The 144179-nt window shown below is 39.6% G+C and overlaps 2 protein-coding genes and 1 pseudogene across 35 annotated transcripts; all 3 read left to right on the top strand.

The window, feature by feature from the left end:
• The first annotated feature begins 23505 nt into the window (after window positions 1-23505).
• Lilrb4 (leukocyte immunoglobulin like receptor B4) lies at window positions 23506-29086 on the top strand. Of its 11 annotated transcripts, none has more exons than XR_015682921.1 (11): window positions 23506-23594; window positions 23737-23772; window positions 23978-24262; window positions 24402-24704; window positions 25747-25782; window positions 26490-26583; window positions 26818-26893; window positions 26970-27007; window positions 27253-27305; window positions 28471-28536; window positions 28641-28985. XR_015682921.1 is itself a non-coding variant. In NM_001419406.1 (11 exons), the coding sequence occupies exons 1-11, from the start codon at window positions 23561-23563 to the stop codon at window positions 28725-28727; spliced, it is 1131 nt and encodes a 376-aa protein (NP_001406335.1). In that variant the 5' UTR covers window positions 23517-23560; the 3' UTR covers window positions 28728-29086. The 11 variants fall into 11 exon arrangements, 6 of the variants coding, with proteins under 6 accessions (XP_087508183.1, XP_087508189.1, NP_001406335.1 ...); NM_001419406.1 differs by having other exon boundaries at window positions 23517-23594; window positions 26490-26606; window positions 28641-29086; XR_015682922.1 differs by lacking the exon at window positions 26970-27007.
• Window positions 29087-32184: 3098 nt separating this feature from the next.
• LOC148007222 (motile sperm domain-containing protein 1-like) lies at window positions 32185-33182 on the top strand (annotated as a pseudogene). Its single transcript, XR_015649730.1, has 2 exons — window positions 32185-32756; window positions 32961-33182. The product of XR_015649730.1 is annotated as a motile sperm domain-containing protein 1-like (transcript).
• A 46750-nt stretch (window positions 33183-79932) lies between these two features.
• Window positions 79933-123172, top strand: Kir3dl1 (killer cell immunoglobulin like receptor, three Ig domains and long cytoplasmic tail 1). Of its 23 annotated transcripts, XM_087566819.1 has the most exons (10): window positions 79944-79964; window positions 80051-80097; window positions 80330-80365; window positions 98037-98315; window positions 99443-99748; window positions 111629-111922; window positions 117170-117295; window positions 118266-118315; window positions 118418-118444; window positions 119175-121613. In XM_087566819.1, the coding sequence occupies exons 2-10, from the start codon at window positions 80064-80066 to the stop codon at window positions 119232-119234; spliced, it is 1212 nt and encodes a 403-aa protein (XP_087422945.1). In that variant the 5' UTR covers window positions 79944-79964; window positions 80051-80063; the 3' UTR covers window positions 119235-121613. The 23 variants fall into 23 exon arrangements, with proteins under 23 accessions (XP_087422967.1, XP_087423092.1, XP_087423025.1 ...); XM_087566841.1 differs by lacking the exon at window positions 118418-118444 and having other exon boundaries at window positions 79933-79956; window positions 119175-120715; XM_087566803.1 differs by lacking the exon at window positions 119175-121613 and having other exon boundaries at window positions 118418-118579.
• The last annotated feature ends 21007 nt before the right edge of the window (window positions 123173-144179 follow it).

The raw sequence follows: 144179 nt of genomic DNA, 5'->3' as shown, positions 1-144179 counted from the left end.
GGAAACAAAATGCAGGCAAATTTGATTCAATTATTCTGTTCCAAAGAGGAAATTTCCATTCTTTCCCTTAATTTTAGTCACTGGCTTCTACTATCCCAGAAACGCAATAAAAGTATTAGGTCCTTGGGATATCTCTGTACTGGAGAAATCTATCTTCTGAGGATGACATGAAACAGATACAGTATTTCCCTCTTTCTGTTCCAATAGCTGTAATTTCCAAATGTGTTATTCACAGTCCAGGACGTATAAGTATTTCATTATTGAAGACAGGAGGGTTTCACAATACTTGGCCTCAGGCTGATATATTGATATGCTTACAGAGAGAGATAAGAGAGAAATAAAGATTTCTTTGATGGCATGGCTGTTTAGAAATTGCCCAAGCTCATATTCACAGCCTTGTACCCATACTTTGGTTGAGTAATCACAATTAAACTAAGCGGTTCACTGCACTACACTTGGATAACATTGTTCATTTGTTTCTGTCAGTGGTGACTTATTGGGGGAGTGGTATTGAGTGGTTTGTTCTGTAACTCTAAGGAGATGTTTTGATAGACTTGTGCTTTCAAACATCTTTTGAGTAGAGGACTACCTACGAGGTTGGCTCAGGGATATCTAGCTATCCTAAAAAGAATCACCATTCACTGTTAGCATCTATACTACCTAGAAGACATGAAGTATACCATGTTTATAGAATTTCCAAAGTAATATATATATATATACACATACATATATATATACATACATACATACATACACATATATATATACATATACATATGTATATATATATACTTGGAGACATGTTCTTTTAAACCAAGAACCAAGAAGGGACAAGGTAGATGGTTCTCTTTTAAGAAAACAACAAATTTCATCTTTCTTTTATTTTTATTCATTCACTTTAAATCTTGAAATATTTATTCAGAATCCCATCAAGCAGACACTTACTTTCATTCCCCTTTCTTTGCCTATGTGATGATGTATTTCAACAAAGAGCTTGTGTCTTCCCAACCCTTATATTTTGTGCGAGGAAAGAGGAAACAGTTATTTTTTTTCTGTTTGACAAAGTATGTACAAATTTCTGAAGGGAACCTGAAAAGGCTGTTCCCAGTTGGCCTGACAGAATAAGCGATTGATATCTGAACTGAAGCTAAAATGAAATAAGTCAGAGTTGTCACTCAGATAGAGGAACTCATGTATGGGGTGGGTATAAAGTCTCAGGACCTGGGGATAAACTACAGAATTGAGCATGTACAAGGGTTCTCAGTAAACACTTCCTTCTAATAATAAAATTTTGGACTGGACCTACTGACTCTGAAAGAATTTGGCATACAAACTGATGTTAGGCTTGAAAGCAAACATGAGGCTCAACATTTCACATTTTTTCTTTTAATCCTTCTGTGGAAGCCTTCAAATATCATCAGAGACTTAGAGAACAACTTGCCTGCAATTTCAGGGCAGTCCCCTAGACATCCTCAGGTAAGTACTTCATTCCTAAACTAAGCAAAACCTTGAGGGAATTGTCAAATCAAACTTTTAAAACTTAAGGTACATTGCTACAAAGGAAAAGATAAGTCAACGGGTCAGACAGATGAAAAAATTGATGAGCCTGTTTCAGTCAATACTGGAAACAATTAGGAAATGGCACCAGCCCTGCTTATTTGCAAAGAATCAGATAAAATGATGGCTGGCAATGGCCCTGTATGTCAGGACTAAAAAACAATACAAGATGGGACAAGAATTGCTGCCTTTCATAAAACTGACATTTCATACATTTTTCCCATATTTCTAAGACTATCTACCCCCAATATCCTTCATCTAGGCTTCTTCATTTTAAGATCTCAAAATTGTATAACATTACATAGCATTATAGCAGCTCTAAGTTCATTAGCTCTGAAAGTCACTAGTCTCATTCACTCAAAAAAAGAAAAAAATATCAGTTTTTATCCTGTTCCAGAAGCAAAGAAAAGGAGCCAACTCTGGAAAAGATTCTGTGACTCTGGAGAGAAGTCAATTCAAAGGAAGGGAAATTAAAATTATTTGAGGGGTCTGCACTTAATGCATTTGTAGAGAAAACATGTGAAACATTCTAGAGAAAGTGGCTTTAAAAACTAAACTGAGTCTCTGATCCCAGCCTACAGCTCCCTCCTCCCAAATCCCATGGGAGAGCTGAACACCCAGAAGTGTGGGCAATCCTGAGTCTGCAGGGCAGGACAGACTGCTGCTTCTGCCCACCTTTGCCCACATGCCTGGCCCAAGAGGAAAATACACAGTACCTCTGGACACAGGAATATAGGATCAGTCAGCTGCAGGAGCCTCGCAATTCAGATCTGGGCCCAGATCTGAAATGAACCAGTCAAACAGCTCCCTGCGGCCAATTCCAATGGCGGGTGTTGTGGGGAGAGCTAGACCCTCAGAAGTGCAGACAGTCTGGTGAAACCAGAAGAGACTATGCTCTGCCCACATTCCTGACTCAAGAGGCAAATGTCTAGTGACATTTATGTCTCCTGCACACAAGGACCTAGGAGAAGTAGAAGCAACCTTTTGGTTGCTGCCCAGGCCAAGAGCTGAAAGCAAGCTGCCAGGAGTGACTACATGCCTGAGAGCAGAACACGCTGTTCCCATAACTGGCTGAAAGAAAACAGGAAAATAGGTCTTCAGGAATGCTAACACACAGGCACACAGGATGGTCAAGCCACCATCAGAAACAGCAAGACAAGCTAACACCAGAGACAACTTGATGGCGAGAGGCAAGAGCAGGAACCCAAGCAACAGAAATCAAAACTACTTTGCATCATCAGAGTCCAGTTCTCCCACCAAGCAAACACTGGATATCCAAACACACTGGAAAAGCGAGATCTAGTCTTAAAAATCACATTTTATCATGATGATGGAGGACTTTAAGAAGGTCATAAATAACTCCCTTAAGGAAATACAGGAAAACACAAGTAAACAAATAGAAGCCCTCAAAGAGGAAGCACAAAATTCCCTTAAAGTACTACAGGAACACAGAACCAAACAGGAGAAGGAAATGAACAAAACCATCCAGGAGTTAAAAATGGAAATAGAAACAAAAAAGAAAACACAAAGGGAGAAAACATTGGAGATAGAAAATCTAGGGAAGGGATCAGGAGTCATCAGTGTGAGCATCACCAACAGAATACAAGAGATAGAAGAGAGAATCTCAGCAGCAGAAGATTCCATAGAAAACAAAGACACAACTGTCAAGGATAATGTTAAACAGAAAAAGCTCTTAGACCAAAACTCATAGGAAATCCAGGACACAACAAGAAGATCAAATCTAAGAATAGAAGAGAGTGAAGACTCCCAACTTAAAGGGTCAGTAAATATATTCAACAAAATCATAGAAGAAAATTTCCCTAACCTAAAGAAAGAGATGCCCATAAACATACAAGAAGCCTACAGAACGTCAAATAGATTTTCCCAGAAAAGAAATCCATCCCATTACATAATAGTCAAAACACAAAATGCACAAAAAAGAAAGAATATTAAAAGGAGTAAGGGAAAAAGGTCAAGTAACATGTAAAGGTAGACCTATCAGAATTACACCAGACTTCTCACCAGAGACTTTGAAAGCCATAAGATCCTGGACAGACATACAAAACCTAAGAGAACACAAATGTCAGCCCAGCAAAACTCTCAATTAACATTGAGGGAGAAACAAAGATTTTCCATCATGATAAACCCAAATTTACATAATATCTTTCTACAAATCCAGCAAAGGATAATACATGGAAAAGCCCAACACAAGGAGGGAAACTACAGTCTAGCAAAGGCAAGAATGTACTCTTCTTGCAACAAAACCAAAAGAAGAGAAGTACACAAACATAATCCCACCTCAAAAATACAGAAATAACAGGAAGCAACAATCACTATTGTTTAATATCAATGGACTCAATTCCCCGGTAAACAGACACTGGTTAACAGACTGGATATGTAAAGAGGACCTAGCATTTTGCTGCCTATAGGAAACACACCTCAGACAAAAAGACAGACACTACCTCAGTAAGAGGCTGGAAAGCCACTTTTCAAGCAAATGGCCCAAAGAAGCAAGCTGGAATAGCCATTCTAATATTGAATAAAATCGACTTTCAACCAAAAGTCATCAAAAAAGATAAGGAAGTACACTTCATATTCATCAAAGGAAAAATCAAAGGAAGATCTTGTGTTTTCCTATAATTCTTTCAGGGATTTTTGTGTTTCCTCTTTAAGTGCTTCTACTTATTTACCTGTTGTACTGCATTTCTTTAAGGGATTTATTTGTGTCCTTTTGAAAGACCTCCATCATTTTCATAAAATGTGATTCTGAATCTTGCTTTTCGAATGTGTTTGGATATATAGTATTTTCTTTGGTGGGATAACTGGGCTCTGATGATTCCAAGTAGTCCTGTTTTCTGTTGCTTAGGTTCCTGCGCTTGCCTCTTGCCATTAGGTTGTCTCTGGTGTTTGCTTGTCTTGCTGTTTCTCACAGGGGCTTGACCATCCTGTAGGCCTCTGTGTCAGCACTCCTGTAGAACTGTTTTCCTGTTTTCTTTCAGCATTTTCTGAGAACAGGTGCTCTGATCTCAGACATGTAGGTGCTCCTGGTGACTGTCTTTAGCTCTAGGCATGGGCAGGAATCAGAATGGTTCCTGCTCCTAGGAACTATTGCTCCTAGGTCAGTGTGGCCAGGGGACAAAGCTGGGACTAGGCGATTCCCTCTTGGGTCAGGAATGTGAGCAGTGGGTAGTCTCCTCTGATTTCTCAGGAGTCTCTGCACTCCTGAGGTTCCAGCCCTCTCCTCCATGGGATTTGGGTACAGGGAGCTGTTTGACAGGTTCAGTTCAGTCCTGGGCACAGACCAGAACTGCAGGTACCGACAGCTGACTCTTCCTATATTCCTGTGTGCAGAGGCACTGTGCAGTTTCCCTTTGGACCAGGGATGTGGGCAGAGGTATGCAGAAGTGGCAGTCTGCCCTGCGGTCTCAGGGCGTCTGCACTTTTGGGTGTTCAGCTCTCTTCTCAATGGGATTTGGGTGCAGGAAACTGTGGGATGGTTTTGGTTCAGTTCCGGGCAGAACCAGAAACAGGAAGTACCCTGACCCACAGGACTTCTGCCTCTGTGTGTCCTGAATCCACCAGGCAGGTCACTTTGAGCAGAAAAGTGGGTCTTACCTCTGTCCTCACATGTGTTGGCATTCCTGTCTTATAAAGATGGAGAAAAAAAAGAAATGTAAATAAGAAATACCCAATTTAATAAAGATGGGGAAAAAAAGAAAATAGTTTTTGCTATTCTGAGTTTTTTGTTATTACAAACATATTTTTGAAAATTTTATTAGATATTTGTATTTATTTACATTTCAAATGTTATTCTCCTTTATGGTCTCTACCCTGAAAACTCCCAACACCACCACATCTCTTCCCTGCTTTTATGAGAATGCCCCATCCATTCCCAACTTCACACCCTAGTATGCACCTGTGCTGGAGCATCAAGCCTTCACGGGATCTAGGTTCTCTCATCGCATTGATGCCATTTAAGGCCATCCACTGATACATGTGAAGGTGGAACTGTGGGTCCCTCAGCGTGTCTTTTTGGGTTGTGGTTTAGTTCTTGGGAGGGGTTGGGGGCCTATTCGGTTGATACTGTTGTTCTTCCTATGGAGTTGCTAGCCCCTTCACCTCCTTCAGTCCTTACCCTAACTCCTCCATAGAGGTCCCCTGAACAATTCAATGGTTGGCTGAAAACATCCCATCTATATCAGTAAGGTTATGGCACAGCATCTCAGGAGAGATCTATATCAAGCTCCTGTCAGCAAGAACCACTTGGGCACAATAAGTGACTGGGTTTGGTGACTGCATATGGGATGGATCCCCAGGTGGGGCAGTCCTTTGATGCCCTTTCCTTCAGGCTCTGCTCCATTCTTTGTCATTCCTTTAGACAGGAGCAATTATTGGTTAAAGTTTGGAAAAAAGGTGGGTGGTCCCTTCCCTCAACCAGCAACTGTGCCTACCCTAGTGATATGGTCTCATCAGGTTCTTTCTCCCCTTTTTGGGTATTTTAGCTAATATCATCCACATTGGGTTCTGAGAAACTTAATTTTCTGTTGACTAATCACAGTGCCAACTCCCCTATTGCTACACACTCCTGTTCAATTTCCTGACCGTCTGTACATCTCTCCAGTCTCCTCCCACAACTGATCCTGTCCCCCTCTTTTTTCTTTCCCCCTCATCCCTTGCTCCCAAGCCCCTACCACTACCCATTTCCTGGAATAATTTTGTTCTTTTTCTAAGTAGGACAGAAGCACTCACACTTTGGACTTTCTTCTTAAGTGTGATATGGTCTGTAAATTTTATCGTCGGTTTTCCGAGCTTTTTAAATAATATATAATTATAAGTGAATAAATGCCGTGTGTTTCTTTTGTTACTAGGTTACCTCACTCAGGATGATATATTTCTATTCTTTCTTTTTTTCAACTTTATTAACTTGAGTATTTCTTATTTACATTTCGATTTTTATTCCCTTTCCCGGTGTCCGAGCCAACGTTGCCCTATCCTCTCCCCTCCCATTCTATATAGGTGTTCCCCTCCCCATCCTCCCCCCATTACCGCCCTCCCCCCAACAATCACATTCACTGGCGGTTCAGTCTTAGCAAGACCAAGGGCTTCCCCTTCCACTGGTGCTCTTACTAGGCTATTCATTGCTACCTCTGAGGTTGGCGCCGAGGGTCAGTCCATGTATAGTCTTTGGGTAGTGGCTTAGTCCCTGGAAGCTCTGGTTGGTTGGCATTGTTGTTCATATGGGGTCTCAAGCCCCTTCATGCTCTTTCAGTCCTATCTCTGATTCCTTCAATGGGGGTCCCGTTCTCAGTTCAGTGGTTTGCTGCTGACATTGGCCTATGTATTTGTTGTATTCTGGCTGTGTCTCTCAGGAGAGATCTGCATGCAGTTCCTGTCAGCCTTCTTTGCTTCATCCACCTTGTCTAATTGGGTGGCTGTATATGTATGGGCCACACGTAGGGCAAGCTCTGAATGGGTATTCCTTCTGCCTCTGTTTTGATCTTTGCCTTCCTATTCCCTGCCAAGGGTATTCTTGTTCCCCTTTTAAAGAAGGAGTAAAGCATTCGCATTATGATCATCCATCTAGAGTTTCATGTGTTCTGTGCATCTAGGGTAATTCAAGCATTTGGGCTAATAGACATTTATCAATGAGTGCATACCATGTGTGTTTTCTTGTGATTGGGTTACCTCACACAGGATGATATTTTCCAGCTCCATCCATTTGCCTATGAATTTCATAAAGTCATTGTTTTTGATGGCTGAGTAATATTCCCTTGTGTAGATGTACCACATTTTCTGTATCCATTCCTCTGTTGAAGGGCATCTGGGTTCTTTCCAGTTTCTGGCTATTATAAATAAGGCTGCGATGAACATAGTGGAGCACGAGTCTCTTTTATATGTTGAGGCATCTTTTGGGTATATGCCCAAGAGAGGTATAGCTGGATCCTCAGGCAGTTCAATGTCCAATTTTCTGAGGAACCTCCAGACTGATTTCCAGAACGGTTGTACCAGTCTGCAATCCCACCAACAATGAAGGAGTGTTCCTCTTTCTCCACATCCTCCCCAGCATCTGCTGTCATCTGAGTTTTTGATCTTAGCCATTCTCACTGGGGTGAGGTGAAATCTCAGGGTTGTTTTGATTTGCATTTCCCTTATGACTAAAGATGTTGAACATTTCTTTAGGTGTTTCTCAGCCATTCGACATTCCTCAGTTGTGAATTCTTTGTTTAACTCTGAACCCCATTTTTAATAGGGTTATTTGTCTCCCTGCGGTCTACCTTTTTGAGTTCTTTGTACATTTTGGATATAAACCCTCTATCAGTTGTCATATTGGTCAAGATCTTTTCCCAGTCTGTTGGTTGGCATTTTCTCCTAACAACAGTGTCCTATGCCTTACAGAAGCTTTGGAATTTTATGAGATCCCAATTGTCCATTCTTGATATTAGAGCATAAGCCATTGGTGTTTTGTTCAGGAAATTTTCTCCAGTGCCCATGTGTTCAAGATTCTTCCCCACTTTTTCTTCTATTAGATTGATTGTATCTGGTTTGATGTGGAGGTCCTTGAACCATGTGGACCTAAGCTTTGTACAGGGTGATAAGAATAGATCGATCTCCATTCTTCTACATGCTGACCTCCAGTTGAACCAGCACCATTTGCGGAAAATGCTATCATTTTTCCATTGGATGGTTTTGGCACCTTTGCCAAAAATCAAGTGACCATAGCTATGTGGGTTCATTTCTGGGTCTTCAATTCTATTCCACTCATCTATCTGTCTGTCTCTGTACCAATACCATGCAGTTTTTTTATCACTATTGCTCTTTAATACTGCTTGAGTTCAGGGATAGTGATTCCTCTGGAAGTTGTTCTATTGTTAAGGATACTTTTAGCTAATCTGGATTTTTTGTTATTCCAGATGAATTTGCAAATTGTTCTGTCTAAATCTATGAAGGATTGGGTTGGTATTTTGATGGGGATTGCATTGAATCTGTAGATAGCTTAAATAAAATGGCCATTTTTACTATATTAATCCTGCCAATTCATGAGCGCTGGAGATCTTTCCATCTTCTGAGATCTTCAATTTCTTTCTTCAGAGGCTTGAAGTCCTTGTGATACAGATCTTTCACTTGATTCGTTAACGTCACACTGAGGTATTTTATATTATTTTGGACTATTATCAAGGGTATCATTTCCCTAATTTCTTTCTCAGCTTGTTTCTCTTTTGTGTAGAGGAAGGCTACTGATTTACTTCAGTTAGTTTTGTACCCAGCCACTTTGCTGAAGGTGTTTATCAGGTTTAGTAGTTGTCTGGTGGAACTTTTGGGATCACTTTAATATACAATCATATTGTCTGCAAATAGTGATATTTTGACTTCTTCCTTTCCACTCTGTATCCCTTTGATCTCCTTTCTTTGTCTGATTGCCTTGGCTAGGACATCAAGAACTATGTTGAATAAGTAGAGAGAAAGTGTGCAGCCTTGCCTAGTCCCTGATTTTAGTGGGATTGCTTGAAGTTTCTCTCCGATTAGTTTAATATTAGCTACTGGTTTGCTATATATGGCTTTTACTATGGAAGAGTATGGGCTTTGAATTCTTTTCTTTCCAGGACTTTTATCATGAAGGGGTGTTAAATTTTATCAAATGCTTTCTCAGAATCTAATGAAATGATCATGTGGTTTTTATCTTTCAGTTTGTTTATATAGTGGATTACGTTGATGGTTTTCTGTATATTAAACCATCCCTGCATGCCTGGGTTGAATCCTACTTGATCATGATAGATGATTATTTTGACGTGCTCTTGGATTCAGTTTGCAATAATTTTATTGAGTATTTTTGCGTGGATATTCATAAGGGAATTTCGTCTAAAGTTCTCTTTCTTTGTTGGGTGTTTCTGTGGTTTAGGTATAAGAGTAATTGTGGCTTCATAGAAGAAATTAGGTAGTGCTCCATCTGTTTCAATTTTGTGGAATAGTTTGAATAGTATTAGTATGAGGTCGTCTATGAAGGTCTGATAGAATTCTGCACTAAACCCATCTGGACCTGGGCTCTTTTTGGTTGGGAGAAATTTAATGACAGCTTCTATTTCTTTAGGAGTTATGGGGTTGTTTAACTGGTTTATCTGTTCCTGATTTAACTTCGGTACCTGGTATCTATCTAGGCAATTGTCCATTTCCTGGTGATTTTCAAGTTTTGTTGAATATAGGCTTTTGTAGTAGGATCTGATGATTTTTTGAATTTCCTCTGATTCTGTAGTTATGTCTCCCTTTTCATTTCTGATTTTGTTAATTTGGACGCACTCTCTGTGTCCTCTCGTTAGTCTGGCTAAGGGTTTATCTATCTTGTTGATTTTCTCAAAGAACCAACTTTTGGTTCTGTTGATTCTTTCTATGGTCCTTTTTGTTTCTACTTGGTTGATTTCATCTCTGAGTTTGATTATTTCTTGCCTTCTACTCCTCCTGGGTGTATTTGCTTCTTTTTGTTCTAGAGCTTTTAGGTGTGCTGTCAAGCTGCTGACATATGCTCTTTCCTGTTTCTTTCTGCAGGCACTCAGCGCTATGAGTTTTCCTCTTAGCACAGCTTTCATTGTGTCCCATAAGTTTGGGTATGTTGTACCTTCATTTTCATTAAATTCTAAAAAGTTTTTAATTTCTTTCTTTATTTCTTCCTTGACCAGGTTATCATTGAGTAGAGCATTGTTCAATTTCCACGTATATGTGGGCATTCTTCCCTTATTGTTATTGAAGACCAGTTTTAGGCCGTGGTGGTCCGATAGCACGCATGGGATTATTTCTATCTTTCTGTACCTGTTGAGGCCCGTTTTTTGACCAATTATATGGTCAATTTTGGAGAAAGTACCATGAGGAGCTGAGAAGAAGGTATATCCTTTTGCTTTAGGATAGAACGTTCTATGAATATCCGTTAAGTCCATTTGGCTCATGACTTCTCTTAGTCTGTCTACATCTCTGTTTAATTTCTGTTTCCATGATCTGTCCATTGATGAGAGTGGGGTGTTGCAATCTCCCACTATTATTGTGTGAGGTGCAATGTGTGTTTTGAGCTTTAGTAAGGTTTCTTTTACATATGTAGGTGCCCTTTTATTTGGGGCATAGATATTTAGGATTGAGAGTTCATCTTGGTGGATTTTTCCTTTGATGAATATGAAGTGTCCTTCCTTATCTTTTTTGATGACTTTTAGTTGAAAATTGATTTTATTTGATATTAGAATGACTACTCCAGCTTGCTTCTTCTGACCATTTGCTTGGAAAATTGTTTTCCAGCCTTTCACTCTGAGGTAATGTCTGTCTTTGTCTCTGAGGTGTGTTTCCTGTAGGCAGCAGAATGCAGGGTCCTCGTTGCGTATCCAGTTTGTTAATCTATGTCTTTTTATTGGGGAGTTGAGGCCATTGATATTGAGAGATATTAAGGAATAGTGATTATTGCTTACCGTTATATTCATATTTGGAAGTGAGGTTATGTTTGTGTTCTTTCATTCTCTTTGTTTTGTTGCCAAGACGATTAGTTTCTTGCTTCTTCTAGGGTATAGCTTGCCTCCTTATGTTGGGCTTTACCATTTATTATCCTTTGTAGTGCTGGATTTGTAGAAAGATATTGTGTAAATTTGGTTTTGTCATGGAATATCTTGGTTTCTCCATCAATGTTAATTGAGAGTTTTGCTGGATACAGTAACCTGGGCTGGCATTTGTGTTCTCTTAGGGTCTGTATGACATCAGTCCAGGATCTTCTGGCCTTCATAGTTTCTGGCGAGAAGTCTGGTGTGATTCTGATAGGTCTCCTTTTATATGTTACTTGACCTTTTTCCCTTACTGCTTTTAATATTCTTTCTTTATTTTGTGCGTTTGGTGTTTTGACAATTATGTGACGGGAGGTGTTTCTTTTCTGGTCCAATCTATTTGGAGTTCTATAGGCTTCTTGTATGTCTATGGGTATCTCTTTTTTTAGGTTAGGGAAGTTTTCTTCTATGATTTTGTTGAAGATATTTACTGGTCCTTTGAGCTGGGAGTCTTCACTGTCTTCTATACCTATTATCCTTAGGTTTGATCTTCTCATTGAGTCCTGGATTTCCTGTATGTTTTGGACCAGTAGCTTTTTCCGCTTTACATTATCTTTGACAGTTGAGTCAATGATTTCTATGGAATCTTCTGCTCCTGAGATTCTCTCTTCCATCTCTTGTATTCTGTTGGTGAAGCTTGTATCTACAGCTCCTTGTCTCTTCTTTTGGTTTTCTATATCCAGGGTTGTTTCCATGTGTTCTTTCTTGATTGCTTCTATTTCCATTTTTAATTCCTTCAACTGTTTGATTGTGTTTTCCGGGAATTCTTTCAGGGATTTTTGCGATTCCTCTCTGTAGGCTTTTACTTGTTTATTAATGTTTTCCTGTGCTTCCCTAAGTGTGTTCATGTCTTTCTTGAAGGCCTCCAGCATCATTATCAAATATGATTTTGAAACTAGATCTTGCTTTTCTGGTGTGTTTGGATATTCCATGTTTGTTTTGGTGGGAGAATTGGGCTCCGATGATGGCATGTAGTCTTGGTTTCTGTTGCTTGGGTTCCTGCGCTTGTCTCTCGCCATCAGATTATCTCTAGTGTTACTTTGTTCTGCTATTTCTGACAGTGGCTAGACTGTCCTATAAGCCTGTGTGTCAGGAGTGCTGTAGACCTGTTTTCCTCTCTTTCAGTCAGTTATGTGGACAGAGTGTTCTGCTTTCGGGTGTGTAGTTTTTCCTCTCTACAGGTCTTCAGCTGTTCCTGTGGGCCTGTGTCTTGAGTTCACCAGGCAGCTTTCTTGCAGCAGAAAATTTGGTCTTACCTGTGGTCCCGAGGCTCAGGTTTGCTCGTGGGGAGCTGCCCAGGGGCTCTCTGCAGCGGCAGCAACCAGGAAGACCTGTGCCGCCCCTTCCGGGAGCTTCAGTGCACCAGGGTTCCAGATGGTCTTTGGCTTTTTCCTCTGGCGTCCGAGATGTGTGTGCAGGGAGCAGTCTCTTCTGGTTTCCCAGGCTTGTCTGCCTCTCTGAAGGTTTAGCTCTCCCTCCCACGGGATTCGGGTGCAGAGAACTGTTTATCCGGTCTGTTTCTTTCAGGTTCCGGCGGTGTCTCTGGCAGGGGTCCTGCCGCTCCTGGGCCCTCCCCCACGGGAGCCCAGAGGCCTTATACAGTTTCCTCTTGGGCCAGGGATGTGGGCAGGGGTGAGCAGTGTTGGTGGTCTCTTCTGCTCTGCAGCCTCAGGAGTGCCCACCTGACCAGGCGGTTGGGTCTCTCTCTCACCGGGTCTGGGAGCAGAGAGCTGCTGCGGGCTGGGATCCGCGGGTGTGGGACTTCCGGTAAACACAGAACATGCCCGGTCCTAGAGAAATTCTGCTTCCGTGTGTCCCAAGCTCACCAGGCAGCTTTCTTGCAGCAGAAAATTTGGTCTTACCTGTGGTCCCGAGGCTCAGGTTCGCTCGTGGGGTGCTGCCCAGGGGCTCTCTGCAGTGGCAGCAACCAGGAAGACCTGTGCCGCCCCTTCCGGGAGCTTCAGTGCACCAGGGTTTCAGATGGTCTTTGGCTTTTTCCTCTGGCGTCCGAGATGTGTGTGCAGGGAGCAGTCTCTTCTGGTTTCCCAGGCTTGTCTGCCTCTCTGAAGGTTTAGCTCTCCCTCCCACGGGATTTGGGTGCAGAGAACTGTTTATCCGGTCTGTTTCCTTCAGGGTCCGGCGGTGTCTCTGGCAGGGGTCCTGCCGCTCCTGGGCCCTCCCCCACGGGAGCCCAGAGGCCTTATACAGTTTCCTCTTGGGCCAGGGATGTGGGCAGGGGTGAGCAGTGTTGGTGGTCTCTTCCGCTCTGCAGCCTCAGGAGTGCCCACCTGACCAGGCGGTTGGGTCTCTCTCTCACCGGGTCTCATATTTTATGCTTTTAATTACAAAATGATAATGCTTCTGTTCAGCCTATATTTGAGAGGTAAGTATTTTTTAATTAGACAAAAAAGGTGAAATATAGGAAGTCATGAAGGTGAAGTCACGTACAAGATAGGATGAGGCCTGTCATTGGATGAGAAAGAAGGATGGGTGGGACACAAGTTTGAGGGAAGAGGAGGAGACTGGAACAGAAGGAGACTGGGGAGGAGAAGCCGGTGAGAGAATATAGAGGCTGATGTTAAGAAGCCACAATTACTCTTATACCTAAACCACACAAAGACCCAACAAAGAAAGAGAACTTCAAACCACTTTCCCTTATGAATATCGACGCAAAAATACTCAATAAAATTCTGGCAAACCGAATCCAAGAGCACATAAAAACAATCATCCACCATGATCAAGTAGGCTTCATCCCAGGCATGCAGGGATGGTTTAATATACAGAAAACCATCAACATGATCCATTATATAAAGAAACTGAAAGAACAAAACCACATGATCATTTCATTAGATGCTGAGAAAGCATTTGACAAAATTCAACACCCCTTCATGATAAAAGTCCTGGAAAGAATAGGAATTCAAGGCCCATACCTAAACATAGTAAAAGCCATATACAGCAAACCAGTTGCTAACATTAAACTAAATGGAGAGAAACTCGAAGCAATCCCACTAAAATCAGGGACTAGACAAAGCTGCCCACTCTCTCCCTACTTATTCAATATAGTTCTTGAACTTCTAGCCAGAGCAATCAGACAACAAAAGGATGTCAAGGGGATACAGACCGGAAAAGAAGAAGTCAAAATATCACTATTTGCTGATGATATGATAGTATATTTAAGTGATCCCAAAAGTTCCACCAGAGAACTACTAAAGCTGATAAACAACTTCAGCAAAGTGGCTGGGTATAAAATTAACTCAAATAAATCAGAAGCCTTCCTCGACACAAAAGAGAAACAAGCCGAGAAACAAATTAGGGAAACGACACGCTTCATAATAGAGCCAAACAATATAAAGTACCTCGGTGTGACTTTATCCAAGCAAGTAAAAGATCTGTACAATAAGAACTTCAAGACACTGAAGAAAGAAATTGAAGAAGACCTCAGAAGATGGAAAGATCTCCCATGCTCATGGATTGGCAGGATTAATATAGTAAAAATGGCCATTTTATCAAAAGTGATCTACAGATTCAATGCAATCCCCATCAAAATACCAATCCAATTCTTCAAAGAGTTAGACAGAACAATTTGCAAATTCATCTGGAATAACAAAAAACCCAGGATAGCTAAAACTATCCTCAACAATAAAAGGACTTCAGGGGAATCACTATCCCTGAACTCAAGCAGTATTACAGAGCAATAGTGATAAAAACTGCATGGTATTGGTACAGAGACAGACAGATAGACCAGTGGAACAGAATTGAAGATCCAGAAATGAGCCCACCTATGGGCACTTGATTTTTGACAAAGGAGACAAAACCATGCAATAGAAAAAACATAGCATTTTCAGCAAATGGTGCTGGTTCAACTGGAGGTCAGCATGTAGAAGAATGCAGATAGATCCATGCTTATCACCCTGTACAAAGCTTAAGTCCAAGTGGATCAAGGACCTCCATATCAGACCAGATACACTCAAACTAATAGAAGAAAAACTAGGGCAGCATTTCGAATACATGGGCACTGGGAAAAATTTCTTGAAAAAAACACCAATGGCTTATGCTCTAAGATCAAGAATTGACAAATGGGATCTCATAAAACTGCAAAGCTTCTGTAAGGCAAAGGACACTGTGGTTAGGACAAAATGGCAATCAAGAGATTAGGAAAAGATCTTTACTAATCCTACAACAGATAGAGGCCTTATATCCAAAATATACAAAGAACTCAAGAAGTTAAACCGCAGGGAGACAAATAACCCTATTAAAAAATGGGGTTCAGAACTAAACAAAGAATTCAGAGCTAAGGAATGCCGAATGGCTGAGAAACACCTAAAGAAATGTTCAACATCTTTAGTCCCAGGGGAAATGCAAATCAAAACAACCCTGAGATTTTACCTCACACCAGTGAGAATGGCAAGATCAAAAACTCAGGTGACATCAGATGCTGGTGAGGATGTGGAGAAAGAGGAACACTCCTCCATTGTTGGTGGGATTGCAGACTGGTACAACCATTCTGGAAATCAGTCTGGAGGTTCCTCAGAAAATTTGACATTGAACTACCTGAGGATCCAGCTATACCTCTATTGGGCATATACCCAAAAGGTGCCCCAACTTATAAAAAAGATACATGCTCCACTATGTTCATAGCAGCCTTATTTATAATAGCCAGAAGCTGGAAAGAACCCAGATGCCCTTCAACAGAAGAATGGATACAGAGAATGTGGTACATCTACACAATGGAATATTACTCAGCTATCAAAAACAATGACTTTATGAAATTCGTAAGCAAATGGTTGGAACTGGAAAATATCATCCTGAGTGAGGTAACCCAATCACAGAAAAACACACATGGTATGCACTCATTGATAAGTGGCTATTAGCCCAAATGCTTGAATTACCCTAGATGCCTAGAACACATGAAACTCAAGACAGATGATCAAAATGTGAATGCTTCACTCCTTCTTTAAAAGGGGAACAAGAATACCCTTGGCAGGGAATAGAGAGGTAAAGCTTAAAACAGAGACAGAAGGAACACCCACTCAGAGCCTGCCCCACATGTGGCCCATACATATACAGCCACCCAATTAGACAAGATGGATGAAGCAAAGAAGTTCAGGCAGACAGGAGCCGGATGTAGATCTCTCCTGAGAGACACAGCCAGAATACAGCAAATAAAGCGGCGAATGCCAGCAGCAACCCACTGAACTGAGAACAGGACCCCCGTTGAAGGAATCAGAGAAAGAACTGGAAAGCTTGAAGGGCTCAAGACCCCATATAAACAACAATGCCAAGCAACCAGAGCTTCCAGGGACTAAGCCACTACCTAAAGACTATACATGGACTGACCCTGGACTCTGACCTCATAGGTAGCATTGAATATCTTAGTAAGATCACCAGTTTAAGGGGAAGCTCTGGGTCCTGCTAAGACTGAACCCCCAGTGAACGTGATTTTTGGGGGGAGGATGGGGAGGGGAACACCTATAAAGAAGGGGAGGGGGAGGGTTTAGGGGTATGTTGGCCTGTAAATCGGGAAGGGGAATAACACTCGAAATATAAATAAGAAATACTCAAGTTATTAAAAAAACATATATATATATATATATATATATATATATATATATATATAAAGATTACACTCTATACCTTTCAAGGTTGCTATGAATATTCTTAAGGGATGAATGTGTATAGGGCTTTTTATGTTTAGGTGGGCAATTATATCTCATCAATTGGATCAGAGGTTGTTGTGTTGTATGTTCATTCATGTGGCAATTTAGTTTAAGAGAATATGTGGCGGCTGGGACACTAAGCTGCCACAGAATTGGGATGTGTATTTACTAAGTGCTATGTTTACCTGTTAAAGTTAACTGTTGGACTGGGGGTTAGATATATTTTATGTTTTTAATACTTCTGGCATAGTGGCAGCCTGCCTTGGGAACTTGATGGGTAGACAGATTGTTCCTAGGCTCAGAGAGAGGCCATCAGCAGTGTGATATGGGATGGAGCAAAGCAGATGAGAGGCTTTGCTTTCTGAAATTAAGATATCTATCCGATATCGTTGGGCACTGCAGTGCCTGGATCTAGAGCAGAATAAAAGATAGATTTTTTTTAATACTTTTACAGCAACAGGTATCTAAGAGCTAGTGTTCATGTTACAATGGAGAAGGCTAAGGCATTCCAAATTAAACAACCAAGCAAGATGTGAGCAGCAATTATATAGAACAAAGTTGCACCTTGTGCTGATTTCACAATAAGGGATTGTCTTCAAGTTCTAGGAGCCAAGGAAGGGTAATAGCAGTAACCTGTATTGTTTTGGAATTTTCCTGGAGTCACTGACCATCAATTTGAAGTGAGATTTTCCTCTGCTTGTTAATGGATTTTGGGGTCTTTTGTTTGTTTTGTTGGGTTTTTTTTTGGTTGTCTGTTTGTTTACAGAATACAAGTTTCTTGGAAATGAATTATTATTCCAGGAGAAATAACTCCATATTAATATCTGGATTATGAATATTCTTTAGTAAGATATAGCATTGTAAGCTTCCTTATTTCTTTAATCTTTATTGTGCTTTATACTCTTCCAGCCATTTAAATTTTCCTCACCCTCTTTTTATGCTTCCTCATGGCAGCTGTATCCTACTGTCTTGTCTAGAGTTTCACTGTTTGGTCTTTGTTGTAATTCTGCATTCTGTCCTCAAGACTTGATTGTAACAGAAATAAGAGATTTCCCACATAATCCCAACAGATACTATGTGATCTTTCCCCCTAGTTAATTGTGATTGGTAAAGATGCAGATAGCCAATAATGATGCAGAAGGGATAATGTCAGGGTTTAGGGTTTTTGTGCTTGGGGATTCAGAGGAGAACCACAATGGAAAGAAGATGAGGAGGAGTAGAAAGTCCCCATGGCCTAGGAGTCAGAAAGCATGGCCCTGAGGAATGGATAATTGTATTTAATAGTACCCCAGAGCAAACATAGTAAGCAAAAACTTGGGGGTTATGGATAAGAAAGTAGATTCTAATAGCATGGATTGTAGATATCTGCCCAGATCTTGTGCTGTTTAAGGCTTATCGGAAATATAAAGGTTCTTTTTGTCTTTTATCTGTAAACTAATGGTCAAAGGCAAAGTAGAAATGCCAGAGCAATCAGACAACAAAAGGAGATCAAGGGGATACAGATCGGAAAAGAAGAGGTCAAAATATCACTATTTGCAGATGATATGATAGTTTATTTAAGTGATCCCAAAAGTTCCACCAGAGAACTACTAAAGCTGATAAACAACTTCAGCAAATTGGCTGGGTATAAAATTAACTCAAATAAATCAGTAGCCTTCCTCTACACAAAAGAGAAACAAGCCGAGAAACAAATTAGGGAAACGACACGCTTCATAATAGATCCAAACAATATAAAGTACCTCGGTGTGACTTTAACCAAGCAAGTAAAAGACCTGTACAGTAAGAACTTCAAGCCTCTGAAGAAAGAAATTTAAGAAGATCTCAGAAGATGGAAAGATCTCCCATGCTCATGGATTGGCAGGATTGATATAGTAAAAATAGCCATTTTGCCAAAACCAATCTACAGATCTAATCCAATTCCCATCAAAATTCCAAATCAATTCTTCATAGCATTAGAAAGAGAAATTCACAAATTCATTTGAAATAACAAAACACCCAGTACAGCAAAAACTATACTCAACAATAAAAGAACTTCTGGAAAAATCACCATCCCTTGTCTTAAGCTGTATTACAGATCAATAGTGATCAAACCTGTAAGATACTGGGACAGAGACAGACAGCTCTATCATTAGAATAGAATTACAGACCCAGAAAAGAACCCACATACTTATGGTCACTTGATATTTGACACAGGGGCTAAAACCATCCAATGGAAAAAAGATAGCATTTTCAGCAAATGGTGCTGGTTCAACTGGAGGGCAACATGTAGAAGAATGCAGATCCATCCATGCTTATCACCCTGTACAAAGCTTAAGTCCAAGTGGATCAAGGACCTCCACATCAAACCAGACACACTCAAACTAATAGAAGAAAAACTAGGGAAGCATCTGGAACACATGGGCACTGGAAAAAATTTCCTGAACAAAACACCAATGGCTTATGCTCTAAGATCAAGAATCGACAAATGGGATCTCATAAAACTGCAAAGCTTCTGTAAGGCAAAGGACACTGTGGTTAGGACAAAACGGCAACCAACAGATTGGGAAAAGATTTTTACCAATCCTACAATAGATAGAGGCCTTATATCCAAAATATACAAAGAACTCAAGAAGTTAGACCGCAGGGAAACAAATAACCCTATTAAAAAATGGGGTTCAGAGCTAAACAAAGAATTCACAGCTGAGGAATGCCGAATGGCTGAGAAACACCTAAAGAAATGTTCAACATCTTTAGTCATAAGGGAAATGCAAATCAAAACAAACCTGAGATTTCACCTCACACCAGTGAGAATGGCTAAGATCAAAAACTCAGGTGACAGCAGATGCTGGCGAGGATGTGGAGAAAGAGGAACACTCCTCCATTGTTGGTGGGATTGCAGACTGGTAAAACCATTCTGGAAATCAGTCTGGAGGTTCCTCAGAAAATTGGACATTGAACTGCCTGAGGATCCAGCTATACCTCTCTTGGGCATATACCCAAAAGATTCCTCAACATACAAAAGAGATACGTGCTCCACTATGTTCATCGCAGCCTTATCTATAATAGCCAGAAACTGGAAAGAACCCAGATGCCCTTCAACAGAGGAATGGATACAGAAAATGTGGTACATCTACACAATGGAATATTACTCAGCTATCAAAAACAACGAGTTTATGAAATTCGTAGGCAAATGGTTGGAACTGGAAAATATCATCCTGAGTGAGCTAACCCAATCACAGAAAGACATACATGGTATGCACTCATTGATAAGTGGCTATTAGCCCAAATGCTTGAATTACCCTAGATCCCTAGAACAAACGAAACTCAAGACGGATGATCAAAATGTGAATGCTTCACTCCTTCTTTAAATGAGGAAAAAGAATACCCTTGGCAGGGAAGGGAGAGGCAAAGATTAAAACAGAGACTGAAGGAACACCCATTCAGAGCCTGCCCCACATATGACCCATACATATACAGCCACCCAATTAGAGAAGATGGATGAAGCAAAGAAGTGCAGGCCTACAGGAACCGGATGTAGATCGCTCCTGAGAGACACAGCCAGAATACAGCAAATACAGAGGCGAATGCCAGCAGCAAACCACTGAACTGAGAATAGGTCCCCCGTTGAAGGAATCAGAGAAAGAACTGGAAGAGCTTGAAGGGGCTCGAGACCCCAAAAGTACAACAATGTCAAGCAACCAGAGCTTCCAGGGACTAAGCCACTACCTAAAGACTATACATGGACTGACTCTGGACTCTGACCCCATAGGTAGCAATGAATATCCTAGTAAGAGCACCAGTGGAAGGGGAAGCCCTGGGTCCTGCTAAGACTGAACCCCCAGTGAACTAGACTATGGGGGGAGGGCGGCAATGGGGGGAGGGTTGGGAGGGGAACACCCATAAGGAAAGGGAGGGGGGAGGGGGATGTTTGCCCGGAAACCGGGAAAGGGAATAACACTTGAAATGTATATAAGAAATACTCAAGTTAATAAAAAAAAAGAATAAAAAAAAAAAAAAAGAAATGCCAGATTGGCACTGAAAGTTTCGCTAACACTCCACCAGTTTCCTCCCCAAGCTGCTTTTATCTTTTTCAGGCTACTTCAGTTCTGTGAAGATATATTCAAATCTAAAGCTTAGATGTAGGGTTCACAAATAAGAAAGAATACAGGGCATTTGATTTTAGGAGACTTCATTAGTTCACTTACTATCATTTTCAACATTTACGTCAGGAAACTGCAAATATCTGACATATATGGCCATGAGCAGCAGCTATAATCATACAGACTATTATTGGAGTCATCTAACACCTCAATCTCTTCTGACCATCCCTTCCCCACTTTCTGCAATGATTCTTATGACCTGTTAGAGGGGCAGTGAGTCATAAGCCCCACTTAGTCCTGAGCATTTGATGGTGTCATAAGGCTTACATATTTGACCAGTTGTGAAATGGCTTTCATCTGTTCCAGACAGGTCTAATCAATTGCTGTAATGGTAAGTTATGGAAGATTTTTCATTACTGTGAGTATTTAGCAGAGTTATGGTACTATGTTTAATTCTATGGTGCATAATATGTCTAGTTACAGGTTCTTGACCCCAATACTGGTACCAGGTTTGGATATAACTTGTTGAATGAGACTTATTGCCAAATGGATTGTGATTACTTGATGCCACATTATTTGTTTATTTTGTTTGTTATATTGTGCGAGTTGGTATGGATTTCCGGGCCAGGCATATCTTAGCTCTCAGTGTTCACAGGCAGCTAGAACAGATGATTGCTTTTTTTCTCCAGTTTTTCCTTTTAATACACTAAAAGCCAAGCAATAGAGATGAGGCTTTCCAAAGATATCCTGACTCTGGGACATTTATTTCTTATCCTGTGGTGTCTAGTATGGGGTTTGTTACCCTTTAATGATAGCTCCAATTAAATGCTCAATAAATATCAATGTGTATATTTGAGGAAATTTGCATATGATAATTTTGAAATCCCTTTATGTCTACATACACACACACACACACACACACACACACACACACACACACTTTTCCAAGTTCCACTCTATCTTTACACATACCCTGACATTAATCTTTGCTGTAACTTAATTTCTCTTCTTTCCATAGTGATAGCTTGTTGTATCCACCATCCCTTTAAGTTCTACTTGCATGACCCATGACTAATTACTAATTTCCATGGTTATTCTAAATGAAGTGTAAACATGATGTTTCAAGGCTAATACCTGCAAATGAGAGAAAACATATGATTCTTTTACTTGCGGGTATAGGTCTGGTCATTCAGAACAAGAATTTCAAGCTCCATCCATTCATCTATAAGGTATACCCTTTTCTCCACTATTTTTTGATGAGATCAAATGGGAGAGAAGCTGGTGATTTTGTTTCAGCATTGAGAAAAATCCAAATTTTTCCTTTATGTCTGCAGAATTCCAAAAACATATTCTGAAATGTACTTACATAAATGCTGATGGACGTAGCTTATTTAATATATATAGAGAGACACAAATTGTTTTGAGAACATAGTGTTTGATTGGATACACAATTAGTTTGGGCAATTTCATTTGAATTAGAGGACAAAACATTCTAATATCCCCCCCCCCACATAAGGCCACACTGGCAGAAACAAATATTTTTTTCCAAATGTGGTGTGGAGAACCAATGACTGTAATTGTGATTACACAACCAAAATATGTTTGGAAGGCTGCTTACATGAACTTGGGAAATTTTTAAAAACCTATGTCACCAAAACACCCTCTCACCCTTTTTCTTTCATCTTTCTGCTTCAAGAAAGAATAATAGCATAAGGACTAACATTGTCAAAAACCTCCCATCTCCCATAATAAAGTACTTATATGTCCAGTCCACGAAAAATATATGTTGACATTACAACTACTAAAATTAGAAAAGGGAAGCACCATTTTTCTTTCATGTCATCCTCAAAGGTTAAATTTCCACAATGCATAGGCATGTGCAGGACATGGTTTTATTATTATGTCTCTGGCCTAATAGAAGCCAGTCACCAAATTTCAGGTAAAAGAATGGAAAATTTCAGTACTAAACTGAATAATAAATTCAAAGGTGCCTTCATTTTCATACCCAGAATCTAAACTTAAACCTCTGGAACCTGAAAGTACTTAAGTTAAAGATCTTGGAGGACTTAAGCCTTGTGATCTCAACAGAATAGAAACATCTTGATGATGCAAACTTGTAGACAAAGGGGTGAAACAAGTGAAAAGTGAGAAGAGACTTTGGTAAAATAGTGGACCATGTGTGCAGTGGATCAGGTCCATTTGGTCAAAGTTGTAAACAACCACTGGAGCTTAGTCAGAAATGAGATGAGACCTGCTATGAAACATACCTTATCTAACTTGACTCAGTTTTCCTCCTTGGGATTGTGTCCTCCAATTGAAAGAGCATGAGTGAGTCTTGACTTAGAACACTGTACAGGTTTTGACCAACATCACATTTCTTAACCTGGATCTACAATTTTTCTAGTTTAAAATAAAACACTATTACAAATTAATGTACTCTGGCTTGGAAAACAGAGGGATAGCTAAAAACCTGTGAGGAATAGAGAAAAATTTTCTCTAAAAGCAATTCAGAGACCTGAGTATTTACATAGTCATCTGTACTGGGGAAAATACAGAAGTTTCCTTCCCACAATAGAAATGATGTTGAAAACCCATGACAGGAAGGACCTGCCCAGAATATGACAGATGCATATTGGCTGATGTTACAGAACATGGTCAGACTGTCCCAAGAACACAGCTACAAACATTACTAGGAGTCATCATGATCTCCATGCTCACCATGCTGCTGTACCTTGGTGAGTTATGAAAGGGGGGGGGGTGGACACTTAAATCTGAAAGGGAACCTACTCAATAGCCAATTTAATTTCACATGGACACCCCAGGGAATCCATTCTGGTTCTAAATGTGAAAAGGCTCTGAGGAAAACTTTTCTTCCAGGTCTCATTTTGGAACACAGGACTAAAATACAGGCAGGTAAGTGACTCCAGCCATCCCAGTATTTGATTCTTCACTCTGATGAGTAAACCTTTATTTCACTTTCTAATGAGTCAGTTCCTCACAACAGTAATAAAAAAGAAAATATTTAAGGGCTAATGTCTTGTTCCCTGGGAGTGTTCTGTGCAAAGAGCTATTGTCTGAAGGATTGTGTACTGGGATTCAGCCTTTGATTTCTTTGCAGGACACCTTCCAAGGCCCATCATCTGGGCCGAGCCAGGCTCTATGATTGCCATTTATACATCTGTGACTATCTGGTGTCAGGGGTCTTGGGAGGCCCAGAAGTATCATCTGTATAAAGAGGGAAATGTAAATCCTTGGGACACTCAACTCCCTCTGGAAACCAGGAATAAGGCTAAGTTCAACATTCAATACATGACAACCACTTATGCAGACACATATAAGTGTTACTATGAGAGTGCTGCTGGTTTTTCAGAGCACAGTGATGCCATGGAGCTGGTGATGACAGGTAAGAGGACACTCAGGGGACCCAGTACAGCTCCCTCATAAGAAAATCTATTCTCCATGAGCACTTTCCTCAGAGTCGAATCCTGGAGGACAATATGGGTAGCTCTAGTTCATTTCACATACTGCTCCTTGTATCCTAGGAGCCTATACAAATCCCAGCCTGTCAGTCTGGCCCAGTTCTGATGTGACCTCTGGAGTTTCCATAGCCTTTAAGTGTAGCTCATCCATGGGATTTGGCAGATTCATTCTGATCCAGGACGGAAAAGACAGCTTTCGATGGACCCTGGACTCACAACGACATGACAACCAACCATTCCATGCTACTTTTGTTCTGGACACTGTTACTCCCAACCACAATGGAACATTCAGATGCTATGGCTCTTTTAGAAATGAACCACATTTGTGGTCGAAATCAAGTGATCCCCTTGTCCTCATGGTATCAGGTAAGCAGCACACACACACACACACACACACACACACACACACACACACACACACACCCCTATCAACTTTAGTTTATTGGGTCACTTGGGTCTTTTTCCTAATATAATCTGTAGCCTTGAATATGAGGGAGAAAACCCTGTGGTTAAAAATCTGTCTAGTTTAAAAGACATTCACCACCACCACACCCCAATACAGGGTTGCAGTCAGAAGTCCCTTATTCATGTGACTTCCTCTATGACTCATTGTAATTTAGCAGTGACAGTTGAGAATGATCAACAATTGATGAAATGATCATATAATGTCTCTGTCCTAGTTTTCTTCCTATTTTTGTGGTAAAACACCATGGTCTCAATAAAGCAACTCAGTGAGAAAGGGGTTTATTCCATCTTATTTTGTATGGAGCTCCCTGAAAGCAATTAGATGTAGGCATGCAAGTAAGAACTGAATTAAGGATCACAGCTCACATGTTTACTTGCCAATGGCTTGCAGTCTTGCTTTCTTACATCATCCAGGTCTAATCACTCATGATTAGACTCAACCACAGTGTTCTGGGATCTCCTACATCAATAAATTAGAAAAATCTTTCCACTAACATGCCTTTAGTCCAATATGATAGATTAATTTTATCTATTGCAGTTGCCTCTTTCCAGATTAATCTAGCTTATATTAAGTTAGCAAAACCTAATAAGAACCTTCTTCAGTGGCAGACACTCTCCTTCATTATCCTAAAACCATGTGCCCAGATTCATGTTAATAGTTGGACACCAGAGGCTTTTGGTACAGGTATTGCACAGATTCAGTTGGGCAGTTCTAAGTCCCTTGTAGTCTCTATCCTTCCCATATATTCAATGATAAAAGCTTTGTATTTTATTGGTAAGCTGAACTGTGCTGTTCACAGATATCTAAGAACCCAGAGACACAAAATATTGTCTGCAATAGAGTAATATTCTTTTGGAATTAGTATCCTGTTGAGATAGAAAGAAACAAACATAGTAAAGTGTTATGAACTCTAATGTTCATCTCTCCATCAATTTCTGGCAGAAACCAAGAACCAGTCTCCTACACACACTGAAGATGGTAAGTGAAATCTCTCCTGGGAGGTGGTTATAGCATCTTACAGAAGTTAAGAAAGTAGGAGATCTGAATTTGTGACTTAGATAATATGTTCTTTCCACAGTTTAGGGTTTAATTTCTCTCAACATGAATTTCAGACCTTCCTTTAGAGGAACTTCTGATCACTTAGGTTACTGAAATTTCTGACAAAGATTCTTCCTATGCTCTAGCTCCATGGCCTAATTTTATTGAACAATATTGGGAGATTAAAATGTTCTTTTGAGATTCAGACATGAGGGAAAGTCACTTTCTCTGAGTTTTTTCTTGATTTCTGCTAATATAAAGGAACAAGTTTGCCCATACCTTTAATTTACTCCTAATGCTTTCTTTGGCTGTGACATCCTGGGTAAGGAGGAGGCTCATCCATCAAATCCCAGTTCTGAAATCACTATGTCCCCTTTGCCACAAATATGGTGGCACAGCATACTGGAGCAGACTCAGAGCTGGTGCTAGATATTTACTATTGAGTTCAAGCCCCAGCTTTTTATATTCATTCTAAATGACATGGGTCAAATAAAATGGTCTCTGTGAACCATAATATTCTCACCTATATAGACTATATTTCCATGTTGAATAGTTACCATATTGGAGGCCCTGAGTGGCCTAGTCATGTAATAGGTACTTGGGTAAACAACATCATTCTGTCATATATGATGTCAATTGTGCCTAAGGACTGAAAACATACCAGAAGATTTTGACTGGAGTCTTGGTGTCATTCCTCCTACTTTTATTACTCCTGCTTCTTCTCATCCTCATTCGATACCGGTATAGTTGCAAAAAGAAGGCTAGTAAGTATAGTGTGAGTGCCTTGGATGTCTAGAGGTGGTGGGCAGAAAAAAACATAATCTCAAGACATGTACAAATTTCAAAGATATTGCAATATTTTCCACCTCCCTGAGTATTTGTATGGTCATAGCAAGGGATTTAACAGTCCCTTTTTTCCTCCAAAAATTTCTATTGGTGGAGCCTTCCTAGCTGATGCTTTTTCAATTCATGCAGCTCAAAGAGATGCCAACTTACAATTGACTTCAGGGGTTCCAGAAACAACATACAGAGATAGACTCCACCAGAAGAGGTAATTTCTGTCCATAGATTAAAGCCTCCTATCTGCCATATACCTCATTTCTACCTGATTGTCACTGTCTTCACAGCTCCAGCCCAGATGCTACCATCAATGAAAAATACCTGTGTGAGAATAACAGAGATCTGGGGAAGGGGATTATTTAGACCTCAGAATCAGAGAACTGATGGGGAGGGTCTTGGATCAGCACTTGGAGAGAAAGAACTTTCACAATGGATCTAGAAATGTCACCACATTCCCTGATTCTCTCTCTCCTTGGGACAAGGAAACCCATGGGACAAGGACATGGGTCTGAGTCAAAGAGATACCAGACCCTGTAGCTAAGAATTGCCTCCTTTCTTCTGACATGACAGATGCTTCTGTGAAAAACACACAATCTGAGGACAATGGAGAGCTGGACAGTTGGGTGAGATTCCTGCCCCATTCACATTGATAAGAATGTTTGGCCTAATAGTACATTGTATAAGTAAGAACTACATAGGGCCCCTCCATTTTGGAAGAGTTTGACTCTGTGAACTATGATATCTCTTTGCTTTCCCTATGACTGTGTGAACCTCCTCTACAGCCTCTTTTCTGAATGTATGTCATCTGTCTGTTGCTTAGCATCAGGCGCTTTATCTTTTAAAAGGACAGTTGTGTCAATGAGCCCTTGCCACTGCCACCACACCAATCCGCATATATTCACTCACCCTGTTATCCACAGAGAATTTCTTTTTTATAAGTTTGAGGAAATTTTTATTAGGCTTTAAAAGAAAAAAAGAACAGGCATTTGGTTAATCTTAGCAGCTGTCTGGTGGAGAAAGAGGAAATGAAGAAAATAAATTGGGGGGACACCACACTGTTTGGGTAGAGCTAGGATGAAGAGAAACTATGTGGTAGGATAACCCACAAAGCAGGTAGAATAGCTTTAAGGAAAGAGTAAGGAATCACAAAGTGTTGGGAAAGTGTTTTTAGAACATATATACAAAAATAATTAAAGTTATGAAATAACTCAGAATAGTAGTCATATTTACAAAAATGTGTGGAACTATAAGCTACATCTGAGATCATTTTTTCTTCTGGATCTTCATAGAGTCTGTGAACAAAGAAAAGAACAGAGCTCCTTGTCTACTCTAAGCTTACCTCAAGGCTAGAAAATGAGAGGTGTATAACTGAAGAATGTTAGTGGTGTAGAAAATGAAACAGAAGATATAGAGTGTGTGAGGCACACAGGGTCAGTGTGAATCATAAAAGAAAATTCTGACTAGGTTTATTCTGAGTTTAACCCTGAATGAAGAAGTCCACACAGACAACTAATGCACTGGCACACATAGGCAGAAAATGCAGTAGATGCAAAGGACTTCAGACATGAAGATATAGCTGGAGCTGAGGAAACAGGAATCTGTGTAAGAATAAAAGGCTGGAACTATGGGAAGGAAGTTTCCAGACTCCCCAAGTTCTGGGGGAAGCATTTCAAGGCCCCTTCAAGAATGAAATAATGTGACTTAAATTCCTAAAGCATCTCCTGGCTACAGAAGATACTGGATAGAACCAGGAGTCACTTTATCCACTTTATTGTCTCCTTGCTGCAGAACCCACCTGATAAAGACCCCCATGGAATTGTGTACGCCCAGGTGAAACCCTCCAGACTTCGGAAGGTAGAAATTTCCCACTGTCAGGAACCTTTTCCCTCAGGTTCATTCCAACCCAATAAGTTATTAACACTAAACACATACCTTCTTCCAACTCTATCCCACTCCAGGATACTACATCCTGGAGACCCAAAGAGACCCAGGTTGTAACCTACGCCCAGTTGTGCAGCAGGACTCAGGAATATGACAACCGCTGAGACCAGCAAGCAGCCAAAGCAAGAAGAAGACCCAGACCCAACATTCCATGAATGAAAACTAGAAATTTTCTAAGACAGTATTTGTTTCCAGTGGACTCTGTTTAATTAATGGCAGCCATCATGAATCATGGGTCATCAGAAACTTCTTAGAATTTTGGGAATACACTTTATTCTTTGTTCAGAGATAACAAATATCCTTATATTTTGTAAATAAAGCTAAATCTTTCTCAATAAACAATTCATAAAGTGAGAAACAAATGAAGTGAAATGTTGTGAATTGAATGACAATGTAACCAGGGCACACTGATCAATGAAACTAGAATTTTCAGATCCATGAATAAATGCACAAGTGAACAAAATGTCTTCAAAATCAATGGCCTTGTTTGTCTATTATAATGAGAATATAGAATTAAAAAATACAACTATTCCAGATGAGGAAATGGTGAAGTAAGACAAGCCACTGGCTCTGCATGATGACAAGTCATCCCAGGCAAGTAGAAGGACTGGGATCAATGCCCTACCTAACATATTAGAAAGATCCTGTCTCAAAGTATAAATGACCCACAGCCACCACATATAGCCAGGACTAGGTAGACTTAGAAAGCTATTTTTAAGACATGAAGTTAGGAGAAGGAGCTGTGGAGGTGAACTTAGGGAGAGCTGCAGCAGAATGTTGGGAGCTATATCCTTAAAACCCTTTATTATTGATGTTAATATTATAGAGTTAAGTATTACTGGGTTCATTAAGAGGTCAGGACAATGGAAAATCCCCAGCCAGCTTCAGAAGGCTAATACAAATCTGGAGGTCAGGATGCCTAATGATATGACAAACTTGTGACCTTTCTGAGAAACCAACATCCTGTTGACATCAGATGACCGCAAGAACACTGTGTCCTTAGCTTGTGTAGAAGTTGCCCATTTCCCCCTCCCTCTGTTACCCCTGCTATGGTATAAATTCAGCCTTGGGAAAAATAATATTTGTTGCCTTTATCAGACTCTTGTCTTGGCATCCTTCTTTGCATCTCTTGTCCCCCATTCTCTCCTAGGTTGTCCCCAACCTCCACTGACTGCCCTGTGGGCCAGGGCAGTGGAAGCTAAAGGCTAAATATAATCATATTTTATTGTATGAATTTAAATGTATGAACTTCTCAAGAATAAAGGAAAAATATAAATGGGCATGTCTGGTGATTAGCTGGAAGTTTGTGATGGAGGAGGATCTGAGGAATCTATAGAAGTGACCATAGCTGAGATTCCTACAAGATAAGGACATAGAGACTTAAGGGGCTACCTCCTATGGCCAAGCAGGACTTCCAGAGGAGGCAGGGGGACATCAAGCAACCCAAAAAAACTTTCAACCCAAAATGTGCCTTGCCTACAAAATGTGCAGGAATAAAGATGGAGCACAGCCAATCAATGATTGCCCCAACTAGAGTTCCATCCCATGGGAAAAAGCCACCTCCTGCCACTATCAATGATACTTTGCTATACTTATAGACAGGAACCTGGCATAACTACCTTCTGAGAGGATTCATTCAGCAGCAGATGGAGACAGATGTAGAGACCTACAGCCAAACACAAGGTGGAGCTTGGGGAGCCTTGGGAAAGAGTATAGGTTAGAAGTGAGCAAGCCAAAGGGATCAAGTACACCACAAAACCTACAGAATCAACTGACCTGGGACTATGGTGGCTCTGGGGCACCTACTGTGGAGCATGTAGTAGCTGGACTTACACACCCTACATATTAGCAGCAGGTGTGCAGCTTGGTATTCATGTGGGTCCCTTAAAAAGTTGAGCAAGTGCTGGCTCAATCACTGTACCCTGCCTTTGGATCCCCTTTCCAACCTGGACTGCCTGGTTGGACCTCAGTAAAAGAGGATGTGCATAGTCCTGCTGGGACTAGATACCCCAGGATAGGGTGGAACCCAAGGAGCTTCACATTCTCTGAGAAGAAAGAAAAAGGGAAGGGATGGACAGGAATTTATAAGGGTGGGACAGGGAGTAGAGGAGGGAGGAAGACTCTGATCAGGATGTAAAGTGAATAAAAAGTAATAAATTATTGGAAAAACAAATGAATAAAATAAGGATTCAGATACAGCTTAATGACAGAGTTCTTATTTATCACTTGCAAAGCCCTGGACCTCATTCCTAGCAGTAGAATATGAATAGGAACAGGGAGAGAAAAGGGGAGATCGATAGGAAGAAGAAGAGGGAAAAGGGCAGGGAGAGGGACAGGGACAGACATGACAGGGAAAGCTAGCAAGTTAGTGGTACTTGCATGTATGGCCTTCAACTGGAGTAGGATCAACTTACCATGAGTCACATCCTTAAAGAAAACTGACTATCCCTCTCCCTGCAATTATCAGTTGCCAACAGGATGGAGACTTCATGCCCATCTCCTCTTTCTTTGTTGGTATTTGGTCTGGCTTGATATTGTGCATGTGGGTCTAAAATCACAGCTATCCTGCTGTTTAAAAATCACTATTTCCTTATAGTTATCCACTGTCTTTTACTTTTTTCTGTCTCCTCTTTTGCAATGATCCCTGAGCTGTGGATGGAAGTATATGACATTCCTTCCCCTAGCACGTATCAATTTCCAACAGGAATTGTGAGCCTCTTTCCTCTCCATGCTGTAGTCCTGAGTTGTTTCACCTTGTGTAGACCTTGTGCCAGTGACTCACAGCTACTATGAGTTAATGGGTAAAATGTTCCAGTTATGTTCATAAGAGACTATTTTACAGCAACATTTAAACCCCTTATTTCTCACAATCCTTCCTTGTCTTCCACATTGCAGTCTGGGCCTTCTGAGGAAGAGCATGTGATGTTCTATATAGGAAGAAGAGATGTTCTAGATAAGTCTAAGGACCACAAGTCACTTATTCTTTGCACTTTGACCAGTTGTGCATCTCTGTATTCATTATCATATGCTGCATAAAGGGTGTTTTGCTATGAGATATGAGAGTTGTACTCTTCTAAGTGTATAAGGATAAATATTTAGAAAGCAGTTTAATATTGTGTCTTTTTAATAAAATAATATTGAGACCAATGGCCTTTCAGACATAAGCTCTTGACCAAATTACAATATTAGGCTTAGGTTCTCCCCAGTGGAGCAGGCCTTAAGTCCAATTAGAATCTGTTGCTTAACCTCTTTAACTCCCAAGCCACTACTATACCAACAGTCATATTGTGTCAGACAAATCATTATTTTATTGATTTCTGTGATGGGTGAGATTGCTTATGCCTCCTACAAACAACCTTCACAGCACCTCTTGGCCTTATGAAATGTGTCCAGGAGAGAATGTTCCCTGGTAGATACCTGTTTGATGTCTCCATATTTTATATTCAAAGTACTTGTTGTCTTCAACAATAAGATCTTACAATTGGTTCTACAGTGTTATTAAGAATAATGGCAATAGGCAGTCTGGAGACTCTGACAAAGGAGCAGGGAGCAGTCACAGCTGCTTTCCGAGGAGCCAGTGTTGCTGAGATTGCCAAAATGCTTTGGAGTTTTTAACTGAATCTAAGAAAGTCCAAAATAGACTTGAGACTGTAAAGACAGAAGCTGCAGCAAGGGGGATACAGTGCCAATGCATCAACAAAAAAGACAACCAGAGTTAGTGGAAGGGAATCTTCCTGTCTTTGTGTTTCCCACGGAGCTAATATTTTATGCAGATGATCAATCAACACATAAGCAAGTGTTGACTCTGTACAATCCCTATGAGTTTGCCTTAAAGTTCAAAGTTTTGTGTACGACTCCAAATAAGTATGTTGTCATTGATGCTGCTGGTGCAGTGAAGCCACAGTGCTGTGTGGATATTGTCACTCGTCATTGAGATGTTCAATCCTGTCACTATGGTGTAATAGACAAATTCCGTCTCCAGGTTTCAGAACAAAGCCAGAGGAAAGCCTTAGGAAGGAAAGAGGTTATTGCTACTCTTCTCCCATCTGCGAAAGAACAACAAAAGGAAGAAGAGGAGAAGAGAATAAAGGAGCACTTAACCGAGAGTGTATTTTTTGAGCAGTCCTGTCAACCAGCCATTTAAACAAGCCAGTGGATAATGATTAAAGCTTACATGATGGACTTCTGTATATGCAGGATGTAAGTCTTCATGGAATTAGCATGGTGGCGAAGACGGAGGCAGAACACACATGCGGAACACTGATGCCTGCTGGCCACTGTTTGTCTTACTCGTTGGTTTTAGAAGCTCAGAGATTGTTGTCCTTTTTTTTTTTTAACAGAAAACAGAGCAGTCTCTTCAGGACCTAGTTTGCTAACTGTCTTCCTGGGAGTGGTCTTATCACAATGGCTATACTTAGAACATGAACAAGGATTAAAACTGACTTCTGAAGTAAATTTATCTTAAAATATGAATGTGGACTGCCTTTTATCTCTTCCACTCCATTAACACACTACAAATTATGGAATGATTATAAATAACTGCAAATGTATAATATATATTTTCAATTAGTCTATAATTTTATTTGAAGGACTGTAGCACTTTATGTTAAGTATCTAACAAAGATACTTCTGAGCGATTGATATCTAGGAAATTATTTGAAGACATTCTTTTAAACTCTATACCTATTATGCAAATAACTTTAGTTCAATGTTATTGTTCTTCTTTTGATTTCGAAGTCACTTTGATAAGGGTCATGGGTCCTTCAAATTTTAAGGCCTATATGAGCAACTGAGCTGATTGAACATAAAGTGACATTGCCTAGACACAAGCACCGACATTACTATGTAAATCATAGACTTCCTCCTAGCATTACAAGGAGTTGCTGCCAGGTTTCTTAAGCAAATATAGTATAGTCAGTGTGTGAGGGGGTTGGAAACATAAGGTACTTACTGAGGGATCATGCTTACCCTGGACTCGTGACAGAAGACAAGATGTTTTAAAATTATCTCGTGAACTGCAGGACAGGCTGTCGTTCAGAGAACAGGCTGTCGTTCAGAGAACAGGCCCCTCACAGTAGATTGCTTTCCCTATTTGGCCTGAGAGTTCTAAAGAAAGGTAGGCATTTTTAAAATTAATTGGTTCATCCTGGTTTTACTTCTGGTTAATCCTTAATGTATTAAGGGGAAAATCACTTTTTGGTTTTCTCCCAAGCCCCTTGCTTGCCTGAGTGTAAGTGACTCACCCTGGTTAGGAATGTCAGATGACAATTAGTTTCTGAGGACATGACTTTTTTTTTCACTTTCAAACTCTTAAGCCAAGTAGAGAAAGCCCTAAATACCTGTGTCTATTTTATATCAGTCACTGGGACGTTTTTTAAGTTTTTACTTATTCAAGTAAATTTACCAAAAAAAGAAAAAAGCCCCCTAAGCACAATGACTTCCATTTCTTGACAGTGTTCTCTGGCGTCTCACGTCTGTGTGTTTAACTGTTGTCACAGCAACTGATCTTCCTCTTGGGATTTTTATCTGAAAGCACAATGCATCGAGTCTCTTGAAAATCGAATTCTCTTGTAGCTCTTTTTATGGAATAAACTTTATGCACTGCTAACGTAACATTCTCAAGGAATAGACATAAACACAAATGTATGCCTGAAGCTGATTTTTTTGGGGGAGGGGGCAGGAAACGATACTCTGCTTCTAGAAGCTTTTTGTTTAGTATTTCATAAATCATTGTTTAACCATTTGTGTGGAGCATAAACTATTCAGTGGATCATGTCTGTACATTGTGTAATGACTGAAAAGCACATAAATGAAATCGACTTTGAACTCAAAAAAAAAAGAATAATGGCAATAATTTGTACAATTTGGGGTATGTCTTGTTCTCCCTGACCAGTAATGACAAAGAGGGTATCCGACATCTGGCACTGGAATTTTCTGCTTAGTATTCTATGGCTTCTTACAGGAGAAGTATATTTTTGCATAGAGTAACCAAGATTAAATTAAACTTCATAGATGTGTGTGTGTGTGTGTGTTATAAAATAGGTTTCAATATGACCTTTTCTATTTTAATATAATTATATCATTTCTCTATTCTCTTTCTTCCCTACAAATGTTCACATATATTTGTTCATCATTTTTCATATTCTTGTCTCTTTGCTCAATGATTATTTTTGTATATATACATATATATACTTACAGATATGCATATACATATATATTCTGAAATATTACCTGTTCAGTCCACATAATGGTACTTGTATGTATTTTTTCAAGATGACCATTAGGTATTAGATAAACTATTGAAGTAGTTTTCCTGGAGAAAACTATTTCTCTTGCTTTCAGCATTCCTGAGTTGCCTATAATTTTTTAATCATAGGGTTGAGGCTTCATTAGCTTTTCTCTAACCACTTTATCATGGGTATTGGTGTTGTCCCTGTTTAGGTAATGTTTAGGAAGTAATGATGTTGAGATTTTATGGGTATAGTTTCTGACATTACTAAAAAGCACAGTATCACAGTAAACTCACTGATCTTCTCCATCCCTGCATTCTGCAATACTCCATGAAACTTAGGTGTACATAAAAGAATCAAAAATGAAAGTGTTTCATTACCTTTGGTTTTGTGACTACTGGTAACTTCACCAGGATCAAATCCAATAATAATACAGTTAGTCCTGGTTAAATTAAGTTCGTCACAAAAAGTCAAAAGTGATGATCTGGAAAAGGACTGAATGATGATGGGGGATTATAGGATAATAAAGAAGAGGAGATAGACCCACCCACAACCACATTCCATGGGCAAGTGGAAGATATCCAGAGGTACACCCTATGATTGGCCCTTCTGGTTGCTGCCCTCATGAAGAGCTGAAACGTAGCCCCGGAGGAGTGATTTTAGGCCCTAAACCACAGGTAAGACCAACTTTTCTGCTCAAAGTAACCTGGACCCAGCTGAAGACCAGTAGACAGGAATGACTACTTCTGAAAACAGAACACTCTGTTCCCATAACTGAAAGAAACTCCTGACGCACAGACCTATAGGAAAGTCAAGCCACTGTCAGAAGTAGCAGAACAAGGTAACACCAGAGACAACCTGATGGCACACCCAAGGAGCGAATTCAGGCCCGACACCAGAGGTAAGACCAACTTTTCTGCTCCAAGTGGCCTGCCTGTTGGACTCAGGACACACAAAGGCAAAATTCCTCTGGGACTGGACACTTCTGGGTTCTAACTGGAGCCTGGACCTAGCACCATCAGGGAAGGGGTTAGTAGGATGTTGGCATGGAAACCGGGAAAGGGAATAATATTTGAAACTTAAATAAGAAGTACCCAATTTAATAAAGATGGAGAGAAAAAAAGGAAAGTTGGAAGAGCCTTGAACACATGGGCACTGGTGAAATTTTCCTGAACAAAACTCGAATGGCATGTGCTCTAAGATCAAGAATCAACAAAAGAGACCTAATAAAACTGCAAAACTCCTGTAAGGCAAACAACACACTCATGAGAACAAAACAGCAACCAACAGATTGAGAAAAAAATCTTTACCATTCCTACATCTAATAGAGGGCTAATGTCAAGTATATACAAAGAACTCAAGAAGTTAAACTCTAGAAAGACAAATAACTTTAATAAAGATGGGATACAGAGCTGAAAAAAAATTCTCAGCTGAGGAATATCAAATAGCTGAGAAGAATTTAAAGAAATGTTCAACATCCTTAGTCATCAGGGAAGTGCAAATCAAAACAACTCTGAGATTCCACCTCACACCAGTCAGAATGGCTAAGATAAAAAACTCAGGTGTCCAGTGGAAGGGGAAGCCTTGGGTCCTGCTAAGACTGAACCCCCAGTGAACTAGACTGTTGGGGGGAGAGCGGCAATGGGGGGAGGGTTGGGAGGGGAACACCCATAAGGAAGGGGAGGGGGGAGGGAGATGTTTGCCCGGAAACCGGGAAAGGGAATAACACTCGAAATGTATATAACAAATACTCAAGTTAATAAAAAAAAAGTAAAAAATAAAAAAATAAAAAAAAAAAACTCGACCGGAAGTCCCACACCGGCGGATCCCGGACCGCAGCAGCTCCCTGCTCCCAAACCCCGTGGGAGAGAGACCTCACCGCCTGATCAGGTGGGCACTCCTGAGGCTGCAGAGCGGAGGAGACCACCAACACTGCCCACCCCTGCCCACATCCCTGGCCCAAGAGGCAACTGTATAAGGCCTCTGGGTTCCCGTAGGGGAGGGCCCGGGAGCGGCAGGACCCCTGCGCCTGAGACACTGCCGGAACCTGAAGGAAACAGACCGGATAAACAGTTCTCTGCAACCAAATCCCGTGGGAGGGAGAGCTGAACCTTCAGACAGGCGGACACGCCTGGGAAACCAGAAGAGACTGCACTCTGTGCACATCCAGGCGCCAGAGGAAAACACCAAACGCCATCTGGAACCCTGGTGCACGGAGGCTCCCGGAAAGAGCGGCGCAGATCTTCCCGGTTGCTGCCACAGCGGAGAGGACTTAGGCAGTACCCCACGAGCAAACTTGAGCCTTGGAACTGCAGGTAGGACCAACTTTTCCCCTGCAAGAAACCTGCCTGGTGAACTCAGGACACACAGAGGCAAAATTCCTCTAAGGCCGGGCACTTCCTGTGTTTACCGGAAGTCCCACACCGGCGGATCCCGGACCGCAGCAGCTCCCTGCTCCCAAACCCCGTGGGAGAGAGACCTCACCGCCTGATCAGGTGGGCACTCCTGAGGCTGCAGAGCGGAGGAGACCACCAACACTGCCCACCCCTGCCCACATCCCTGGCCCAAGAGGCAACTGTATAAGGCCTCTGGGTTCCCATAGGGGAGGGCCCGGGAGCGGCAGGACCCCTGCGCCTGAGACACTGCCGGAACCTGAAGGAAACAGACCGGATAAACAGTTCTCTGCAACCAAATCCCGTGGGAGGGAGAGCTGAACCTTCAGACAGGCGGACACGCCTGGGAAACCAGAAGAGACTGCACTCTGTGCACATCCAGGCGCCAGAGGAAAACACCAAACGTCATCTGAAACCCTGGTGCACGGAGGCTCCCGGAAGGAGCGGCACAGATTTTCCCGGTTGCTGCCACAGCGGAGAGGACTTAGGCAGTAACCCACGAGCAAACTTGAGCCTTGGAACCACAGGTAGGACCAACGTTTCCCCTGCAAGAAACCTGCCTGGTGAACTCAAGACACAGGCCCACAGGAACAGCTGAAGACCTGTAGAGAGGAAAAACTACACGCCCGAAAGCAGAACACTCTGTCCCCATAACTGGCTGAAAGAAAAAGGGAAACAGGTCTACAGCACTCCTGACACACAGGTTATAGGACAGTCTAGCCACTGTCAGAAATAGCAGAACAAAGTAACACTAGAGATAATCTGATGGCGAGAGGCAAGCGCAGGAACCCAAGCAACAGAAACCAAGACTACATGGCATCATCGGAGCCCAATTCTCCCACCAAAGCAAACACGGAATATCCAAACACACCAGAAAAGCAAGACCTAGTTTCAAAATCATATTTGATCATGATGCTGGAGGACTTCAAGAAAGACATAAAGAACTCCCTTAGAGAACAAGTAGAAGCCTACAGAGAGGAATCGCAAAAATCCCTGAAAGAATTCCAGGAAAACACAATCAAATAGTTGAAGGAATTAAAAATGGAAATAGAAGCAATCAAGAAAGAACACATGGAAACAACCCTGGACATAGAAAATCAAAAGAAAAGACAAGGAGCTGTAGATACAAGCTTCACCAACAGGATTCAAGAAATGGAAGAGAGAATCTCGGGAGCAGAAGATGCCATAGAAATCATTGACTCAACTGTCAAAGATAATGTAAAGCGGAAAAAGCTACTGGTCCAAAACATACAGGAAATCCAGGACTCAATGAGAAGATCAAACCTAAGGATAATAGGTATGGAAGAGAGTGAAGACTCCCAGCTCAAAGGACCAGTAAATATCTTCAACAAAATCATAGAAGAAAACCTCCCTAACCTAAAAAAAGAGATACCCATAGGCATACAGGAAGCCTACAGAACTCCAAATAGATTGGACCAGAAAAGAAACACCTCCCGTCACATAATTGTCAAAACACCAAACGCACAAAATAAAGAAAGAATATTAAAAGCAGTAAGGGAAAAAGGTCAAGTAACATATAAAGGCAGACCTATCAGAATCACACCAGAATTATCGCCAGAAACTATGAAGGCCAGAAGATCCTGGACAGATGTCATACAGACCCTAAGAGAACACAAATGCCAGCCCAGGTTACTGTATCCTGCAAAACTCTCAATTAACATAGATAAAGAAACCAAGATATTCCATGACAAAACCAAATTTACACAATATCTTTCTACAAGTCCAGCACTACAAAGGATAATAAAGGGTAAAGCCCAACATAAGGAGGCAAGCTATACCCTAGAAGCAAGAAACTAATCATCTTGGCAACAAAACAAAGAGAATGAAAGCACACAAACATAACCTCACTTCCAAATATGAATATAACGGGAAGCAATAATCACTATTCCTTAATATCTCTCAATATCAATGGCCTCAACTCCCCAATAAAAAGACATAGATTAACAAACTGGATACGCAACGAGGACCCTGCATTCTGCTGCCTACAGGAAACACACCTCAGAGACAAAGACAGACATTACCTCAGAGTGAAAGGCTGGAAAACAATTTTCCAAGCAAATGGTCAGAAGAAGCAAGCTGGAGTAGCCATTCTAATATCAAATAAAATCAATTTTCAACTAAAAGTCATCAAAAAAGATAAGGAAGGACACTTCATATTCATCAAAGGAAAAATCCACCAAGATGAACTCTCAATCCTAAATATCTATGCCCCAAATACAAGGGCACCTACATATGTAAAAGAAACCTTACTAAAGCTCAAAACACACATTGCACCTCACACAATAATAGTGGGAGATTTCAACACCCCACTCTCATCAATGGACAGATCATGGAAACAGAAATTAAACAGAGATGTAGACAGACTAAGAGAAGTCATGAGCCAAATGGACTTAACGGATATTTATAGAACATTCTATCCTAAAGCAAAAGGATATACCTTCTTCTCAGCTCCTCATGGTACTTTCTCCAAAATTGACCATATAATTGGTCAAAAAACGGGCCTCAACAGGTACAGAAAGATAGAAATAATCCCATGCGTGCTATCGGACCACCACGGCCTAAAACTGGTCTTCAATAACAATAAGGGAAGAATGCCCACATATACGTGGAAATTGAACAATGCTCTACTCAATGATAACCTGGTCAAGGAAGAAATAAAGAAAGAAATTAAAAACTTTTTAGAATTTAATGAAAATGAAGGTACAACATACCCAAACTTATGGGACACAATGAAAGCTGTGCTAAGAGGAAAACTCATAGCGCTGAGTGCCTGCAGAAAGAAACAGGAAAGAGCATGTGTCAGCAGCTTGACAGCACACCTAAAAGCTCTAGAACAAAAAGAAGCAAATACACCCAGGAGGAGTAGAAGGCAGGAAATAATCAAACTCAGAGCTGAAATCAACCAAGTAGAAACAAAAAGGACCATAGAAAGAATCAACAGAACCAAAAGTTGGTTCTTTGAGAAAATCAACAAGATAGATAAACCCTTAGCCAGACTAACGAGAGGACACAGAGAGTGCGTCCAAATTAACAAAATCAGAAATGAAAAGGGAGACATAACTACAGATTCAGAGGAAATTCAAAAAATCATCAGATCTTACTATAAAAACCTATATTCAACAAAACTTGAAAATCTTCAGGAAATGGACAATTTCCTAGACAGATACCAGGTATCGAAGTTAAATCAGGAACAGATAAACCAGTTAAACAACCCCATAACTCCTAAGGAAATAGAAGCAGTCATTAAAGGTCTCCCAACCAAAAAGAGCCCAGGTCCAGACGGGTTTAGTGCAGAATTCTATCAAACCTTCATAGAAGACCTTATACCAATATTATCCAAACTATTCCACAAAATTGAAACAGATGGAGCCCTACCGAATTCCTTCTATGAAGCCACAATTACTCTTATACCTAAACCACACAAAGACCCAACAAAGAAGAGAACTTCAGACCAATTTCCCTTATGAATATCGACGCAAAAATACTCAATAAAATTCTGGCAAACCGAATTCAAGAGCACATCAAAACAATCATCCACCATGATCAAGTAGGCTTCATCCCAGGCATGCAGGGATGGTTTAATATAAGGAAAACCATCAACGTGATCCATCATATAAACAAACTGAAAGAACAGAACCACATGATCATTTCATTAGATGCTGAGAAAGCATTTGACAAAATTCAACACCCCTTCATGATAAAAGTCCTGGAAAGAATAGGTATTCAAGGCCCATACCTAAACATAGTAAAAGCCATATACAGCAAACCAGTTGCTAACATTAAACTAAATGGAGAGAAACTTGAAGCAATCCCACTAAAATCAGGGACTAGACAAGGCTGCCCACTCTCTCCCTACTTATTCAATATAGTTCTTGAAGTTCTAGCCAGAGCAATCAGACAACAAAAGGAGATCAAGGGGATACAGATAGGAAAAGAAGAGGTCAAAATATCACTATTTGCAGACGACATGATAGTATATTTAAGTGATCCCAAAAGTTCCACCAGAGAACTACTAAAGCTGATAAACAACTTCAGCAAAGTGGTTGGGTATAAAATTAACTCAAATAAATCAGTTGCCTTCCTCTATACAAAAGAGAAACAAGCCGAGAAAGAAATTAGGGAAACGACACCCTTCATAATAGACCCAAATAATATAAAGTACCTCGGTGTGACTTTAACCAAGCAAGTAAAAGATCTGTACAATAAGAACTTCAAGACACTGAGGAAAGAAATTGAAGAAGACCTCAGAAGATGGAAAGATCTCCCATGCTCATGGATTGGCAGGATTAATATAGTAAAAATGGCCATTTTACCAAAAGCAATCTACAGATTCAATGCAATCCCCATCAAAATACCAATCCAATTCTTCAAAGAGTTAGACAGAACAATTTGCAAATTCATCTGGAATAACAAAAAACCCAGGATAGCTAAAGCTATCCTCAACAATAAGAGGACTTCAGGGGGAATCACTATCCCTGAACTCAAGCAGTATTACAGAGCAATAGTGATAAAAACTGCATGGTATTGGTACAGAGACAGACAGATAGACCAATGGAATAGAATTGAAGACCCAGAAATGAACCCACACACATATGGTCACTTGATTTTTGACAAAGGAGCCAAAACCATCCAATGGAAAAAAGATAGCATTTTCAGCAAATGGTGCTGGTTCAACTGGAGGGCAACATGTAGAAGAATGCAGATCGATCCATGCTTATCACCCTGTACAAAGCTTAAGTCCAAGTGGATCAAGGACCTCCACATCAAACCAGACACACTCAAACTAATAGAAGAAAAACTAGGGAAGCATCTGGAACACATGGGCACTGGAAAAAATTTCCTGAACAAAACACCAATGGCTTATGCTCTAAGATCAAGAATCGACAAATGGGATCTCATAAAACTGCAAAGCTTCTGTAAGGCAAAGGACACTGTGGTTAGGACAAAACGACAACCAACAGATTGGGAAAAGATCTTTACCAATCCTACAACAGATAGAGTTATAATTTCTGTTTCCATGATCTTTCCATTGATGAGAGTGGGGTGTTGAAATCTCCCACTATTATTGTGTGAGGTGCAATGTGTGTTTTGAGCTTTAGTAAGGTTTCTTTTACATATGTAGGTGCCCTTGTATTTGGGGCATAGATATTTAGGACTGAGAGTTCATCTTGGTGGATTTTTCCTTTGATGAATATGAAGTGTCCTTCCTTATCTTTTTTGATGACTTTTAGTTGGAAATTGATTTTATTTGATATTAGAATGGCTACTCCAGCTTGCTTCTTCTGACCATTTGCTTGGAAATTTGTTTTCCAGCCTTTCACTCTGAGGTAGTGTCTGTCTTTGTCTCTGAGGTGTGTTTCCTGTAGGCAGCAGAATGCAGGGTCCTCATTGCGTATCCAGTTTGTTAATCTATGTCTTTTTATTGGGGAGTTGAGGCCATTGATATTGAGAGATATTAAGGAATAGTGATTATTGTTTCCCTTTATATTCATATTTGGATGTGAGGTTATGTTTGTGTGCTTTCATTCTCTTTGTTTTGTTGCCAAGAGGATTAGTTTCTTGCTTCTTCTAGGGTATAGCTTGCCTCCTTATGTTGGGCTTTACCATTTATTATCCTTTGTAGTGCTGGATTTGTGGAAAGATATTGTGTAAATTTGGTTTTGCCATGGAATATCTTGGTTTCTCCATCAATGTTAATTGAGAGTTTTGCTGGATACAGTAACCTGGGCTGGCATTTGTGTTCTCTTAGGGTCTGTATGACATCAGTCCAGGATCTTCTGGCCTTCATAGTTTCTGGCGAGAAGTCTGATGTGATTCTGATAGGTCTCCTTTTATATGTTACTTGACCTTTTTTCCCCTTACTGCTTTTAATATTCTTTCTTTATTTTGTGTGTTTGGTGTTTTGACAATTATGTGACGGGAGGTGTTTCTTTTCTGGTCCAATCTATTTGGAGTTCTGTAGGCTTCTTGTATGTCTATGGGTATCTCTTTTTTTAGGTTAGGGAAGTTTTCTTCTATGATTTTGTTGAAGATATTTACTGGTCCTTTGAGCTGGGAGTCTTCACTCTCTTCTATACCTATTATCCTTAGGTTTGATCTTCTCATTGAGTCCTGGATTTCCTGTATGTTTTGGACCAGTAGCTTTTTCCGCTTTACATTATCTTTGACAGTTGTGTCAATGACTTCTATGGAATCTTCTGCTCCTGAGATTCTCTCTTCCATCTCTTGTATTCTGTTGGTGAAGCTTGTATCTACAGCTCCTTGTCTCTTCTTTTAGTTTTCTATATCCAGGGTTGTTTCCATGTGTTCTTTCTTGATTGCTTCTATTTCCATTTTTAATTCCTTCAACTGTTTGATTGTGTTTTCCTGGAATTCTTTCAGGGATTTTTGTGTCTCCTCTCTATGGGCTTCTACTTGTTTATTTATGTTTTCCTGGAATTCTTTCAGGGATTTTTGCGATTCTTTCAGGCATTTTTGCGATTCCTCTCTGTAGGCTTCTACTTGTTCTCTAAGGGAGTTCTTCATGTCTTTCTTGAAGTCCTCCAGCATCATGATCAAATATGATTTTGAAACTAGATCTTGCTTTTCTGGTGTGTTTGGATATTCCGTGTTTGCTTTGGTGGGAGAATTGGGCTCCGATGATGCCATGTAGTCTTGGTTTCTGTTGCTTGTGTTCCTGCGCTTGCCTCTCGCCATCAGATTATCTCTAGTGTTACTTTGTTCTGCTATTTCTGACAGTGGCTAGACTGTCCTATAAGCCTGTGTGTCAGGAGTGCTGTAGACCTGTTTTCCTCTCTTTCAGTCAGTTATGGGGACAGAGTGTTCTGCTTTCGGGCGTGTAGTTTTTCCTCTCTACAGGTCTTCAGCTGTTCCTGTGGGCCTGTGTCTTGAGTTCACAAGGCAGCTTTCTTGCAGCAGAAAATTTGGTCTTACCTGTGGTCCCGAGGCTCAAGTTCGCTCGTGGGGTGCTGCCCACGGGCTCTCTGCAGCGGCAGCAACCAGGAAGACCTGTGCCGCCCCTTCCGGGAGCTTCAGTGCACCAGGGTTCCAGATGGTCTTTGGCTTTTTCCTCTGGCGTCCGAGATGTGTGTGCAGGGAGCAGTCTCTTCTGGTTTCCCAGGCTTGTCTGCCTCTCTGAAGGTTTAGCTCTCCCTCCCATGGGATTTGGGTGCAGAGAACTGTTTATCCGGTCTGTTTCTTTCAGGTTCCGGTGGTGTCTCAGGCAGGTGTCCTGCCGCTCCTGGGCCCTCCCCCACGAGAGCCCAGAGGCCTTATACAGTTTCCTCTTGGGCCAGGGATGTGGGCAGATGTGAGCAGTGTTGGTGGTCTCTTCCGCTCTGCAGCCTCAGGAGTGCCCACCTGACCAGGCGGTTGGGTCTCTCTCTCACCGGGTCTGGGAGCAGAGAGCTGCTGCGGGCCGGGATCCGCGGGTGTGAGCAAGTTTTTTCATAGTAGCCAAAAACTGGTAGGAAGCTAGATGTCCCTAAACTGAAGAAAGGATACATAAAAGATGATTCATTTTACATAATGGAATACTAATTAGCTATTGGAAACAAGGACATTATGAATTTTGCAGGTAAATGTATGCATCTAGAACATGCCATCCTGACTGAAGAACTATGGACCCAAAAGTATGTTCTCACTAGTACGTAGATATTAGCCAAAAATCCAGAAAACCCAAGATATAACCCTCAGAACCTAAGAAGCAGGAAGGTCCAGTGAGGACATTTCAATCACACTTAGAAGGGGGAACAAAATAGTCATGAGAGGCTAAGGGAAGGAAGGTCTTGGGTTGGATAGGAGGGGGTGGGAGGGACAGGAGAGAGGCCCAGAGGGCCAGGAGAGTAAATAGAAATATACTATTACCAAGGCTGAGGATAGGTATGACCTCTGGAAAAATTCAGAGACCTGGGATGGGGAGGTTTGCAGGACTGAAGGAATGACCAATCAATGACAGGCCCAATTTGGTATCCACCCCATACCAATCCCTGACACTATTGCTGACATTATGTTGTGCTTGCAGATTAGAGTCCAGCATGGCTGTCTTCTTAGAGGCTTTACATGTAATTATTTGAGACAGATGCAGGTACTCACAGACAATATTAGACAGAGGTCTTGGACCTATATATATATATGAATTAGGGGAAGAATTGAAGGAATTGAAACAGAGAGCAACCCCATAGGGAGACCTACAGTGTCAAGTAACCTTGATGCCTGGGAGATCCCACACACTGAGCAACCAACAAACAGCATATACAGGGTGGTCTGCAGTCTTTGGCACATATGTAGCAGAGAGCTGCCTTGTGTGACCACAGTGGGAGATGATGCACCTAATTCTGTAGAGAGTCGATGTCACAAGGTAGGCAGATAGCTAAGGGGACAACATTCTCAGAAGTAAGGGGGAGGGGGACAGAACTCTGAAAGAGTTAATTGTGAAGGAGGCAATATTTGGAATATAAATAAATAAATAAATAAATAAATAAATAAATAAATAAATGGTGTGCAGATTGAAATAGAGAATTCTCTGCAGGGAATTTCAAATTTCAAAAGTCTGAGCAGCACTTATAAAAATATTCAACATTCTAAGCCAGCAGAGAAATGTAAATCAAAATGATTCAGAGATTTCATCTTACACCTCTCAAAATGACTAAGATTAAAAATACAAATGATGATATAGGGCCTCTGGGAACCAGAAGATAGGGGCACCCAAGCAGCAGGTCCCCTGTGGTCCAGACACCAGCTGGAAGTGAAGGGACCCAAACAAAACTCCCTGCACCCAAATCCCATGAGAGGGAGAGCTAAACATTCAGAGGGGCAGATATGCCTGGGAAGTCAGAAGAGACTACACTCTGCCCACATTTCTGACTCCAGAGGAAAACACCTAATGCCATCTGGGACCCTGGTACATGGGGGCTCCAGGAAAAAGCAGAGCAGACCCTCCTGGTTGCCGCTCTCATGGAGAGTTCAAAAGGAGTCACCCAGGAGTGACTTTAGCCATGGGACCAAAGATAAGACCAACTGCTCTGCTCTAAGTGACTGGCCTGGTGGACTCATGACACAGGCCAACAGGAACAGCTGAAGACCAGTAGACAGGAAAGACTACACACCCGAAAGCAGAACAATCTGTTCCCATAACTGGCTGAAAGAAAACAGGGAAATGGGTCTACAGAACTCCACACATAAAGGCCTATAGGACAGTTTAGCCCCTGTCAGAAATAGCAGAACAAGGAAACACCAGAGACAACCTGATGGCGAGAGGCAAAGCACAGGAACACAAGCAACAGAAACCAAAACTACATGGCATCACCAGAGCCCAATTCTCCCACCAAAGCAAACACTGAATATCCAAACACACCAGAAAAGCAAGATCTAGATTTAAAATCATATTTGATCATGATGATGGAAGACTTCAAGAAAGACATGAAGAACTCCCTTAGAGAAACGGAGGAAAACATAACTGAACAAGTAGAAGCCTATAGAGAAGAATCACAAAAATGCCTGGAAGAATTCCAGGAAAACACAATCAAAAGGTGAAGGAATTAAAAAGGGAAATAGAAGCAATAAAGAAAGCACAAAGGAAGACAAACCTGGATATAGAAAACCAAAGGAAGAAACAAGAAGCTGTAGATACAAGGATCACCATCAGAATACAAGAGATAGAAGAGAGAATCTCAGGAGCAGAAGATTCCATAGAAATCATCGACACAACTGTCAAAGATAATGGAAAATGGAAAAAGCTACTGGTCCAAAACATACAGGAAATCCAGGACTCAATGAGAAGATCAAACCTAAGGATAATAGGTAGAGAAGAGGGTGAAGACTCCCGGCAAAAAAGGAATCAGCAAATATCTTCAACAAAATGATAGAAGAAAACTTCCCTAACCTAAAGAAAGAGATGACAATAAATGTACAAGAAGCCTAAAAAACTGCAAATATGTTGGACCAGAAAAGAAACTCCTCTGATCACATAATAGTCAAAACATCAAATACAAAAAACAAAGAGAGAATATTAAAAGCAGTAAGGGAAACAGGTCAAGTAACATATAAAGGCAGACCTATCAGAATTACACCAGACCTCTCACCAGATAATATGGAAGTCAAAAGTTCCTGGACAGATGTCATACGAACCCTAAGAGAACATATATGCTAGCCCAGGATACTGTATCCAGCGAAACTCTCAATTAACTTAGATGGAGAAACCAAGATATTCTATGACAGAACCAAATTTACACAATACCTTTCTACAAATCCAGCCCTACAAAGGATAATAATGATAAAGCCCAACACACCCTAGAAAAATCAAAAAACTAAACGTCTTGGCAACACAATGAATAGAAGAAAGGCACACAAACATAACCTCACATCCAAATACGAATATAACAGGAAGCAACAATCACTATTCCTTACTATCTCTCAACATCAATGGACTCAACTCCCCCCAAAAGAAAGACATAGATTAACAAAGTGGATACGCAGTGAGGACCTTGCATTCTGCTGCCTACAGGAAACACACCTCAGAGACAAAGACAGACACTACCTCAGAGTGAAAGGCTAGAAAACAATTTTCCAAGCAAATGTTCTGAAAAACAAAGCTGGAATAGCCATTCTAATATCGAATAAAATCACCTTTCAGCTAAAAGTCATCAAAAAAGATAAGGAAGGACACTTGATATTCATCAAAGGAAAAATCCACCAAGATGAACTCTCAATCCTAAATATCTATGCTCCAAATGAAAGGGCACCTACATACATAAAGGAAACCTTGCTAAAGCTCAAAGTGCATATTGTACCTCACACCATAATAGTAGGAGATTTCAACACCCCACTCTCATCAATGGGAGAGATCATGGAAACAGAAATTAAACAGAGACGTAGACAGACTAAGAGAAGTCATGAGCCAAATGGACTTAACGGATATTTATAGAACATTCTATCCTAAAGCAAAAGGATATACCTTCTTCTCAGCTCCTCATGGTACTTTCTCCAAAATTGACCATATAATTGGTCAAAAAACGGGCCTCAACAGGTACAGAAAGATAGAAATAATCCCATGCGTGCTATCGGACCACCACGGCCTAAAACTGGTCTTCAATAACAATAAGGGAAGAATGCCCACATATACGTGGAAGTTGAACAATGCTCTACTCAATGATAACCTGGTCAAGGAAGAAATAAAGAAAGAAATTAAAGACTTCTTAGAATTTAATGAAAATGAAGATACAACATACCCAAACTTATGGAACACAATGAAAGGCATACTAAGAGGAAAACTCATAGCTCTGAGTGCCTATAGAAATAAACAGGAGAGAGTATATATCAACAGCTTGACAGCACAACTAAAAGCTATAGAACAAAAAGAAGCAAATACACCCAGGAGGAATAGAAGGCAAGAAATAATCAAACTCCGAACTGAAATCAACCAAATAGAAACAAAAAGGACCATAGAAAGAATCAAGAGAAACAAAAGTTGGTTCTTTGAGAAAATCAACAAGATAAATAAACCCCTAGCCAGACTAACGAGACAACAAAGAGAGTCTGTCCAAATTAACAAAATCAGAAATGAAAAAGGAGACATAACTATAGAAGCAGAGGAAATTCAAAAGATCAACATATCCTACTACAAAAGCCAATATTCAACAAAACTTGAAAATCTGCAGGAAATGGACAATTTCCTACACAAATACCAGGTACTGAAGTTAAATCAGGAAGAGATAAACCATTTAAACAACCCCATAACTCCTATCGAAATAGAAGTCATCATTAAATGTCTCCCAACGAAAAAGAGGCCAGGTACAGATGGGTTCAGTGCAGAATTCTATCAGACCTTCATAGTGGACCTCATACCAATACTATCCATACTATTCCACAAAATTGAAACAGATGGAGCGCTACCGAATTATTTCTATGAAGCCACAATTACTCTTATACCTAAACCACACAAAGGCCCAAAAAAGAAAAAGAACTTCAGACGAAATTCCCTTATGAATATCGACGCAAAAATACTCAATACAATTCTGGCAAACTGAATCCAAAAGCATATCAAAACAATCATCCACCATGTTCAAGTAGGCTTCATCCCAGGCATGCAGGGATTGTTTAATATACGGAAAACCACCAATGTAATCCATTATATAAACAAACTGAAAGATAGAAACCACATGATCATTTCATTAGATGCTGAGAAAACATTTGACAAAATTCAACACCCCTTCATGATAGAAGTCATGGAAAGAATAAGAATTCAAGGCCCATACCTAAACATAGTAAAAGCCATATACAGCAAACCAGTAGCTAATATTTAACTAAGCAGAGAGAAAATTCAAGCAATCCCACTAAAATCAGGGACTAGACAAGGCTGCCCAGTATCTCCCTACTTACTCAATACAGTTTTTGAAGTTCTAGCCAGAGTAATCAGACAACAAAAAGAGATCACAGGAATACAGATTGGAAAAGAAGAAGTCAAAATGTCACTATTTGCAGATGACATGATAGTATATTTAAGTGATCCCAAAAGTTCCACCAGAGAACTACTAAACCTGATAAACACCTTCAGCAAAGTGGCTGTATATAGAATTAACTCAAATAAATCAGTAGACTTCCTCTACAAAAAGAGAAACAAGCGGAGAAAGAAATTAGGGAAATGACACCCTTCACAACAGTCCCAAATAATTTAAAATACCTCGTGTGACTCTACCCAAGCAAGTGAAAGATCAGTATGATAAGAACTACAAGCTTCTGCAGAAAGAAATTGAAGAAGATCTCAAGATGGAAAGATCCCATGCTCATGGATGGGCAGGATTAATATAGTAAAAATGGACATTTTACCAAAAGTGATCTACAGATTCCATGCAATCCCCATCAAAATACCAATCTAATTCTTAGAGAGTTAAACAGAACAATTTACAAATTCATCTGGAATAACAAAAAACCCAGGACACCTAAAACTATCCTCAACAATAAAAGGAATTTGGGGGAAATCTCTATCCCTGAACTCAAGCAGTATTACAGAGCAATAGTGATAAAAACTGCATGTTATAGTTAGAGAGACAGACAGACCAGTGGAATAGAATTGAAGACCCGGAAATCAACCCACACGCCTATGGTCACTTGATTTTTGACAAAGGAGCAAAAACCATCCAATGGAAAAAGATAGCATTTTCAGTAAACGGCACTGTTTCAACTGGAGGTCAGCATGAAGAAGAACGCAGATCGATCCATGCTTATCACCCTGTACAAAACGTAAGTCCAAGTGGGCCAAGGACCTCCACTTCAAACCAGATACACTCAAACTAATAGAAGAAAAACTAGGGAAGCATCTCGAACACATGGGCACTGGAGAAAATTTCCTGAACAAAACACCAGTAGCTTTTTCTCTAAGATCAAGACTCGACAAATGGGATCTCATAAAACTGCAAAGCTTCTGTAAGGCAAGGACACTGTTGTTAGGACAAAACGGCAACCAACAGATTAGGAAAAGATCTTCACCAATCCTACAACTGATTGAGGGCTTATATACAAAATATACAAAGAAGTCAAAAAGACCGCAGGGGGACAAATGACCCTATTAAAAAAATGGTGTTCAGAGCTAAACAAAAAATTCACAGCTGAGGAATGCCGAATGGCTGAAAAACACCTAAAGAAATGTTCAACATCTTTAGTCATAAGGGAAATGCAAATCAAAACAACCCTGAGATTTCACCTCACACCAGTCAGAATGGGTAAGATCAAAAACTCAGGTGACAGCAGATGCTGGCGAGTATGTGGAGAAAGAGGAACAGTCTGCCATTGTTGGTGGGATTGCAGACTGGTACAACCATTCTGGAAATCAGTCTGCAGGTTCCTCAGAAAATTGGACATTGAACTACCTGAGGACCCAGCTATACCTCTCTTGGGCATATACCCAAAAGATGCCCCAATGTATAACAAAGACACATGCTCCATTATGTTCATAGCAGCCTTAATTATAATAGCCAGAAGCTGGAAAGAACCCAGATGCCCTTCTTCAGAGGAATGGATACAGAAAATGTGGTACATCTACACAATGGAATATTACTCAGCTATCAAAAACAATGACTTTATGAAATTCGTAGGCAAATGGTTGGAACTGGAAAATATCATCCTGAGTGAGCTAACCCAATCACAGAAAAACACACATGGTATGCACTCATTGATAAGTGGCTATTTGCCCAAATGCTTGAATTACCCTAGATGCCTAGAACAAAGGAAACTCAAGATGGATGATCAAAGTGTGAATGCTTCACTCCTTCTTTAAAAGGGGAACAAGAATACCCTTGGCAGGGAATAGAGAGGCAAAGATTAAAACAGACACAGAAGGAACACCCATTCAGAGCCTGCCCCACATGTGGCCCATGCATATACAGCCATCCAATTAGACAAGATGGATGAAGCAAAGAAGTGCAGGCTGACAGGAGCCGGATGTAGATCTCTCCTGAGAGACACAGCCAGAATACAGCAAACACAACGGCTTATGCCAGCAGCAGACCACTGAATTGAGAATAGGAACCCCGTTGAAGGAATCAGAGAAAGAACTGGAAGAAATTGAAGGGGCTCGAGACCCCATATGTACAACAGTGCCAAGCAACCAGAGCTTCCAGGGACTAAGCCACTACCTAAAGACTATACATGGACTGACCCTGGACTCTGACCTCATAGGTAGCAATGAATATCCTATTAAGAGCACCAGTGGAAGGGGAAGCCCTGGGTCCTGCTAAGACTGAACCCCCAGTGAACTAGATTGTTGGGGGGAGGGCGGCAAGGGGGGAGGATGGGGAGGGGAACAAGAAGGGGAGGGGGGAGAGGGATGTTTGCCCAGAAACCGGGAAAGGGAATAACACTCGAAATTTATATAAGAAATACTCAAGTTAATAAAAAAAAAAAGGATGACCAAAATGCAAATGCTTCACTCCTTCTTTAAAAGGGAAACAAGGATACCCTTGGGAAGGAATAGGGAAGCAAAGTTTAGAATAGAGGCAGAAGGAATACCCATTCAGAGCCTGCCCCACACGTGGCCCATACATCTACAGCCACCAAACTAGATAAGATGGATGAAGCAAAGAAGTGCAGTCTGACAGGAACCGGATGTAGATCTCTCCTGAGAGACAGAGCCAGAATACAGCAAATACATAGGTAATGCCATCATTTAACCACTGAACTGAGAACAGAACCCCCATTGAAGGAATCAGAGGAAGGGCTGAAAGAGCTTGAAGGGGCTTGAGACCCCATAGAAACAACAATGCCAACCAACCAGAGCTTCCAGGGACTAAGCCATTACCCAAAGACTATACATGGACTGTCCCTGGGCTCCAACTGCATAAGTAGCAATGAATAGCCTTGTAAGAGCACCAGCAGTAGTGGAAGCCCTTGTTCCTGCCAAGACTGAAACCCCAGTAAACGTAATTGTTGGGGGGAGGGCATTAATGGGGGGAGGATGGAGAGGGGAACACCCATAGAGAAGGGGAGGGGGAGTGGTTAGGGGGATATTGGCCAGGAAACCGGTTAAGGGAATAACAATCAAAATGTAAATAAGAAATACCCAAGTTAATAAAGATGGAAAAAAAACAAAAAAAGAAAAGAAAAGAAAGCAGTGCAATGGAAACTCCCAGGAATCTATGAAGGTGACCTAAATTAAGACTCCTACTAATGGAGAACAAGTAGTCTGAAGTAGCTATCTCCTATAATCAGACAAGTCTTTCAGTGAAAAGGTTGGGGCACCAAGCCAGACATAAAATTTCCAATGTATAATTTGTCCTGCATACAAGATAAGGCACAGTAAAGGTGCAAAGAAATCTTAGGAGTGAGCAACCAATGAGTGGTCCAGTTTGAGGCCCATGCCATGAGAGGGAGTCCACCCTTGCCTCTGATAGTAATATTCTGCTGTACTTGAGGACAGTTACCTAGTATAACAGTCCTTAGAGTGGTTTAATCCAGTAATTGATCGAAACAGATGCAGAGACACATAGCCAAATATTAAGTAGAGCTTGGAGTATCCTACAGAAGATCAGGAGGAAGGACTGTAGAAGCCAGAAAGTAAAAAACACCACAAGAAAACCAACAAAATCAACTAATCTGTGTTCATAGACTATCACAGAGACTGAATCAACATCCAGTGAATGCACATAGGACTGAACTAAGCCCTGTACATATATGTTACAGTTGTTAGGTTTAGACTTATTGTATTCCTCTAAGAGTGGGATCAGGGGCTATGTCTGAATCTTTTGCCTACCTTTGGGACTCTTTCCTCCTATCAAATGGATTGCCTCATCTAGCCTGAATAGAAGAGGTGCATGCTCTTCCTGCAACTTTAGGTATCATGGCTGGTTAATATTCATGGGAATACTGCCCCTTTTCTGAGCAGAAATACATGGAGAATGGGTTGTGGTAAAGGAACACTGAAAGAAAAGGACAGAGTGGAAACTGCAGTCAGGATGTAAAATGAATAAATCAATTATTTTTTAAAAGAATGGTATTATTGAAATAAGGAGACTTGTTTCTCCATATTTTTGGAAATTGTAAATGTTTTTTTAACATTTATTTTTCTGCTAGTGTGATTTTTAATTTTAAATGTAAGTTTACCACAACCTAGAATAACTTCAAAATAGTCTGACAAAGTGTTATGAAGATCATAGAATTAGCCTATGGACATATTTGGGGGTAACAATTAGATTAATTGTTGTGAGAAGACATATCTAGTATTGAGGAAAGGGCACAATTCCCTAAGAAAGTTATTCTGTACTGTTTAATATAGAACAATGCTAGCTAAGCATAACCATGCATTCTTTTGATAACTCCTCTTAAACTTTGGTTCAATGTGACCAAATGTCTATCTCTGGACACTGTCTCTGGGATTCACACACAACAATAGAACTGGAAATCATATAAACTTTTTCTACCTTAAAAATGAAAATACAAATGTTTAAAGACAAGTTTGGAAGTCAGTTAGCACATGTATTTCAGGCACTTAGCAGACAGAAGGAAAAGGAACTCAGTTTGACTATACTCTGTCCCTTGTGAGTTCTTCGATAAACTGGGCTGAATAATGAATGCTGTAAGAAAAATTAAAGGAAATTTAGGTGAATAGAGAGGTAACAATGTGAGCGCCACTAGATATTCTTTGAAGAAAACCCTCCATTCACTTTCAGACTATAAAAAGTGTTATCTCTTCTAAGAGTCCTCCTAGGAGCAACAAAGAATAAAGCATTTCAGAAAGCTGCTAGGTTGCTTTTGGTCCAGAAATACAAGTGAGTGGTCAAAAACTTAGACCTCCCACTTCCTGTGGGTCATAGTCTACCATAAAATCTGTGGTTATGAACACTCATGGACAGGAAGCTGACTGGACTAAGGCTATTTCAACATCATGGCCCCAGATGACACCACTTTCATGTGTCTTGTTAAGTCTTGAAATGAAAGTATGTTAGTGAGGAAGATAGGTTTCCCAGAAAAGCTAGACTTTCTCTTAACATGAAGACTGGCTTATTTTGGTGGTGGCCAAAGTGCTCTGATCTCCTTAGACTTATGCTGAGTTGTCTGTAACAAGGTCTTGAGTGTGGGTCTTAGTTACATCTATTCAAATACTGTCTGAATTTCATGGTGACATTTGGCCTTTTGAGTGACTTCTAGAATTTGACACTGATGGACTGAAACATAATGAGGATACTTAAGACTTGCTTATTTTAGAAAATATGGTATTGATATACTGACATACATATGTTAGCTAGAGAGATTGATAGAAATAACAAGCAGTCAGATAGACAACAAAAATAGATGATGGATAGAAGAAAGATAGGTGATAAATAGAAGGGTTAATCAGTAGGGTTGACATATAGATTAATAAATCAAAAATAAATAAGTGAGGCCAGGTGCTGGTGACTCATGCCTTTAATCTCAGAATTTGGGAGGCAGAAGCTGTCAAATAATGAGACTTCAAGTCTAGCCTAGTCTACAGAAATAATCCCATGATAGCCATGGCTACACAGAGAAACCCTCTCTTGAAAAAGAAATACATAGGTGATTGACAGATTAGTTGATTGGTAGATTCAAGAGGATAGATAAAAGATGACTAATTAATTGATAGATAATAGTTATGTATGTATGACAGATAAGTGATAGAAAAATAAATGAAAGATTAGGTAGATGGTAGAAAGATACATAAAAGAAAAATCGTAAATAGATAGGTAACAGATGATATAGAGATAGATGTGACTGTAAATGACAGTGATACATAATAGGCATAACCAAACTCATGGGACACAGTGAAGGTATTCATAGCACTAAGTATACGAATAAATATTTTGTAGGGATCTAATACAAGGAACTTAACAGCACACTTGAAAGCTCTAGAACAAGAATAAGAATTCATACCCAAAAGGAGTAGAAGGCAAGAAATAATCGAACATATGACTGACCTTAATACAATAGAAACAAAATAAATATAAAGAAACAATGAATCAAGAACTTCATTCATTGAACTGTTATACAAATTAATGAGAGAGAGAGAGAGAGAGAGAGAGAGAGAGAGAGAGACTCCAAATTAACAAATGAGAAATGAACATAGGTATGGAAACAAACTGAGTAAATACAGAGACTCAGAAGGACCTACTTTAAAAACCTGTACTCTAACAAATCAGAAAAATCTAAAAAAAATGAATAATTTTCTTGGCACACACTACTTACAAAAGTTAAAGCCAGTCATTACAAAGCCCCCAATGCCCGCAATGTAGAAGTAGCATAAGACAGATTTAGCAGAATTGAAACAGAATTATAAACAGTTAACATAAATATTCTACAAGTTATTCTACAAACTATAAACAAACAATATTTCTCAGTTCCATTTTGATTGCACAGTTACCATGAGATCCAAACAACATAAAAACCCAAGAAAAAAAGAAAACTGCAGACAAACTTTCTCTCATGAAAATATTGTGCGAAAATACTCAAAATATATTTGTAAACTGAATCCAAGAATACATTATAAAATATCCGCTATGATCATGTAGTTTCAGTCACAGAGATGCAAGGATGCTTTTACGTATGTAGAGTGATAAATGTGATACACCATATTGAAGTGGAATTTTCTGGATCTGTCATGTCATGCAGATTCACATGGTGATTTGCTTACGCAGACTCACATGATGTTTTGCTGAAGCAAGACCTGGGGAAGGACATGTGATGTTTGGAGAGAGTATAAGTGAAATTCAACAAACTGAGAGTGGTCTCTTGCATGGGTAGCTGTGCAGCTCTTCATTGGTCTTGAATCTTCACTGACCTTCACTTTGTTGAGAGAGATATAGCAGAAAACTCCTGGAATTCAAGCTGGTTTTGGCTGTGTCTACTGACTCATGCCAATTCAGTGAGAGGCCTGAAAGTTTCTGCTAGATTGTGCTATCATTACTGATTTGTGTTTGGTGATACTTTTAAACTGGACTGATGCTATCCTGACACTGTATTTCCTGTTCATGAATGTGAACCCCAAAAGACCACCAAGAAACTGATTAAATAAAATTATTTTTTTTAATTAAATGGACACACTAGGGTCTTTTTTATTAAAACTCCAGCTTGGGCTCATTGTCAATCCTGAAATAGCCAGATGGGAGGGTAAAGTCCTGAGCCCAGTTTCAAGCAAGCATTTACTGAGGCAAACAAACAAGGGGATTTTTCATTTTACCACATTTCTTATGGGGAGGGGCTATTTTTGCCCTTTAAAATGATTGTCTAGTGCTGGTAGCCAAACCACAAAGTTAACTTCTGCTTTCCTCCTGTTTAGCGGTTTTTAGGTAGTGACTTGGAAACTAGTGCTAGGTACATACTTGTTGGGGAGTAATCTGGAAACTAGTGCTATGTGTAGGCTTACTGGTTAACTTGAGTTCAACCTTAGATCAAGTTCACTAAGATGGAGCCGGAGTCCAAGATGGAGTTGGCCTGGTCTCTGAACACTTCTAAACTAGACTGCTGGTATCCTGACAAACACAGATTAAAATTGCTCCCCCAAACTACTTCTAAACAGGTCCACATCCCCTTCTCTTATTCACCATCTTTTCTCTCCCACCTTTGGACAGTAGGCTAGAAGGAGGATCAAAGCATTTAAAACCCCTTATCAAAGTAGGTTTTGAAAATCTAAGCCTATACCACATGATCAAAAATGAAAGATATATGACCATATCATTAGTTGCAGAAGAGGCTCTTGGAGAAATCCAATACATGCCACAATAAAGTCCTGGAGAGTTTGGAGATACAAAAATTACATTAAACAAGATAAAGAGACATTTTACAGCAAGCCATAGACAACATCAACTTCTATTGGGGAAAAATGCAAACCAATTCCAGTAAAATTAGGAAAAAGACAAACATGTCTACTCTCTCCATATCTGTTCAATATAGAAGGTAATACCTTAAATCACTAAAACAAGTGGAAATCAAGAGGATAAAAGTTGAAGGTAAAGATCAAGGCATATTTATTGGCACATGATAGGATAGGATAGGATAGGATAGGATAGGATAGGATAGGATAGGATAAAATAGGATACACAAGTAACCCAAATATTCTACAGGGAAATGATAACTTTTAATCTGAGTGCTTCAACCTGTCCAGTGTCCCCCTTGAGGGCTGTCAAAGAGAAGGCACAGAATCAATGACACAAATGCCATGAGCAGGTGAGAATGCAGAGGCAAGCTAATTTATTGCAGCTTGGGGTGGGGGGTTAGGACCGCCACTCTAGCCCCATTGGTTCCTATCAGATGTCTTCTCTGTGTGGTGTCCTGTCATTCATCATTGCTCCAGCTATCAGTTGTTACTACAGGCTCAGGCAAATTTCCAGGCTGGCCATATGCAGAAATCATCACTGAAACAGTGTGGCCCCATTTTGTTTTTGTTTTGTTTTGTTTTAATGTTCACTTATTTGTTTGTTTATTTGTTTGTTTGTTGCATAGCCTTGTGGAAGCAGTCACTGCCATGGCAGTGGAGTCTTTATGTTCCTCCTACAGCAACTGTTAAACACTATCAGCAAAGTAACTGGATACAAGATTCACAAAAAATAGAAACCCTCTTACATACAAACAACACATGGAAGGAGAAAGAAATCAGGAACGATGCCTTTCAAAAGAGCCTCAATAATATAAAAAAACATGTGACTATTTCTAGCATAGCAAATGAAAGATGATAAAAAAACATCAAATCATTAAAGAAAGAAATGAAAGAAATATCAAAAGATGGAAAGATCAGTAGTAGTAACAGCAAAAAATGAACATCCTACTAAAAGTTATCTACACACTCAATCCAATCCCCATTCAAATTCCATTACAGCCTGCACAGATCATAAAAATGCATTTTTTAGTTTCATGTGTAAACAGAGAAAATAAAAAACAGAATAGCTAAAGCCATCCAGACTGATGGAGGTTTCAACATTCCCAATTTCAAGTTTTCTTTCTGTTTTGACGTATTTCACTTACAATGATTTTTCTAGTTCCAAATTTTTGCCTGTGTATTTTGTGATGACACTCCCTAATGGCCTAATAATACTTTACTGTGTAAATAATCCATTTTTCTTTGCCATTCTTCTGTTAAGAAACATATGTTTTGTTTCCAAATTCTAACTATGATGAATAGAACAGTACTGAACATAAGTGTGCTAGTGGATCTGTGGTAGGATGAATTGTCCTTTTGGTATATGCTCAAGAAAGATATAAATATATCTTTTACTATATTGATTCCCATATTCCTGTTGAATAATACACTAATTTGCATAATTGCTATGCATGTTTTCACTCCCACCAGCAAAAGATGAGCATTTTCTTCTTTATGGTTTGTTGCCAGGATGAACTGTCAATTGTTTTATTGACCTATAGCTCTGGTACATAGTTATAGTAATAAGCACAGCATAGTATTGATACAAATATAGATAGGTTGCAATCAAATTTAAAACCTATGTACATCTGGTCTTTGATAATGAATCCAAAAAGACATACTTGAAAGATACCATCTTTAACAAATAATGCTGGTCAAACTGGATAGCTTCATGGTATAAAAGATGGCTTTCTGAACAGAACATCATTATTGTAGGCACTAATATCAACAATTAATAAATGAGATCTCATGAAACTGAGAAGCCTCAGCAAAGCGAAGAGCACTAACATTCACACAATGTTGCATCCTGAAAAAAAATGGAGGAAAAATTACCATCTTCACATAGACCAGGCATATAAAGAACTCATGAATATAGATATGAAGAAAACAAATAAACCTACTATAATGGTTTGCAAACATAAACAGAATGCTCAAGGGAGTTAATTCAAAAAGCTAAGAAACAAAAACATGTTTAACATACTTAGCAATCGGGGAAATGCAAATCAAAGTTACTTTAAGATTTCCTCTTAGAAGTATCACAATGGTTAAAATCAATAAAAGAAGTGATAATTCATTCTATACTCACGTTGAAGTGAATATAAGAAAACACTCATCTACTTCTGGTGGGAGTGAAAACTTGGATAGCCACTATGGAAATTAGTATGTCATTGCTCAGGAAGATGGGGGTGAGTATACAACAAAATACAATTATATCACTCCTGGGATATTCCCAAAGGATACGTCATCCTACCACAGAGATACTACCACAAACATATTTTCTGATGCTCTATTCATCCATAGCTATGATTTGGAAATAATATATGTATTCCTCTACAGGAGAGTGGATAAGAAAATATTTACACAATGAAATACTGCTAGACCATTAGAAAGGTGGCATCGATCCCATGGGGAAGAGAGCTGAACACCCAAAAGTGAAGACATCTAAAGACTGCAGGACAGACTGCCACTTCTGCGCACCTTGGCCCACAACCCTGGTCCAAGGAGAAACTGAACAGTGCCTCTGGACACAGGAACTATCAGCAGCTGATACCTGCAGTTCTGGTCTGTGCCCAGGACTGAATTGGACTGGCCAAACAGCTACGTGCACCAAAATCCTGGTGGGGAGAGAGATGAATACTCAGAAGTGCAGACACTCCAGAGAAATCAGAGGAGACTACCCTCTGCTCACATTCAAGAACCAAGAGGGAGTCACCTATTGTGCCCCCTGGGTACAAGGACCTAGGAGCAATCAAGGACAGGACCCTTTGATTTCTGCCCACACCTAGAGCAGAAAGACAGTCACCAGGAGCATGTACACACCTGAAATCAGAGCATATATTCTCAGAAAAGACTGAAGGAAAACAGTTCTACAGAAGTGCTGATGCAGAGGCCTACAGGAGGGTCAAGTCACTCTCAGAAAAAGCAAGACAAGCAAACATCAAAGACAACCCAAAGACATGAATCTAAGCAAGAGGAAACTAAAATTACTTGGCATCATCAGAGCCCAGTTCTCTGACCAAAGAAAATACTGATTATCCAAACATGTCAGAAAAGCAATATTTAGGTTTAAAATCACATTTTCTGATAATGATGGAGGACTTTAAGAAAGAAATAACTCCCTTAAAGAAATGCAGAACAACACAAGTAAACAAGTAGAAACACTTAAAGAAAAAACACAAAAATCCCTGAAAGAATTTCAGGGAAACACAACCAAACAGGTGAAGGAATTGAACAAAACTGTCCAGGATTTTAAAATGGAATTACCCTAGATGCGCAGAACACATGAAACTCAAGAAGGATGTCCAAAATGCGAATACTTCACTCCTTCTTTAAAAAGGGAACAAGAATACCCTTGGCAGGGAATAGGGAGGCAAAGTTTAGAACAGAGGCAGAAGGAACACCCATTCAGAGCCTGCCCCACATGTGGCCCATACATATAAAGCCACCAAACTAGAAAAGATGGATGAAGCAAAGAAGTGCAGGCCAACAGGAACTGGATGTAGATCTCTCCTGAGAGACACAGCCAGAATACAGCAAATACAGAGGCGAATGCCAGCAGCAAACCACTGAACTGAGAACGGGACTCCCATTGAAGGAATCTTAGAAAGGACTAAAAGAGCTAGAAGGGGCTTGAGACCCTATATGAACAACAATGCCAACCAACCAGAGCTTCCAGGGACTAAGCCACTACCCAAAGACTATACATAGACTGACCCTGGGCTCCAACCTCATAGGTAGCAATGAATAGCCTAGTAAGAGCACCAGTGGAAGGGGAAGCCCTTGGTCCTGCCAAGACTGAACCCCCAGTGAATGTGATTGTTGGGGGGAGGGCGGTAATGGGGGGAAGGATGGGGAGGGGAGCACCCATGTAGAAGGGGAGGGTGAGGGGTTAGTGGCATGTTGGCCTGGAAACCGGGAAGGGAAATAACAATCGAAATGTAAATAAGAAATACTCAAGTTCTCAAGTCAATAAAGATGAAAAAAAAGAATTAATGTAGTGAAGAGGAAATGATGAAGCTATTTTAGAAGTCTGGACCAGTATCTTCCTCCTGGATCAAAGACTGTGGTATATGTATCATCCAATTAATGAAAGATTTCTGATGAAGAATGTGGGATTTTTTTTGCCAATCATCTTAAATCTGTATGTTTAATTTTAAACATATTGCCCTTTTTTTCTCTTCAGTATTTGGCCTCAACATTGACAGAGCTTGGCTTTAGGACATATGAGATTTATTTATACGAAGCACCTAACTGGTCCAAGATCAATTCACTGGAGACCCCTGTCTTCCCATTACTTCTCCATCTGCCATGTCTGTTTAAATTTGCTGGCCTTTTGCAAAAACAAAAACAAAACAACAACAACAGCAAAGCAAACGGAATCCCTATATATTGAGAACAGATTGTCCACTCTTCTTGGGAAAATAGCCCTGTACCTGTCTACAAAATAAGCAGGCAGGACAATAGCATCAATAGCATGTCATCAACACCATCTCTTGGAACTAAGTGGGGAAATGGCTGAGAGTGAAGTAGGACACACTGTGGTTCAGCAAACAGTGACCAATGTGAATCTTCCCAGTAGATCTGTGGCTCAGGCCAGTGGTTCATTGCAGCCTAAATTCCAGAGATAGATGAGGCAAAGACATCTCCAGTAGTCAGGCTTAGAACTAAAGTAAGTGAATTAAGTAAGCCTTGAATAAACATTCACCAAGTGCTTATGAATAAAACATGACAGTGGGATCAGAGGGAAAGATTAGGATAAAGCAAAAATAAAAAATAAATATTCAACACAGAAAGAAACACAATTTTTAGAGTGTTATATTTGATGAGAAGAAGTACAATGACCAAAATAATATGAGATATAGCAAGGCAGGGCATCTGCTTTATCTCAGGAGGTCAGGTGCAACTTTTCACAAAGAGAAGTGTCAGGACACCTAGAAGGTAATAGTAAACTAACTCTGAAAAGTACTGGTCAATGGCAGTCCACTAGGAGGTGTCAGGAGGACCAAAGGTCACAATGCACCAAAGGGCTAAAGAAGTAGAAAACAGGAAAGTGTGCTAAAAGCGATGTGAGGTGAAAAGCACCAGCTAGATGCTTAGACTGGATTCTACAGTGACTTGTAGGACATTTGTATGGCCCAAAGCCTGTGTATTGTATTAGGACTCCTTAAACGTCATCCCTTTAACATTTTTACAGTGTTATTTATGGGACCAGGAGTGGTTAGGTTTGAATCTTTGCTCCCTCCTCCACAAGATGGAAAACCCCATCTGCCCTCCCTCCACCACCACAAAGAAAACTCTCCTGCCCCTCAGAAAACTCCAGGCTAACATGCCACGTCTCCTTGGCTCCACATTTCCAGCGACCCACCAAAGAGTGCTTGTCCAGGGGCTCCATTTTTGAACACATATGGGCACAACCCCAGCTCCCAGCTGACATGTCACCATTTCTCACCTAAGCTCTATAACCACCCCAACCCCAACCCACCCCCACAAAAAAAAAAAGAAAAAGAAAAGAACGCACAAAGGGAGACAACCCTGGAGATAAAAAACCTAAAGAGGAGACAAGATCACCAATAGACACAAGCATCTCCAACAGAATAGAAGAGATAGAAGAGAGAATCTCAGGGGTAGAATATACCATAGAAAACATCAACAAAACCATCAAAGATGTAAAACGCAAAAAGCTCCAAGCCCAAAAGATACAGGAAATCCAAGACATAATGAGAAGATCAAACCTAAGGATAATAGGTATGGAAGAGAGTGAAGACTCCTAACCTAAAGGGCCAGTAAATATATTCAACAAAATCATAGAAGAAAACTTCCCTAACCTAAAGAAAGAGAGAACCATAAACATACAAGAAGCCTACAGAACTCCAAGTAGATTGGAAAAGAAGAGAAATTCCTTCTGTCACATAATAGTTAAAACACCAAATGCATAAAACAAAGAAAGAATATTAAAAGCAGTAAGGGGAAAAGATCAAGTGACATATAAAGACAGACCTATAAGAATTACACCAGACTTCTCGACAGAGACTATGAAAGCCAGAAGATCCTGGACAGATGTCATACAGACCCTAAGAGAACACAAATGCCAGCCTAGGCTTCTCTAGGCAGAAAAATTCTCAATTAACATAGATGGAGAAACCAAGATATTCCGTGACAAAACAAAATTTACACAATATCTTACTACAAATCCAGCCCTATAAAGGATAATAGATGAAAAACTCCAACACAAGGAGAGAAGTTACACTGTACAGAAAGCAAGAATATAAACTCCTTGCAAGGAAACCAAAAGAGAGACACATAAATATATTCCACCTCTAACAAAGAAAACAACAGGAAGCAACAATCACTATACCTTAATATCTTGCAACATCAACAAACTCAATTCCCCAATAGAAAGGCATAGACAAACAAACTGGATTCAAAAAGAGGACCCAGCATTTTGCTTTATGCAGGAAACACACCTCAGAGGCAAAGACAGACACTACCTCAGAATACATGGCTGAAAAACAACGTTTCAAGCAAATGGCCCAAAGAAACAAGCTTGAGTTGCCATTCTAATATCAAATAAAATTGATTTTCAACTAAAAGTCATCAAAAAAGATAAGGAAGGTCACTTTATATTCATCAAAGGAAAAATCCATCAAGATGAACTCTCAATCCTAAATATCTATGCTCCAAATGCAAGGGCACCTACATCCATAAAAGAAACCTCATTAGAGTTAAAGCACACATTAAACCTCATACAATAATAGAAGATTACCCCACTCTCATCAATGGAAAGAGAAATTAAACAGAGACATAGGAAACTAATAGAAGTTATGAACCAAATAGATTTAACAAATATTTATAGGTCATTCCATCTTAAAACAAAAGGATATACCTTCTTCTCAGCACATCATGTCACCTTCTACAAAATTGACCTTAGAATCAGTCACAAAACATGCCTCAACATATACAGGAAGATAGAAATAACCCTCTACATCCTATAGGATGACCAGGGACTAAGGCGGGACTTCAATACTAACAATAATCACAGACAGCCCACATATATATGTAAGTTGAACAATGCTCTACTCAATGACAACTTGATTAATGAAGAAATAAAGAAAGATATTAAAGACTACTTAGAATTTAATAAAAATGAAGATACAACATACCCAAACTTAAGAGACACAACGAAAGTGATGCTATGAGGAAAACTCATAGCACTCGGTGCCTGAAAAAAAGAAACAGGAGAGAGCATATGTTAGGAGCTTGACTGAAAACCTAAAAGCTCTAGAACAAAAAGAAATAAATAAACCCAAGAGGAGTAGAAGGCAGGAAATAATCAAACTCAGGGCCAAAATCAATCAAGTTGAAAAAAAAAAAGACTATAAAAGAATCAACAAAACCAGGAGCTGGTTCTTCGAGAAAATCAACAAGATAGATAAACCCTTAGCCAGAATAACCAGAGGTCAGAGAGAGTGCATCCAAATTAGCAAAATTAGAAACTAAAACGGAGACATAACAACGGAACCTGAGAAAATTCAAAAAATTATAAGATCCTACTACAAAAGCCTATATTCAATAAAACCAGAATATCTGGAGAAAAGGGACAATTTTCTAGACAGATAACAGGTACCAAAGATAAATCAGGAAGAAATAAACCATCTAAACAACCCCTTAGCTCCCAAAGAAATAGAAGCAGTTATTAAAAGTCTCCCAACCAAAAAGAGCCCAGGATCAGATGGATTTAGTGCAGAATTTTATCAGACTACATAGAAGACCTCATACCAATACTGTCCAAACTATTCTACAAAATAGAAACAAACGGAGCACTACCAAATTCATTCTATGAAGCCACAATTCCTCTTATACTGATACCACACAAATACCCAACAAAGAAAGGGGACTTCAGAACAATTTCCCTTAAGAATATTGACACAAAAATATTCAATAAAATTCTTGCAAACCGAACCCAGGAACACATAAAAACGGTCATCCAGAATGATTAATTAGGCTTCATCTCAGGGATGCAGGGATGGTTTAATGTATAGAAATCCATCAATGTAACCCACTATATAAACAAACTCAAGATAAGAAACACATGATCATTTTGTTACATACTGAGAAAGCATTTGACAAAATTAAACACCCCTTCATGATAAAAGTCCTGGAATGATCAGGAATTCAAGGCCCATACCTAAACATAGTAAAAGCAGTATACAGCAAACCAGTAGCCAACATCAAACTAAATGGAGAGAAACTTCAAGCATTTCCACTACAATCAGCGACTAAACTAGGCTGCCCACTCTCTCCTTACTTAATCAATATAGCACTCGAAGTCCTAGCCAGAGTAATCAAATAAAGAAAGAATGTCAAAGGGATACATATTGGAAGGGAAGAAGTCAAAATATCACTATTGCAGATGATATGATAGTATAGTTAAGTGACCCCAAGAGCTCCTCCAGAGAACTACTTAACCTGATAAACAACTTCAGCAAAGTGTGGGGATATAAAATTAACTCAAACAAATCAATAGCCTTGTTCTCTCAAAGGAAAAACAGGCTGAGAAAGAAATTAGAGAAATGACACCCTTCAAAATAGTCCCAAATAATATAAAATATCTTGGTGTGACTTTAACCAAGCAAGTGCAAAATCTGTATAACAAGAACATCAAGTCTCTGAAGAAATGAATTAAAGAAGATCTCAAAGATGGAAAGATCTCACATGCTCATGGATTGGCAGGAACAATAAAGTAAAAATGGCCATTTTGACAAAGGAAATCTATACATTCAATGCAATCGTCATCAAAATTCCTACTCAATTCTTTATAGAGATAGAAAGAGCAATTTGCAAATTTATTTGGAATAACAAAAAACCCAGGATAGCGACAACTCTAATCAACAATAAAAGAACTTCTGCGGGAATCACTATCCCTGACCTCATGCACTATTGCAGAGCAATAGTCATGAAAACTAGATGGTATTGGTACAGAGAAAGGCAGATAGATTAGTCGAAAAGAATTGAAGATCCAGAAATGAACCCACACACCTATGGTCACTTTATCTTTGACAAAGGAGCTAAAACCATCCAATGGAAGAAAGATACTATTTTCAATAAATGGTGCTGATTCAAATGTCAGCATATAGAAGAATGCAAATTGACACATTCTTATCACCCTGTACAAAGCTTAAGTCCGAGTGGATCAAGGAACTCCACATAAAGCAAGGTACACTCAAGCTATTAGAAATAAAAATTGGGAGACCCCGTGAGAGAGAGACCCAACCGCCTGGTCAGGTGGGCACTCCTGAGGCTGCAGAGCGGAAGAGACCACCAACACTGCTCACCCCTGCCCACATCCCTGGCCCAAGAGGAAACTGTATAAGGCCTCTGGGCTCCCGGGGGGGTGGGGAGAGCCCAGGAGCGGCAGGACCCATGCCTGAGACACCGCCAGAACCTGAAGGAAACAGACAGGATAAACAGTTCTCTGCACCCAAATCCCGTGGGAGGGAGAGCTAAAACTTCAGAGAGGCAGACAAGCCTGGGAAACCAGAAGAGACTGCTCTCTGCACACACATCTCGGACGCCAGAGGAAAAAGCCAAAGACCATCTGGAACCCTGGTGCACTGAAGCTCCCGGAAGGGGCGGCACAGGTCTTCCTGGTTGCTGCCGCTGCAGAGAGCCCGTGGGCAGCACCCCACGAGCGAACTTGAGCCTCGGGACCACAGGTAAGACCAACTTTTCTGCTGCAAGAAAGCTGCCTGGTGAACTCAAAACACAGGCCCACAGGAACAGCTGAAGACCTGTAGAGAGGAAAAACTACATGCCCAAAAGCAGAACACTCTGTCCCCATAACTGACTGAAAGAGAGAAAAACAGGTCTACAGCACTACTGACACACAGGCTTATAGGACAGTCTAGCCACTGTCAGAAATAGCAGAACAAAGTAACACTAGAGATAATCTGATGGCGAGAGGCAAGCGCAGGAACCCAAGCAACAGAAACCAAGACTACATGGCACCATCGGAGCCCAAATCTCCCATCAAAACAAACATGGAATATCCAAACACACCAGAAAACCAAGATCTAGTTTCAAAATCATTTTTGATCATGATGCTGGAGGACTTCAAGAAAGACGTGAAGAACTCCCTTAGAGAACAAGTAGAAGCCTACAGAGAGGAATCGCAAAAATGCCTGAAAGAATTCCAGGAAAACATAAATAAACAAGTAGAAGCCCATAGAGAGGAGACACAAAAATCCCTGAAAGAATTCCAGGAAAACACAATCAAACAGTTGAAGGAATTAAAAATGGAAATAGAAGCAATCAAGAAAGAACACATGGAAACAACCCTGGATATAGAAAACCAAAGGTAGAGACAAGGAGCTGTAGATACAAGATTCACAAACAGAATACAAGAGATGGAAGAGAGAATCTCAGGAGCAGAAGATTCCATAGAAATCATTGACTCAACTGTCAAAGATAATGTAAAGCGGAAAAAACTACTGGTCCAAAACACACAGGAAATCCAGGACACAATGAGAAGATCAAACCTAAGGATAATAGGTATAGAAGAGAGTGAAGACTCCCAGCTCAAAGGACCAGTAAATATCTTCAACAAAATCATAGAAGAAAACTTCCCTAACCTAAAAAAAGAGATACCCATAGACATACAAGAAGCCTACAGAACTCCAAATAGATTGGACCAGAAAAGAAACACCTCCCGTCACATAATTGTCAAAGCACCAAACACACAAAATAAAGAAAGAATATTAAAAGCAGTAAGGGAAAAAGGTCAAGTAACATAAAAAGGCAGACCTATCAGAATCACACCAGACTTCTCTCCAGAAACTATGAAGGCCAGAAGATCCTGGACTGATGTCATACACACACTAAGAGAACACAAATGCCAGCCCAGGTTACTGTATCCAGCAAAACTCTCAATTAACATTGATGGAGAAACCAAGATATTCCATGACAAAACCAAATTTACAGAATATCTTTCTACAAATCCAGCACTACAAAGGATAATAAAGGGTAAAGCCCAACATAAGGAGGCAAGCTATACCCTAGAAGCAAGAAACTAATCGTCTTGGCAACAAAACAAAGAGAATGAAAGCACACAAACATAACCTCACATCCAAATATGAATATAACGGTAAGCAATAATCACTATTCCTTAATATCTCTCAATATCAATGGCCTCAACTCCCCAATAAAAAGACATAGATTAACAAACTGGATACGCAACGAGGACCCTGCATTCTGCTGCCTACAGGAAACACACCTCAGAGACAAAGACAGACACTACCTCAGAGTAAAAGGCTGGAAAACAACTTTCCAAGCAAATGGTCAGAAGAAGCAAGCTGGAGTAGCCATTCTAATATCAAATAAATCAATTTCCAACTAAAAGTCATCAAAAAAGATAAGGAAGGACACTTCATATTCATCAAAGGAAAAATCCAACAAGATGAAGTCTCAATCCTAAATATCTATGCCCCAAATACAAGGGCACCTACATATGTAAAAGAAACCTTACTAAAGCTCAAAACACACATTGCACCTCACACAATAATAGTGGGAGATTTCAACACCCCACTCTCATCAATGGACAGATCATGGAAACAGAAATTAAACAGTGATGTCGACAGACTAAGAGAAGTCATGAGCCAAATGGACTTAACGGGTATTTATAGAACACTCTATCCTAAAGCAAAAGGATATACCTTCTTCTCAGCTCCTCATGGTACTTTCTCCAAAATTGACCATATAATTGGTCAAAAAACGGGCCTCAACAGGTACAGAAAGATAGAAATAATCCCATGCGTGCTATCGGACCACCACGGCCTAAAACTGGTCTTCAATAACAATAAGGGAAGAATGCCCACATATACGTGGAAATTGAACAATGCTCTACTCAATGATAACCTGGTCAACGAAGAAATAAAGAAAGAAATTAAAAACTTTTTAGAATTTAATGAAAATGAAGGTACAACATACCCAATGGGACACAATGAAAGCTGTGCTAAGAGGAAAACTCATAGCGTTGAGTGCCTGCAGAAAGAAACAGGAAAGAGCATATGTCAGCAGCTTGACAGCACACCTAAAATCTCTAGAGCAAAAAGAAGCAAATACACCCAGGAGGACTAGAAGGCAGGAAATAATCAAACTCAGAGCTGAAATCAACCAAGTAGAAACAAAAAGGACCATAGAAAGAATCAACAGAACCAAAAGTTGGTTCTTTGAGAAAATCAACAAGATAGATAAACCCTTAGCCAGACTAACGAGAGGACACAGAGAGTGCGTCCAAATTAACAAAATCAGAAATGAAAAGGGAGACATAACAACAGATTCAGAGGAAATTCAAAAAATCATCAGATCTTACTATAAAAACCTATATTCAACAAAACTTGAAAATCTTCAGGAAATGGACAATTTCCTAGACAGATACCAGGTATCGAAGTTAAATCAGGAACAGATAAACCAGTTAAACAACCCCATAACTCCTAAGGAAATAGAAGCAGTCATTAAAGGTCTCCCAACCAAAAAGAGCCCAGGTCCAGACGGGTTTAGATCAGAATTCTATCAAACCTTCATAGAAGACCTCATACCAATATTATCCAAACTATTCCACAAAATTGAAACAGATGGAGCACTACCGAATTCCTTCTATGAAGCCACAATTACTCTTATACCTAAACCACAGAAAGACACAACAAAGAAAGAGAACTTCAGACCAATTTCCCTTATGAATATCGACGCAAAAATACTCAATAAAATTCTGGCAAACCGAATCCAAGAGCACATAAAAACAATCATCCACCATGATCAAGTAGGCTTCATCCCAGGCATGCAGGGATGGTTTAATATATGGAAAACCATCAATGTGATCCATTATATAAACAAACTGAAAGAACAGAACCACATGATCATTTCATTAGATGCTGAGAAAGCATTTGACAAAATTCAACACCCCTTCATGATAAAAGTCCTGGAAAGAATAGGAATTCAAGGCCCATACCTGAACATAGTAAAAGCCATATACAGCTTACCAGTTGCTAACATTAAACTAAATGGAGAGAAACTTGAAGCAATCCCACTAAAATCAGGGACTAGGAAAGGCTGCCCACTCTCTCCCTACTTATTCAATATAGTTCTTGAAGTTCTAGCCAGAGCAATCAGACAACAAAAGGAGATCAAGGGGATACAGTTCAGAAAAGAAGAGGTCAAAATATCACTATTTGCAGATGACATGATAGTATATTTAAGTGATCCCAAAAGTTCCACCAGAGAACTACTAAAGCTGATAAACAACTTCAGCAAAGTGGCTGGGTATAAAATTAACTCAAATAAATCAGTAGCCTTCCTCTACACAAAAGAGAAACAAGCCGAGAAAGAAATTAGGGAAACGACACCCTTCATTATAGACCCAAATAATATAAAGTACCTCGGGGTGACTTTAACCAAGCAAGTAAAAGATCTGTACAATAAGAACTTCAAGCCTCTGAAGAAAGAAATTGAAGAAGACCTCAGAAGATGGAAAGATCTCCCATGCTCATGGATTGGCAGGATTAATATAGTAAAAATGGCCATTTTACCAAAAGCAATCTACAGATTCAATGCAATCCCCATCAAAATACCAATCCAATTCTTCAAAGAGTTAGACAGAACAATTTGCAAATTCATCTGGAATAACAAAAAACCCAGGATAGCTAAAGCTATCCTCAACAATAAAAGGACTTCAGGGGGAATCACTATCCCTGAACTCAAGCAGTATTACAGAGCAATAGTGATAAAAACTGCATGGTATTGGTACAGAGACAGACAGATAGATCAATGGAATAGAATTGAAGACCCAGAAATGAACCCACACACCTATGGTCACTTGATTTTTGACAAAGGAGCCAAAACCATCCAATGGAAAAAAGATAGCATTTTCAGCAAATGGTGCTGGTTCAACTGGAGGGCAACATGTAGAAGAATGCAGATCGATCCATCCTTATCACCCTGTACAAAGCTTAAGTCCAAGTGGATCAAGGACCTCCACATCAAACCAGACACACTCAAACTAATAGAAGAAAAACTAGGGAAGCATCTGGAACACATGGGCACTGGAAAAAATTTCCTGAACAAAACACCAATGGCTTATGCTCTAAGATCAAGAATCGACAAATGGGATCTCATAAAACTGCAAAGCTTCTGTAAGGCAAAGGACACTGTGGTTAGGACAAAACGGCAACCAACAGATTGGGAAAAGATCTTTACCAATCCTACAACAGATAGAGGCCTTATATCCAAAACATACAAAGAACTCAAGAAGTTAGACCGCAGGGAAACAAATAACCCTATTAAAAAATGGGGTTCAGAGCTAAACAAAGAATTCACAGCTGAGGAATGCCGAATGGCTGAGAAACACCTAAAGAAATGTTCAACATCTTTAGTCATAAGGGAAATGCAAATCAAAACAACCCTGAGATTTCACCTCACACCAGTGAGAATGGCTAAGATCAAAAACTCAGGTGACAGCAGATGCTGGCGAGGATGTGGAGAAAGAGGAACACTCCTCCATTGTTGGTGGGATTGCAGACTGGTAAAACCATTCTGGAAATCAGTCTGGAGGTTCCTCAGAAAATTGGACATTGAACTGCCTGAGGATCCAGCTATACCTCTCTTGGGCATATACCCAAAATATTCCTCAACATACAAAAGAGACACGTGCTCCACTATGTTCATCGCAGCCTTATTTATAATAGCCAGAAGCTGGAAAGAACCCAGATGCCCTTCAACAGAGGAATGGATACAGAAAATGTGGTACATCTACACAATGGAATATTACTCAGCTATCAAAAACAACGAGTTTATGAAATTCGTAGGCAAATGGTTGGAACTGGAAAATATCATCCTGAGTGAGCTAACCCAATCACAGAAAGACGTACATGTTATGCACTCATTGATAAGTGGCTATTAGCCCAAATGCTTGAATTACCCTAGATCCCTAGAACAAACGAAACTCAAGACGGATGATCAAAATGTGAATGCTCTTCACTCCTTCTTTAAATGAGGAAAAAGAATACCCTTGGCAGGGAAGGGAGAGCCAAAGATTAAAACAGAGACTGAAGGAACACCCATTCAGAGCCTGCCCCACATGTGGCCCATACATATACAGCCACCCAATTAGACAAGATGGATGAAGCAAAGAAGTGCAGACCGACAGGAGCCGGATGTAGATTGCTCCTGAGAGACACAGCCAGACTACAGCAAATACAAAGGCGAATGCCAGCAGCAAACCACTGAACTGAGAATAGGTCCCCCGTTGAAAGAATCAGAGAAAGAACTGGAAGAGCTTGAAGGGGCTCGAGACCCCAAAAGTACAACAATGTCAAGCAACCAGAGCTTCCAGGGACTAAGCCACTACCTAAATACTATACATGGACTGACCCTGGACTCTGACCCCATAGGTAGCAATGAATATCCTAGTAAGAGCACCAGTGGAAGGGGAAGCCCTGGGTCCTGCTAAGTCTGAACCCCCAATGAACTAGACTATGGGGGGAGGGCGGCAATGGGGGGAGGGTTGGGAGGGGAACACCCATAAGGAAGGGGAGGGGGGAGGGGGATGTTTGCCCGGAAACCGGGAAAGGGAATAACACTTGAAATGTATATAAGAAATACACAAGTTAATAAAAAAAAAAAAAGAAAGAAAGAAAAATTGGGGAAGAGTCTCGAACAATAGGCACTGAGGAAATTTTCCTGAACAAAACACCATTGGCTTATTCTCTAAGATCAAGAATTGCCAAATGGGACCTCATAAAACTGAAAAGCTTTTGTAAGGCAAAAAGACACTCTCATTAGGACAAAACAGCGACCAAGAGATTGGGAAAAAATCCTTATCAATCCTACATCTGATAGGGGACTGGTATCCAAAATATACATAGAACTCAAGAAGTTAGACTCTAACGAGCCAAATAACCCTATTGAAAATGGGGTACAGAGCTAAACAAAACACTCTCACCTGAGGAATATAGAATGGTCAAAAAGAAACTAAAGAAATGTTCAACATCCTTATTCATCGGGGAAATGCAAATCAAAACAACCCCGAGATTCCACCTTACACCAGTGAGAATGGCTAAGGTAAAATCTCAGGTGACAGCAGATGCTTTCAAGGATGTGGAGAAAGAGAAACACTCCTCCATTGTTGGTGGGATTGCAAACTGGTACAACCACTCTGGAAATCAGTCTGGAGGTTCCTCAGAAAACTGGACATTGCACTACCTGAGGACACAGCTATACCACTGATGCTCCAACATACAACAAAGACACATGCCCCATATGTTAAAAAATGTTATTGTCACAGGATATTTACAAACCTCTTCTTGAAGTAACAACGGAGCTATTTGTGCTCTAAGTAATTTTTTTATTACTAATGGGGGGAGTACTATGAGAGGGGGTTTGTTAGGGGTTAGGTGCTTGCCACAACTTAGGTATGTAGGTTAGTGGACCATTTTCTGCAGTCGATATTTATCCTCCTCCAGCTTTAAGTCAGTTCCCATAATAGATCTTCAATCACAAGCCTCTCATGGCAAAGTATTCAGTCACTAAGTCATCTCCCCAATAGCAAGTATTTATTTTAAAACTAAACATTAGAGACACATTGAATCATTTATCTTCAGAAAACATTACCAAAAATTTATTGCTAATGCTTAAGCGTTTCTGAAGATAAACAGTTAAGGCCTGTGAGTCTCTTAGTTACCAGCACACACAATAAGCCTGAGAGTGCAATAGTGGCACCCATATCTTAGTGGTAGATAATATCTCTCTAATAGGACTTAAGATCTGCTCAACTTCAAGGAAATATTTCCTAGTTCTGGAAATTTATCTAACTATTCACAGATGTAGAAATCTACATCTGTGAGCTTACAAAATAATAATAATTGCCAATTTTATTACAAATATCAGAAGATTTATATTTGTACTCATAGATAAGTATAAACACTATGCCCATAAAAAATGGAAAACAACATTCTATTTACCTCAAACCAACAGTATTACTAAAACTGAAACCTGTAAAAGTAAAGAGAAATAGTAATTGTGTGATGCTCAAATCCAGCTGACCCATCTGTTTCTAAAACTCTTTTGCAACTAAGACTCAGAGATCATCATGCAATAAGTGGAAGTAGGATTCTAAGAACCAAAGGAACAGGAAGTGTGGTGTGAGATTGCATCTGCTAGAAATGTGGTCAGCTCTAAAATTATATACATATAAATAACATACAGATAAAACAGACTGCATTTATATATTTAGGAATATATACCTAGATATATAGACTTGTATATATGCCTTCAGGCCTGAAGTGGGTACCAGATCTCATTACAAATGGATGTGAATCTCCATGTGGTTGCTGGGAATTTAACACAGGACCTCTGGGAGAGGAGCCATCTCTCCAGCCCCTAGTTATATAGACTTAATTAAAAGTAAAATGAATGTGAGAGCGAACAAAACAGCTATATGCAGAGATTGAGATAAGTAAAGGCAAAGAGAAATGTTATAATTATAATGTATTTGAAAAATGTATTAGTACAAATTTTAAGTTTAAAAATGTAGATTCTCACTAAACAAAATGAATGCCAGACAGCACAAGATACTACACCCAGCAAAAATTTCAATCAACATTGACGAAAAAATGATTTGAAATGAAGAACCAAATGAAGGGAAACACACACACATACACATACATATACACATACACATACACATACACATACACATACACATACACATGCACATGCACATGCACATGCACATACACATACACATACACATACACTATCACCACCAACATCAAAATAATAGGAATTTACAATTGTTGAACATTAGTATCTCTGAAAGTCAGTGGAATAAATTCCCCAATAAAAAGACACAGATTAATGGAATGGATGCAAAAATAGAATCCATCTTTCTGAATACAAGAAATACACCTCAACATGAAGGATAAACATTACCCCAGAGTAAAAGGCTGGAAAGAGATTTATTCAAATAGCAAGGTCAAGTATCCATTCTAATATCTAATAAATTGACTTTTAACCATAATTAATAAAAAAAGACCAGGAAGGACACTTCATATTCATAAAAGAAAAAAATCCACCGAAATAATGTCTCAATTCTAAACATCTATGCCCCAAACACAAGGTCACACACTTTTGCAAAAGAAATATCACTAAAGCTTAAACCATATATTGAATACTATACATTAATAGTGGGAGACTATTACACCCCACTCTCACCAATGAACAGGTCATCCAGACAGAACTTAAACAGAGAAATAATGAAACTAACAGACATTATTAATAAAATGGGCCTAACATATCTACAGAACATCTTACCCACACACAAAATAATATACCTTTTCCTCAGCACCCCAGGAAACCTTCTCCAAAATTGGCCATATACATGCTCACAAAGCAAGCCTTAATAGATACAAGAAATTTTTTTAAAAACTATATGTTATTAGACTATCATGAATTAAAGCTGGATTTCAAGAATAACAGAAACAATAAAAAGTCGACAAAAAATGGACACTGAACAAATCTCTACTCAATGATCTCTTCATTAAGGAATAAATAAAGAAAGGAATTAAAGACTTTGTAAAATTCAATGAAACGAAGACACAACATATCTAAACATATGGGTCACAATGAAAAGCAGTGTTAAGAAGAAAATTTCTAGCAATAAATGTCTTCATAGAGAAATTCAAGAGATCTCATATTTCAACTTAAAAGCACACCCGAAAGCTCCAGGAGAAAAGACACCTAAGTGGAGTAGATGATAGGAAACAATCAAACTTGAGTCTGAAGTTGGAGAAAATAAAACCAATAAAAATTTAAAAAAGGGATAGTTCTTTGAGAAAAATCAACAAAACATAAAAATGTTCACCAAGCTAAAAGGTAGAAAGAATATCCAAATTAACAAAATCAGAAATGAAAAGTTGGACCTAAGTATCATTAACAAGTGTTGCTGGTCTAGCTGAATGTCTGGATGTAGAAGAATACAAATAGATTCATGTATATCGCCCTGAACAGAACTCAAGCCCAAGTGTATCAAAGACCTCAACATAAAATTGGACACACTAGATTTACTACCAGCAAAAGTAGGGGATGTCCTTGAAGGCACAGATTACAAGGGACAACTTCCTAAAACACCAACATTTCAAGGACTAAGATCAACAATTAATATGTGGAACCTCGTGAGTCCAAAAAGCTTTTGTAACGCAAAGAACATTGTAAAACAGACAAAACATCAACCTGCAGAATGGAAAAAGATCTTCACAAACTCTATATCTGACAGGAGACAGGTATTTAAAATACATAAAGAATTTTAAAAAGTAGACATCAATAAACTAAATAACCCAGTTAAAAATAAAATACAGTTCTAAACAGAATTTTCAACAGGAATTGCTACTGTCCAGTTAACACTTAAAGAAATGTTCAGAAATCTTAGTCACCAGGGAAATGCAAGCCAAAATTACTCTGAACGGGTGGCAGATGTAAAAAAAAATCATGCTGGCAAGGATGCAGAAAAAGAGAAAAACTCCTCCATTGCTGCCAGGGATGCAAATGTGTACAACCACTTTTTATGTCAATATGATGGTATCTCAGAAATGTGAGAATCTATTTACCTCAAAAACCAGCTACACTGCTCTTCTGCATATATCCAAAGGACATTCTACCATATCACAAGGACACTTGCTTATCTTTGTTCATAGCAACTTTATTCAACCAAAAATTGGGAAAAAAATAAAACCTAGGTGTCCCTCAACCATAGAATGGATGGAGAAAATATGGTACATTTACACAATGGAATATTACTCAGGTATTTAAAAATGACATGATGAAATTTGCAGGTAAATAAATGAAACAAAAAACATTATCTTGAGTGAGATAACTAACCCAGACCTAGAAAACAAACATGGTACATACTCATCTATAAGTGTAAATTAGCCATAAAAAAAGAATAAACATGCTACAGTTCACAGGCCCAATGGAGCTAAGTAACAAGAAGGCCCAAGTGAGGATGCTTGAATCTCACTGAGAGGAGGAAGTAGAATAAATATTGAGGGTTAATGGATGGAAGGAACTAGGTGGGAGAGGGTGGAGAAAGATACAGAAGTGACCAAATGTGGGATAGAAGGAGGGAGGAAGAACTGGGGAAAAACAACTGGAATTGGTAGGCAGGCATTTCTGGAACAGGCTAGAAACCCAGAACAATAGAAATTTCCAGGAATCTATGAGGGTGAACATAGGTAAGACTCCTATTACTTGGTGATATTGAATCTGAAAATTTCCACCTGTAACGAGGCAAGAATACCAATGGAGGGATGGGGATACCAACCCAGCCACAATACCTTCAAACCACAATTTGTGCCAGCTAAAAAATATGCAGGAATGAAGATGAAGCAAACATTGAGTGAATTGCTAACCAATGACTGGCCCAGGCAGAGAGAGAACCCACTCCTAACATTACTGATGATATTTTGCTATACTTGCAGACAGGTGTCTACTATAATTGTCATCTGAAAGGCTTCACCCAGAAACTGATGGAAACAGATGCAGAGTTCCACAGCCAAACATTAAGTAGTGGTTGGAGAATCCTGTGGAAGAGGAAGAGAAATGGTAGTAGGAGCCAGTGAAGTCAAGGACATAACAACAAAGCTTACATAATCAACTAACCTGAGCTTATAGGTGCTCACAGAGACTGAACCACCAAACAGAGAACAGGAATGGGATGTACATAAGCCCTCTACATATATGTATCAGATGAGCAGCTGGTATTCATATGGGATCCCTAAAAAAGGAACAGGGACTGCCTCTGATTCCGTTGTCTGTCTTTGGACCCTTTTCCCCAAACTGGAGTGCCATGTCTAGCCTAAATAAGAAAAGATACATCTATTCCTACTGAAACTTGCAACACTAGGGAAGGTTGATATCCACGGAAGGGCTACTTTTCTCAGAGGAAGAAGGGAGGCGAGATGGGGGAGGGAAGAAAAGAGGAAGAGACTTCACTGAGAGGACAGAGGGGAAGCTGTGACCCACACATAAAGTATACAAATAAATTATTTAATAAAATTTAGAATAATATATGATACAAAGACAAAATATTTGCTAAATAATGAATATTACATATGCATATTTCATTTGCAGTGTTTCTGTGGCCAATTGTTGTTGAAACTGTAGTCCCATTTCAAATGTTTCCATTTTTTTACACTGTCTTACAGATTCTTGCCCTCTAACATACTCTTCTAGAAATATATCTTAACACTGATGTTTCTTAACTGGGCTTGTTTGTTTAATATGTTCTACTGGAATAAAAAAAAGAGAAATAGAGGTCAGGAACTAGTAAAAATGTCTGGAAGATTCAAAAACGACTTGTAATACATATTAGACATGCTCATATATGACAAACATTCATGAACGAAGTGGAAAACAGAATACAATAAATTTATGGCTAAGGAATTTGTAAAGATTGGTAAGCATCAATGGCTGGACAGATCCTTTAGAAAGTAAGATTGTGTTCTGTACTTGCAGAGCACCAACTTCAAATGCAAAATCCCACACTAGTGGGATCACAGCTGCCAGAGACTCCTGCAACAGGGCATCTAATGAACACCCTCTTCTGACATGACCAAATACCAGTCCTAACATACAAATGCACACTGATATATGCACATAATTTTAAAATTAAATGTTTTAAACAGTTTGAATGTTAGGTTATAAAACAATTGAATTAAAGCTAAAATCCACTTGTTTTGTTTCTTTGACTTTTAAACAGAAGTGAAATTTTATTATTCTAAATAAGTACATAATTAACCACTTAGGAAATTACATGATTGTACCTTGAAACTGGAATAAGTGTAGCATAATCATTTTGACTGACATATTAGGATTGCTTTTATAACATGAATAATATTCATTGAACACATTACACATAAAACCACAGGAGCCATTGACATTCAGATTTAAAAAGCAACAAAATGCATCAAAAGTTTTAGTATGAATCAAATTTAGACTAAGAGGGTTTGGTCCAAGATGAAACTCAGATGTGGTCATGGTAAATGTTGTGTCTGGAGAACTAAAGTCTGAAAATTTTCAGGAAGCTATGGTCTTCCTAGGCCACTGGAAATCAGTAGATCCCACTTGAAGCCAGAGACAGGAACATGCCCCATTAATACAAGCTCTTGGGAGGCAAAGTCAGGTGGATCTCTGAGTTCGAGGCAAGTATTTTCTACAAAGTGTAGGACAGTCAGGACTACACAGAAAACCTGTCTCAAAAAGAATTACTTTGGTGTTGACTGTGAATGAGGTCTGTTGGTAAGCTTTGCTTCCTGTGGTCAAGTATGTACTCTGAGCCTCTCAAGACATCCTGTAAACTTTCTTCTTGCTCTGCTTCTTTCCAGCCAAAGCAAAACCATGATGTTCGAGTTCCTAAGCCTACTGTGTTCTGGTGAGTTCTGTTGAGAATGAAAAGTGTGAAATAACAGTGTAGAAATATCATCTTGGGAGGTTGAAATTGTCCCACACAGAAATACTGAGTTCCATAGAAAATATTAGTACATAAGTTCATATTAACAATGTGGGCTCTGGTTCTAATGTTTAGAGGCCAAAAAGAAACTTGAGGTGTCAGAGTTTGGCTATTGGAAGGTGGTAGATCTTTCATCATGAGTTTTTCTTTCCAGGTTTCTTCCTAGTCCAGAGGATGTCAGCACACATGGGTGAGTCCATCCTTAAAACATTGAGTTACCATCTATCCCAATAGATGGGTTTTGTTCTAACAGAAGAGTAGGCAATGTGTATTTTGAGGGGTGGGGGCCAGTGTGTGTAATTGGTGGTGAGTCTTTTGAACAACAGTTATGTCTCTGGAAACCTGCCTCTCAGTTCTGTCCTAAATACTCCCAAATACTGTACCTGGTAGACTTGGTAATTAACGTTGATTGGGTAAACAAAACTACTGTGGTACAAGGGGGACAGTGTTTCACCGTGTAGTCATGGATATACTACAACTCATTTAGTAGACCAAGCTAGCCATGAACTCAGATATCCACATGCCTTTGCTTCCCAAGTGCTAAAATTAAAATCATGTTCCACAACACCAAGTAGATATTAAGCTGTTTTAAATCTAAAAAAAAAAAATAATAATCTTCCGTTTTCTGTACTATGACCCCAAAACCCACACATATTTGGGTTTAGATATTTTAATTTATTATTGATTGTATATATGAGTTGCTTGTCAAATCATTGAGGATATTAATTTAGTCTTTAGACATTCATTCTATAAAAAGGATTTGTGCACCTTATTGTAACATCACAATATTGTAACATCTTTCCTGGTCTTACTTTCAATGAATCATTTCACTTTTTCTACATGAAGATGTATTCATGTAACTCATTGCCAGCCCTTTATTTCAACTTGAAGAATTCCACATTTTCTGTAATTTTTGATGAAGAATTCTGTCTGCTAGAGATTTTCTGACTAAAGTTCTTTTTTAACTGTCTCATTTTAAACTGTCTTTTTATATTATTGGATATTTTTATTTACATTTCAAATGTTATTCCATTTCTCAGTTTCCCATCTATAAAGCTCCATCCCATACCATCTCTCCCTTCTTCTATAAGGGTGTTCGCCCTCCCCAACCACCCACCATTTCCTGGGTCCCTGCCCTGACTATCCCCTACATTGGGGTTCAGCCTTGACAGGACCAAGAGCTTCTCCTCCCCTTGGTGCCCAAAAAGGCCATCCTCTGCTAAATATGCAGAGGAGTCATGGGTTTGGCCTTGAGTAGTAGTTTACTCCCAGGGAGCTCTGGTTGGTTGATATTGTTGTTCTTATGGTCTTGCAAGCCCCTGCAGCTCTTAGATACTGTCTCTAATTCCTCTGACAGTTCAATGGTTGGCTGCTAGAATTCACCTCTGTATTTGTCAGAATCTGGCAAAGCAGCTCAGGAAACAGCTATATCAGGCTTTGTTAGCATGCACTTCTTGGCATCACCAATATTTTCTGGGTTTGGTGACTGTATGTAAATGAGCTGGATCCCCAGGTGGGTCAGGCTCTGAATGGCCATCCCTTCACTCTGGTTCAAACTTTGTCTCGGTATCTCCTTCTGTGAATATTTCTGTTCCCCCTTTAGGAAGAACTGAAGCATCCACACTTTGGTCTTCCTTCTTCTTGAGCATCATGTGGTCTGTGGATTGAATCTTGGGTAATCCAAGCTTTTAGTGAGTGACTCACTTATTAGTGAGTGCATACCATCTGTGGTTTTTGTGATTGGGTTATCTCACTCAGGATGATATTTTCTAGTTTCATTCATTTGAGTATGAATTTCATGAAGTCATTGTTTTTGATAGCTGAATAGTACTCCATTGTATAAATATACCACATTTTCTGTATCCATTTCTCTGTTAAGGGACATCTGGGTTCTTTCCAGCTTCTGGCTATTATAGATTAAGCTGCTATGAACATACAGGGGCATATGTCCTTGTTATATGTTGGAGCATCATTTGGGTATATGCCCAGGAGTGGTATAGTTGGGTCCTCAGGTAGTACTATGTCCAATTTTCTGAGGAACCTCCAGATTGATTTCCAACCAACCAGCTTGCAATCCAATGAACAATGGAGGAGTGTACCTCTCCCTCCACATGCCCAACAGCATCTGTTGCCACCTGAGTTTTTGTTCTTAGCCATTCTGACTGATATGAGGTAGAGTCTAAGGGTTGTTTCAATTGGCATTTCCCTGAAGACTAAAATTGTTGAACATTTCCTTAGGTACTTCTCAGCCATTCAATATTCCTCAGTTGAGAATTCTTTGTTTAGATCTGTACCTCATATTCTAATACAGTGTTTTGACTCTCTGAAGTCTAACTTGTTGAGTTCTTTGTATATATTGGATCATAGCCCTCTATCAGATGTAGGATTGGGAAAGATCTTTTCCCAATTTGTTGGATGCAATTTTGTCCTTATGAAAGTGTCCTTTGACTTACAGAAGCTTTACAATTTTATGAGGTTGCATTGGTCAATTCGTGATCTTAGTGCATAAGCCTTTGGTGTACTCTTCAGAAAATTATTCCCAGTGCCCATGTTTTCAAGACTTTCCACAATTTTTATTAGTTTGAGTGTATCTGGTTTTCTATGGAGGTCCTTTATCCACTTGTACTTGAGCTTCATACAGGGTGTTAATAATGGATCTATTTGCCTTCTTCTACATGCTGACCTCCAGTAAATGAGCACCATCTGTTGACAATGCTATCTTTTTTCCACTGGATAGTTTTAGCTCCTTTGTCAAAGATCATGTGACCATAGGTTTGTGGGTTCATTTCTGCATCTTCAATTCTATTCCACTGATCTACCCTGCATATCTCTGTACCAATACCATAGAGGTTTTATCACTACTTTTCTGTAATACAGCTTTAGGTCAGGGATGGTGATTCCCCAAGATTTCTTTTATTGTTGAAGATAGTTTCTGCTGTCCTGGGGTTTTTGTTATTAAAAAAGATTTTGCAAATTGCTCTTTCTAACTCTATGACAAATTGAGTTAGAATTTTGATAGGGATTGCACTGAATCTGCAGATCACTTTTGGCAAAATGGCCATTTTTCTATATTAATCCTCCCAATTCATGAGCATGGGAGGTCTTTCCATCTTCTGAGATCTTCTTCAATTTCTTTCTTCAGAGACTTGAAGTTCTTGTTATACAGATCTTTCACCTGCTTGGTTAAAGTCACAACAAGGTATTTTATATTATTTGTGACTAATGTGAAGGGTGTCATTTACCTAATTTCTTTCTCTATCTGTTTATCCTTTGAGTAGAGGAAGGCTATTGATTTGTTTGAGTTAATTTTATATCCAGCCACATTGCTGAAGTTGTATATAAGGCTTAAGTAGTTCTCTGGTGGGGCTTTTCAGGTCATTTTAGTATGCTATCATTTCATCTGCAAATAGTGATATTTTAACTTGTTTCTTTCCAAGTTCCATCCCTTTGATGTGCTCTTGTTGTCTGATTGTTCCAGATAGAACTGTGAGTACTATATTGAATAAGTAGGGAGAGAGTGGGGAGCCTTGTCTAGTCCACAATTTTAGTGAGATTGCTTCAAGTTTCTCTCCTTTTAGTTTGATGTTGGCTACTGGTTTGCTGTATATTCCTTTTAATGTTTTCGTATGGACCTTGAATTACTGATCTTTCCAAGACTTTTAACATGAGTGTGTATTGAATTTTGTCAAATGCTTTCTCAGCATGTAATAGGATGATCCTGTGAATTTTTTCTTCGATTTTGTTTATATAGTGGATTACATTGAAAGATTTCCATATATGAAACCATCCCTGCCTCCCTGGGATGAAGCCTACTTGGTTAAAATGGGTGATCATTTTCTGTGTTCTTTGATTTGGTTTGAGAAAATTTTACTGAGTATTTTTGCATTGATATTCATAAGGAAAATTGGTCTGAAGTTCTCTTTTTCGCTGGGTCTTTGTGTGATATCGGTATAAGTGTAATTGTGGCTTCATAGAAGGAACTGAGTAGTGTTCTTTCAATTTCTATTTTGTGGAATAGCTTTGAGCTTTAGTAAGGTTTCTTCTGTGAATGTAGGTGCCGTTGCACTTGGACCATAGATATTCAGGATTGAGAGTTCATCTTGGTGGATTTTTCCTTTAATGAATATGAAGTGTCCTTCCTTATCTTCTTTGATAATTTTTGATTGAGAGTTGATTTTATTGGATATTAGAATGTCTACTGAAACTTGATTTGTGGGATCATTTGCTTGGAAATTTGTTTTCCAGCCTACTCTAAGGTAGTGTCTGTCTTTGTCTCTGAGGTGTGTTTCCTGTAGGCAGCAAAATGCCAGGTCCTCTTTACTTATCCAGGGTGTGAATATATGTCTTTTGGGGGGAATTGAATCCATTGATATTAAGAAATATTAAGGAATAGTGATTGTTGTTTTCTCTTATTTTTGTTGTTACAGTTGGAATTATGTTTTTATTGCTCTCCTCTTTTGGGTTTGTTGCAAGAAGATTACTTTCTTGCTTTTTCTAGGATATATTTTCCCTTCTTTTGATGAAATGTTCCATCTACTATCCTTTGGTGGGCTGGATTTGTAGAAAGATGTTGTGTAAATTTGGATTTATCATGGAATATCTTGGTTTCTCCATCTATGGTAATTGAGAGTTTGCCAGGTATGATATCCTGGGCTAACATTTATGTTCTCTTAGGGTTGTATGACATCTGCCCAGGATCCTCTGGCTCTCTTAGTCTCTGGTGAGAAATCTGATGTAATTCTGATAGGTCTGCCTTTATATGTTACTTGCTCTTTTTCCCTCACTGCATTTAATATTCTTTTTGTTTTGTGCATTTGGTGTTTTGAGTGTTATATGACAGGAGGAATTTCTTTTCTGTGCCAATATATTTGGAATTCTGTAGGCTTCTTGTATGTTTATGCCCATCTCTTTCTTCAGGTTATGAAAGTTTTGTTGAAAATATTTACTGGCCCTTTACGTTGGGAATCTTCACTTCCTTCTATACCTATTATCCTTATGTTTGATCTTCTCACTGTGTCCTGGATTTTCTGGATGTTTGGGGTAAGGAGCTTTTAGAATTTTGCATTTTCTTTGACAGTTGTGTAAATGTTTTCTATGGTATCTTCTGCCCCTAAATTTCTCTCTTCTATATCTTGTATTCTGTAGGTGATACTTGCATCTATATTTTCTGATCTCTTTCCTAGGTTTTCTATCTCCAGGCTTGTCTCCCTTTGTGTTTCTATCTCCAATTTCAGATCCTGGATGGTTTTGTTAAATTGCTTCACCTTTTTGGTTGTGTTTTCCTATAATTTTTTAAGGGATTTTTATTTTTCCTCTTTAAGGGCTTGTGTGTGTTTTCCTGTGTTGTCGTGTATTTTTAAGGGAGTTTTTATATCCTTCTGAAAGTCCTTTATCATCATCATGAGATGTGATTTTTAAATCCAAATCTTGCTTTTATGCTTTGTTTAGATATCCATTATTTGCTTTGGTGTGAGAACTGGGCTCTGATGATGCCAAGTAGTCTTGGTTTCTGTTGCTTAGGTTCCTGTGCTTGCCTCTTGTCCTCTGGTTGTCTCTAGTCTTATCTGGTCTTGCTCTCTCTGACAGTAGCTTCGCCCTCCTGTAAGCCTGTGTGTCAGCACTCCTGTAGACCTGTTTTCTCCCAGTGGGATCTGGGACCCAGAGACCTGTGGGACTAGGTCAGTTCTGGGAACAGGTAGAAATCAGAACCGTCCTGTCCCACACTGCTCCTCGATTTGTGTGTCCTGAGGCCTCTGGGTAGGTCACTCAGAACAGAAGAGTTGGTCTTATCACTGCTCTCAGGTGTGTCGGCACTCCTGGTGACTGGCTTTCAGCTCTGATCACAGGTAGGGACTGAAAAGATCCTCTCCTTGACTGCTCCTAGGATCCTGTGTCCAGCGGGTTCTAGGCATGTTCCTCTAGGGGCAAGAATGTGAGCAGAAGTAGTGTTCTCCCCTGAGCTATCAGGTTGTCTGTACTTCTAAAAATCCAGCTCCACCCACCATGGGATTTGGGTACAGAAAGGTTTGGGACTGGGTCAGCTCTGAGTACAGGCAGAAACCAGAAGGGTCCTGTCCCAGACTGCTCCTAGTTTCCTGTGTCCAGAAGGCACTAGATGGGTTACTCTTGGGCCAAGACTGTGGGCAGAAGTCTCCCCTGAGCTCTCAGGATCGTCCTCACTTCTGAGAATCCAGCTGTCTCCCCAACAGGATTTGAATACAGAGCTCTGTGGGACAGAGTCAGCTCTGAGCACAGGCATAAACCTGAAGGGTCCTGTCCTAGACTGCTCCTGGTTTTGTGTGTCCTGAGGGCTCCAGGCAAGTTACTTGGAACAGAAGAGTAGGTCTCACCTCTGCTCTCAGGTGTGTCCTTACCTCTGCTCTCAGGTGTGTCCCAAAAGTTTAATATACTTTAGTTCTGAAGGGCAGTTTGCTAACATTTATTGGCCGACTTTTTCTTTTTTCCACTTTCCTCACTGAAAACATCATCCTGATCTCTTGTGACTTGTAGGCTCAGAAATTGGCCATTAACTGCATTTGAAACTCTTATGCTTAATTTGCTTTTTTCATCCTATTTCTAGTATCTCTCTTAATAAATTGTTCTGTGATCTTGTTTGGGTTGAAATTTTTTTGTGTCACTGACCCTCTTAGACCTGACCATTTTCATATTACTCTATGTTTCAAGAGTGTTCTATGTTTTTTCTCTAAATGGGTTTTTCTGCTTATTTTTAATAGCTGGTTTCTTCTTTTTGTTAATATTTTACAAATTCTTTGAGAATTTTATATGCCACATTTTAATTACATGCATACCACTGCCTATCATTCAAGACCTCTCCTCCCCTATCCTCCCAAGTGAACTTCTGTTTTCCTTTTCCCTCTAATGAATTTCAATAACTGATAATTGGTATTCATATAACATCAAAATATATGACCATTTTTCATCATTGTATTTTAATATACTTCTTATACTTATATGTGAGACTATATAATGCCTAATCTAAACACACTAGTTCTTTTATTTTAAGAAATGCACTACTGAAACATTCTATTAACTTTTTTTAATTTATTTTATTTATTTATATTCCAGTTATTACCCTCACCTTGTTCCCCTCTCCCTTGCCTCTGAGAGAGTGATCTACCCTCCCTGACAAAGCCTCCTCCTTCCCTAGGTCTTCAAGTCTCTAAGATTAAGCACATCTTTTTCCACAGAGGCTAGACCAGACAGACCTCTGCTATATATGTGTCAGGGGCCTCCAACTGGCTTGTATGCTCCTGGTTAAACTCAGTCCCTGGGAGATCCCAGGGTGCAAGTATCTGCCTCTGTCTCAGTCAGCTGCAAGTAGGGACTCTCAGAGGACAGGAATGCCAGGTTTCCCATCTATAATCACATCATTAACCTTTTCCCCCCAACATGGGATGGATCCCAACTTGGGTCAGTCATTGGAATACCTTTTCTTCGGTTTCTTCTCTATTTTCATCCCTCTAGTTCTTTTAGAGAGGAACAATTTTGGGTCAGAAATTTTGACTGTGGGTTAGTAACTCTGACCTGCCACTTGAGTCACTGTTTATCTACTAGAGGTGGATGCTTTGAATTCCCTCTCCCCAGTGTAGGGCATTCTGGTTACAGTCACCTCCAATGAGTCCTTACTTTCTAGAGAGTCACCACATATGCATACACACATGCACACTCACCTGCGCGCACGCACGCGCACGCGCGCGCGCACACACACACACACACACACACAGCTGCTTATCGCCATTTATTCTTTTGTCTCTGGGCTTCTTTCCTGCCCCCCCCCCATATATGATCCTGTTTGCCTTTGCCTTTGCCTTTTCCCCCTTCTATACAGGTCCTTTCCTCTCTCTACCTCCCTTTATTATTTACTTCCCTTTCTAAGTGGGATTAAAGCCTCCTTACCTGGGCATTTCTGCTTGAGACACTTCTTATGGTCTGTAGGTTATATCCTAGGTATTCTGTACTTTCAGGGTAATACCCACTTATCAGTGAGTACATACCATTCATGTCCTTTTGGGTCTGAATTACCTTATTCAGGATGATATTTTCTAGTTCCATCTTTTTGATTGCAAAATTCATTATGTCTTTGTTTTTAATAACTGTATAGTGTTTCATTCTGTAAATGAAAAACACTTCCTGTATCCGTATTTTGGTTGAGAGGCATCTGGCTTCTTTCTAGCTTCTGGCTATTACAAATAAGAACATGGTAGAGCACCTGTCTTTGCAGTATAGTGGGGCATTCTATGGGTATATGCTTAAGAGTAGTATAACTGGGTCTTCAGGTAGACTACAATTTTCTGAAGAGCCACCAGACAGATTTCCAGAGCAGTTTACCAGTTTGCAAGCCCACAAGAAATAGACTAGAATTCCTCTGTCTCCACATCCTGACAAGCACTTGAGTTTTTGATCTTAGTCATTTTGATTGGTGTGAGATAGAATTTCAGGGTCATTTTGATTTGCATTTCTCTGATGACTAAGGACTTTAAACAATTCTCTAAGTGCTTCTTGAACATTTGAAATTCTTCTGTTGTGAGTGTTCTGTTTAACTCTGTACCCCCATTTTCAATTGGGTTATTTGGTTTTCTGGAGGTTGACTTCTTGAGTTCTTTATATACTTTGGATATTAGTCCTGTGTTGGATGTAGTAAAGACTTTTTTCCTAATCTGTAGGTTTCTGACTTGTCCTACTGACAGTATCTTTTACCATAGAGAAGCTTTTTAGGGTAAGATAATTGACATCTCATTTATCAATTCTTGATTTTAGAGCCTGAGCCATTGGTGTTCTGTTCAGGAAATTATCCCCTATGCCAATGAGTTTGAGGCTTTTTCTTCCTTTCTCATCTATTAGAAGGAAGGTACAGCTCAGGGAGGGAGGAGAGGTCCCATGTTAGCTGAACTGTGTGGGTATTCCAGCAAGTATGTGTATTTGGATAGATTCTCACCTGGGTCTTTGCTTACTGTGGACAACCTAGGATGGTCTCAAGCTGCAGCATTTGGGCACATATCAGGCTGCTGCTCAACTTTATAAATTTTTTACTTTGTGTGTGTGTGTGTGTGTGTGTGTGTGTGTGTGTGTGTGTGTGTTTACATGTTCCATGGCACATTCTATCTCGAAGTCACCAAGGTAGCTAAGTAGTGCTATATTCCAATGTTTCACATGCATGGAAACATTGAAAATATGGAGAAACTACATGTCTGCATCTAACTTACCACTATCAGTGTAGAAACATGAGTCATTGTGATGTCTGTGAATGGAGCTCTCTATGAGATTACATAAAGGACAAATGTGCTCAAAAGAAGTATTCCTGCAGGTTTTTTTTCCAGATTCTTTTTTCTTTCTTTTTTTTTTTTTAATTTATTTAATAATAATAATTCTTTGGTTTCTGGGCAAACATCCCCCTCCCCCCTCCCCTTCCGTATGGGTGTTCCCCTCCCAACCCTCCCCCCATTGCCGCTCTCCCCCCAACACTCTAGTTCACTGGGGGTTCAGTCTTAGCAGGACCCAGGGCTTCCCCTTCCACTGGTGCTCTTACTAGGATATTCATTGCTACCTATGAGGTCAGAGTCCAGGGTCAGTCCATGTATAGTCTTTAGGTAGTGGCTTAGTGCCTAGAAGCTCTGGTTGCTTGGCATTGTTGTACAAATGGGGTCTCGAGCCACTTCAAGCTCTTCCAGTTCTTTCTCTGATTCCTTCAACGGGGGTCCTATTCTCAGTTCAGTGGTTTCTTGCTGGCATTCGCCTCTGTATTTGCTGTATTCTGGCTGTGTCTCTCAGGAGCGATCTACATCCGGCTCCTGTCGGTCTGCACTTCTTTGCTTCATCCATCTTGTCTATACGGGTGGCTGTATATGTATGGGCCACATGTGGGGCAGGCTCTGAATGGGTGTTCCTTAAGTCTCTGTTTTAATCTTTGCCTATCTCTTCCCTGCCAAGGGTATTCTTGTTCCCCTTTTAGAGAAGGAGTGAAGCATTCACATTTTGATCATCCGTCTTGAGTTTCATGTGTTCTAGGCATCTAGGGTAATTCAAGCATTTGGTCTAATAGCCACTTATCAGTGAGTGCATACCATGTATGTCTTTCTGTGATTGGGTTAGCTCACTCAGGATGATATTTTCCAGTTCCAACCATTTGCCTACGAATTTTATAAAGCCGTTGTTTTTCATAGCTGAGTAATATTCCATTGTGTAAATGTACCACATTTTCTGTATCCATTCCTCTGTTGAAGGGCATCTGGGTTCTTTCCAGCTTCTGGCTATTATAAATAAGGCTGCGATGAAAATAGTGGAGCACGTGTCTTTTTTATATGTTGGGGCATCTTTTGGGTATATGCCCAAGAGAGGTATAGCTGGATCCTCAGGCAGTCCAATGTCCAATTTTCTGAGGAACCTCCAGACTGATTTCCAGAATGGTTGTACCAGTTTGCAATCCCACCAACAATGGAGGAGTGTTCCTCTTTCTCTGCATCCTCGCCAGCATCTGCTGTCACCTGAGTTTTTGATCTTAGCCATTCCCACTGGTGTGAGGTGAAATCTCAGGGTTGTTTTGATTTGCATTTCCCTTATGACTAAAGATGTTGAACATTTCTTTAGGTGTTTCTCAGCCATTAGGCATTCCTCAGCTGTGAATTGTTTGTTTAGCTCTGAACTCCATTTTTGAATAGGATTATTTGTCTCCCTGCGATCTAACTTCTTGAATTCTTTGTATATTTTGGATATAAGGCCTCTATCTGTTGTAGGATTGGTAAAGATCTTTTCCCAATCTGTTGGTTGCCGATTTGTCCTAACCACAGTGTCCTTTGCCTTACAGAAGATTTGCAGTTTTATGAGATCCCATTTGTCGATTCTTGATCTTAGAGCATAAGCCACTGGTGTTTTGTTCAGGAAATTTTTTAAAGTGCCCATGTGTTCCAGATGCTTCCCTAGTTTTTCTTCTATTAGTTTGAGTGTATCAGGTTTGATGTAGAGGTCCTTGATCCACTTGGACTTAAGCTTTGTACAGGGTGATAAGCAAGGATCAATCTGCATTCTTCTACATGTTGACCTCCAGTTGAACCAGCACCATTTGCTGAAAATGCTATCTTTTTTCCATTGGATGGTTTTGGCTCCTTTGTCAAAAATCAAGTGACCATAGGTGTGTGGGTTCATTTCTGGGTCTTCAATTTTATTCCCTTGGTCTATCTGTCTGTCTCTCTACCAATACCATGCAGTTTTTATCACTATTGCTCTGTAATACTGCTTGAGTTCAGGGATAGTGATTCCCCCTGAAGTCCTTTTATTGTTGAGGATAGTTTTAGCTATCCTGGGTTTTTTGTTATTCCAGATGAATTTGCAAATTGTTCTGTCTAAATCTTTGAAGAATTGGATTGGTATTTTGATGGGGATTGCATTGAATCTGTAGATCGCTTTTGGTAAAATGGCCATTTTTACTAAATTAATGCTGCCAATCCATAAGCATGGGAGATCTTTCCATCTTCTGAGGTCTTCTTCAATTTCTTTCTTCAGTGTCTTGAAGTTCTTAGTGTACAAATCTTTCACTTACTTGGTTAAAGTCACACCAAGGTACTTTATATTATTTGGGTCTATTATGAAGGGTGTTGTTTCCCTATTTTCTTTCTCGGCTTGTTTCTCCTTTGTATAGAGGAAGGCTACTGATTTAGTTGAGTTAATTTTATACCCAGCCACTTTGCTGAAGTTGTTTATCAGCTTTAGTAGTTCTCTGGTAAAACTTTTGGGATCACTTAAATATACTATCATATCATCTGCAAATACTGATATTTTGACTTCTACTTTTCCGATCTGATTCCTCTTGACCTCCTTTTGTTGTCTGATTGCTCTGGCTAGAACTTCAAGAACTATATTGAATAAGTAGGGAGAGAGTGGGCAGCCTTGTCTAGTCCCTGATTTTAGTGGGATTGCTTCAAGTTTCTCTCCATTTTGTTTAATGTTAGCAACTGGTTTGATGTATATGGCTTTTACTATGTTTAGGTATGGAGCTTGAATTCCTATTCTTTCCAGGACTTTTATCATGAAGGGGTGTTGAATTTTGTCAAATGCTTTCTCAGCATCTAATGAAATGATCATGTGGTTTTGTTCTTTCAGTTTGTTTATATAATGGATCATGTTGATGGTTTTCCATATATTAAACCATCCCTGCATGCCTGGGAGGAAGCCTACTTGATCATGGTGGATGATTGTTTTGATGTGCTCTTGGATTCGGTTTGCCAAAATTTTATTGAGTATTTTTGCATCGATATTCATAAGGGAAATTGGTCTGAAGTTCTCTTTCTTTGTTGGGTCTTTGTGTGGATTAGGTATAAGAGTAATTGTGGCTTCATAGAAGGAATTCGGGAGTGATCCATCTGTTTCAATTTTGTGGAATAGTTTGGATAATATTGGTATGAGGTCTTCTATGAAGGTTTGATAGAATTCTGCACTAAACCTGTCTGGACCTGGGCTCTTTTTGTTTGGGAGAACTTTAATGACTGCTTCTATTTCCTTAGGAGTTATCGGGTTGTTTAACTGGTTTATCTGTTCCTGATTTAACTTCGGTACCTGATATTTGTCTAGGAATTTGACCATTTCCTGTAGATTTTCAAGTTTTGTTGAATATAGGCTTTTATAGTAAGATCTGATGATTTTTTGAATTTCCTCTGAATCTGTAGTTATGTCTCCCATTTCATTTCTGATTTTGTTAATTTGTACACACTCTCTGGGTCCTCTCGTTAGTCTGGCTACGGGTTTACTATCTTGTTGATTTTCTCAAAGAACCAACTTTGGTTCTGTTGATTCTTTCTATGGTCCTTCTAGTTTCTACTTGGTTGATTTCAGCTCTGAGTTTGATTATTTCCTGCCTTCTACTCCTCCTGGGTGTATTTGCTTCTTTTTGCTCTAGAGCTTTTAGGTGTGCTGTCAAGCTGCTGACATATGCTCTTTCCTGTTTCTTTCTGCAGGCACACAGCGCTATGAGTTTTCCTCTTAGCACAGCTTTAATTGTGTCCCATAAGTTTGGGTATGTTGTACCTTCATTTTCATTAAATTCTAAAAAGTTTTTAATTTCTTTCTTTATTTCTTCCTTCACTAGGTTATCATTGAGTAGAGCATTGTTCAATTTCCATGTATATGTGGGCATTCTTCCCTTATTGTTATTGAAGACCAGTTTTAGGCCGTGGTGGTCTGATAGCACGCATGGGATTATTTCTATCTTTCTGTACCTGAGAGGCCCGTTTTTTGACCAACTATATGGTCAATTTTGGAGAAAGTACCATGAGGAGCTGAGAAGGATGTATATCCTTTTGCTTTAGGATAGAATGTTCTATAAATATCTGTTAAGTCCATTTGGATCATGACTTCTCTTAGTCTGTCTACGTCTCTGTTTAATTTCTGTTTCCATGATCTGTCCATTGATGAGAATGGGGTGTTGAAATCTCCCACTATTATTGTGTGAGGTGCAATGTGTGTTTTGAGCTTTCGTAAGGTTTCTTTTACGTATGTAGGTGCCCTTGTATTTGGGGCATAGATATTTAGGATTGAGAGTTCATCTTGGTGGATTTTTCCTTTGATGAATATGAAGTGTCCTTCCTTATCTTTTTTGATGACTTTTAATTGAAAATTGATTTTATTTGATATTAGAATGGCTACTCCACCTTGCTTCTTCTGACCATTTGCTTGGAAAGTTTTTTTCCAGCCTTTCACTCTGAGGTAGTGTCTGTCTTTGTCTCTGAGGTGTGTTTCCTGTAGGCAGCAGAATGCAGGGTCCTCATTGCATCTCCAGTTTGTTAATCTATGTCTTCTTATTGGGGAATTGAGGCCATTGATGTTGAGAGATATTAAGGAATAGTGATTATTGCTTCCTGTTATATTCATATTTGGATGTGAGGTTATGTTTGTGTGCTTTCATTCTCTTTGTTTTGTTGCCAAGACGATTAGTTTCTTGCTTCTTCTGGGGTATAGCTTGCCTCCTTATGTTCGGCTTTACCCTTTATTATCCTTTGTAGTGCTGGATTTGTAGAAAGATACTGAGTAAATTTGGTTTTGTCATGGAATATCTTGGTTTCTCCATCTATGTTAATTGAGAGTTTTGCAGGATACAGTAACCTGGGCTGGCATTTGTGTTCTCTTAGGGTCTGTATGACATCTGTCCAGGATCTTCTGGCCTTCATATTTTCTGGCGAGAAGTCTGGTGTGATTCTGATAGGTCTGCCTTTATATGTTACTTGACCTTTTTCCCTTACTGCTTTTAATATTCTTTCTTTATTTTGTACGTTTGATGTTTTGACTATTATGTGACGGGAGGTATTTCTTTTCTGGTCCAATCTATTTGGAGTTCTGTAGGCTTCTTGTATGTCTATGGGTATCTCTTTTTTTAGGTTAGGGAAGTTTTCTTCTATGATTTTGTTGAAGATATTTACTGGTCCTTTGAGCTGGGAGTCTTCACTCTCTTCTATACCTATTATCCTTAGGTTTGATCTTCTCATTGAGTCCTGGATTTCCTGTATGTTTTGGACCAGTAGCTTTTTCTGCTTTACATTACCTTTGACAGTTGAGTCAATGATTTCTATGGAATCTTCTGCTCCCAAGATTCTCTCTTCCATCTCTTGTATTCTGTTGGTGAAGCTTGTATCTACAGCTCCTTGTCTCTTCTTTTGATTTTCTATATCCAGGGTTGTTTCCATGTGCTCTTTCTTGATTGCTTCTATTTCCATTTTTAATTCCTTCAACTGTTTGATTGTGTTTTCCTGGAATTCTTTCAGGGATTTTTGTGTCTCCTCTCTATGGGTTTCTACTTGTTTATTTATGTTTTCCTGGAATTCTTTCAGGCATTTTTGTGATTCCTCTCTGTAGGCTTCTACTTGTTCTCTAAGGGAGTTCTTCACATCTTTCGTGAAGTCCTCCAGCATCATGATCAAATATGATTTTGAAACTAGATCTTGCTTTTCTGGTGTGTTTGGATATTCCATGTTTATTTTGGTGGGAGAATTGGGCTCCGATGATGCCATGTAGTCTTGGTTTCTGTTGCTTGGGTTCCTGCGCTTGCCTCTCGCCATCAGATTATCTCTAGTGTTACTTTGTTCTGCTATTTCTGACAGTGGCTAGACTGTCCTATAAGCCTGTGTGTCAGGAGTGCTGTAGACCTGTTTTCCTGTTTTCTTTCAGCCAGTTATGGGGACATAGTGTTCTGCTTTCGGGCGTGTAGTTTTTCCTCTCTACAGGTCTTCAGCTGTTCCTGTGGGCCTGTGTCTTGAGTTCACCAGACAGGTCACTTGCAGCAGAAAAGTTGGTCTTACCTGTGGTTCCGAGGCTCAAGTTTGCTCTTGGGGTGCTGCCCACGAGCTCTCTGCGGTGGCAGCAACCAGGAAGATATGCGCCGCCCTTTCCGGGAGCTTCCATGCACTAGGGTTCCAGATAGCGTTTGGTGTTTTCCTCTGGCATCCGAGATGTGTGTGCAGAGTGCAGTCTCTTCTGGTTTCCCAGGCGTGTCAGCCTCTCTGAAGGTTTAGCTCTCCCTCCCACGGGATTTGGGTGCAGAGAACTGTTTATCCAGTCGGTTTCCTTCAGGTTCTGGCGGTGTCTCAGGCACAGGGGTCCTGCCGCTCCTGGGCCCTCCCCTACGGGAACCCAGAGGCCTTATACAGTTTCCTCTTGGGTCAGGGATGTGGGCAGGGGTGGGCAGTGTTGGTGGTCTCCTCCACTCTGCAGCCTCAGGATTGCCCACCTGACCAGGCGGTGAGGTCTCTCTCCCACGGGGTTTGGGAGCAGAGAGCTGCTGGGGGCTGGGATCCGTGGGTGTGGGACTTCCCATTCCTGCAGTTTTATTGTAGATTTTTTTTGTTTCTGAAATACTATGAGATTTCTTGCTTTAACCCTTGAGTTCTAGAATATTCACAAAGTAATTCTCATGAGGATAGTGTTATAATTCTAGAGTCGATGAACATGAATCAAGAATGTTCCTTTTCACTCCTCCATTGCTGGTGGGATTGCAGACTGGTACAACCATTCTGGAAATCAGTCTGGCGGTTCCTCAGAAAATTTGACATTGAACTACCTCTCTTGGGAATATAACCAAAAGATGCCCAAACATATAAAAAAGCCACGTGCTCCACTATGTTCATAGCAGCCTTATTTATAATAGCCAGAAGCTGGAAAGAACCCAGATGTCCTTCAACAGAGGAATGAATACAGAAAATGTGGTACATCTACACAATGAAATCTTACTCAGCTATCAAAAACAATGCCTTAATGAAATTCGTAGACAAATGGTTGGAACTGGAAAGTATCATCCTGAGTGAGCTAACCCAATCACAGAAAAACACACATGGTATGCACTCATTGATAAGTGGCTATTAGCCCAAATGCTTGAATTACCCTAGATGCATAGAACACATGAAACTCAAGACGGATGATCAAAATGTGAATGCTTCACTCCTTCTCTAAAAGGGGAAGAAGAATACCCTTGGCAGGGAATAGAGATCAAAGATTAAAACAGAGACAGAAGGAACACCCATTCAGAGCCTGCCCCACATGTGGCCCATACATATACAGCCATCCAATTAGACAAGATGGATGAAGCAAAGAAGTGCAGGCCGACAGGAGCCGGATGTAGATCTCTCCTGAGAGACACAGCCAGAATACAGCAAATACATAGGCGAATACCAGCAGCAAACCACTGAACTGAGAATAGAACCCCCGTTGAAGGAATCAGAGGAAGAACTGGAAGAGCTTGAAGGGGCTCGAGACCCCTTATGAACAATAATGCCAAGCAACCAGAGCTTCCAGGGACTATTCTTTAGCCACTACCTAAAGACTATACATGGACTGACCCTGGACTCTAACCTCATAGGTAGCAATGAATATCCTAGTAAGATCACCAGTGGAAGGGGAAGCCCTGGGTGCTGCTAAGACTGAACCCCCAGTGAACGTGATTGTTGGGGGCAGGGTGGTAATGGGGGGAGGATGGGGAGGGGAACACCCATAAAGAAGGGGGTAGTGGTTAGGGGGATGTTTGCCCGGAAACCGGGAAAGGGAATAACACTCGAAATGTAAATAAGAAATACTCAAGTTAATAAAAAAAGTTAATGAAAAAAAAAAGAATGTTCCTTTTCTGCTATTTTTGGGTTATCAGTTTCTATCAGGCATCTCACAAGGAATTTCGCTCTACTCATCTGATATATTTCTTTTCAGATTACAATTTTATGATCAAATCTACTTCACTATTTAATATTTATTTTAAGTCTCTTAGTTAACAGATCTTACCAGAGAAAAAATATCATATGTCTATGATAGAGAACATTGGTTATTTGAAGATGACCTATTGTGTTTCCTTGGGTGGGAGACAACCCATACTAATATGCTCACCCCATAAAGCAAACCCATGACATACCAAACAATGATTTCATCAATGCCCAATTAGGTGAATCTGTGAGATTAATGAAGTTATTACTAGCAGTAGGATTATTCATAGAAGAAAGAAAAAACTCAAAGCATTACTAAATGCATACCTCAATATGGGTGCTTTTCATGAAAGCCAAAATAATGGAATGCTACACAACTTTTAGGCATTTAACGTGTCTTAGACATCTCCTTTTGGAGCTCAGCTTTCCTAGTTGCTTAATTATTTTTATAGAACTTAAAAGGGACAAGGGGGAATCTTTCAAGTTTTAGCTTTCCAGGACATTTGAAGTTTATTTACCTACTAAGCCTCCTGAGATTCTCAATTTCTCCCATTAGAAAATGGATAGCTTAACACACAGGAAAAAATATAGAAAGTACCTCAAAGAATTAAAAATTGTAGATTTAACTGTCAGTAATAAAACAATCATTAAAATTTTACTCTGTTACTCTTCTTACAGGAAGTTATGATAAGCCTTTTCTCTGTGCCTCGCCAAGTTATATTGTTCCTCAGGGACAGAATGTGACTCTTATTTGTGACTCTCATAGTAAACCTAACATATTCAAGGTGTACAAAGAAGATGGGTTTCCTATCCTTCAGTTACATGAGAAAACATTCACGAAGAGCCTTGACATTGGTCCTGTAACCCCAGAATATGCAGGCACCTACAGATGCTTTCATCATCAATACCCTAATGAAATTTCAGCGCATAGTGAACCTCTGAAGATCATAATTTCAGGTCAGAGTCCATATCTGCAGTATCATTTTATTCCCCCATATCTACGAGCCCTAGAATTTCAGAAATAGTTTTAGTCAGTTTTGTCATTATAGAGAACTATTCAACAATACTGTACTGGGCACAATGTAGTACCCATGGACATGCACTTTCTTGTACTTAAGGATTCCTGAGTTTAAAATAACTCAAGGAAATATTGGGCTTTGAAAATGGATGTTTGATATCAGAGAAGGTATCAAAAAGCTGACATCAGGATGGGAGACTATCCTAAATTATCCTGGGTCTGTAGAATTACAAGTGTTAGTATAAAAATAATTAATAAAACAGTTGTTAGCAGAAAAAAAGCATTATAGGGAGACACTCTACTGCTAACAATGGCATTGAAAAAGTCTCCAAGTGCCCAGGAATAAATGAGGTCTCTAGAAGATGAAAGGCAAAAAGAATAAATAATTTCTAGTGATTTGAGAAGTAACATATCCCTGTAGAACATTTATTTATGTATGCCATTTTGGCTTGTTTCAGAATTCTGATCTCCAGAACACTTATACTCTTTTTAAGAACTATATTTGTGATATTTTTCTGCAAGTGATTGAAAATTAATAGAAAATCTATTTCAATGGGAATATTAAAAACTGGAGATGTCTGGAAAGCAATAGGTCACCAAAGTTTTGGAGGGGGCAATGCTCATGAATATGAATCAGGAACACCTTACATAAATTTGTATAATAGAGATAACCAGAAGAGTTTGGCTGTTAATGACCCTCATGACAAATCCCTTATTATTCCAAGGAATATACTTGTTCAAAAGTGGCACAAAGCAACTCAAAGCTGGTATGAAGCTTGTCATGTTTCCTGCTCTCCCCAAACTTGGAAAGGGACAATAAGATCTATGGTAGAATGGTTCGGATGACACAGTATCACAAGAAATCAGTGGAAAAATATTGTGCGCTGATAGAACAAAAGGATTCGGGAGTGTATATAGAAATATGGACAAATCTGTGTACAAAGTTGGCATAAGCACATAAAAGTACACAGAGGCACTGGCAGGGAAAACAGACTAAGAAAAGGAGGACTGTAGATTTTTCAGAACAGATAATGTAATCAGGTCCCTGTAATCTCTTTATTTCTAGGAATCTACATGAAGCCTTTCCTCATAGCTCCACAAACTCCCCTGGCAAATTCAGGAGAGAATGTGACCCTGGAGTGTCATTCAGAGATTATGTTTGATACCTACATTTTGACTTCACACAGAATGGAAATACTAAAAGAAACTTTGCAGCATTTTCAAGAATCTCATTTTAGTGGGTCTTATGCCAGTTTCACAATTGGTCCCATGACACCTGATCACAGTGGAACATACACGTGCTATGGTGCTTACAATCATAGCTTATATGAGTGGTCAGACTCTAGTGACCCCGTTGACATCAAGATCACAGGTAAGAGTGTATATACCTGCTCATTACCCTATTTGCAATACATAGCAGGTATTTTGTTGTTTGGAAACCCTGGGAGGTCAGGAGAACAATGGATTTGGGGAACTCAGAGAAAGGCAGCATTGGTTAGTATTTTACTGATGTAGACAATGAAAATAAATGTACAAGGAAAGACCATTGTTTGAACAGTAAATCACAGACACAGGGAGATGCAAAGGAGTAATAAGACAGATGAAAAAAAGGGACGACTTGGCAAGTTTGATTTGAATCAGAGAGAATGAAGTTACTCTACTACCATTCAAACTCTTAGACAGTTTATAATTTTGTTTGGATTCTACATCTATTGGAAGGCTACCAGGATCATCAAAAGAATCATGTATCTGGCCTGAATTTAAGTGCCTAGGTACACTGCTTTTTAATGGGTCCTTAATGCCTTTGCAAAGCTGGGACCTGATGATTTTTTTTCTGTTTAGTTTGACAGTTTCTTTTCCTGTGGTTGACCTAATGTTCATCCCAGAAATCCATAACCCTCAGTGAATAAAGCACCAATTGCTGTTTGTTCACTACATCTCCAAACTGTTTTTCAGTTCATATTCAAAAGTTATTTAGACATTCTAGGTTGGCTAAAGAGAAACTTTGATAGAGTTTTTACAGGTGTATATGCACAATTGAAGTGTGTCAGAGATAGACAAAGATAGAGAAAGACAGAGATAAAGACAGAGAGAGACAGAGAAAAAAAGACGTGACAGATAGAAAGCATGGCATGTGTGGGAAGAGAAAGCCTACAAAAGTCAAAAGCCCCAATGGAAGATATGAAAGTGAAAATGGAGAAAGAATGGCAGATGTTGGATAATTCAAAACGGATCTATGGAAGCACATGATAAATCACACTGGGGCAATAATACACTAAGAGGAACGAGAAAGGGATGATCTACATTTCTGACTCTAGAGGAAAACACCTAGTACCCTCAGGGCCCCTGTGCATAGGGACCCAGAACTAGGGGCAGGCCCTTCTGGTTGCTGCTTCCATGGAGAGCTGAAACCCAGCCCCAAGGAGCAACTTCAGGACCGAGACCACAGGGAAGACCAACTTTTCTACTCCAAGTGACCTGCCTGGTGGACTCAGGACACACAAAGGCAAAATTCCTCTGGGAATGAACATTTCTGGTTTCTAGCTGGCGCCTAAACCTCGCTGATTCTGGTCCACAGCTCCCTGCTCTCAAATCCCGAGGGAGAAAGAGCTGATCGCCCAGATGTGAGGGCACTCCTGAGACTGCAGGGTAGGAGAGATCGCCACTTCTGCTCAACTTTGCCCACATCCCTGGCCCTAGAGAAACCTGTATAGGGCCTCTGGGAACAGGAAGATAGGGGCAGTGAAGCTGCAGGAACTCTGGGGTCCAGACTTTGCTCAGATCTGAACGGATCCAGTCAAAGAGAACCCTGCAGCCAAATCCCATGGGAGGGAGAGCTAGACCTTCAGAGGGGCAGACATGCCTGAGAAGCCAGAAGAAACCACTCTCTGCCCATATTTCTGACTCTAGAAGAAAACAACTAGCACTATCTGGGTCCTCTGTGCACATGGACCCAGGAGAAGTAGGAACAACCCCTTCTGGTTCCTGCTGACAATGACAGCTGAAAGCCAGTGGACAGGAACGACTATGCATCTGAAAGCAAAACATTCTGTTCCCATAAATGGCTGAAAGAAAATAGGAAAACAGGTCTACACCACTCCGGTCTACACCACTCCTGACACACAGGCCTATAGGACAGTCAAGACACTGTCAGAAATACCCAAAAAAGGTAACAACAGAGACAACCTGAGAGTGAGATGCAAGTGCAGGAACCCAAGAAACAGAAACCAAGACTACATGGAACCATCAGAGCCCAATTCGCCCACCAAAGCAAACACGGAATATCCAAACACACCAGAAAAGCAAAATCTAGATTTAAAATGACATTTGAACATGGTGATGGAGGACTTTGAGAAAGCCATAGAGGAATGCAGAAAACACAAGTAAACAAGTAGAAGACTTTAGAGAGGAAACAGAAAAATCCCTGCAAGAATTAAAGGAAAACACAATCAAGCAGGTGAAGATATTGAAAATGGAAATAGAAACAACAAAGAAAGCACAAAGGAGACAACACTGGATAGAGAAAACCAAAGGAAGAGACAAGGAGCAATAGATAAAAGCATCACCAAAAGAATACAAGAGATAGAATCTCAGGAGCAGAAGATTCCATAGACGTCATCAACACAACTGTCAAAGATAACGGAAAACGGAAAAAGGTTACTGGCACAAAACATACGGGAAATCCAGGACACATTGAGAAGATCAAACCTAAGGATAATAGGTAAAGAAGAGAGTGAAGATTCTCAACTCAAAGGACCAGTAAATATCTTCGACAAAATCATAGAAGAAAACTTCCCTAACCTAAAGAAAGAGATGCCTATAAATATGCAAGATGCCTACAGAACTCCAAATAGATTGGACCAGAAAAGAAACTCCTCCCTTCACATAATAGTAAAAACACCAAATGCACAAAACAAAGAAAGAATATTAAAAGTAGTAGGGGAAAAAGGTCAAGTAAATTATAAAGGCAGACCTATAAGAATTACACCAGATTTCTCACCAGAGACTATGAAAGTCAGAAGATACTGGACAGATGTCATCCAGACCCTAAGAGAACACAAATGGCAGCCCAGGTTACTGTACTCACCAAAACTCTCAAAACATAGATGGAGACACAAAGATATTCCAAGACGAAACAAAACTTCCACAATATCTTTCTATAAATCTAGCACTACAAAGGATAATAAATAATAAAGCCCAACAAAAGGAGATAAGCTACACCCTAGAAAAAGCAAGAAATTAATTGTTTTGCAGCAAAACAAAGAGAAGACAAGCACACAAACATAATCTCACCTCCAAATATGAAGAAAATAGGATGCAACAATCACTATTCCTCATTGTCTCTCAACAACAAGGGACTCAATTCCCCAATAAAAAGACACTGATTAACAAACTGGATATATAATGAGGACCCAGGATTTTGCTACCTACAGGAAATACACCTCAAAGACAAAGACAGACACTACCTCGGAGTAAAAGGTTAGAAAACAATTTTCCAAGCAAATGGTCTGAAGAAGCAAGCCGGAGTAGCCATTCTAATATCAAATAAAATGGATTTTCAACCAAAATCATCAAAAAAGATAAGGAGGGACATATCATATTCATGAAAGGCAAAATCCACCAAGATGAACTCTCAATCCTAAATATCTATGCTCCAATTATAAGGGCACCAACATACATAAAAGAAATCTTACTAAAGCTCAAACTACACATTGTACCTCACACAATAGTATTAGGAGATTTCAACACCACATTTTCATCAATGGACAGATCATAGAAACAGAAATTAAATAGAGACGTAGACAGACTAACAGAAGTTTTGAACCAAAAGGACTTAACAGATATTTATAGAACATTCTATCCTAAAACGAACGGATATACCTTCTCCTCACAGACTCATGGTACTTTCTCCAAAATGGACCATACAATCTGGAACAAAACAGACCTCAACAGATACAGAAAGATAGAAATTATGCCATGAGTCCTATCAGACCACCACGAGCTAAAACTGGTCTTCAATAACAATAAGGAAAGAATGCCGACATATACATGGAAGTTGAACAATGCTCTACCTAATGATAAGCTTGTCAAGGAAGAAATAAAGAAAGAAATTAAAGACTTCTTAGAATTTAATGAAAATTAAATTAGAGCATACCCAAACTTATGGGACACAATGAAAGTTGTGCTAAGAGGAAAACTCATAGCTCTGAGTGCCTGCAGACAGAAAGAGGAGAGAGCATATATCAGCAGCTTGACAGAACACATAACAGCTCTAGACAAAAAGAAGCAAAAACACCCAGTAGGAGTAGAAGCCAGGAAATAATCAAACAATATCAAAGGAAATTCAAAAAATCATCAGATCCTTCTACAAAAGTCAATATTCAACAAAACTTGAAAATTTGGAGGAAATGGACATTATCCTGAACAGATACTAAGTACCGAAGTTAAATCAGGAACAAATAAACCATTTAAACAACCCCATAACTCCTAAAGAAATAGAAGCAGTCATTAAAAGCCTCCCAACCAAAAAGAACCCAGGTCCAGATGTGTTCAGTACAGAATTCTATCAGACCTTCATAGAAGACATCATACCAATATTATCCAAAATATTTCACAAAATTGAAACAGATGGAACGTTACAGAATTCCTACTATAAAGCCACAATTACTCTTAAACCTAAAGCACACAAAGACCTAATAAAGAAGAGAACTTCAGACCAATTTCCATTATGAATATCGAAAAATACTTAATAAAATTCTTGTAAACTGGTTCCAAGAGCACATCAAAACAATCATCCATCATGATCAAGTAGGCTACATTTCAGGTATGAAGGGATGGCTAAATTTACGGAAATCGTCAATGTAATCGACTATATAAACAAACTGGAAGATAAAAACATCATGATCATTTCATTAGCTGCTGAGAAAGCATTTGACAAAATTCAAAACGCCTTCATGATAAAAGTCCTGGAAAGTATAGGAATTCAAGGCCCATACCTAAACATAGTAAAAGCCATATACAGCAAACCAGTAGCTAACATTAAACTAAACGGAGAGAAACTTGAAACAATCCCACTGAAATCAGGGACTAGACAAGGCTGCCCACTCTCTCCCTAATTATTCAATATAGTCCTCGAAGTCCTAGCCAGAGCAATCACACAACAAAAGCAGATCAAAAGGAAAGAGTTTGGAAAACAAGAAGTCAAAATATCACCATTTGCAGATGATATGATATTTAAGTAATCCCAAAAGTTCCACGAGAAACTACTAACCTGTTAAAAACCTTCAGCAAAGTGGCTGGGTATAAGATAAACTGAAATAAATCAGTAGCCGTCGTCTACACAAAAGAGAAACAAGCCAAGAAAGAAATTAGGGAAACGACACCCTTCATAAGCATACCAAATAATATAAAATATCTTGGTGTGACTTTAATGATGCAAGTGAAAGATCTGTATGATAAGAATTTCAAGCCTCTGAAGAAAGAAATTGAAGAAAACCTCGGAAGATGGAAAGATCTCCCATGCTCATATATTAGCAGGATTAATATAGTAATAATAGCCATTTTATCAAAAGTGATCCACAGATTCAATGCAATCACCATCAAAATTCCAATCCAATTCTTCACAGAGTTAGATGGAAAATTTGCAAATTTACCTGGAATAAAAAAAAATCCAAAATAGATAAAACTATCCTCAACAATAAAAGGAATTCTGGGGAACTCACTATCCCTGAACTCACACAGTATTACAGAGCAATAGTGATTTAAAAAACTGTAAGGAATTGGTACAGAGACAGGCAGACAGAGCAGAGAAATAGAATTGAAGACCCAGAAATGAACCCACACATCTATGGTCACTTGCTTTTTGACAAAGGAAAAAAGATAGCATTTTCAACAAATGGTGTTGGTACAACCAGAGATCAGCATGTAGAAGAATGCAGATCAATCAATTCTTATCACCCTGTTCAAAGCATAAGACCAAATGGACCAAGGACCTCCACATCAAACCAGATACACTCAAACTAATAGAAGAAAAAGTGGGGAAGAACCTCGAACACATGGGCACTAGAGAAAATTTCCTGAACAAAATACCAATGGCTCATGCTTTAAGATCAAGAATCAACAAATGGGATCTGATAAAGCTACAAAGCATCTGCAAGGCAAAGGACACTGTCATTAGGACAAAATGGCAACCAACAGATTGGGAAAAGATATTTACCAATCCTACAACAGATAGAGGGCTTATATCCAAAATATACAAAGAGCTCATGAAGTTAGATGGCAGGAAGACAAATAACTCTATTTAAAAATGGGGTTCAGAAAATCCAGATACCGCCCGACCGGAAGGGACCTGGTCAACAGTTCTCTGCACCCAAATCCCATGGTAGGGAGAGCTAAATCTTGAAAGGGACAGACACACCTGGGAAGCCAGAAGAGACTACACTCTGCCCACATTTCTGACTCTAGAGGAAACACCTATCACCATCTGGGACCGCGGTGTACAGGGGCTCCAGGAAAAAACGGCACATGCCCTTCTGGTTGCTGCCCTCTCAGAGAGCTCAAAAGCAGGCCCCCATGAGGACCTTGAGCCGCTGGACCACAGGTAAGACCAACTTTTCTGCTCCAAGCTACCTGCCTGATGGACGTAGGACACACAGAGGCAAAATTCCTCTTGGACTGGACACTTCTGGTTTTTAGCTGGGGTCCCAACCTCACTGATCCCAGCCCACAGCTCACTGCTCCCAAACCCCTTGGGAGACAGAATTCACCACCAGAACGAGTGGGCACTCCTGAGACTGCAGAGTGGGAGAGACCATCAAAGCTGTGCACCCCTGCCCACATCCCTGGCCCAAGAGGAAACTGTATAGGGCTTCTGGGAACCAGAAGATAGGGGCACTCTAGCAGCAGGTTCCCTGCAGTCCAGACACTGACTGGACCTGAAGGGACCTGATCAACAGTTCTCTGCAACCAAATCCCGTGGGAGGGAGAGCTAAACCTTCACAGAGGCACACACACCTAGGAAGCCAGGAGAGACTACACTCTGCCCACATTTCTGACTCCAGAGGAAAACACTTAACACCCTCTGGGACCCCTGTGCACAGGAGCTCCTGGAAAAGGCAGCACAGGCCCTCCTGGTTGCCGCCCTCACTGAGAGCTCAAAAGCAGCCCCCACAACCACTTTCAGCCACGGGACCACAGGTAAGACCAACTTTTATGCTCCAAGCAGCCTGCCTGGTGGACTCAGGACACAGGCCCACAGGAACAGCTGAAGACCAGTAGAGAGGAAAAACTACACGCCCGAAAGGAGAACAGTTGTTTCCCATAACTGGCTGAAAGAAAACAGGAAAACAGTTCTACAGCACTCCTGACACACAGGCCTTTACGACAGTCTACCCACTGTCAGAAATGGCAGAACAAGGTAACACCAGAGACAACCTGATGGTGAGAGGCAAGCATAGGAACCCAAGCAACAGAAACCAAGACTCCATGGCATCATCGGAGCCCAAATCTTCAACAATAGCAAACACTGACTATCCAAACACACAAAAAAAGCAAGATCTAGATTTAAAATCAAATTTGATCATGATGCTGGAGGACTTCAAGAAAGACATGAAGAAATCCCTTAGAGAAACGCAGGAAAACATAAATAAACAAGTAGAAGCCTACAGGGAGGAGTCACAAAAATCCCTGAAAGAATTCCAAGAAAACACAATCAAACAGGTAAAGGAAATAAAAATGGAAATAGAAGCAATAAGTAAAGTACAAAGGGAAACAACCCTGGATATAGAAAACCAAAGGAAGAGACAAGGAGCCGTAGATACAGGTATCACCAACAGAATACAAGAGATAGAAGAGAGAATCTCAGGAGCAGAAGATTCCATAGAAATCATCGACACAACTGTCACAGATAATGTAAAACGGAAAAGGCTACTGGTCCAAAACATACAGGAAATCCAGGACTCAATGAGAAGATCAAACCTAAGGATAATAGGTATAGAAGAGAGTGAAGACTCACAGCTCAAAGGACCAGTAAATATCTTCAACAAAATCATAGGAGAAAACTTCCCTAACCTAAAGAAAGAGATGCCCATAAAAATAGAAGAAGCCTACAGAACTCCAAATAGATTGGACCAGAAAAGAAAATCCTCCTGTCACATAATAGTCAAAATGCCAAATACACAAAACAAAGAAAGAATATTAAAAGCAGTAAGGGAAAAAGGTCAAGTAACATATAAAGGCAGACCTATCAGAATCATACCAAACTTCTCACCAGACTATTAAAGCCAGAAGATCCTGGAGAGATGTCGTGCAAAGCCTAGGAGAACACAAATGGCAGCCCAGGTTACTGTATCCAGCAAAACTCTCAATTATCATAGATGGAGAAACCAAGATATTCTATGACAAAAGCAAATTTACACAATATCTATCTACAAACGCAGCCCTACAAAGGATAATAAATGGTAAGCCCAACATAAGGAGGCAAGCTACACCCTAAAAAAAGCAAGAAACTAATTGTCTTGGCAACAAAACAAAGCAAAGAAAAGTACACAAACATAAACTCACATCCAAATATAAATATAAGAGGAAGAAATAATCACTATTCCTTAATATCTCTCAACATCAATGGTCTCAACAACCCAATAAAAAGATATAGATTAACAAACTGGATACGCAACGAGGACCCTGCATTCTGCTGCCTACAGGAAACACACCTCAGAGACAAAGACAGACACTACCTCAGAGTGAAAGGCTGGAAAACAACTTTCCAAGCAAATGGTCTGAAGAAGCAAGCTGAAGTAGCCATTCTAATATCGAATAAAATCAATTTTCAACTAAAAGTCATCAAAAAATATAAGGAAGGACACTTCATATTCATCAAAGGAAAAGTCCACCAAGATGAACTCTCAATCCTAAATATCTATGCTTCAAATGCAAGGGCACCTACATACATAAAAGAAACGTTACGAAAACTCAAAGCATACATTGCACCACACACAATAATGGTAGGAGATTTCAACACCACACTCTCATCAATGGACAGATCATGGAAACAGAAATTAAACAGAGACATAGACAGAATAAGAGAAGTCATGAACCAAATGGACTTAACAAATATTTATACAACATTCTATCCTAAAACAAAAGGATATACCTTCTTCTCACCACCTCATGGTACTTTCTCCAAAATTGACCACATAATTGGTCATAAAACTGGCCTCAACAGATACAGAAAGATAGAAATAATCCCATGCGTCCAATCAGACCACCACAGGCTAAAGCTGGTTTCAATAACAACAAGGGAAGAATGCCCACATATACATGGAAGTTGAAAAAGGCTCTGCACAATGATAACCTGGTCAAGGAAGAAAAAATTAAAGAAATTAAAGACTTCTTAGAATGAAAATGAAGGTACAACATACCCAAACTTATAGGACACAATGAAAGCTGTGCTAAGAGGAAATGTCATAGCTCTGAGTGCCTGTAGAAAGAAACAGGAAAAGGATATATCAGCAACTTGGCAGCACACCTAAAAGCTCTAGAACAAAAAGAAGCAAATACACCCAGGAGGAGTAGAAGGCAAGAAATAAACAAACTCAGAGCTGAAATCAACCAAGTAGAAACAAAAGGACCATACAAAGAATCAACAGAACCAAAAGGTGGTTCTTTGAGAAAATAAACAGGAGGGTTGGGGATTTAGTTCAGTGGAAGAGTGCTTACCTAGCAAGCACAAGGCCCTGGGTTTGGTCCCCAGCTCTGAAAAAAAGAGAAAATAAACAGGATAGATTAACCATTACCCAGACTAAAGAGACAAGACAGAGAGTCAGGCCAAATTAACAAAATCAGAAATGAAAAGGGAGACATAACTACAGATTCAGAGGAAATTTGAAATATCATCAGATACTACTACAAAAGCCTATATTCAACAGAACTTGAAAATCTTCAGGAAATGGACAATTTCCTAGACACATACCAGGTACTGAAGTTAAATCAGGAAGAGATACACCATTTAAACAACCCCATAATTCCTAACAAAATAGAAGCAGTCACAAAGGTCTCCCAACCAAAAAGAGCCCAGGTCCAGACGGCATCAGAGCAGAATTCTATCAGACCTTCATAGAAGACGTCATACCAATACTATCCAAACTATTCCACAAAATTGAAACAGATGGAGCGCTACCGAATTCCTTCTATGAAGCCACAATTACTCTTATACCTAAACCACACAAAGACCCAACAAAGAAAGAGAACTTCAGACCAATTTCCCTTATGAAAATCGATGCAAAAATATTCAATAAAATTCTGGCAAACCAAATCCAAGAGCACATCAAAACAATCATCCACCATGATCAAGTAGGCATCATTCCAGGCATGCAGGGATGGTTTAATATACAGAAAACCATCAATGTAATCCATTCCATAAACAAACTGAAAGAACAAAACCACAGGATCATTTCATTAGATGCTGAGAAAGCATTTGACAAAATTCAACACCCCTTCATGATAAAAGTCCTGGAAAGAATAGAAATTCAAGGCCCATACCTAAACATAGTAAAAGCCATATACAGCAAACCAGTAGCTAACATTAAACTCAATGGAAAGAAACTTGAAGCATTCCCACTATAATCGGGGACTAGACAAGGCTAACCACTCTCTCCCTACTTACTCAATATAGTTCATGAAGTTCTAGCCAGAGCAATAAGACAAAAAAAGGAAAACAACGGGATACAAATTGGAAAAGAAGAAGTCAAAATGTCACCATTTGCAGGTGATATGATAGTATATTTAAGTGATCCCAAAAGTTCCACCAGAGAACTACTAAAGCTGATAAACAACTTCAGCAAAGTGGCTGGGTATAAAATTAACTGAAATAAATCAGTAGCCTTCCTCTACACAAAAGAGAAACAGGTTGAGAAATAAATTAGGGAAATGACACCCTTCATAATACTCTGAAATAATATAAAATATCTCGGTGTGACGTTAACCAAACAAGTGAAAGATCTGTATGGTACAAACTTCAAGCCTCTGAAGAAAGAAATTGAAGAAGACCTCAGAAGATGGAAAGATCTCACATGTTCATGGACTGGCAGGATTAATATAGTAAAAATGGCCATTTTATCAAAAGCAATCTACAGATTCAATGCAATCGCCATCAAAATACCAATCCAATTCTTCAAAGAGTTAGACAAAACAATTTGCAAATTCATCTAGAATAACAAAAAACCCAGGAAAGCTAAAACTATGCTCAACAATAAACGAACTTCTGGGGGAATCACTATCCCTGAACTCAAGCAGTATTACAGAGCAATAGTGATAAAAACTGCATGGTATTGGTACGGAGACAGACAAATAGACCAGTGGAATAGAATTGAAGATGCAGAAATAAACCCGCACACCTATGGTAACTTGATTTTTGACAAAGGAGCAAAAACCATCCAATGGAAAAAAGATACCATTTTCAACAAATGGTGCTGGTTCACGTAGAGGTCAGCATGTAGAAGAATGCAGATCGATCCATGCTTATCACCCTGTACAAAGCTTAAGACCAAGTGGATCAAGGACCTCCACATCAGACCAGATACACCCAAACTATTAGAAGAAAAATTGGGGAAACATCTCGAACACATGGGCACTGGAGAAAATTTCCTGAACAAAACACCAATGGCTTATGCTCTAAGATCAAGAATCAACAAATGGGATCTCATAAAACTTCTAAGCTTCTGTAAGGCAAAGGACACTGTGGTTAGGACAAAACTGCAACCAACAGATTGGGAAAAGACCTTTACAAATCCTACAACTGATAGAGGGCTTATATCCAAAATGTACAAAGAACTCCAGAAGTTAGACCGCAGGGAGACAAGTAACCCTATTAAAAATGGGGTTCAGAGATAAACAAAGAATTCTCCAGAGAGTGCATGGATAACATAAATTAGACTTTTTATTTTATAATTTTCCCTTTTTACTTTATTTTTATTTTTCTTTCATATTTTTGGAGAGGGAGGTCAAAAGATTAGGGACATTAATATAGAAGGACTGGGAGACGAATGTGGTGTGGCTACATGATATGAAATTCCCAAAGGAAAAATAATTTTAAAGATTGAGAAAGAACATAAAGTAGAGGTAAGGGTGTAAGAGGAACTGGGGGAGAAAAGAATGCCATAAAATATACCTTATGAATTTATCAAAGCATAAAAAAGTACTCTATGTTAAAAAAGAAAAAAGATACAGGCCTTCTCAGTGTCTCTGCATCTTTCAGGTGAATACAAGAAACCTTCTCTGTCGTCTGTGATGAGCCCTGTACTGGTGTCAGAACAGAACATGACCCTGTCCTGCATCTCTAACCATCAGTTTGAAATGTTCCATCTGTCCAGAGAAGGGGTGCCTCAAGGAAAAGGGATACCTGCAATGCAGAGCCACAGTGGTAAATTTGAAGCCAAATTCCTTCTTAGTCCTGTGATCCAAAAAGGGAACTATAGATGCTATGGCTCTTTCAAAAACTCTTCCCATGTGTGGTCATCTCCAAGTGACCCCTTGTACCTTCCTGCCAAAGGTAAGAAAGCCTCATAAATAATTCATGTCCTAAAACTAATGAAATGCTAAGGCTAGGGCGTTCCTGAGAACCATCCTACTGATGGCGGAAGGTACACACACACACACACACACACACACACACACACACACACACGCCAAAAATGAACTCGGCAATATTTACATATGTGTGTACACAAACAGATACACCTATAACAATTATAATCAAAGAAAAAGACACTATCAACTTAAGAGTATTGGAATGTTAAAAAGAAACCTTTGAGAAAGGGTAAAAGGAAGACATTGAGGAAAGAAAAAAGAATGGCAAAGAGATATAATTATATTTCCATTAAAAACTTTTAAGAAGGAGATGAAGTTTAAGTGAAGGTATTACAAAATCATAGACAGGAAACTTGCCAATGAATCCTTATCTTGTTCACCAGACACATTGAGTTTTTTCTGTGTATCCAGGCAGATGTAGGAAGGAGTTAGGACAGACATTTGAGGGATTAGATTGGGATCTGCTTGGACAGATCTGAGATGGTGAAGCACTTCTGATCTCTCCTCACATAGATCTCTTCACAGTATTCCTATTGTCTCAGCACAATTTGAAATCTAAGGAGCCACCTCCTTTTAGCAAACCACATATACACATCCTATAACTTTAAGTGCTCAGCACTGAGTAGTGAAATAGGCATTGTTTACTGTCCATACCCAAAGAACGTTTCATAAGAGGATGACAGACAGCATTACTGATCAACTCTTGTTTCACCTTCTGTCCCATTTCTAATAAATTTATCAGGAAATTGCCCTTCATGCACAGAAGTAGATTCCAAAAACAGGAAGTAAATGATTTCTCTTCTCTCATGTAGAAACATGGGGCCAAAACCTCTTTGGGTTCATGTTTTGGCTCATCTACCTCCAGGCTCTGTAGTCTTAACCTCATCATCTCCATTTTCTGATTCTTAAACTCTGAAATATCAAAGGTTGTTTATGAACAGTATGGAACTTCTAGGGACTACTCATGTCTCACTTCTCCTCCTAAAATCTACTGTTTTTCCTAAAACAATGGATCTCCTGAAGAGGAAGTGATAGGTGTTGTTGTAAAATTATATTATGAGATTGTCTTCTACCCCCACTACCTCCAGCACTGCAGTGCTCCAAGATATCTCCTAGATATCTTGCCAGAAAGACAAATCCTAAATCCATGGTAGCCGAGTGTTTCTAGCCCCCACACAATCTCTTAAACTTAGCTACATGAAAGAACACACAACACAATTACCTCTGAACCAATTGATAAGATATAATTGCCCACCTAATCATACAAAATGCTATACACAGCCATCCCTTAAGAATATTCACAACAACCTGTAAATACACAGAGTAGAATCTTAATGTCAGCCTCCATTTTCTCTCCAGGACTTCTCTTGCAATCTCCTCCAATCCAGTCTCCTCCTCTTTCCTCAAACTTTTGTCCCACCCATCCTTCCTTCTCATCCAATGACAGGCCTCATTCTATCCTGTACCAGCCTTCACTTGTATGACAATCCTACTTTTCACCCTTTTTGTCTAATTAAAAAAAACTTTTCTTTCAAATGGAAGCTTAACACAACTATTATCATTTTGTAAGTAAAAGCATAAAATATATCTAACACCCAATCTAACACTTTATCAGTTAAACAGAAAATTTAGTTATCCATTCCAGCTAAAGAAAGGCTTAAAATCCATGTTATATCCTGGATAGCTTGTATACTATCTGATAACTATCTAATAAAATATGTATTTTTAGACTTAAAAAGGCTAATAGGCTATAAAGCCTCCGCCAGAAATCTGAGAATGACCAATTCTCTATAAACATAAGAAGCCTAACACAGCTTCCAAAACTGAAAGGTTGTAGATACAAATCTCCACTAGCATAGTCATCTGTAGGCAAAATGTGAGCTCAAGTCTTCAGCCTTCTGGCCCAAAATCAACTGACAGACTCTGGAAATGCAGAAATCTTGAAGGGCTGATAATTCTGGCTTGGCAAAATTATCAGTAGCCTATTCTGCATAAGGTGTCCCATTTGGAAAGTATTAGTCTGCAGATGAAACAGGCAGTTTCTGTCCAGTGGCTGCCTAGCCACAAAGTATTGCCTCACCTGGAGGTAGAGATGTTCAATTTGTTCATTTAATCAGCCAAAGGGGAACGGTTAGGAGCAGATATGTCTCAGCCAAAGATAAATAACTTTACATCTCATATTTTGTGGATTATTGAAGTTTTGAAAACCATCTATCTATATAAGGTAATCTGTACCGTTGCCCATTAGCTATCTTATTATCTTGAATGTGTTCTAACAAACTTAGAGCTATGAATTTGCTATTTGACCCTTAACTCGCATGTGTAATCAACTCAAAAGTTTGTAACGGCATCAATAGAAGGACTGGCTCTAAACTTTGTACTTTTAAATTTTTTAACAAATAAATTCTATATCAAAGCCATGATATGATTTTAGCTTAGTTATCAAATGAGATTATAACTATACAACTCAATCTAGCTAATTCCTCCCAGTTAAATTACAACCATTTCTAGATTTCTCATAAAACAACCTTAGAATAACCACTCTCAACCCCCCGAAAAGTCCAGAGAATTGGGGTGGTGACTCTTCTATAACTTCTTCAAGCTGTACATGGGTGTTGAAATATCCTTGTGGGTAGGGCATAGGAAGAATGAAGCAAACACTGTAGCTGGATGTGTCCTGACTGGACCCAGCTGTAAGTCCTTGAGATCAGGAATCCAAGTAGGCACACTCTAGAAAATAAGGCTCTCAAGACAAAACTTTAGAATCGAGATATCTTTTTGTTTGATTCTCTTGAATCTAGTTTTTCAGGTTATCTCCCTCTCTCAAATCTGATCAATATGACTCTGTGAGGTTACCAAAGCCTAATCACACTTTTTAATAACACAAAACAAAACCTTTTCCCCAGAATACTGTGTTCCTTAGTCTGTAACAAGAAAAGCTTGTGTCTTGCACTCTCTCCCAGAGTAATAATATAACCATAAAACTCAAAGTCACAACCATTATGAAGATTAAACAATTTTTAAAAGAGGAAGTAAGCTAAACAATAGTGTATGAGCCTGCTAGGCTTTTGTAATCTGTCATATCAGGAAATTAGCCCAAAATTCCCGTGGAGCCCATGCTAAGAGAATCTGAGCTTCCTGTTATGGTAAATATGAAAAATATCCATGAACCCTTGCTAACCAGCATCAACAAGCCATATGGCCTTTAGCAGGGTAATTCATAAAACAAACTAAGCACCTTCTATCAATTTTAATATCAATAAGCAACTTATCAAACCAGGACTTTAGCCCAAAATATATCAGTCTGTCAAGCTCTCTGCCTGGAGCCACAGATTTTTATTTAACCTTAATACCCACTCTATATGATCTGTTAATCTCTCTACCTAGAGTCACAGATTTTTATTTAACCTTAATAACTTGTAAATATCACAATTCTCTACTTGAAATCAGTGACTAATTCTCCCTATCTAAGTTCCAAACCATGGGTGAAAATCCCTACATGATTCGGATAATCTCTGTACTCGCTTCATAAAAACAAACTTAAATCAACTTTTAATAATACCTGTCCTTAAGAAGTAGCTTGTCTAACTAGGATTTCAACCCAAAATTTCTGTGGAGTCCACATTAGAAGGAATATGAGTATCCTGAAAGACTTTCTAAACAACTTTCTTTAAAAAGCAGCTTTTAATCTCTAACTCTCTGAGCTGCCATTACTTATCACAGAGCAGGGGACCTGCTAGGTCTTTTCTTTGTTTAAGGTTCCCTTCCTTGGGCCATCATATGATTCAACATGGCACTGGCCCCCTTCTTACTTAGAAAATAAAACTTTCTCTCAACTCAGGATTACTAGTGGATTCTCACCAATCATGCTAGTTCGCTATCTGTTGTAAAATTGTATTATGAGGCTGTCATTTACCCCTACTAGATCCGGCACTGCAATGCTCTAAGATATCTGGTAGATATCTTGCTAGAAACACACATTCCAACTCCATGGTGGCCCAGTGTCTCTCTTCCCCACACATTCTCTTAAACTTAAATAGCTACATGAAAGAACACACAACACGATTACCTCTCAACCAATTGATAAGATATAATTGTCCACCTAATCATACAAAACCCTATACACACTCATCCCTTAAGAATATTCATAACAACCTGTAAATACACAGAGTGGAATCTTAATGTCAGCCTCCATGTTCTCTCGGTGACTTCTATTGCAGTCTCCTCTGATACAGTATCCTCCTCTTTCCTCAAACTTTTCTCCTGCCCATCCTTCCTTCTCATCCAATGACAGGCCTCATTCTTGTACCTGCCTTTACTTGTATGACAATCCTACAGATAGGACCTTATAAAAAGAAATAGACAGAAAGAATGTTTTATAAAAATTCAACCTATGGTAGAATAGACTTTATTTCACTTCTCTCCTTAAAGAGAATTAAATATTTGTTTCAACAGTTTTGTAGATGTAAACTAACTGACTAATATTACCAATCTCAATTAAGATACTGAACACATGCCCTGCACTGCCTGTCCTACAGTTTTTTGCCCCTGGGTATAATGACCTTATATTCTTTAGGTAGAAGGAAGAATGCTCAGTTTACATGTAACAATATTCCTACCTAAAATTATCACTTCTCCAAACATTTAGCAATTGCCCATCACTTCTTTGGTAAGGATGTGAATCTCATGTCCAACTCCTCTCTCCATGCTGCAGTTTTATCTAGATTGAACTTGCATTGGTCTTGGTCACTGTCACACCTTTCTATGAAGTTCATAAATGCAACTACCTTGCTGTGTCTAGAAAAGAGTTTCCTTGTTTCATGGCCTTTTTTGCAATCTCATCTTCTATATCTTATGGTCTCTGAGTGAAGATGTGATATAAACATCTCATTTAGGGTCAAGAATTCTATAGTCCCTCATTCTCCGCAACATTTCCAGTTGTGGATATCTGTATAAATAACATTCTGTCACAAATACAAGCACTTATGCTTAGAGTTGAGAAATACATTAATATGAGTCTAAGCATAAGTCACTAAGAGTCAGTTTAATAGATAACCAATTAGCAGAGTAAGAGTAGTAGGTTCTCCATCAAGTCCATTATCCTAAAGAAATATTATATTAATTATCCAAAAATTAATAAATATTATGCAATGTAAGAAAATGGTGATCTTAACATTTACTTCTTAATTGGGTTCACATTTTTCTCCAGATAACCTCAAGAACCTGCACATTCAAATTGGGCTCTTAGTGACCATGGTCCTTGTCATCGTCGTCATCATCATCATCATCATCATCATCATCATCATCATTTATTATTATTACTTTTCCAAAAAGAGTAAGTCTCAGAAACAAGCAGGTGGGTGTCATCTGTGTATTATGATTAAAAAAATAGTGGAGGAATACTGGTGTATATTTTCCCTTACACGAGAACATTAGTACAAGACAAGGAACATTAAGATGGGGCTTTGTAGAGCTGAAGGGGCTTGCAACTCCATTTGAACAACAATGCCAACTAACCAGAGCTTCCAAGGACTAAACCACTATCCAAAGACTATACATGGGCTGACCCAGGGCTCCAACTGAATATGCAACAGAGAGTAGCCTTGTTGGAACACCAGTAGAAGGAGAAGCCCTTGGTCCTGCCAAGGTTGGACTCCAAGTTCAGGGGAATGTTGAGGGGTGGTAAGGGAGGTGGATGGGGGGAACACTCATATGGGTGAGGGGGTGGGAATGCAGGCTTATGGACAGGAAACCGGGAAAGGGAATAACATTTGAAATTTAAGTAAAGAAATATATCTAATAATTTTTTAAAAAAAGACAGGGCTTTCTAGAGAGAGCAACAGAGATCCTGGACTTTTTCTCAGCTCTTAGAACACAGACTAAAATCTCAGTGCATCTTCCGCAACTTCATATTCAAAGCATGAAGTGTTATATCAGGAAATTCGTGTGTGTGTGTGTGTGTGTGTGTGTGTGTGTGTGTGTGTGCCAGAAAGAAAGAGAGGCAAAGACAGAGATAGACAGAGAAAGAGACAGAGAGACAGAGAGAGAGAGAGACACAGAGACAGAGATGATTGGATGAAAAGGGAAATGGAGGGAGAGAGAATGTAGTAAAGAAAGAATTGTGAGGATGGAGCATGTGTAGGATGGAGCTCTGAACAAAGAGAGGCACATTTCTGAGTCTGTTTTGTGGTAGGTAATGAGCCATGGATTTTACCACATGTACCTTAGCACATTAGATTTGAAATGAGAATGCTGGAGTACTTCACTATTTCTTTTTTAATTTCTCCTGTCTCCTAAATATACAGGCAGCATTTTAGAACAAGAGTCTGAAGTTAAAGCAACAATAAACAGACAGGTAGGTCTTCCTGAGCATGCTATCTTCTACCCAGTCTAATATCCCCTCATACTCTGCAATAATATATGCATACAACATCATATGATATTTACCTCTTTCTAGGATCCTGAAAGACAAGAAGAGCATAAGGTGACATACATAGAATTTGAGCAGAGGATCTTCAACAAAAACTTAATGCCTCCTATTTCCCAGAGTCCCAAGGAGTTTTCTATAGATACTGTTGTGTACACAGAAGTTATGATATGATAAACTGAGATCAAAGAATATCTTCGCCCTGTGAGTTCTCAAAGAAAGATCCAAGGAAGTCTTTTTCAGAAAACAAAGCCCATTCATCAACAAAGACTGTTTGATGCAGTGAAATAAGAGCTGGAATATGAAGGCAGAGGTCTTTAACTTTGGGATTATCCTTCATTATTCCAATACAGTTCTTAATGTAGCACGCCTTTGCATAAAAAGACTATGGTCTTCACTGACTACTGGACAGTGAAAAAGTCTACTGATTAGTCCATGGTTCTCTACTTTTTTCATTGTTGCAGACCTCTACAATCTAACCAGCTATGTTTTCTAGAGCTCCTTGAAGCTGTACTCTGTCTTACAATTACATACCAACAAAAGGCTCGTTCTTTTTATTACTATATATTACCAATATATAATAATGTTGTACATCATAAGGGTTCTCATAGTAATCTTATTTGTTTGTATGTATGGATAGATAGATATATAGATATATAGATAGAGATTGATAGATATTTTTCACACCCAGTTACCCTACCTTGACTCTCTACCACTCCTGTTAACATCTGCACGGAAGCCTAATTTTAACACTGAGCCTTAACATATGCTGTTCTGTGTTTGCCAGGTGCTACCTGTTAAAGTCTTCTACCAGGAGCATGTACTCAAAATCCAAGAGGTCACATAAGACACAAAACTCCAAGAAGAAACCTTACTGAATGTAAAGACTCAATAGCCACTAGAACCTAATATCACTTAGGCCAAAAGAAAAAAGGAGAAACAAAACCAAGGGAAAAACATCAAAAACACCCATTTAATAAAGATAAACTCAGAAATCAGCACCTAAACCTTTAATAACCGCCAAGCCCAGATGACTGGAAGACAAAGTAAGAACACAATTAATAACATCCAGGGCAATATAGCACCACCAGAGCCCATATATCCTACTCTACAGCAGACCCTGGATAGTCCAACACAGCAGAACCAGATGAAAATGGCCTTAAATACAATCTTATGAAGATGATAAAGACGTTTAAAGAGGAAATAAATCCCTTAAAGAAATACAAAATTATAATCAAATAGGTGAAGGAAATGGGGAAAAGTTTAAGATCTGAAAACAGAAAGAGCAGTCATAAAGAAAACACAAACTGATGGAATCCTGAATATCAAAAGCTAGGTATGTGAACAGAAACTACAGGTGCAAGAATCACCAACAGAATACAAGATATGGAAGAGAGAATCTCAGGAATAGAAGATTTTATAGAAGAAATTAATATATCAGTCAAAGAAATTCCCACCCCAAGTCAAGGATGTATTGTCAAATGATAGGAATTAGGAGAGGAAGAGTTGGGTTTAGAATATTCTTTTTATGTCTTCACTGTGTTTTTATTGTTTCCCTAACTCCATGGTTACTCTAAAAAGTCAAAAACAAAAAACAAAAAACAAAAACCCATGTTGTAAACTCAAATCTTACTTGACATCACATAAACAAGTAATCCTGTAACAAGGGCAGGCTTGCTGCAGCCTCCACCTCCTTCCACATCAAATGCTCTCTCCTTCTATCCCAAATCTCCACAGAACTCCAGAGAAGCCTCCCACATTCATATTCTCCAGCAGTTCTGCTAGAAGCCCGTGCTTTGTACATTAATTTATATTATTATTTTAGAACTTTTTATAGTGTTATTAATTTTGTTTGCACCTACACAGGGGGCCAGAAGTGGGGGCACATTTCAGTGCAGCTCCTTTCCTCCCACCATTAAGAGCGAGCAAGCTGATGTAGCAGGCAAAGGCCTGTGCCAAGTCTGTCAGCCTAGCTCTATCCCTGGGTTCCACATGATGGAAGAATACTTACTCAACTATGTTATATTCTCTTGCATTTTGATTGTGAGCATAGACTTTAACAGCTGTGTCATCCCACCAGCTCTCTCATGTTATTCTCTTAGGACACACACATATCCACCCACACCCACAAACAGGCACACACAGACAGGGTTTAGAATATTAATACTATTAAAATGGCCATACATCCAAGAGTAGATGAGCGTCACAAATTTAAATTTGTGAATTAAAAGAAAAGAGAGAGAACAAAAGTTAGTTGATATATTCAGGAGGAGTTGGGCCAGGGGCTGAATATGATCAAAGCACATTGGGTACAATTCTTAAATATCCAATAAAAATGAAACAAAAATCCAGATGGTAAATGGTTTTGTCATCTGTAGTTTCTCACATGGAATTCTGAGAATACATATAGGATGAAATATACATGCAAGTAATGGTAAGGAGGACCCTATAAGAATGCCCTGGGGTTTATAACTGTAAAATGTGAAATGGACAGCATTTCATATGTCATGATGCACTGTGAAGGGTGAATGTACTGATCCCACTCTATTGTCATTCTGCAGTTTTCCTGACTTTGGCAGACTGGATGACAGTGAACCCTAATTTTTATTTCTTAAAAATCACTTGTAAATAATTCTCTTTTCAAGTGACTTGCACATAAATGTTCCATCTCACTAGCCTTATGTCACTAACAGAAAACAATGAACCAAGTCCAAAGGGCTAATTTGACATAGATACTAGTGCTTAGTTCATCTGCTTTGCAATGCATGCAAATATAACACCTTTAAAACAATAACTAAATTCCATAAGGAAAAAAATGTGGAATCCAGACCATTCCCTTACATGTAGTATTTGTATAAAATCTTCCCTTCTGATTGCTTTCTCCCTTTTTCAGTCCCCAATTACCTCCTGTTCAAGAGAAACAGAAATTCAAGGAGCATTTCATTGTTCCTGGGAAGGAAGTCAAATTTACTCTCCTGTTTACTTACAGGTCTCTGGTGCACAAATTAGAAATGAGTAGTACAAAAACCATGATATATTCTACAAACCCAGAGATGCTAAATAACAAGAAGGTCTCAAGTATGGAATATATGAATCACACTGTGAAAGGGAAATAGAATAGATATAGTGGGTGGGTGGGGTGAGGGTTCTGGTTGGAGAGTGGTGATGGGAACTGGGGTGGGGGGATTTGGGAATGAAAGGTGAAAATAGATAAAACTGGAATTGGAGTGTGTCTCTGTGATGATCTTGAAATGTAGTACGGACCCGCGGATCCCGGCCCGCAGCAGCTCTCTGCTCCCAAACCCCGTGGGAGAGAGACCTCACGGCCTGGTCAGGTGGGCACTCCCGAGGATGCAGAGCGGAGGAGACCACCAACACTGCCCACCCCTGCCCACATCCCTGCCCCAAGAGGAAACTGTATAAGGCCTCTGGGTTCCCGTACGGGAGGGCCCAGGAGCGACAGGACCCCTGCGCCTGAGACACCGCCGGAACCTGAAGGAAACAGACCAGATAAACAGTTCTCTGCACCCAAATCCCATGGGAGCGAGAGATATACCTACAGAGAGGCAGACAAGCCTGGGAAACCAGGCACTCTGCACTCTGCACACACATCTCCGACGCCAGAGGAAAACACCAAACGCCATCTGGAACCCTAGTGCACAGGAGCTCCCGGAAAGGGCGGCGCATATCTTTCTGGTTGCTGCCGCCTCAGAGAGCTCCTGGGCAGCACCCCGTGAGCAAACTTCAGCCTCGGGACCACAGGTAAGACGAACTTTTCTGCTGCAAGTGACCTGCCTGGTGAACTTGAGACACAGGCCCACAGGAACAGCTGAAGATCTATAGACAGGAAAAACTACACGCCCGAAAGCAGAACACTCTGTCCCCATAACTGGCTGAAAGAAAACAGGAAAACAGGTCTACAGCACTCCTGGCACACAGGCTTATAGGACAGTCTAGCCACTGTCAGAAATAGCAGAACAAAGTAACACTAGAGATAATCTGATGGCGAGAGGCAAGCGCAGGAACGCAAGCAACAGAAACCAAGACTACATGGCATCATCGGAGCCCAATTCTCCCACCAAAATAAACATGGAATATCCAAACACACTAGAAAAGCAAGATCTAGTTTCAAAACCATATTTGATCGTGATGCTGGAGGACTTCAAGAAAGACGTGAAGGACTCCATTAGAGAACGAGTAGAAGCCTACAGAGAGGAATCGCAAAAATGCCTGAAAGAATTCCAGGAAAACATAAATAAACAGGTAGAAACCCATAGAGAGGAGACACAAAAATCCCTGAAAGAATTCCAGGAAAACACAATCAAACAGTTGAAGGAATTAAAAATGGAAATAGAAGCAATCAAGAAAGAACACATAGAAACAACCCTGGATATAGCAAATCAAAAGAAGAGACAAGGAGCTGTAGATACAAGCTTCACCAACAGAATACAAGAGATAGAAGAGAGAATCTCGGGAGCAGAAGATTCCATAGAAATCATTGACTCAACTGTCAAAGATAATGTAAAGCTGAAAAAGCTACTGGTACAAAACATACAGGAAATCCAGGACTCAATGAGAAGATCAAACCTAAGGATAATAGGTATAGAATAGAGTGAAGAATCCCAGCTCAAAGGACCAGTAAATATCTTCAACAAAATCATACAAGAAAACTTCCCTAACCTAAAAAAAGAGATACCCATAGGCATACAAGAAGCCTACAGAACGCCAAATAGATTGGACCAGAAAAGAAACACCGTCACATAATAGTGAAAACACCAAACGCACAAAATAAAGAAAGAATATTAAAAGCAGTAAGGGAAAAAGGTCAAGTAACATATAAAGGCAGACCTATCAGAATCACACCAGACTTTTCACCAGAAACTATGAAGGCCAGAAGGTCCTGGAGAGATGTCATACAGACCCTAAGAGAACACAAATGCCAGCCCAGGTTACTGTATCCTGCAAAACTCTCAATTATCATAGATGGAGAAACCACGATATTCCATGACAAAACCAAATTTACACAATATCTTTCTACAAATCCAGCACTACAAAGGATAATAAAGGGTAAAGCCCAACATAAGGAGGCAAGCTATACCTAGAAGAAGCAAGAAACTAATCGTCTTGGCAACAAAACAAAGAGAATGAAAGCACACAAACATAACCTCACATCCAAATATGAATATAAGAGGAAGCAATAATCACTATTCCTTAATATCTCTCAACATCAATGGTCTCAACTCACCAATACAAAGACATAGATTAACAAACTGTATACGCAACGAGGACCCTGCATTCTGCTGCCTACAGGAAACACACCTCAGAGACAAAGACAGACACTACCTCAGAGTGAAAGGCTGGAAAACAACTTTCCAAGCAAATGGTCAGAAGAAGCAAGCTGGAGTAGCCATTCTAATATCAAATAAAATCAATTTTCAATTAAAAGTCATCAAAAAAGATAAGGAAGGACACTTCATATTCATCAAAGGAAAAATACACCAAGATGAACTCTCAATCCTCAATATCTATGCCCCAAATACAAGGGCACCTACATACATAAAAGAATCCTTACTAAAGCTGAAAACACACATTGCACCTCACACAATAATAGTAGGAGATTTCAACACACCACTCTCATCAATGGACAGATCATGGAAACAGAAATTAAACAGAGATGTAGACAGACTAAGAGAAGTCATGAGCCAAATGGACTTAACGGATATTTATAGAACATTCTATCCTAAAGCAAAAGGATATACCTTCTTCTCAGCTCCTCATGTTACTTTCTCCAAAATTGACCATATAGTCGGTCAAAAAACGGGCCTCAACAGGTACAGGAAGATTGAAATAATCCCATGCGTGCTATCAGACCACCACGGCCTAAAACTGGTCTTCAATAACAATAAGGGAAGAATGCCCACATATACGTGGAATGCTCTACTCAATGATAACCTAGTCAAGGAAGAAATAAAGAAAGAAATTAAAAACGTTTTAGAATTTAATGAAAATGAAGGTAAAACATACCCAAACTTATGGGACACAATGAAAGCTAAGAGGAAAACTCATAGCGCTGTGTGCCTGCAGAAAGAAACAGGAAAGAGCATATGTCAACAGCTTGACAGCACACCTAAAAGCTCTAGAGCAAAAAGAAGCAAATACACCCAGGAGGAGTAGAAGGCAGGAAATAATCAAACTCAGAGCTGAAATCAACCAAGTAGAAACAAAAAGGACTATAGAAAGAATCAACAGAACCAAAAGTTGGTTCTTTGAGAAAATCAACAAGATAGTAAACCCTTAGCCAGACTATCGAGAGGACCCACAGAGTGTGTCCAAATTAACAAAATCAGAAATGAAAAGGGAGACATAACTACAGATTCAGAGGAAATTCAAAAAATCATCAGATCTTACTATAAAAGCAAATATTCAACAAAACTTGAAAATCTACAGGAAATGAACAATTTCCTAGACAACGAAGTTAAATCAGGAACAGATAAACCAGTTAAACAACCCCATAACTCCTAAGGAAATAGAAGCAGTCATTAAAGGTCTCCCAACCAAAAAGAGCCCAGGTCCAGACGGGTTTAGTGCAGAATTCTATCAAACCTTCATAGAAGACCTCATACCAATATTATCCAAACTATTCCACAAAATTGAAACAGATGGATCACTCCCGAATTCCTAATATGAAGCCACAATTACTCTTCTACCTAAACCACACAAAGACCCAACAAAGAAAGAGAACTTCAGACCAATTTCCCTTATGAATATCAACGCAAAAATACTCAATAAAATTCTGGCAAACCGAATCCAAGAGCACATAAAAACAATCATCCACCATGATCAAGTAGGCTTCATCCCAGGCATGCAGGGATGGTTTAATATGGGGAAAACCATCAACGTGATCCATTATATAAACAAACTGAAACAACAAAACCACATGATCATTTCATTAGATGCTGAGAAAGCATTTGACAAAATTCAACACCCCTTCATGATAAAAGTCCTGGAAAGAATAGGAATTCAAGGCCCATACCTAAACATAGTAAAAGCCATATACAGCAAACCAGTTGCTAACATTAAACTAAATGGAGAGAAACTTGAAGCAATCCCACTAAAATCAGGGACTAGACAAGGCTGCCCACTCTCTCCCTACTTATTCAATATAGTTCTTGAAGTTCTAGCCAGAGCAATCAGACAACAAAAGGAGGTCAAGGGGATACAGATCGGAAAAGTAGAAGTCAAAATATCACTATTTGCAGATGATATGACAGTTTATTTAAGTGATCCCAAAAGTAGAGCACTACTAAAGCTGATAAACAACTTCAGCAAAGTGGCTGGGTATAAAATTAACTCAAATAAATCAGTAGCCTTTCTCTACACAAAAGAGAAAAAAGCCGAGAAAGAAATTAGGGAAACGACACCCTTCATAATAGACCCAAATAATATAAAGTACCTCGGTGTGACTTTAACCAAGCAAGTAAAAGATCTGTACAATAAGAACTTCAAGACACTGAAGAAAGAAATTGAAGAACACCTCAGAAGATGGAAAGATCTCCCATGCTCATGGATTGGCAGGATTAATATAGTAAAAATGGCCATTTTACCAAAAGCGATCTACAAATTCAATGCAATCCCCATCAAAATACCAATCCAATTCTTCAAAGAGTTAGACAGAACAATTTGCAAATTCATCTGGAATAACAAAAAACCCAGGATAGCTAAAGCTATCCTCAACAATAAAAGGACTTCAGGGGGAATCACTATCCCTGAACTCAAGCAGTATTACAGAGCAATAGTGATAAAAACTGCATGGTATTGGTACAGAGACAGACAGATAGACCAATGGAACAGAATTGAAGACCCAGAAATGAACCCACACACCTATGGTCACTTGAATTTTGACAAAGGAGCCAAAACCATTCAATGGAAAAAAGATAGCATTTTCAGCAAATGGTGCTGATATGGTTCAACTGGAGGTCAACATGCAGAAGAATGCAGATTGATCCATGCTTATTACCCTGTACAAAGCTTAAGTCCAAGTGGATCAAGGACCTCCACATCAAACCAGATACACTCAAACTAATAGAAGAAAAACTAGGGAAGCATCTGGAACACATGGGCACTGGAAAGAATTTCCTGAACAAAACACCAATAGCTTATGCTCTAAGATCAAGAATCGACAAAAGGGATCTCATAAAACTGCAAAGCTTCTGTAAGGCAAAGGACACTGTGGTTAGGACAAATCGGCAACCAACAGATTGGGAAAAGATCTTTACCAATCCTACAACAGATAGAGGCCTTATATCCAAAATATACAAAGAACTCAAGAAGTTAGACCGCAGGGAGACAAATAATCCTATTCAAAAATGGAGTTCAGAGCTAAACAAAGAATTCACAGCTGAGGAATGCCGAATGGCTGAGAAACACCTAAAGAAATGTTCAATATCTTTAGTCATAAGGGAAATGCAAATCAAAACAACCCTGAGATTTCACCTCACATCAGTGAGAATGGCTAAGATCAAAAACTCAGGTGCCAGCAGATGCTGGCGAGGATGTGGAGAAAGAGGAACACTCCTCCATTGTTGGTGGGATTGCAAACTGGTACAACCATTCTGGAAATCAGTCTGGAGGTTCCTCAGAAAATTGGACATTGAACTGCCTGAGGATCCAGCTATACCTCTCTTGGGCATATACCCAAAAGATGCCCCAACATATAAAAAAGACACGTGCTCCTCTATGTTCATAGCAGCCTTATTTATAATAGCCAGAAGCTGGAAAGAACCCAGATGCCCTTCAACAGAGGAATGGATACAGAAAATGTGGTACATCTACACAATGGAATATTACTCAGCTATCAAAAACAACGACTTTATGAAATTCGTAGGCAAATGGTTGGAACTGGAAAATATCATCCTAAGTGAGCTAACCCAATCACAGAAAGACATACATGGTATGCACTCTCTGATAAGTGGCTATTAGCCCAAATGCTTGAATTACCCTAGATGCCTAGAACAAATGAAACTCAAGACAGATGATCAAAATGTGAATGCTTCACTCCTTCTCTAAAAGGGGAACAAGTATACCCTTGGCAGGGAAGAGAGAGGCAAAGATTAAAACAGAGACAGAAGGAACACCCATTCAGAGCCTGCCTTACATGTGGCCCATACATATACAGCCACCCAATTAGACAAGATGGATGAAGCAAAGAAGTGCAGACCGACAGGAGCCGGATGTAGATCGCTCCTGAGAGACACAGCCAGAATACAGCAAATACAGAGGCGAATGCCAGCAGCAAACCACTGAACTGAGAATAGGACCCCCGTTGAAGGAATCAGAGAAAGAACTGGAAGAGCTTGAAGGGGCTCGCAACCCCATATGTACAACAATGCCAAGCAACCAGAGCTTCCAGGGACTAAGCCACTACCTAAAGACTATACATGGACTGACCCTGGACTCTGACCTCATAGGTAGCAATGAATATCCTAGTAAGAGCACCAGTGGAAGGGGAAGCCCTGGGTCCTGCTAAGACTGAACCCCCAGTGAACTAGACTGGTGGGGTGAGGGCGGCAATGGGGGGAGGGTTGGGAGGGGAACACCCATAAGGAAGGGGAGGGGGGAGGGGATGTTTGCCCGGAAACCAAAGAATTATTATTAAGTATTAAATAAATTTAAAAAATATAAATAAAAAAAAGAAATGTAGTACAATAGAAAGTCTCCGAATTCTATGACAGTGTTCCTAGCTAAGACACGTAGAAATGGGAGAAACAAATCCTGAACCAACATGACTTCCACTGGAGGGACAGAGACAGCAAACCAGCCACAAAATCTTCAACCTACAATTAGTCCTGCCTACATGATGTGCTGTAGTAAAAGTGGCACAGAAATTGTGGGAGGGACCAAACAATGACTATATCAGCTTGAAATCCATGCCATGAGAGACAGCCCACTCCTGACACTGGGTAGAGGACCAAGATCAAGAGGCTCAATATCCCAGACAAGTAGGATAGAACAAAACATATCTGGAAATAGTCAATGAAATGAATCCTGATGATATTCATCTGTGCTCATCAATTGTTACCTAGCCCAATTGTCCTCAAAGAAACTTCAGCCAGAAATTGATGGAAACAAATACCAAGACCCACAGCTAAACCTTAGACAGAGCTTGAAGAGTTCTATGGAATGGAGGAAGGAAAATTTGTAGGAGCCAGAGAAGTCAAGGACACCACAAAAAAACTACAGGACCTAACTTAGCTTCATAGGGGCTCACAGAGACTGAAGCACCAAGAGCCACTTGCATGGGACTAATCTAGGTCCTCTGAACATGTGTTACAGTTGTGTCATTTGGTCTTCTTGAAGGACTCCTAATAGTGTGAGAAGGGACTGTCTCTGACTCTGCTGTCTGCTTTTGGGACCCTTTCTTCTTACTGGATTTACTCATCCAACCACAACAGAAGAGGAGGTGGCTAGTCTTACTACAACTCAATAGGCCATGATTGTTTGATATCCATGGTAGGCCTGACTTCATCTGAAGGAAAAAGGAAAAGTGTATGGGGTATGGAAAGAGGAAATTTGGAAAGGGGAAGAGAGAAGGAAAACTGCTGTTGGGATAATAAAAAAAATAGTACATGATTGGGTGACATCTTAACATTCACAATGCTGTGCACTGTGACTCTCTTTAGTTCCACTTTCATCAACCCCCTCAAAGACATCCCATGCCATTGCTATGCTATCATTCCCCACTCTCTCCTCCTCTGTATTCCTATGGAGCACTGTTCATTATAACAATTGCTTGCTTGGCTCTTCACTCCCATAATTATGTTCAACAATGCTAAACTCTATCTCCACTGTGGAAGCAGAGTGCTAAAACTTAGAGGAACCATGTGTGTTATGATTCTCATGAGAAATAACCCACATAGCCTCATATATGGCAAGTTTGGTCCCTAGCTGCTGGTAATATTTTGGAAGGCTGTGGAAACCAAAAGTTTGCTGATGGAAGGAGTTTATTGAGATCTTGTCCTTTGGGGTTGTATTTAGTCTTTATCTCCTTCACCTGTTTCTTTTTGCTTCTAGACTGCCATGAAATCATATCCTATTCTCTTCCACACTGCTGTCTCCATGGTGTTATGCCACACCATAAAAACATCAGTAAAGTTAGTGTACCATATTTTTGGCCTTTTGAAGATAGAAGACAGCATAAATCTCCCTTTATGTTATTCTAAGGCATTTTCTATAGTAACAAAAACCAACTAAAACTACCATGCCAATCATTGAAATCATCAAATTAAAGACTGGACAAGACTGGTTTGGAAACTGGTAATGACAATCCAGATTCTGAAATCTGCACATGGGTAGAACATTATCAATTAGAGTAGTCCTAAAATAATGGAAAGGTTGTTATAATATACAATAAAAAGATGATGAATTCTATGGCACAAAGCTGAGCTACATGGAGCTGGATATGGAAAGATCACAGGGCAGAACTCCACAGAGAACAAGAAAAAGCTAATTTTCTTTCTGGATTCCTTCATTATGGTTCATTATCAGTTTTATCTCAAATTAGAGTTAAAATTTAAATCTTATATTAAAAATAAATTTTTACATGAAAATTTCAGTAAATTTACATGTAGTCATTAACCAAGTGTTATAATATCATTATTAAATTGCTTCAAATTTGACATTTTTATTGGTGATTTTATTTATTTGCATTTCAAATATTGTCTCCCCTCTGCAAACTCCCTATGAAAATCTCCCTCCCCTTTGCATCTAAGAGGTTGCTCCACCACCAACCCACCAACCCCCACCTCACTTCTGGGGCATAAAGCCTCCACAGGACTAAGGGCCTCCAAGCACATTGATGCAAGATAAGGCAACCCTCTACTACAAATGTAGATAGAGCCATGGACCTGTTCACATATATTCTTTGGTTGGTGGTTTAGCTACTGGGAGCTCTGGGGAGACCAGTTAGTTGATATTGTTGTTCTTCCTATGAAGTTGCAATCTCTTTGTGCTCCTTTAGTACTTCCCAAACTCTTCCATTGGGGTCCCTGGGCTCAGCCCAATCATTGACTGTATTGGCATCAGTATTAGTCAATTGCTGGCAGAGCCTTTCAGAGGAGAGCTATACTAAGCTCCTGTCAGCAAGCACACCTTGGCATCAGCAATAGTGTCTGAACTTAGTGTCTGCAGACAGGATGGATGCCTAGATGGGGCAGTCTCTAGATGGCCTTTCCCTCAGTCTCTAGACCATTTTTCCTCCCTGTATTTCCTTTAGACACGAACAACTTGGGGTCAAATTTTTTGAGATGGGTGAGTAGCATCATCCCTCAATTGGGGACCATGCTTATCACTCAAGGTGTTCTATTCAGGTTCTATCTCTGCACTATTAGGTATTTTGGCTAGTTTCATCCTTATTGGGTCCTGGGAACTTCTCACTTCTCTGGCATATGGTACTTTCTAGTGACTAATCCCAGTTCCCCACCCTCAACTGCTACAATTTCTGTTAATTTTGCTGACCCTCTGGACTTCTCGCCTCTCTCTTCCCATATCTGATACTGCCCCCCTTTTATCCCTCCCCCTCATCCCTCTCAGTTACCTCCCTCCTCTACCTCCTGTGGTTATTTTGTTTCCCCTTCTAAGTAATATTGAAACATCCATTCTTTGGTCTTCTTTCTTGTTAAGCTTCACATAGTCTGTGAGTTATATCATGGGTATTCTGAGCTTTTGGGCTAATATACACTTATCAGTGAGTTCATACCCTGTGTGTCCTTTTGGGTCTGGGTTACTGTTGCCTGTTCTCTGAACTACTCACTGCCTGACCCTACCTGCCCATGGGGATTGAAGGTAAGATGGAGCTTAGTCAACTACACAAACTCTGGGAGCAGGTGTTTGGGAACAGGTGAGAAACACCACAGCAAGCTCATCTGAACACTGTTGCAAGCTCCTTTAATACCCTTGACCCATGCTCCATTGGTCCCAAGACAGCTTCTCTTGTAAACAGCAGTTCCCATTTGACTAGCATTGTTTGCCCTAGCAATCCTTATTTTCTCATGAAGTCCTCAACTAGGTCCTCCTTCAGGAGACGTTTTAGTAGCTGCATGCACTCCCCCTCCCTGACATTTACATAGAGATGGGCACACAGTTCCTGCTATAGGTTACCACACTCAAGATGATATTTTTAGTTCCATCCATTTGACTCAAATTTCATGAAGTCATTGTTTTCAATAGCGGAGTAGTACTCCATTGATCTTTGACCAAGGAACCAAAACCATACAGTGGAAAAAGGGCACTTCCAACAAATGGTGCTAGTTCTACCAGCAGTCAGTATGTAGAAGAATGCAAATCAATCCATTCTTATCTCCTTGTACAAAGATCAAGTCCAAGTGAATTGAATCAAGGACCTCCACATAAAACCAGATACACTGACTCTAATAAAAGAGAAAGTGGAAAATAGCCTCAAAAACATTGGTACAGGGAAGATTTTCCTGAACAGAGCACCAAGGGCTTAGGCACTAAGATCAACAATTGGCAAATGAGACCTTATAAAATTAAAAGGCTTCTGTAAGGCAAAGGACACTGTTAATAGAAGAAAACAGCAGCCTACAAATGGGTAAAAGATCTTTACCAACCCTACATCTGATAAAGGAATAATGTCCCAAATATATGAAGAACTCAAGAGGTTAGACTCCAAACTACCAGATAATCCTATTAAAATGGGGAACAGAGCTAAACAAATAAGAAATCTCAAATGGGCAATAGCACCTAAAGAAATGTTCAGCTTCCTTAGTCCTCAGGGAAATTCAAATCAAAACCAACTTGAGATTCCACTTTACATCAATCAGAATGGCTACTATCAAAAACTCAGGTGACAACAGATGCTAGTGAGGATGTGGGAGAAAAGAAGCACTCTTCTATTGCTGGTGGGATTGCAAGCTGGAAAAACCACTTTGGAAAACCATTTGGAAGTTCCTCGGAAAACCAGACATAGTAGTACCTGAAGATCCAGCTATACCACTCCTGGGCATATACCCAAAAGGTGCTCCAACATATAAAAAGGACATATACTTCACTATGTTCATAGCAACATTTTTCATAATAGTCAGAAGCTGGGAACAACTTAGATGTCCTTCAATTCAGGAATGGATACAGAAAATGTGGTCCATTTACATAATGGAGTACTATTCGTTGTCACTTTTTAATCCTTGTGTGGAATAGACAAGGCTCATTGTAAACCCTCAAGTTCCCTTCTTCAAGACACATCTATTATGCGGGTGCAGCTCAATTCATAGAATAATTCCTATCACACAGCAGGTTCAGAATCACAAAGCAGAACCAAAACAAAAAGGCAAGCTCTATATGCTCACATTCCTATTTGGATGTTTAGAAAGTTGATTTTGAAATACTTTTTCTATTTTAAATAAACATACACTAAATGCTGTTCATTTTCACCATTCCCCATTTTCCTCTTTCATACTCTTGGTCTCTTGCAGAAATCACTTTTCCCATTCCTAATTTGGTGTTTTCTTTTGACACACCAAATTTAATCAGAGTTTTTTGTACATGTGAATGGGTTTATGTAATGGTACCCAGGTAACTAAGCAAGAGTAGAGCACTAAACAAAATTACATCTCTTACATAGAACCCATTAACTGCCCATAGATCCCCAATGAGATCTTACAACTACTGCTAAGATATTTTTTGTAGTTAACATTGCTGAGTAATTTTATCCCTTACCCTAACAGCCAATCAATCAATCATTTAAATGACATCTATGGAGTATTGAATATATACATGACATTAATTTTATTTTATATATACAAGGTTAAATACCCACAAAATGATGGTAACATTAAAAGTTGACATGAATATAGAATAGTGGTCACCAGAGTCTGGGAAGTATGAGGGAGTCAAGACAGGTACAGGTTGAAAAATGGGCACATTTAGATAAATGATAGTTATCCTCAGCACAGCTAGATGATAACAGTTTCCAATAATCTAATATATATTTTATGAATAAACAAGTGAGGGCAATTTGAAGATGCTAAAGTAAAGGACAAGTGTCTAATGTTGTCCTCTAACCTCTAGAAACATGCATGTATTTTCATACACGGAGATAGAGAAATTAATTAATCTGGTTTGATCAGTACATTTGATGTAAATACATGTGTTACATTATACTATACCCTGAAAATTTGTGTACTTATGATCCAAAATACAGTATATAATTATGACCTGTGATCCACAGTGTCAAGTTATAGAAAAGCATATCAGGTGACTGGTGTAGATGTGGAAAGAGAGGTGAAGAAATTGCCAAGGAGATGTGGCAAGGATGGCATGGAGCAAAGCAGAGAGAATGACCTATAAGAAGGAAGGCTGCAAGTTGAAAATGGAAAAAAGGGAGGATAAACTCATTGGAGACAAAACTTGTTGAAGAGGAGACAAGGCCAATACTCTAAAGGAATAGATACTGTCCAGGAACAGGAAGGTGGGAGAGAGCTCAGAACATTGCAGTACTTACCTAAGACCGATCTGAGAAGCTATGAGTGAGATACAGAGAACTGTGTCTTAAGCATACAAATAACACAGGCTATTGTGTTTAATGGAAATCTGAAGAGATAAGTCATGGATAGATGAAGGGTTCACATGTACTAGGAGGCCAAAATAGGAGTTAGAATACAGAACTTAAGACTATTAATGCTCCCTTTAGTTTAAGTTGATGTGTAGGTCATAACATTGTGGTACAATACAATGGGTATACAATAGGGCTAGGTTAGGTGAATTCCTTGAAATAAGTTAAGTAAATAAAAGTTGGCCTTGGAGAAAAAGAACCAATACTCAGAAGGATGTTATCCAGTGACAATGCATAACTTCCTGTTGTGAATATTCTATACAACACAGGTCTTTGTGAGGCGTGCAGCTATCAGAGGACAAGGCTGTATGTCAGAGGATCCTGGGGTCTCCAGAGTGAGGTAACACTGAAGGAAACAGAAAACATTAGAGTGGTACTGGAAGGGAAATTTCCCTGGGCTCCAGCCTATATTTCCATTATTCTACTCCAGAGCTGTTGTAAGCAGTACCTAAGATGGTATGAAAAATGGGAGTTACAGAGCACTTACTTTCTTGTGTCCAAATTGTATGGACCAGGCAGTCCAGTGGAAGAGAATCATTGATGAAAATGTAACCCTCTAGTATCCAATGTCTGGTACATATTGCCCTGCATAAGGAGTTATGGAATATATATATGTATATCTACCATCTGCATATTATTTACATAGTTGTTATTTATAATAATTTTAATGTATCACCTACTATTCATCTAGTATGTATGAATATATGTATGTGTGATGAACTGATCATCTCTCTCTGTGTACCCATATAGCTATTATCTATTGATTGCTTACCTATTATCTTCACTATTATTCACTTCACTATTATTATCTACCTATTATTCACTATGCAGCCAGTTTCAATCATTTATTTATCACTTATCTTTCTATACATCATCTATTTTATCTGTCTGTGTATCACTTTTTACATAACTTAAGCGTTCATATGTATGTCTGTACAGCCATAAGAATGGTTTTTTCCCCAAAATAACCAGTCTTGAGGATCACCTTTGCCTTTTCAGGCCCTTACTCCTTCCTCCCATAAGTCTATCAGTCACCATGGAACCATAACAGGAGATCCTGGCTCAAATGGAGGTAATCAAGTTCAATGTCTCAGATTCTAGCAGAGACTGAGTTGTGTCCACCTCAGCAGAATTCTAAGTAAATTAAACTACTATCCACGAAAATCACAGGCTTCGAATTAAGACAGGGTCTAGTTTTTGTGGGACACTGTCCTTTCTGTTAACAACTTTAATTTCAGGACTCAACAAGACAAAGGTATGTGTTGTCTTATGGGGCCATGATATTGACATGGCTTCAGCCCCATTAGTTTCCAGTCTGTGCGCATTCACAGACAGCACTACTTGTGAGTTAGTAGTAACAACAGGACATGTGTGGTCTGAGTGTCTCACCACCGAATTTCAACATCTTTTGCATGATAGGCAAAAGGAACATTGTCTTCCTAAAATATATAGTTGTCTAGAGCGCTTGCCTAGCAAGCGCAAGGCCCTGGGTTCGGTCCCCAGCTCCGAAAAAGAGAAAAAAGAAAAAAAATATATATATATATAATTGTCAATTGTTCTTGGATGGACTCTTAGAAAAGACAAAGAATCATTTCTTTTGTATTCCAGATATGAAAGGAGAGTTTTGGGGAACAGGAAGATAGGGGTACTCCAGGTGCAGGTGCACTGTGGTCCAGACTGTGCCCGGATCTGAAGGGACCTGGTCAAACAGCTGCCTGCATCCAAATCCCATGGGAGGGAGAGCTAGACCTTCAGAGGGGCAGACACGCCTGGGAAGCCAGAGGAAAGTACTCTCTACCCACATGTCTGACTCTGGAGGAAAACGCCTATGCCACCTGGGACCCTGTACACAGGGACCCAAGAGAAAGCAGGGCAGGCCCATCTGGTTGCTGCCCTCAGGAAGAGCTGAAACCCAGCCCCAAGGAGCGACTTCAGGCCTGGTACCAGAGGTAAGACCAACATTGCTGCTCCAAGTGACCTGCCTGTTGTACTCAGGACACACAATGGCAAAATTTCTCTGGGACCAGACACTTCCAGTTTATAGCTGGAGCCCAAAACTCCCTGATCATGTCCAAGAGCTCCCTACTCCCATCCAACAGACCCTGCTCCCAAACTCTGTGGGAGAGAGAGCTCATTGCCCACACAGGTGGGCACTCCTGAGACTGCAGGACAGGAGAGATCGCCAGTACTGCCCACCCTTGCCCACATCCCTGGCTCAAGAGGAAACTGCAAGGGCCTCTGGGAAAAGGAAGATAAGGGCACTCAAGCTGCAGGTACCCTGAGGTCCAGTCTGCACCTGGATCTGAAGGAACCCAGTCAAATAGCTCCCTGCACCCAAATACTTTGGGAGGGAGACCTAGACATTCAGAGGGGCAGACACACCTGGGAAGCCAGAAGAGCCTACTCTCTGCCCACATTTCTGAATCTAGAGGAAAACACCTAGCACCATCTAGGTCCCCTGTACACTGGGACCCAGGAGAAGGCAGGGCAGGCCATTCCGGTTGCTGCCCTCACTGAGAACTAAAACCCACCCCCAAGGAGTGACCTCAGGCCCAAGACCAGAGGTAAGAACAACATTTCTACTCAAGTGACCTGCCTGGTTGACTCAGGACACAAGCCCACAGGAAAAGCTGAAGACCAGTAGACAGGAAAGACTATATGCCTGAAAGCAGAACATGCTGGTCCCATAACTGGCTGAAAGAAAACAGGAAAACAGGTCTACAGCACTCCTAACATAAAGGACTATAGGACAGTCTACCACTGTCAGAAATAGCAGAACAAGGTAACACCAGACACAACCTGATGGCAAGAGCCAAGCACAGGAACCCAAGCAGCAGATACCAAGACTACATGGCATCATCAGAGCACAATTTTAACACCAAAGCAAACACTGAATATCCAAACACAGCAGAAAAGCAAGATCTAGATTTAAAATAACATTTGATCATTTGATGGAGGACTTCAAGAAAGACATAAAGAACTCCCTTGGAGAATTGCAGGAAAACACAGATAAACAAGTAGAAGACTATAGAGAGGAAACACAAAAATCCCTGAAAGAATTACAGGAAAACACAATCAAACATGTAAAGGAATTAAAAATGGAAATAGAAGCAATAAAGAAAGCACAAAGGGAGACAACCCTGGATATAGAAAAACCAGAGAAAGAGATAAGGAGCTGTAGATACAAGCAACACCAACAGAATACAAGAAATACCAGAGAGAATCTCAGGAGAAGAAGATTCCATAGAAACCACCAACACAACTGTCAAAGATAATGTAAAACGGAAAAAGCTACTGACTCAAAACATACAGGAAATTCAGGACACAAGGGGAAGATTAAACATAAAGATAATAGGTATAGAAGAGAGTGAAGACCCCCAGCTCAAAGGACCAGTAAATGTCTTCAACAAAATCATAGAAGAAAACTTCCCTAACCTAAAGAAAGAGATGCCCATAAACATACAAGAAGCCTACAGAACTCCAAATAGATTGGACCAGAAAAGAAACTCCTCCCATCTCATAATAGTCAAAACACCAAACGGACAAAACAAAGAAAAAATATTAAAAACAGTAAGGGAAAAAGGTCAAGTAACATATAAAGGCAGACCTATCAGAATCACACCAGACTTCTCACCAGAGACTATGAAAGCAAAAAGATCCTGGACAGATGTCATCCAGACCCTAAGAGAACACAAATGCCAGCACAGCTTACTATATCCAGGAAAACTCTCAATTAACATAGATGGAGAAACAAATACATTCCATGACAAAATAAAATTTACACAATATCTTTCTTCAAGTCCAGGCCTACAAAGTATAATAAATGGTAAAGCCCAACACAAGGAGGCAAGCTATACACTACAAAAAGCAAGAAACTAATTGTGTCACAACAAGACAAAGAGAAGACAAGCACACAAACATAATCTCACATCTAAACAGGATTACAACAGGAAGCAACAATCACTATTCCTTAATATCTCTCAACATCAATCGACTCAATTCCCCAATAAAAAGACACAGATTAGCAAACTGGATACACAATGAGGACCCAGTATTTTGCTGCCTATAGGAAACACACATCAGAGACAAAGACAGAAACTACCTCAGAGAAAAAGACTGGAAAACAACTTTCCAAGCAAATGGTCTGAAGATGCAAGCTGGAGTAGCCATTCTAATATCAAATACAATCAATTTTCAACCAAGAGTCATCAAAAAAGAAAAGGAAGGACACTTCATATTCACCCAAGGTAAAAATCATCAATATGAACTCTCAATCTTAAATATCTATGTTCCAAAAAAAAAAAGAGCACCTACATGCATAAACGAAACCTTACTAAAATTCAAAGCACACATTGCACCTCACACTATAATACTAGGAAATTTCAACACCCTACTCTCATCAATGGACAGATCATGGAAACAGAAATTAAACAGAGACATAGACAGACTAAGAGAAGTCATGAACCAAATGGACTTAACAGATATTTATAGAACATTCTATCCTAAAACAAAACGATATACCTTCTTCTCAGCTCCTCATGGTACTTTCTCCAAAATTGACCATATAATTGGTCATAAAACAGGCCTCAACAGATACAGAAAGATAGAAATAATCCCATGTGTCGTATCAGACCACCATGGCCTAAAACTGGTCTTTAATAACAATAAGGAAAGAACGCCCACATATATATATGGAAGTTGAACAATACCCTACTCAATGATAACCTGGTCAAGGAAGAAATAAAGAAAGAAATTAGACTTCTTAGAATTTAATGAAAATGAAGGTAAAACATACCCAAACACAATGAAAGATGTGCTAAGAGGAAAACTCATAGCTCATAGTGCCTGCAGAAATAAACAGGAGAGAGCATATATCGGCAGCTCGACAGCACACCTAAAAGCTCTAGAACAAAAAAAAAAGCAAATACACCCAGGAGGAGGAGTGTCCTTTGCCTTACAGAAGCTTTGCAATCAAACTGACTTCTAATGACATCATTAGACCTATATATTGGTTTATCTCTCAATCCTCAGCAGAGGAGCTTATATTGCAATACATAGTGATCAATACAGATGCCCACAGCTAGCAAAGGTACAGAGAATTAAAGATTAAATTATGTTTGGCCCTAAATGGATCATTTATACCACATACTTCTCTTCAAAGACTCAGTTATCATTGTGAAAGAGGTGGAAAAAGTGATGGCAGAAATAGGCTGTGGGTAACTACAAGGAAATAGTTTCTTCTACACACAAAAGGAAAGATTCAAATAAAAATTCACAAACAGTTGCAATAGTATACACAAGACCAGTACATGCTCAAACCAAACAAATGCCAGCATGGAGAAGGGATGTGGACATGAAGTTCCACCCCTAGCGAAGAAGCTATGGACAACTGATAACTGCTGGGATAAGGACAGTCAATTTTAGAGTGTTGCTACTAGTATGTTGATCATGTATCATTAGGGGATGAATAAGTATATGGGAAACTCAAATTAAAATTTATGGATAAGAACTTATCACAAATTTAGGTGGGTAAGTCCTGGAGGAGTTGGTAAAAAGAATGAGTAAGATCAAATCATTAAATAAAGTTATCAAAGAAGTAATACAAGTAAAATATTAAAAATAGAAATCTAGATGAAGTGTCATGTGTCTATAGTGTCTGTATTTTCTCATATGAAATTCTTAGAATAAATACAATATTGCTATATATAGTATTAATTCAGGTAAGGAGGAATCTTACAGAATACCCAGAACTATGTCACTATATGCATTATAAAATTATTTTGCTTTAGCTGAAGGTTCTTAGAGCTTTAAAGTAAAAATCCAGGATGGGCAGTTCTTCCCATCAGAAGGTACTGAATCCTCAATTTTTATCTCTTACATCTTACTTGTAAATTACTTCTGTTTCATGTGACTTGTGTCCCATCTCATCACCATTACATCACTGACAGAAAATGACATGACACAATGTGAATGTCATGTGTTCATTGTCTTAACCAGATATTCATACCAGTACTCAGTGAATCTGCTTTGTAATGTCTACACATACAACACTCTTGAACCAAACATAATCTTTCCCAAATGAAAAAAAAGACATCAAGATCATTCAGACAGTATTTGTATATCTTGCCTTCCTTATGTTTCTTTTCTTTTTAGATGCCACAACCTCCTCTCCAGGAGGACCAGAGCTAGAATGAGCATGCCATTGTTTTTCAGAAGGGATTCAAATTTATTCTAGTGTTCATTTGCATGGGTCCTGGATGCAGAAATTAGAGATAAATACTCCATTCATGTCCCATGAGATTCCTAAATAACTTCTGATGTTTCAGAGTTTGGGAATCATAAAAGGGAGATGAGGTTAAGAATACAGAACTGTGACTCAGTTGAGCCAACTCATGAACACAAGAAGTCTTGGTCCCTAAGTTTCCACAATACAGAAAAGGGATCATTTACTTGCTAGTTTTAGAGTCTGTTTCTGTGCACAAAGGGTAATTTCCTGATGAGTTAACTAGGGAAGGAGAGGAGAGAATTGGTCAGTGATGCTGTCTATCTTTGTATTATAGAACGTCCTTTGAGGTTGGTCAGGGAAAACTCATTTCACCCCCTAGTGCTGAACCTGTAGAGTTTTAAGATGCATGTATGTAGTTTGCTTAGAAGAGGTGACTCCTTGTATTTCAAGTTTTGTTGAGACAGTAGGAATACTGTGGAAAGATCTATGTGAGGAGAGATCAGGAGTGCTGCACCATCTCAGATCTGCCCTAGCTGGTTCCAATATTATTCCTCATGAATCTGTCCTGACCCTTCCTATATGCCTGGATGCATAGATATTCCAATGTATTTGGCCAAGCAAGATAAGGATTCTTTGACAAGCTCTTTACCTATCATTTTACAATCTGATGCCCTTATTTGAATTTCACCTCTTCTATAAAAAAAAATTTTACTGAAATATAGTAATATTCCATTGCCTTTTTGTTTCTATTCCTCGAGGCTATCCTGTTACTTTTTCTCCAAGCTTTCTCATCACATCCCAATACTCTTACATTGAGAACATTTTTTCATTGATCATTACAGTTATATGTGTGAGTCCATTTCTGTACACATAAACACGCAGACATATTATGAACAAGTCTAACTGGTTATACATATAAAGCACATATATGTATATGTGTGTAGACATATTCATACATATATACTTATGCATACATATGCATATGTACATATACACACATATATATATGTATACATGCATACATTTGGCAGATGTACAAATATATACATAAACATATGTACACATATACATATACACATTAACATATATATATCATACATTAACATACATATATATATCATATACATATATACCACAGACACACAAACATACACACACATATACACACAAGGGGTCACTTGAGGGTGACCACACAAGGGAGAGTTCTTGAAAGAGCTATAGCATCTAGAGTTACCATTCTGGATCACAGGGCCAAGAAGGAAGTCTGTCTGGAATATATCATTTTGACTCTATATTGCAGGCAGTTCTTGTCCCTTGGACATCCCTTCCCTGGACAGATGGAACATATCAAATTGATAGTCAGAGATGCAGGACAAGATCATGTTCTCTCCTGATATCAGCACAGGGCCTATCAGGACTAACAGTGGTTCACTGTATAAACCTAGAAGAAAAGAGAAAAAGATAGCTAGGTCAGGCTTTTTTTTCTTTTTTCAACATTGACTAATTTTTGGTCTTTTCTTGTATTTCTATTTTCATTGTCTACATCAGTAAAATACTGACCAAAGCTGCCTTTCTCTGGGTTCCCCACATCTATTTTTCTCCTGACTTCCCAGAGTTTCCAACAAACAGAATACATGCTATGCATTGCAAAGAGAGTGATGAGCAGGTATGTACAATCTTACCTGTGATCTTGATACAAGGTTGCTGGAGTATGACCATTTACATGGGCTATGATAGTTAGCACCATAGCATACATAAGTCCCAGATTGATCAGGAGTTGCAGGATCTATTGAGAAACTGTCATGAGACCCACTACGATGAGATTCTGCAGAAAGCTGGAAAGCACCTTTGATTATTCTCATTTTGTATAAAGTCAAAATGAAGGTATCAACCGTAATCCCAGAGTGACACTCCAAGGTCACATTCTCTCCTGATTTTTACAAGGGTAGTTTGTAGGGCCAAGAAGAAAGGCTTCATATAGATTCCTAGGAATAAAAAGTGTTATGTACATGATCACACACTATGAATCCTAAAAACCTATGGTTCTTCTTCCGTTAACCCATTCTTTCTATCAGTGCTTCCAAGTCTGTATCTATGTCAACTCTGAAGAGTTTCCTCCATTTGTCTTTGTTCGTCTCTACTTTCTTGGCTCTAATGGTAGAACAATATTCCCCTTCTGACTTGTGAGAATGTCTTGTGAACTAGACTTCTATAGACACGATTTTCCCTTTCTACAGTTGGGGAATAGAATAAACATGGCATACTTCCACCAGGCTCCCTGATGGGCCATTCTATGATATTTCAGATCAAGTATACTCTTTAGCAAATTAAAGGATTTAATAGTGATGGTAGTTAAGAGGAAAATCCTTGTGACCATCCTTACGATAAAAATTTCTATTAAAAAATTCGGAACCAAAATAATAAGCACTTCCCACTCCCAAAACTTTTATGCATTAGCACCCTGACTTTACTGCTCTTTCTAGTTTCCAATCTTGTGTAATTCTAATGTGTCTTCCTTCATATGTTACTTGATCTTTTCCCTTACTGCTTTTAATATTCTTTCTTTGTTTTGTGCACTTGGTGTTTTGACTATTATGCAATAGGAGGAACTTCTTTTCTGGTCCAATCTATTTGGAGTTCTGTAGGCTTCTTGTATGTTCATGGGCATTTCTTTATTTAGGTTAGCAAAGTTTTCTTCCATAATTTTGTTCAAGATATTTACTGGCTCTTTAAGTTGAAAGTCTTCACTCCCTTCTATACCTATTATCATGAAATTTGATCTTATTATTGTATCCTGAGTTTCCTGGATGTTTTGAGTTATGAGCTTTTTGCGTTTTACATTTTCTTTAATGGTAGTGACAATGCTTTTTATGGTACCTTTTGCCCCTGAGATTCTCTCTTCTATCTCTTGTATTCTGTTGGTGATGCTTGCATCTATGATTCCTGATCTCTTCTCTAGGTCTTCTATCTCTACGGTTGTCTTCCTTTGTGCTTTTTTTATTATTTCTATTTTCATTTTTAAATCCTGAATGGTTTTGTTCAATTCCTTCACTAGTTTTGTTATGTTTTACTGTAATTCTTTAAGGAATTTTTATGTTTCTCCTTTAAGGGCTTCTACTTGTTTACCTGTGTTGTCCTGTATTTTTTTTAAAGGAGTTATTTATGTCCTTTCTAAAGTCCTCTATCATCACCTTGAGATGTGATTTTAAATCCAAATTCTGCTTTTCTGGTGTGTTGGAATATTCAGTATTTGCTTTGGTGGGAGGATTGGGCTTTGATGATTCCAAGTATTCTTGGTTTCTGTTGCTTAGGTTCCTGTGCTTGACTCTTCCCACCTGGTTGTCTCTGGTGTCTTGCTGTCTTGCTAGTCTTGCTGTCTCTGACAGTGGCTTGAACCTCCTTTAAGCCTGTGTCTCAGTACTTCTGGACACTGGCATTCTTCCAGCCAGAACTGGGTCTAGAGAGCTCTGTCACAGGGTCAGTTCCAGGTGCAGACAGAAACCAGAAGGATCCTGTCCCAGACTGCTCCTGGGTTCCTCTTAGACCAGGAATGTGATCATAATTTGTGGTCTCCCCTTAGCTCTCAGGATTTTCTGTACTTCTGAGAGTCCAGCTCTCCACTCAACTCATGGGGTTTGGGTACAAAGACCTGTGGGAACAGATCAGGTCTGGGAGCAGGCACAAACCAGAAGGATCCTTTCCCAGACTCCAGATTTTTATTTATGAATAATTTCCATAATATATGTCTGTGTTCACTCTGCCTGGTGTACAGATTTCTATTTTTAATAACCTTATTAACTTGTAAATATCACCACTCTCTATTTGAAGTCAGTGACTAATTTTCTCTATCTTTGTTCTGAACTGTCAGTGAAAATCCCCATGTGATTTGAGTAAACTCTGTACACTCTTCTTCTAATTATAAAAACAAACAATCTCGATTC

The sequence above is a fragment of the Rattus norvegicus genome, chromosome 1, assembly GCF_021556685.1.
Source record: "Rattus norvegicus strain SHRSP/BbbUtx chromosome 1, alternate assembly SHRSP_T2T, whole genome shotgun sequence".
NCBI classification, from domain to species: domain Eukaryota; kingdom Metazoa; phylum Chordata; class Mammalia; order Rodentia; family Muridae; genus Rattus; species Rattus norvegicus.
This window is presented reverse-complemented; position numbering and strand designations above follow the sequence as displayed.

Coding starts and splice junctions, on each gene's coding strand:
- Lilrb4 (NM_001419406.1), top strand. CDS start 23,561: ATGATCTCCATGCTCACCATGCTGCTGTACCTTG. Junction 27,306..28,470: donor ATGGAGAGCTGGACAGTTGG/GTGAGATTCCTG, acceptor TCCTTGCTGCAG/AACCCACCTGATAAAGACCC. Junction 28,537..28,640: donor AACCCTCCAGACTTCGGAAG/GTAGAAATTTCC, acceptor ATCCCACTCCAG/GATACTACATCCTGGAGACC.
- Kir3dl1 (XM_087566792.1), top strand. CDS start 80,064: ATGATGTTCGAGTTCCTAAGCCTACTGTGTTCTG. Junction 80,098..80,329: donor CCTAAGCCTACTGTGTTCTG/GTGAGTTCTGTT, acceptor TTTTCTTTCCAG/GTTTCTTCCTAGTCCAGAGG. Junction 80,366..98,036: donor GAGGATGTCAGCACACATGG/GTGAGTCCATCC, acceptor CTCTTCTTACAG/GAAGTTATGATAAGCCTTTT.